The sequence below is a fragment of the Bombina bombina genome, chromosome 5 (assembly GCF_027579735.1).
Source record: "Bombina bombina isolate aBomBom1 chromosome 5, aBomBom1.pri, whole genome shotgun sequence".
In the NCBI taxonomy this organism is placed as follows: domain Eukaryota; kingdom Metazoa; phylum Chordata; class Amphibia; order Anura; family Bombinatoridae; genus Bombina; species Bombina bombina.
Window position 1 is genome coordinate 955,998,062 of NC_069503.1, and position 144,179 is coordinate 956,142,240.

The 144,179-nt window shown below is 39.4% G+C and overlaps 1 long non-coding RNA gene across 1 annotated transcript; it reads right to left on the reverse strand.

Moving 5' to 3' along the window:
* Positions 1-469: 469 nt before the first annotated feature.
* LOC128659572 (uncharacterized) lies at positions 470-88,258 on the reverse strand. The gene is made up of 3 exons (XR_008402431.1): positions 88,182-88,258; positions 76,664-76,778; positions 470-535 (listed from the first exon to the last, which is right to left on the reverse strand). It is a non-coding gene; the product is annotated as an uncharacterized LOC128659572 (long non-coding RNA).
* Between the last annotated feature and the right edge of the window lie 55,921 nt (positions 88,259-144,179).

A 144,179-nucleotide genomic window follows, 5' to 3' on the forward strand; every position in this document is an offset into this window, starting at 1 on the left:
GCACAGTACTGTGTGTATGTATATATATATATATATATATATATATATATATATATATATATATAACATTTTTATAAATATTTCTATTAAGATGTATACGTTTGCATGAATATATGACTGTATCTATATTCTGTTCTTAATATTAACCCTTAATTTATAGTGCTTTTATAAGTGTATGTGGAGTAGAAAATACTACACATTTTTTATCACTTTTTTAAATGTGAGCTAACTAAACAAAATTGTGCTCGTTTGTCACTCTCAAGTTTTGAGTGTGCAGTTTATTGAAGTAAGGCTCATATTTCTTTTGCTTCTGCACAATCTAACAGAAGTTATCTCTATAGTGTAATTACTTGTATTTGCAGGAACTGGATGTCTCGTTCTTTCTCCGTAGCTCTGTGGTGGGTGCTATGCAGTTCATTATGAATCTTTTCTCGGGCTTCCTCTTTATGGGCAATGTCCTGTGAGGCATTTTCTGATAGTTTCTTCAACTGAGTGATATCCTCCAGTAGTAATCGTTTCTCTTGCATATTTGAATCTGTGGAAGAAGGATTTTTGCTAGAATTTACTTGCTATCTTGACTTAAAGGTTGCAATTAGAACATGCTTTACTGAATACAAATGCACGAATGTTCCTCATGTAATTTGACAGGATCTCTTACCCAGTAATAATTAGGGCCTCAAACTTATCGATAATAGTCAAATAACTTTTAAAGGGACAGTCAAACTAAAATTGTTATTGTTTAAAAAGATAGATAATGCCTTTAATACCCATTCCCCAGCTTTGCACAACCAACATTGTTAGATTAATATACTTTATAACATTTAAACCTCTAAATTTCTGCCTGTTTCTAAGCCACTACAGACAGCCTCTTATCACATGCTTTTTTATTTGCTTTTCACAAAAGGAGACTACTAGTTCATGTGGGCCATATAGATAGCATTGTGTTCATGCCCGTTGAGTTATTTAAGAGTCAGCACAACACAGCACTAAAATGCAAGTCAATAGATAATAAATAAAAAGCCATGTGATCAGGGTGCTGTCAGAAGATGCTTAGATACAAGGTAATCACAGAGGTAAAAAGTATATTAATATAACGGTGTTGGATATGCAAAACTGGGTAATGGGTAATAAAGGGATTATTTCCATCTTTCAGTTAGTCACCTATAGATGGGTGAATGTGATAGCCATTAGCATCCATGTTCAGACAAATGATCCAAATAAATAATTTATTTCAATATTCAGATTTTTTTTGCAGATGAATAACAAATAGCATTTTTAGCTAATCAACTAATTAGCAAATCAATGAAAATGTATCAATTCATTTATTTGTTAAAAGGACAGTCCAGTATAAAAATAATGTGTTTTTTATATACAGGCATACCTCATTTTATTGCACTTCGTTTTATTGAAATTTGCAGATATTGCACTTTTTACAAATTGAAAGTTTGTGGCAACCCTGTGTCGAGTAAGTCTATCGGTGCCATTTGTCAAACATATATACACAAATAAACACATAAAGTGCCCCTGTTTTTAATCGAATTTTTAAAAACCAGGCACTTTAGCATCAAAATTTACATTCACTTTAAGGTATGTATACAATTTTTTTAGACAAAATGCTATTGTACACCTAATAGACTACAGTATAGTGTAAATATAACTTTTATAAGCACTGGGAAACAACAAAATTAGTGTGACTCATTTTATTGCTATATTCGCTTTATTGCAGTGGTCTGAAACCAAACCCGCAATATCTCCGAGGTACATCTGTATTTAATTAGGCCTTTAACAAATTAATCAACTTATTTTTATTGATTCGCTTCAATGCGTAGCTAATGGATAAAAGCCTATTTTATTATATTCTGATGGTAAAACCAATGTTGGTGTTAGCATTTGTTCGACCATTTAAATGTTTCTAAAGATCAAATATATACTTATATATATATATATATAATACTTTTTTGGAAACAAATGTTACATTTTGCCACAATGAAGACCCTTAAAATCTGAATTTGTATTTTATTACTTCAAATTGATTATTTTAATGTGAATAAATAGGTTCAATATAACAAACTTTAACATTTGTTTGCCAAAAAAAAAATGAGTGTAAAATTATCAAGAGACAATTTGCCAACATTTGTTAGTTGTAAAAAATTTGCTAAAACATTTACCCATTCCCACAAGTACTGTTCCCACTATCTATTTTCAGTAGTGAAGGACCAGGAAATACCTAAATTGGATTATTTCAATCGCCCCTTTTGCACTTTGTTAACCATACAAACGCTTGGCATTTAAATGAGAGTTTGGGCTTCCATTTCTATTGTGTGAGATTTCCCACCCTTTAAAATAGATAAACCTTGCAAATTATAAACAGTAAAATCAGTTTTTTTATACTTATGTTCAGGGTACATGAGAACATTTAGGGGCCTATCTATCAAGCTCTGTACGGAGCTTGAAGCCCTGTGTTTCTGACGAATCATAAAAGAAAAATTTGTGTTTCATGTCTCTTTACGCATGTTTATCTTACCCCTTAAGTTGTGGCCACTTAAGGACAGATACAGATGAGCTAATTGATCAAGCAACTTATTGTAACAATTGGAAAAATCTTACATTAGCGCCTAGGAGATAGCCGATATGAGTTTTTCAGTGTGACCCCAAAGAAGCCTATTATTTGAGGAATTTAGCACATCTGACTTCCAGATGTTAGCAATGTGTCCTGAACTTTTGCTGGAGTGTTTATATGTAACTTTCCATTTGCAATATGAGAGCAAAAATAAAAGAGCTTTTTATTTAGCGCTAATATTTTTGCTCTCCACTTGTAATCTAGCCCTTTGTGGGAATCCAATTTGAGCGCATATACATTTAAGCAATTATTTTATAGGTCAAATATTGTTCAATGAAACACACAAAAAACATTAAAAAAAGACAACTATATCTTAAAGTGATGGTAAATCAGTGTTTAACAAACGCTAGGATTTTCCATCACTAAAAATAAAGTTGAGTTCAAGTGATCAATTATTAAAAAAAAGGGTACTAAACTCACCCTGACTGTGCCGCTGCACATCTCTAAACTCATCGGCACCAACCGCCCACAGCACAGCGCTCCTCTACCAATGAGATGAAATTTGCACCTCTAAACCAATAGCCATGCGTGTCATCTGTCAGTGTTCTGTATGCTAGCACGGCTATTGGTTTAGAGGTGTAAGCATCACCTTATTGGCTGAAGAGCGATGTGCCACAGCTGAATTTAGCGAAGTGCAGCTGCACAGTCAGGGTGAGTTTAGCACCCTTTTTTAAATAACTGATCACTTAAACTACACTTTATTTTTAGTCATGGTAAATCCTAGCATTTGTTAAAGCTCGGATTTTCCATCATTTTAAGGAGACAGTTTTATAAATAAGGTGAAACTACATTAGGAATGCTTGCAAAAATAAGTTATTTTGTATGCCTCCCAACTTTGACAACTAAGATTTGTGGTCCAGGAGGCTCTTCACTGAGTATGTGTAGTTCAAAGGCAGAGTTAAGATGGTTTAGGAGAGAAACACAGAGAAATCCCATGACTTAATAACTCATTCATTAAAAGGCTAGGTATATGAGAGGTGTAAACTGTCTGAAAGATTTAAACCCTGGGTATGAGGTACTGTGTAATACTGTTCCTACTACTAGCATGTGGGCTATGTGTGTCACTCCTCTCTTCCGTGATCATAGCCGTTGCTATGACCGCGGCGTGACTCGCAGCTCAGTGAGCATGGCCGTTGCCATGGTCACGGTGGTTATTGTGGGCGCGTGGCGATGATGCCATCGCTGCACGCCGTAGTATCCAATGCCGCTCTAGATTCACCTGGGAGGTCTCTTTGGTGTGAACAGGCGCCTATGTAAGTACCTCCTTCACTTCTCTTCCCTGCCCAAGTATAGGTATTCACTTTGTGTTTTTCCTGGGTGCTTGTACGGCTGATATTACTGGATTGCCTTACCATTGCTGAACTCTGCTTGTCTGACCACTCTGCCTGTTTAACCCCTGAACTGCTTGATTGCCTTACCATTGCTGATCTCTGCTTGTCTGACAACTCTACCTGTTTAACCCCTGAATTGCTGGATTGCCTTACCATTGCTGAACTCTGCCTGTCTGACCACTCTGCCTGTTTAACCTCTGAATTGCCTTACCATTGCTGAACTCTGCCTGTCTGACCATTCTACTGCTTTACCCCTGAACTGCTAAACTGCTGGATTACCTTTGTTGCTGACCTCTGCCTGTTCCTGACCATCCTCCTGGTTCACCCCTGAACTGCTAAACTGCTGGATTACCTTTGTTGCTAACCTCTGCCTGTTCCTGACTATTCTGCTGGTTACCCCTGTACTGCTTATCTGGTGGATTGCCTTTTTATTGTTACCGTGAAGGACTGCCCTGTCTACCATGAGTACTGCTTACCTCATTTCTTGAACTCACTTTGTTCTGGGATATTTCCTTATCCTTGCACTTGATGTCGGTATAAGAAGACTACTGGCCAAGTTTGTTCTGATAGAGAAATATCCCATGAGCAGTCATGAGGTAGTAAGAGCAGTCTCTCTTCAGGGACAGACCCTGGGAACACACACCATACACTTGCAGAATGTGGATTCTAAACTAGAGGATATATCCGCTATGCTCTCCTCACTAGTTGCAGAGAAAACCGCTGCTCCTGTTGTTACACAGCCGGCCCCTGCTGCTAGTGCTGCAACTCCCCCCCCCCCCGTTTCTGGAACTATACCCCAGATACTGTTGCCTGACAAGTATGATGGTACTACCGACTGTAGGTGATTTCTCAACCAGTGCAGGCTGCACTTCCGCAACGATCCTCACACCTTCCAGTTTTATCAGCCGATGGTCACTTTTATAATTTATTTATTGAAAGACAAGGCCCTAGCCTGGGTCTTTCCCCTTTTGGAACAGAGCGTTCAGCTCCTGAACGATGAAGATTCCTTCATTTCTGCATTATCTTCTGTATTTGGAACCTCTGGCCGCACTGCTGCAGAGTACTCTCTCTTGGATCTCCGTCAGAGCAATAGATCTGTGGCACAGTACGCCATCAAGTTTCGTACCTTGGCACATGAGACCAGTTGGGATGGCAGTGCCCTCAAAGCGGCCTTCAGGAGAGGCCTGCATGAGCGCATCAAGGACTAGCTCACTTATTGTGATCTTCTATCTTCCCTGGATGAATTCATATCACTTTGTATCAGTCTGGATTCTCGCTTTCAGGAAAAACAAGCAGAGAGTGAGAGAGAATTCGTAGAAACTTTCCCTCTCGCCCTCCTACTCGTCCAATCTCTAGACTATCCTCTACCTCTTCAGCACCTCCTGTTATCTCTGAAGAAGAACCCATGGATCTCTCTTCCCTTAAGTCCTCTGAATCTGAAAGACAGAGAAGAAGGAGATTGAGACTGTGTTTCTATTGTGGTTCTAATTCACACCAACTGAAGAATTGTAATATACTGCCGGGAAAAGTCAACGCTTAGGGGATAAAAGTGGGGTACCTCTAAGCCTGGCCACTACTAATTCCCCTCACCTTTCTCGGATCCTGGTACCTGTTACTTTTACCTTTCTTCAGCATTCAGTCCACGCTCAAGCCTTTATTGATTCAGAGGCAGCTGGTAATTTTCTATATCACTGTTTCATGATACAAGCAGGGTTGCCCTTTCTACAGAAAAAACATTATCTTAAAATAACTACTCTGGATGGCACTCCCCATGGATCAGGTTTAATCCATTTCGAATTAGCACCCTTAGGAGTCCTACATACCGAACAGTTGCAGTTATCCTTGGTCTTCCTTGGCTACGTCAACACAATCCTAAATTCGATTGGACTGAGGGACAGTTGGCCTCTTGGGATAAATCATGTTTCCACTCCTGCCTGACTAAGGTTACTCCGCTCCATCACATCCCTATAGCTAGCCTTCTGACCCCTTCTAATCTTTCCTCATTATACGCAGAATTTATGTATGTCTTTGAAAAGAAAGCAGCTGATGTGATGCCACCTCACCGTCCTTACGACTGCAAAATAGACCTCTTTTCTGGAGCCCCACTTCCTAAATGGAGGACTTATCCGCTCTCGAAAGCTGAAACCAAGGCCATGGAGGAATATATATAAAAAAAAACCTAGCTAAAGGCTTTATTCACCCTTCTTCCTCTCCTGCCGGGGCTGGCTTTTTTGTCAGTAAAAAGGATGGTGGTCTCAGACCCTGTATCGACTACAGAGCCCTAAACAACATTACAATCAAGAATTGTTATCCTATTCCTTTGATAACTGAATTATATGATTCACTCCTGAATGCTTGCTACTTTACAAAATTGGACCTACGTGGGGCGTACAATCTCATTCGTATTTTCCCGGTACATGAGTGGAAGACTGCCTTCAACACGAGATCAGGGCATTACGAATACCTCGTAATGCCTTTTGGGCTGTGTAATGCACCTACTGTCTTCCAAACATTCATCAACAATGTCTTCTGTGACCTCCTTAATCGCACTGTCATCATCTATTTGGATGACATACTCATATTCTCATCCACCCTTGAGGAACATCATGAGCATGTAAAACAGGTACTTCTTCGCCTCAGAAATAATTCTCTGGTAGCCAAACTGGAGAAATGTGAGTTTGATCAAGTTCAAATCCAGTTCCTTGGCTATGCCATCTCGAAGGAAGTTTTTGCCATGTATCCTACAAAGCTAACCGCAGTTCTGGAATGGCCTTAACCCACCTTGTTAAAGGAACTACAGAGATTATTGGGGTTCTCCAATTATTATCACAAGTTTATAAAAAACTTCTCCCAAATCGTTGCTCCACTCACTGAGCTGACTAAACGAAACAGAGACTGCAACAATTGGCCTCCTGTAGTTGTGGATGCTTTCTCTCACCTGAAAAAAGTTTTTTGTTCTGCTCCTGTGCTCCACCATCCTGATCCTGACCTGCAGTTCAATTTAGAGGTTGATGCCTCTGAGATAGGAGCTGGTGCAGTCTTAACCCAAAGGACCCTTTGACCTCCAAGTTGCACCCTGTAGCCCTTTTTTCCAAACGGTTTACTCCTGCAGAGAGGAATTACGATGTGGGTAATCGTGAACTCTTAGCCATTAAGATGGCCCTGACTGAATGGCGTCATTGGCTAGAGGGTACTGCCAATACCATTCAAATTCTTATTGACCATAAGAATCTGATGTACCTAGAGACTGCTCATCGTCTCAATCCTCGACAGACCAGGTGGGCCCTATTCTTTTCCCGTTTTATTTTTATAGTCTCTTACCTTCCTGGAACCAAGAATAAAAAGGCTGATGCCCTTTCCATCAGTTTCCTCAGTCTAGAGACTTTTCTGAAGCTCTTATCGAACACATCATACCTCCCTCCTGTGTGGTTGCTCAGCTTAACACCTCTCTTCTTCAAAGACTGCAATGTGCCCAGTCATGAAAACCTTCTGAAGCCCCTGCGGCTCCTGAGATCCTTTATGGTCCCCCAAACCTTTGCTCTCCTGTGCTATCCTGGGCTCATGATAGCAAGCTGTCAGGTCATCCTGGTTTCACAAGAACCTTAAAACTCCTTTCTCAACACGTGTGATGGCCTACCATGAAGTCAGACTCTCAGGATTATGTCAAGGCTTGTCAGCCTTGTGCTTTTAATAAGACACCCTGTTCCCTACCTCATGGCCTACTTCAACCATTGTTCATACCTAAACAACCATGGAGACACATAGCCATGGATTTTGTTGTAGACCTCCCTCCTTCTGACCATCATACAGTCATCTGGGTTGTGGTGGATCAATTCTCCAAACTTGCTCATTTTGTACCTTTACCTAAGTTACCTACAGCCCAATAATTGTCCACTCTTTTTTTGTTACACGTGGTACGACTCCATGGTATACCCGTGAACATTTTCTCTGACAGAGGCCCTCAATTTATTTCTACCTTTTGGAGAAGCTTTTTACAAATTGCTTGGAAGCACTGTTTCTTTGTCCTCTGGTTATCACCCCCAGACTAACAGGCAGACGGAAAGGACCAATCAGGATTTTGAAGCTTATCTCAGAGAGTATGTCAATTCACAGGATACCAATTGGTCTGGCTTGTTACCCATAGCTGAACTGGCAAAGAACACTCATTGGCATTCTTCTCTACGATGCTCTCCTTTCCAGGTCGCAGTTGGTTATCAACCTCATGTTTTTCCTCTTTCTGCTCATTCCACAGGAGTTACTGCTGCAGAGTGTCGCTTCACTGACCTCACCCCCTACTGGCAATGAATACGCTCTCAGTTACGCTCTACCATCTCCAGATACAAGAGGTTTGCCGATCATCATCAAGCTCATATTCGTGCCTTTTCTGCAGGTGATCGTGTCTGGGTCTCTACCCGACATATCCGCTTATGTCAACCTCGTCAAAAAATTAGGACCTCGGTACATTGGTCCTTATAAAGTCCTCAAAAAAGACTTTCTACTGTTGCCTACAGTGACCTTGCCTAAGACCTTGCAGATTCACCCGGTCTTTCACATCTCCCTGCTCAAACCCTACATCACAAGTAAATATACTCGACTCAGATGTCCTCCTCCACTCATGATTCAAGGGGACCCGGAGTATGAGGTTGCTAGGATCATGGACTCCAGAATTAAATGCAGGCAGATCCAATACCTCGTCCACTGAAAGGGTGACTCTGTGGCAGATTGTTCCCTGCCAGTGATGTGCATGCTCCATCTTTGGTCTCCAAATTCCATGCGGCTCATCCTGTGAAACCGACTCTGGTTCCTGGAGGGAACCTTTGAGTAGGGGGGCTATGTCACACCGCTCCTCCGTGATCATAGCCACTGCTATGATTGCAGCGTGACTCGCAGCTCTGTGAGCATGGCCGTTGCCATGGTCACGGTGGTTGTTGTGGGAGCGTGGCGATGATGTTATTGCTGCACGCCGTAGTATCCGATGCCGCTCTAGATTCACCTGGGAGGTATCCTTGGCGTGAACAGGCACCTATGTAAGTACCTCCTTCACTTCTCTTTACTGCCCAAGTATAGGTATTCACTTTGTGTTTTTCCTGGGTGCTTGTACTGCTGATATTGCTGGATTGCCTTACCATTGCTGAACTCTGCTTGTCTGACAACTCTGCCTATTTAGCCCCTGAATTGCTGGATTGCTTTACCATTGCTGAACTCTGCCTGTCTGACCATTCTACTGCTTTAACCCTGAACTGCTAAACTGCTGGATTACCTTTGTTGCTGACCTCTCTGCCTGTTCCTGATCATCCTCCTGGTTTACCCCTGAACTGCTAAACTGCTGGATTACCTTTGTTGCTGACCTCTGCCTGTTCCTGACTATTCTGTTGGTTACCCCTGTACTGTTAATCTGCTGGATTGCCTTTCTTTTGTTTCCGTGAAGGACTGTCCTGTCTACCGTGAGTATTGCTTACCTCATTTCTTGAACTCACTTTGTTCTGGGATATTTCCTTATCCTTCCACTTGACGCTGGGATAAGAAGACAACTGGCCAAGTTTGGTCTTATAGGTAAATATCCCACAAGCATTACAATGTAAGCGCAAAGTGTGATTAAGATACTTATATAAATTGCACCCACTCCACTGTGCTTACATACTGCTGACATGACAGCTACCAGTAGATGGTCCATCCAGAGCTGTGTATGTCATAACAGAGGATCACTATAAGGAGCATCTCAACGACCCAACAGGAGGAGGCTAGGGGACCAGTCCCTGCAACACCTGTGGCAGACTTGTGACTAGCTCCGTCACCGGGAGTACTTGTGTCATGACCCTATAATCCAATCTTCCCTCTGTCTTTCTGTAACAGTTCTTTGAGGGGAAAAATTGGCCTCTATTCAGTGTAAGGACCCCTCTCAAAAGAGAATATTAAGAGCACCTCAACTCTTCACCTGCCACCTGAGAGGTAACGATTTAGACTGGCTAATCAGTGAGGTGGGAGGGATAGAAAACTGTTGCAGTTTTTTTGGAATATTTACCTTCTCCTAGTGGCCAGGAGTTAAATCCCAGAAGTAATGAGCCCAAGGAAATACACGTTGTTATCATTATTATTATTATTATTGTTATTAATATAAGAATAATAACAAAACATAAAGCCAAATTGTGTCCAACATACAAAACCTTTGTGTGCAATATACTTTTACATTGAAACAGGAAAATAATACAAAATCAATCAATTTAGACCTGTTCAGACTTAGTTGTGGGATTCATTTACTATGGCCTAGATTTGGAGTTTGGCGGTAAAAGGGCTGTTAACGCTCCGCGGGCTTTTTTCTGGCCGCACCATAAATTTAACTCTGGTATCGAGAGTTCAAACAAATGCTGCGTTAGGCTCCAAAAAAGGAGCGTAGAGCATTTTTACCGCAAATGCAACTCTCGATACCAGAGTTGCTTACGGACGCGGCCAGCCTCAAAAACGTGCTCGTGCACGATTCTCCCATAGGAAACAATGGGACTGTTTGAGCTGAAAAAAAACCTAACACCTGCAAAAAAGCAGCGTTCAGCTCCTAACGCAGCCCCATTGTTTCCTATGGGGAAACACTTCCTACGTCTGCACCTAACACTCTAACATGTACCCCGAGTCTAAACACCCCTAACCTTACACTTATTAACCCCTAATCTGCCGCCCCCGCTATCGCTGACCCCTGCATTTTTTTTTTAACCCCTAATCTGCTGCTCCGTAAACCGCCGCAACCTACGTTATCCCTATGTACCCCTAATCTGCTGCCCCTAACACCGCCGACCCCTATATTATATTTATTAACCCCTAATCTGCCCCCCACAACGTCGCCGACACCTGCCTACACTTATTAACCCCTAATCTGCCGAGCGGACCTGAGCGCTACTATAATAAAGTTATTAACCCCTAATCCGCCTCACTAACCCTATCATAAATAGTATTAACCCCTAATCTGCCCTCCCTAACATCGCCGACACCTAACTTCAATTATTAACCCCTAATCTGACGACCGGAGCTCACCGCTATTCTAATAAATGTATTAACCCCTAAAGCTAAGTCTAACCCTAACACTAACACCCCCCTAACTTAAATATAATTTACATCTAACGAAATAAATTAACTCTTATTAAATAAATTATTCCTATTTAAAGCTAAATACTTACCTGTAAAATAAATCCTAATATAGCTACAATATAAATTATAATTATATTATAGCTATTTTAGGATTAATATTTATTTTACAGGCAACTTTGTAATTATTTTAACCAGGTACAATAGCTATTAAATAGTTAAGAACTATTTAATAGTTACCTAGTTAAAATAATAACTAATTTACCTGTAAAATAAATCCTAACCTAAGATATAATTAAACCTAACACTACCCTATCAATAAAATAATTAAATAAACTACCTACAATTACCTACAATTAACCTAACACTACACTATCAATAAATTAATTAAACACAATTCCTACAAATAAATACAATTAAATAAACTAGCTAAAGTACAAAAAATAAAAAAGAACTAAGTTACAAAAAATAAAAAAATATTTACAAACATAAGAAAAATATTACAACAATTTTAAACTAATTACACCTACTCTAAGCCCCCTAATAAAAAAACAAAGACCCCCAAAATAAAAAATTCCCTACCCTATTCTAAATTAAAAAAGTTACAAGCTCTTTTACCTTACCAGCCCTGAACAGGGCCCTTTGCGGGGCATGCCCCAAGAATTTCAGCTCTTTTGCCTGTAAAAGAATAAATACAATACCCCCCCCCAACATTACAACCCACCACCCACATACCCCTAATCTAACCCAAACCCCCCTTAAATAAACCTAACACTAAGCCCCTGAAGATCTTCCTACCTTGTCTTCGCCATCCAGGTTCACCGATCCGTCCTGAAGAGCTCCTCCGATGTCCTGATCCAAGCCCAAGCGGGGGGCTGAAGAGGTCCATGATCCGGTCAAAGTCTTCATCCAAGCGGGGCAGAAGAGGATCTTCCATCCGATTGAAGTCATCATCCAGGCGGCATCTTCTATGGTCTTCCATCCGGAGCGAAGCGGCAGGATCCTGAAGACCTCCAGCGCGGAACATCCATCCGGACCGACGACTGAACGACGAATGACTGTTCCTTTAAGGGACGTCATCCAAGATGGCGTCCCTCGAATTCCGATTGGCTGATAGGATTCTATCAGCCAATCGGAATTAAGGTAGGAATTTTCTGATTGGCTGATGGAATCAGCCAATCAGAATCTAGTTCAATCCGATTGGATGATCCAATCAGCCAATCAGATTGAGCTTGCATTCTATTGGCTGATCGGAACAGCCAATAGAATGCGAGCTCAATCTGATTGGCTGATTGGATCAGCCAATCGGATTGAACTTGATTCTGATTGGCTGATTCCATCAGCCAATCAGAAAATTCCTACCTTAATTCCGATTGGCTGATAGAATCCTATCAGCCAATCGGAATTCGAGGGACGCCATCTTGGATGACGTCCCTTAAAGGAACAGTCATTCGTCGTTCAGTCGTCGGTCCGGATGGATGTTCCGCGCTGGAGGTCTTCAGGATCCTGCCGCTTCGCTCCGGATGGAAGACCATAGAAGATGCCGCCTGGATGATGACTTCAATCGGATGGAAGATCCTCTTCTGCCCCGCTTGGATGAAGACTTTGACCGGATCATGGACCTCTTCAGCCCCCCGCTTGGGCTTGGATCAGGACATCGGAGGAGCTCTTCAGGACGGATCGGTGAACCTGGATGGTGAAGACAAGGTAGGAAGATCTTCAGGGGCTTAGTGTTAGGTTTATTTAAGGGGGGTTTGGGTTAGATTAGGGGTATGTGGGTGGTGGGTTGTAATGTTGGGGGGGGGTATTGTATTTATTCTTTTACAGGCAAAAGAGCTGAAATTCTTGGGGCATGCCCCGCAAAGGGCCCTGTTCAGGGCTGGTAAGGTAAAAGAGCTTGTAACTTTTTTAATTTAGAATAGGGTAGGGAATTTTTTATTTTGGGGGTCTTTGTTATTTTATTAGGGGGCTTAGAGTAGGTGTAATTAGTTTAAAATTGTTGTAATATTTTTCTTATGTTTGTAAATATTTTTTTATTTTTTGTAACTTAGTTCTTTTTTATTTTTTGTACTTTAGCTAGTTTATTTAAATGTATTTATTTGTAGGAATTGTGTTTAATTAATTTATTGATAGTGTAGTGTTAGGTTAATTGTAGGTAATTGTAGGTAGTTTATTTAATTATTTTATTGATAGGGTAGTGTTAGGTTTAATTATATCTTAGGTTAGGATTTATTTTACAGGTAAATTAGTTATTATTTTAACTAGGTAACTATTAAATAGTTCTTAACTATTTAATAGCTATTGTACCTGGTTAAAATAATTACAAAGTTGCCTGTAAAATAAATATTAATCCTAAAATAGCTATAATATAATTATAATTTATATTGTAGCTATATTAGGATTTATTTTACAGGTAAGTATTTAGCTTTAAATAGGAATAATTTATTTAATAAGAGTTAATTTATTTTGTTAGATGTAAATTATATTTAAGTTAGGGGGGTGTTAGTGTTAGGGTTAGACTTAGCTTTAGGGGTTAATACATTTATTAGAATAGCGGTGAGCTCCGGTCGTCAGATTAGGGGTTAATAATTGAAGTTAGTTGTCGGCGATGTTAGGGAGGGCAGATTAGGGGGTTAATACTATTTATTATAGGGTTAGTGAGGCGGGTTAGGGGTTAATAACTTTATTATAGTAGCGCTCAGGTCCGCTCGGCAGATTAGGGGTTAATAAGTGTAGGCAGGTGTCGGCGACGTTGAGGGGGGCAGATTAGGGGTTAATAAATATAATATAGGGGTCGGCGGTGTTAGGGGCAGCAGATTAGGGGTACATAAGTATAACGTAGGTGGCGGTCGGCAGATTAGGGGTTAAAAATTTTAATCGAGTGGCGGCGATGTGGGGGGAGCTCGGTTTAGGGGTACATAGGTAGTTTATGGGTGATAGTGTACTTTAGGGTACAGTAGTTAAGAGCCTTATGAACCGGCGTTAGCCAGAAAGCTCTTAACTCCTGCTATTTTCAGGCGGCTGGAGTTTTGTCGTTAGAGCTCTAACGCTCACTTCAGAAACGACTCTAAATACCGGCGTTAGAAAGATCCCATTGAAAAGATAGGATACGCAAATGGCGTAGGGGGATCTGCGGTATGGAAAAGTCGCGGCTGAAAAGTGAGCGTTAGACCCTTTAATCACTGACTCCAAATACCAGCGGGCGGCCAAAACCAGCGTTAGGAGCCTCTAACGCTGGTTTTGACGGCTACCGCCGAACTCCAAATCTAGGCCTAAGACTTTTTTTATTTCTAATAAATAACTAAATATTTTGTTTATTTAATATTTTAACCATTAATACACCTGATGTACATAATTCACTTGATTTGCTTGTTTCTTAGTTTTTTTGATAAATAACAATTTTCCCCCCAGATCTCTGTGCTGAATTCTATTATTATTATTTTTTACAATACAAAACTACATTAAATTGAACTGCCAAAAAACTGACAGCCTGTGATAACAAACAGAAGACTACAAGAAAGGAACAAAATAGTTATACAATAATAACAGCAATAATGGGAGGAAATAAAAATGACCAAATATGAGTCACAAACATCTTTAAAAAGGTTACATTTCTCAAATAGAAAAAGTACAGCTACTGTTACATGCTCTGAAGTGCAGTTAGTTCTTTATGACATGCAATTTAATGCGTATCTATAAACCTTTCAGTGCTGGAGGAGCTGGAATGGCCACACATACAGACATTTCTAATTACTTGTGGAACAATATATACGCGTACACTGCACTCATGACATTCCCGGGAGGCAGATGCTTTCCTGCAGAACATGTCCTTGTTTGAGTTACTCCTACTGATCTTCTGATTTTCATTACATCCTCTCACGTTGACGGGAAGGAACATTCTCCCTTTTAGAACACTAGAAACATTTAGCATTTGCTCTGCTGTCAGCTGAATTTTGTCCAAGTAACAGGATGGAGATGTCATAATGATAAATAAGCCCAAAGGCATGTTTAGTGGCAGTAAGGATATTTAATTGAGCTAATTTGTGAGCACATGACCTATTTAAAACAATATTTTATTGAAATCACCAAGCAGTTAGTATACTTCCATTCATTTTAAAAGATTCCAGTGTTTTGAATATTACTGCCCATCACCACATGTATCCACAGTTTGGCTTTTTAATGATTTTGGCTTAGATTACAAGTGGAGCATAAAAATTGTAGTGCTCTGGTGCACTAACATCGCTAGACTGCAACCTATAGTGCTCTTATTTTTATTTCCATATTAAAAGTGGAAAGTAAAATGTTATTGCTCAAGTGAAATCCTAGGGCATGCTAATATGAAGTGGTTGGATACGGCGGCTGAGCTAAATCCCTCATCTAATACACTTCTATGGGGCTTGTTACAAAACTCAGATCCTGGCATTTGCTTAAGAGCTAACCTGAAGATACAAGTCTAAAACCATATTTTTATTATTTACTGACAGGGCTGCAATCAGTGGCTGAAAGGGGTTACTCGAATCATGGGCCCAGTGGGCCAGGGGGTGTGACAGGGTTGTTGTGCTAACATCAAGACCGCAATCAGGGTGAAAAGAGTTAATGGAGTCAGGGTCTGGTAGGCCAGGGGAGCCCGGCCCAAACCATCTACTATATAAGCTCACGGTAGCAATAACCAGCCACTTGAAACGGCTGATTAAATATTACGCACCTGCAAATGGACAAATTTGCTCGATTGCGGACATGTGATAATTTAACGGTCCACTTGTAATCTAGCCCAATATATCTATACCTATTTATATAAATGATTATATATATATATATATATATATACACAGTATATATATAGATAGATAGATAGATAGATAGATAGATAGATAGGAGATATATACATATATATATGAATATATATATATATATATATATATATATAATACCGTCCATACCACACAGGATATACCCTCCAAAGGTCGTCTGCCTGGGTGCTATGATGCTTTAAATATTTCCAATACAAATGACAGCACTCTCAGGTCTTTTTTCAAAGTGAGATCAACAAAAGTCTCTTTTTTAATGGAACGTTTTCGAGGAGCTTGTCCCCATCATCAGCATCTGATGCTGATGATGGGGACAAGCTCCTCGAAAACGTTCCATTAAAAAAGAGACTTTTGTTGATCTCACTTTGAAAAAAGACCTGAGAGTGCTGTCATTTGTATTGGAAATATATATATATATATATATATATATATATATATATATATATATATATATATAGGAATATCTATTTATAAATACAAAGAACATATTCTCCTATGTGCAGAACATTGGAATGTGAAATATTTACAGTAAATACACAGTATAACACTTTAATAAATATGAATATTGCATACATATGATTTTACATGTTTCATCTACTCAACTACAAAGTATTTATGTGTTTATATGTGTATATATGTCTGCAAATACACATATAAATACATTAATACATATGTACACACACACATATATATATATATATATATATATATATATATATATATATATATATATATATATGTATCCGGTAGCCTAGCACTCCATCCACAACAATGTATTCACACCCCGGGTGCTATCCTCAAAAAGTAATTATGTCCACGCTGTATCGCCATACAGCGTGCGCCACTCGCACAGGTGCTCCCAGTAAAAATCCAGATCTTTTTTTTTACTGGGAGCACCTGTGCGAGTGGCGCACGCTGTATGGCGATTAATCATTGTCCTGATGAAGGCCCAGGTGTGGGCCGAAACATTGACATCACAATGATTCTTTAACATTTAAAATAAATATTGAATATTATTTTGATCACCTTAAATCCTGTGAGTGCCCTCCATTCTTTGGACATTATATATATATATATATATATATATATATATATATATATATATATATATATATATGTAGAAAGCGCACTCCAACTCGCTGAATAGAAAAATACCATGGTGCAAAATACCACAGTATAATAGATTTAATAATTGCACTCTCTGGATTTAAACCACAGCAATTTTAATGTGTGACGTTTCGGGGCATTCACCCCTTCCACAGACCTCTGAGGAAGAGGTGAATGCCCCGAAACGTTACACATTAAAATTGCTGTGGTTTAAATCCAGAGAGTGCAATTATTGGATCTAATATGGACAGGTCGGAATTCATAAATGGTAAGAATAAATCTATGTTGATTATGTCCCAATATTTCCGTAGATTCTTCCCCACTGTGGTCATGGTGGTAGAAAAAATTGTAAAAAAAAGGTCATGCGATATTGTCAACTGTGTTCATTACTTTCTTCTGGGTCAGATGTTTCAAGGATTTCTTCCCTTTGTTGATATATGCATATCCCTGTGAGGTAAATCTTGACGCCATCTGTTGTAACTGTACTTCTATAGTAGTAGTAGATGTATTGTTAAGTATAATTCTCAACATTTGAGCTGCCGGTATTGCTATTATGAGAGATCGGAGGTGACAACTATGTGCATGGAGCACTGAATTATGATCAGTAGCTTTCTGGAAGAGTGCAGTATTCAACTTAGTATCACTTTTATAGATACTCAAGTCCAGAAAGTCAATCTTGTTATTGCTGTAGTGTACTTTCAGTTTGATGGGACTTTCTTTATTATTAAAGGGACATTAAACACTAAATGAATGCTAGGTAGAATGATGCATTCAAAGAAAAGATTAGTCTGAGAATAACCTGTAGATGTATTTTTTAAAGTTTTATTAGTTGTTTAAATATTGGCAAAATAAGTGTAAAGTTTAAGTGTCTATAAAACAGTGGGAGCTGCCATGTTGTAAGTTAGGTTACCTTATTTGCATTGGCCAATTAGGGACAGTTATAATTAGATCACTAAAGTGTGCAGCCAATGGCTGTGTTGAATATAACAGAGTTCTGCACTTCCATTTCTAACAAGAACGGAAAAGCTCACAATTTCAGAATTGAGTTACAGGAACAGGGGACAAAATAAATAATTAAAGAATATTGCAGAGGTTTTTTTTTATATATAGCATTTATCACTTTATATTACCATCTCAAAGTGTTTAAAGGGACAGTCAAGTAAAAAAAAAACTTTCATGATTTAAACAGGGCATGTAATTTTTTTTTTAGATTCTCTATAAAATCAGTAAATTTGCCCTTGATCCCAAATTTTGTCAAAGATGTATTTAAATGTTTGAAAGTAACGGAATCAAAGGCTTTTTCTGCATCTATAGATAAGATAGCCATGTCAGGTAGATCCTCTCTCCCCATTTCAGATAACAATGTTTTCTCAAGATATTCTAATGTAGTTAAGACCGCTCTAATTTTTGCTGTTGAATTCCGTTTATTTAAAAACCCTGCTTGATCTGCATGAATTATTTTTGAAAGAATAAGCTGTAGCCTATTGGACTATACGATTCTTTTTTCGTCGGGTCCTTTCCCCCTTTAAGTATTAAAGTAGTAAAGGAAGATGAAAATAAAGGTGTGATTAATTTACCATTAATATAGATATCATTGTATAAGTTAGTCAGATGGGGAGAGATTTCTACACATAAAATCTTATAGAACTCACTCGGTAACCCATCAGGCCCTGCTGCTTTGTTAGCAGATAGCTTGTGTATTACATTTTCGACTTCTTCTTTAGAGATAGGGGCATTAAGACTATCGATTAATTCGTCTCTTGGCATAGGGCACACACTTTCCCATATCATGCCCTTTACAGGTATATAGTTCTTGAAAATATTCCACAAGTGCATCCGAGACACATTCTGGGTTCGATATTCGTTTTCCCTTATAATAAAGTTCTTCAATATTTATTTGCTTTTTCTCATTTTCACAAGTCTTACCAACACCTTTCCAGATTTGTTGCCATATCTATACATTTTAGCTTTGGTCTTTAATTCTTTTTGTGCTTCCTGCGCCATTTTAAATGTATCCCTAGCCTCTTTGGCACGCACATATTTTGCCCAATTTAAGGGATTCTTATCCAGCAGGAACTTGTTATACGAGTTGGTCAATGTTTTCCGCATTTCCTTTTCCCTTAACCTCATTTTTTTAAATAAAATTGCGTTGTATGCCAGGATTTCTCCTCTCAGAACTGCTTTCGGAGTTTCCCAGAAAATCTCAGGATGATCTATATAATTAAGATTGAAATGTACAAATTCCTCATATTTAGATCTGAGCCAGGCTTGGAACTTCAGATCTGAGGACAAGAAGTATGGAAAAAAGAATTGCGGTAGTTTAGGTGTTGTTTGTTTAAGCTGAATTTCAAGGGTAATAGGCCCATGGTCGGATAATAGTACAGGCATAATCCCTACTTTTACCACTAGAGGTCCCAGGCGGTCGTCTATTAAGAATAAGTCGATTCGCGAGAGAGTTTTGTACGCTTTTGAGAGACATGTGAAGTCCTGAATATCAGGATTCTGACATCTCCAAATGTCCTGAATTGATCAATTTTGTTTTATTTTATTAAACAATTTAAATTCTAAGTTATCCTTTTTCTGTTTCATGTTTTTCCGAAATCTATCTAGTGGACATTGCGGGGCCATGTTAAAATCTCCGCCCAGTATTAAGTGCCCTTCTCTATAGAGAAGAAGTTTAGCTTGAATATTATTCCAGAATTTCAAATCAAAGGTATTGGGACCATATGTGTTGCACAGTGTGTACAATTTTTGAGCTATTTTTACCTTCAACAGGACATATCTTCCTTCTGTATAAGACTCAGAATGCACAACTTCAAGCTGAGTCCTTTTCCCTATTAGAATGGCCACTCCCCTTTTTCTTCCTATACTTGGTGAAAAAATACATCTCTGACCCAAACAGCTTTCAATTTAGCTGATTCCTCTGAATTTAGATGAGTTTCTTGAATAAATCCTATATCTGTTTGAAGTTTCCTTAGTTGTGTCAATATGGCCTTTCGCTTAATAGGAGTGGAAATCCCCCCCACATCCTATGAAGTTATCTTAAATTTATCTATATTTTATTTATTTATTTATTTTAATACTATTAAATTAAATAAGGCGAGGGGGGAGGAAAGAGGGGGAGAAAAAAAAAAGGGGGGGGAGGGGAAAACAAATACACAGCCCAATTATCCCCATGTACGTCACTCAAGGGGGTTTTCCCAGCTTCAGGACCTAAGTTTACTATGTAGGTGCTGAAACATTAGATGTTGGTAAGTCCAGCGTTATAAAAAATTTTTGGGCTAATTGTGCTTCTGCGAAGAAGTGTGCTACCTCGTTCACTGTAACTTTAAGTTTAGCCGGGTAAATTATAGTGGCATTAATGCCATGTTTTATGAATTTGGTGCAAATAGGGGCTAGATCTCTTCTTTTGGAAGCTGTTTCAGCTGAAAATCCTGAAAAATAAGGATCGTGGCCCCATTAATAGTAATTTGTTGATTCTTATGAAAATATTGTAAAAGAGTTATCTTGTCTTGGTAATTTAGTAATTTTGCAATCACAGGTCTAGGTCTATTAGAATTTTTACCGTCTGTACGAAGTGGGCCCAGCCTGTGTGCTCTTTCCACTAAAAATGATGATATGTTGGGGGGAACTTTTAAAGCTGTAGTTAAAGTGTCTGATATAAAAGAAAACCAAATCATCATATTGTTTCTCTTCTGGAAGACCTATTATTCTAATGTTATTTCTTCTACTACGATTTTCTAGCTCTTCCATTTTAGAGAGAATTTTGTATTTTCGATCTTAGAGCTATGTGATATTATTAGGTCTTCTAAGTCAGACACTCTTTGCTCTGCTTCCTGCAGCCTACTTGAGAATTGCCTAAATTTGTGCGTCAGTAGGGAGATGTCTTGTTTAATTTCTAGCCTTAAAGCATCAAATTTAGGAGAGAGAGCCTCTAAAATACTGATAACCAGACTCTGGCTATTGATTACTTCAGGCGTTGCTATGTTTTATACAGCTGATTGAGTATCGGTACCTGTGTCCTGTCCGCCTTTAGGCTTTCTGTCCCTGTGTCTGGCTGCCATAGCTGGAGAGGGCGTTTTGGCAGAATTAGAGAGATACTTATCCATGTACCGGATTTAATTTTATAATAGTGAAAGTGATAAAAGATTTACGAAGACAATGCCAATTGTCTATGAAAAGAAAAAAAAAGAAAAACTGTGTGTGACTCCCTCCAAGGGAATGAGGGTTTGTAGGAGAGGTGAAAAGAAAAAGAAGGAGAAAAAGAGAGCTAGTGAGCCCATGAGATTAGTGACTGATGTTACCGTGAGTGAAATTATTACACCAGAGAAGGAAAATACGGAGGAAAGAAGAAAGTACTATCCCCTACTTGTTATTTAAAATTTACAGGTTTCTAGTGCTTCAATTGTCCCAAACTTAACTTATTGGACAGTGCAATATAGTGCTCGTGAGTGATTAAATATATGAAAATAAAGAAATCTGGTACTGGATTCCAAGGAGAACTTTAATAAGATAAATTTAGGACGAGTTTACCTTGAGGCCTAGAGCTAGTTAACAAATTGTAGTACACTTATTATGACTTATACACTTGCTGTGTGTTGCTTCTTTAAGATCTAAAAAACAGCTTTAGCAGAGACTCCACTGAATTGTACGCTACTAGTAATATAAACAAGAAATATCAAATTCTATATCTCTGAATATATAGGTTCCTTAAGGCGGTTTTTAATAACTATATGATTCTATATTGCGCAGATCAATATACATCCAATCTTATAAGGGTTACCAGGAAAAAACATAATTTATGCTTACCTGATAAATTTATTTCTCTTGTAGTGTATCCAGTCCACGAATCATCCATTACTTGTGGGATATTCTCCTTCCCAACAGGAAGTTGCAAGAGGATCACCACAGCAGAGCTGCTATATAGCTCCTCCCCTCACTGCCATATCCAGTCATTCGACCGAAACAAGACGAGAAAGGAAAAACCATAGGGTGCAGTGGTGACTGTAGTTTAATTAAAATTTAGACCTGCCTTAAAAGGACAAGGTGGGCCGTGGACTGGATACACTACAAGAGAAATAAAGTTATCAGGTAAGCATAAATTATGTTTTCTCTTGTTAAGTGTATCCAGTCCACGGATCATCCATTACTTGTGGGATACCAATACCAAAGCTAAAGTACACGGATGATGGGAGGGACAAGGCAGGAACTTAAACGGAAGGAACCACTGCCTGTAGAACCTTTCTCCCAAAAACAGCCTCCGAAGAAGCAAAAGTGTAAAATTTGTAAAATTTTGAAAAGGTGTGAAGCGAAGACCAAGTCGCAGCCTTGCAAATCTGTTCAACAGAGGCCTCATTTTTAAAGGCCCAGGTGGAAGCCACAGCTCTAGTAGAATGAGCTGTAATCCTTTCAGGGGGCTGCTGTCCAGCAGTCTCATAGGCTAAGCGTATTATCCGAAGCCAAAAGGAGAGAGAGGTTGCCGAAGCTTTTTGACCTCTCCTCTGTCCAGAGTAAACGACAAACAGGGCAGATGTTTGACGAAAATCTTTAGTAGCCTGTAAGTAAAACTTCAAGGCACGGACTACGTCCAGATTATGCAAAAGACGTTCCTTCTTTGAAGAAGGATTAGGACACAATGATGGAACAACAATCTCTTGATTGATATTCCTGTTAGAAACCACCTTAGGTAAAAACCCAGGTTTGGTACGCAGAACTACCTTGTCTGAATGAAAAATCACATAAGGAGAATCACAATGTAAGGCAGATAACTCAGAGACTCTTCGAGCAGAGGAAATAGCCATCAAAAACAGAACTTTCCAAGATAAAAGTTTAATATCAATGGAGTGAAGGGGTTCAAACGGAACTCCCTGAAGAACTTTAAGAACCAAGTTTAAGCTCCACGGGGGAGCAACAGTTTTTAACACAGGCTTAATCCTAACCAAAGCCTAACAAAATGCCTGGACGTCTGGAACTTCTGCCAGACGCTTGTGCAAAAGAATAGACAGAGCAGAGCTCTGTCCTTTTAAAGAACTAGCTGATAAGCCTTTGTCCAAACCCTCTTGGAGAAAGGACAATATCCTAGGAATCCTAACCTTACTCCATGAGTAACTCTTGGATTCACACCAATAAAGATATTTACACCATATCTTATGGTAGATTTTCCTGGTGACAGGCTTCCGAGCCTGTATTAAGGTATCAATGACTAACTCGGAGAAGCCACGCCTTGATAGAATCAAGCGTTCAATCTCCATGCAGTCAGTCTCAGAGAAATTAGATTTGGATGATTGAAAGGACCTTGTATTAGAAGGTCCTGCCTCAGAGGCAGAGTCCATGGTGGAAGAGATGACATGTCCACTAGGTCTGCATACCAGGTCCTGCGTGGCCACGCAGGCGCTATCAGAATCACAGATGCTCTCTCCTGTTTGATTTTGGCAATCAGTCGAGGGAGCAGAGGAAACGGTGGAAACACATAGGCCAGGTTGAAGAACCAAGGAGCTGCTAGAGCATCTATCAGCGTTGCTCCCGGGTCCCTGGACCTGGATCCGTAACAAGGAAGCTTGGCATTCTGGCGAGACGCCATGAGATCCAGTTCTGGTTTGCTCCAACGATGGACCAGTTGAGCAAACACCTCCGGATGGAGTTCCCACTCCCCCGGATGAAAAGTCTGACGACTTCGAAAATCCGCCTCCCAGTTCTCTACGCCTGGGATGTGGATCGCTGACAGGTGGCAAGAGTGAGACTCTGCCCAGCGAATTATCTTTGAGACTTCTAACATCGCTAGGGAACTCCTGGTTCCCCCTTGATGGTTGATGTAAGCCACAGCCGTGATGTTGTCCGACTGAAATCTGATGAACCTCAGTGTTGCTAACTGAGGCCAAGCTAGAAGAGCATTGAATATTGCTCTTAACTCCAGAATATTTATTGGGAGGAGTTTCTCCTCCTGAGTCCACGATCCCTGAGCCTTCAGCGAGTTAAAGACTGCGCCCCAACCTAGAAGGCTGGCATCTGTTGTTACAATCGTCCAATCTGGCCTGCGAAAGGTCATACCCTTGGACAGATGGACCCGAGAAAGCCACCAGAGAAGAGAATCTCTGGTCTCTTGATCCAGATTTAGTAGAGGGGACAAATCTGAGTAATCCCCATTCCACTGACTTAGCATGCATAATTGCAGCGGTCTGAGATGCAGGCGCGCAAATGGCACTATGTCCATTGCCACTACCATTAAGCCGATTACTTCCATGCGCTGAGCCACTGACGGGCGTGGAATGGAATGAAGGACACGGCAAGCATTTAGAAGTTTTGATAACCTGGACTCCGTCAGGTAAATTTTCATCTCTACAGAATCTATAAGAGTCCCTAGGAAGGAGACTCTTGTGAGTGGTGATAGAGAACTTTTTTCCACGTTCACTTTCCACCCATGTGACCTCAGAAATGCCAGAACTATCTCTGTATGAGACTTGGCAATTTGAAAGCTTGACGCCTGTATCAGGATGTCGTCTAGATACGGAGCCACCGCTATGCCTCGCGGTCTTAGAACCCGCCAGAAGTGAGCCCAGAACCTTTGTAAAAATTCTCGGGGCAGTGGCCAACCCGAAGGGAAGAGCTACAAATTGGTAATGCCTGTCTAGAAAGGCAAACCTTAGGAACCGATGATGATCTTTGTGAATCGGTATGTGAAGGTAGGCATCCTTTAAGTCCACTGTGGTCATGTACTGACCCTCTTGGATCATGGGTAGGATGGTCCGAATAGTTTCCATTTTGAATGATGGAACTCTGAGGAATTTGTTTAAGATCTTTAGATCCAAGATTGGTCAGAAGGTTCCCTCTTTCTTGGGAACCACAAACAGATTTGAATAAAATCCCTGTCCCTGTTCCATCCGCGGAACTGGATGGATCACTCTCATTACTAGGAGGTCTTGCACACAGCTTAGGAATGCCTCTTTCTTTATCTGGTTTGCTGATAACCTTGAAAGATGAAATCTCCCTTGTGGAGGAGAAGCTTTGAAGTCCAGAAGATATCCCTGAGATATGATCTCCAACGCCCAGGGATCCTGAACATCTCTTGCCCACGCCTGGGCGAAGAGAGAAAGTCTGCCCCTCACTAGATCTGTTTCCGGATAGGGGGCCGTTCCTTCATGCTGTCTTGGGGGCAGCAGCAGGATTTCTGGCCTGCTTGCCCTTGTTCCAGGACTGGTTAGGTTTCCAGGCCTGTCTGGAATGAGCAACAGTTCCCTCTTGTTTTGAAGTGGAGGAAGTTGATGCTGCTCCTGCCTTGAAATTTCGAAAGGCACGAAAATTAGACTGTTTGGCCTTTGATTTGGCCCTGTCCTGAGGAAGGGTATGACCCTTGCCTCCAGTAATGTCAGCAATAATTTCCTTCAAGCCAGGCCCGAATAAGGTCTGCCCCTTGAAAGGAATGTTGAGTAATTTAGACTTTAAAGTCACGTCAGCTGTCCAGGATTTAAGCCATAGCGCCCTACGCGCCTGGATGGCGAATCCGGAATTCTTAGCCGTTAGTTTAGTCAAATGAACAATGGCATCAGAAACAAATGAGTTAGCTAGCTTGTCAATAATTTCATTCAATGGAGCTGTCTGGATGGTCTCTTCCAGGGCCTCAAACCAGAATGCCGCCGCAGCAGTGACAGGCGCAATGCATGCAAGGGGCTGTAAAATAAAACCTTGTTGAATAAACATTTTCTTAAGGTAACCCTCCAATTTTTTATCCATTGGATCTGAAAAAGCATAACTGTCCTCAACCGGGATAGTGGTACGCTTTGCTAAAGTAAAAACTGCTCCCTCCACCTTAGGGACCGTCTGCCATAAGTCCCGTGTAGTGGCGTCTATTGGAAACATTTTGCTAAATATAGGAGGTGGGGAAAAGGGCACACTGGGTCTATCCCACTTCTTGCTAATAATTTCTGTAAGCCTTTTAGGTATAGGAAAAACGTCAGTACACACCGGCACCGCATAGTATCTATCCAGCCTACACAATTTCTCTGGAATTGCAACTGTGTTACAGTCATTCAGAGCAGCTAATACCTCCCCAAGCAATACACGGAGGTTCTCAAGCTTAAATTTAAAATTAGAAATCTCTGAATCAGGTTTCCCGGAGTCAGAGATGTCACCCATAGACTGAAGCTCTCCGTCCTCAAGTTCTGCATATTGTGACGCAGTATCAGACATGGCTCTAACAGCATTTGCGCGCTCTGTATCTCTCCTAACCCCAGAGCTATCGCGCTTGCCTCTTAATTCAGGCAATCTAGATAATACCTCTGACAGGGTATTATTCATGATTGCAGCCATGTCCTGCAAGGTAATCGCTATGGGCGTCCCTGATGTAATTGGCGCCATATTAGCGTGCGTCCCCTGAGCGGGAGGCGAAGGGTCTGACACGTGGGGAGAGTTAGTCGGCATAACTTCCCCCTCGACAGAACCCTCTGGTGATAATTCTTTTATAGATAAAGACTGATCTTTACTGTTTAAGGTGAAATCAATACATTTAGTACACATTCTCCTATGGGGCTCCACCATGGCTTTCAAACATAATGAACAAGTAGGTTCCTCTGTGTCAGACATGTTTAAACAGACTAGCAATGAGACTAGCAAGCTTGGAAAACACTTTAAAACAAGTTTACAAGCAATATAAAAAACGTTACTGCGCCTTTAAGAAACACAAATTTTCCCAAATTTTGAAATAACAGTGAAAAAATGCAGTTACACTAACAAAATTTTTACAGTGTATGTAATAAGTTAGCAGAGCATTGCACCCACTTGCAAATGGATGATTAACCCCTTAATACCAAAAACGGAATAACAAATGACAAAAACGTTTTTTAAACAGTCACAACAACTGCCACAGCTCTACTGTGGCTTTTTACCTCCCTCAATACGACTTTTGAAGCCTTTTGAGCACTTCAGAGAAGTCCTGGATCATGCAGGAAGAAGCTGGATGTCTGTGTCTGTAATTTTTGCTGTGCAAAAAACCGCTAAAATAGGCCCCTCCCACTCATATTACAACAGTGGGAAGCCTCAGGGAACGTTTTCTAGGCAAAATTCAAGCCAGCCATGTGGAAAAAAACTAGGCCCCAATAAGTTTTATCACCAAACATATATAAAAAACGATTAAACATGCCAGCAAACGTTTTAAAATACACTTTTATAAGAGTGTGTATCTCTATTAATAAGCCTGATACCAGTCGCTATCACTGCATTTAAGGCTTTACTTACATTACTTCGGTATCAGCAGCATTTTCTAGCAAATTCCATCCCTAGAAAAATATTTTAACTGCACATATCTTATTGCAGGAAAACCTGCACACTATTCCCCCTCTGAAGTTACCTCACTCCTCAGAATATGTGAGAACAGCAAAGGATCTTAGTTACTTCTGCTAAGATCATAGAAAACACAGGCAGATTTTTCTTCTAAATACTGCCTGAGATAAACAGTACACTACGGTACCATTTAAAAATAACAAACTTTTGATTGAAGAAATAAACTAAGTATAAAACACCACAGTCCTCTTACGACCTCCATCTTAGTTGAGAGTTGCAAGAGAATGACTGGATATGGCAGTGAGGGGAGGAGCTATATAGCAGCTCTGCTGTGGGTGATCCTCTTGCAACTTCCTGTTGGGAAGGAGAATATCCCACAAGTAATGGATGATCCGTGGACTGGATACACTTAACAAGAGAAATGCACCTCCTTTATTTCATGTATTTACCCTTAAAGTCAGACCTTTTATAGAAAATGTATTTGAGTTACACTGTCATAGGGGTATGAACCTCTATATCGGCACTGGTATTAATAATAGATAAATATAGAGGAAGCTAATCCCTCACATAAAGTAGAGTATTAGTTACAGCAATATTTTCAGAACACAGAAACAAAATTTTCCCTTTGCCCATGCTCATCACTAGAGAACATTATTGAATCCCTGAGTATACAAATTCCCCAGGTAATTGTAAATACATGAAAAAGGCCAGCAGATATACAAAAGTCCTGCAGGAATTACCAGGAGGATTACGCAACCCTCATTGTATATAATGTTCCTAATAGTTAAATCCATAAACAAATATTTTTTAAAATAAAACAATATAGGACCATAAATATCTATGTTGCGACAGTTGGTAATGGGTATTTGAGTAAGTATTAAGGAGACTTATCCCGTCAGGATGATAGGGGTACAGAGTTGTCTATTAAATATTTTTTGTTAATTTACCTTTGATAGCTCTCTCTTTCTCCTTCTCCTTACCCTTCCCCCCTTCCTCTCTCTTTAGTTAGTTGCACCTAGTATTACCGTTTATAGAGAATAAAATATTACAATAACAACTGTTTGTTGAAATTTAAACTGTTAACCCAGACCAAGAGACACTAGCTCTTCTCTACCTCTATAGCCCACAAAAAGCTGCCCCCCACTGGAGGCCTTGTGGTTAGTGAATGGATACAAGGGGAACAACCAGAAACAAAAAATTAAAAAAATTAAAAAAAAAACAGCAAGGAAACAAGCTTTTCCTCCCTGTTAAACAGAATTACATAAAATAGGAGAAAATGGTTTCAGAGTATAGGCTAGAGATTTAAATGAAACTCTGAAGCAAGAAACTCTACTTTGTTTCAACGTGACTTAAGTTACAGAGTTCAATTTGGTCCAACTGAATGGCAAGATTTTCTGGGCATCTGCCAAGAGCATGTCCATATACTCTGTCAGTTCGAAAATGCTAAGTTGTAGCTCTTTATACCAACAAGATCACCAAACATTTGACAATGTATCACCCAGTTCCTTAGTGGTAACACACATAATAAACGTTCTTTTTTTTTTTTTCCTCTTTTTTTTTTTTTCTTCCCCTGTTTCCTCTGTGTTTTCCCTTACTCACACAGTTACATTGAAAAGTTTAACTCCGTGTGTTCTGGCCCAGATTTCCTTAAACTGACCCCTGTATGTTTTTGTACCAGGTTTCTCTATCTTTTCTCTTTCTTGCCTTTCCTTTTCTCTTTTCTCCTGCTTGCCCCCTTTTTTTTTTCTTTCTTTTCCCCTCCTTCTATTAAGCTTTTCCTTTTTATGCCTTTTTAACACAGGAGCAACTTGGGCTTACTGCTCCCTTTTGTATGCCCCCAGCAGCTTTTTTAGTGACAGGCCTCTACCGACCACACAAGAAAAAACACCTAAGTCCAGGGAACTCACCCCCTCCTCCTCCGCCCGCCTGCCGTGGATGGTCACTTGATAGAAGGTCCCTGTGGAGCCACAAGCTGATCCTTGCAGAAAAGCAGAAGAGTCTCCTGCCGCACACTCTTGTGTTCAGCGGCGTCGCACACAGCCCTTGTTCCCCTCACCTCCTCTCACGCAGCACCGGTGGGAGAGGAGGGAGAGGGAGCAATGCCAAGAGCCCCGCAAGGCAGGACGTGACCCTGCACGTGATACTCCGATCCTCCGCTAAATTCGGCACCTCCTCTCGCGCAGCACCAGTGGGAGAGGAGGCCGGGCAGACATCAAGAGATGCAAGGGATTCCTGGTAAGGCAATATCACCAATGGCTCTCTTCTGATAGTTTAGATTGTCCGCACTGGGCTGAGTTGATAGGCGTGATGGCCGTGGAGTGGTAGAGAAACCTGCAGCAGAAAGATGTATATATAGATGCGAGGGAAACCAGGGTGTTCTTCAGGCAGATTTACGCCGCTCTTGCCTGAGCAAGTCATGCAGCCTTCGTAAAGGAGGTATGGTAGCTTGATAAGTGCAGGCTGTTAGTGGCGGTGAAGCCGGTCATAGTAACAACTAACCGGAATATAGGTCCTTTTCAGCTGACCTTGTTCGTCAGCACAGTGGGTTTAAAGTTCCACTGTTTGCGTCCCGGAGATGATGTTCCAAACTGTCCAGGTAGCAACCCCAAGGATTGGGGAGGCGCCAAAAACCCACCGCCAGCAGCTATGGGACTGGAGCAGAGAGCTCTGCAGCACAAGCTTTGCTCCACCTACACCCCCCATGGCATGTAATTTTAAACAACTTTCCAATTTACTTGTATTACCAATTTTGCTTTGTTCTCTTGATATTTTTAGTTGAAAGCTAAATCTAGGAGGTATATATGCTAATTTCTTAGACCTTGAAGGCCACCTCTAATCTGAAAGCATTTTGACAGTTTTTTTACCACTAGAGGGCGTTAGTTCATGTGTTTCATATAGATAACCTTGAGCTCAGGCACGTGGAGCTCCTAAGAGCAAGCACTGATTGGTTAAAAATGCAAGTCTGTCAAAAGAACTGAAATAAGGGGGCAGTTTGCAGAGCCATAGATACAAGGTAATCACAGAGGTAAAAAGTATATTATTACAACTGTGTTGTTTATGCAAAATTGGGGAATGGGTAATAAAGGGATTATCTACCTTTTTAAACAACAACCATTCTGGTGTTTACTGTCCCTTTAATGTCCCTTTAATGGTATAAGTCCATTGTTGTAACTCAATCTCAATGCCAGTCCACAACAGCAGAATATCATCGTTATATTGTTTATAAAATGATATAGACAAGTTAACAAATACTTTCATGTGGTGTACCTCAAATTCTTCCATAATCTGGACAGAGCACACAGAGCACTGAGACCACCCCCTAGAAACGGGGAACCCCCAAGAGATGTAATCCTCCGTTTCCATAGATTTACAGATAAAGAGAAGGTTATGACCTCAACCAGAAAGCAACAGTCCTTTCAAATTGACGGACACAAACTCCAATTCTACGCGGACTTGAGTCCTATCACACTTCAGAACCGAAAAGAAGCCAGGTTCCTTACAATGCATTTAAAAGAGCAAGGTTTTACTTACAGATGGGGGTTCCCGTTCAGCATCAAAGTTATGAAAGATAACAAACTATCTATATACAGATCCCCTGAGGACCTAGAACAGTTTTGCAAATCATTGGACATGCCTCTTCCTTCACTTCCATCACTAGACTCAGCTAAGAGTTCCACCCAGAGAGAAGAATCTACACAACAGCGACCACAAAGAAACCATTGGATGAAGGCCTCAAAGAAGAGAACAAAGGAGACGTCTTCATCACAAACTACATCAAATGCAGAGCTGGAAAGTGGATGAAACAATGTCTAACATAAAGGAGGTCTAATTGCCACAGATAGACTATTCCTTATAAAAGATAGGGACAAACTCCTGTTAGAGTAAATAGCTTGCAGGGGCAGCCTGTTTAGTTGCACTCAAATATTTCTTAAGTATGTTTGTTCTTGTTGTTTGACCATAAGAGTTTTTTGTTTTTGTTCTGTTTTTTTCCTTTTTTCCATAGGATAACACCCCACAGCCTATAAATTTGTGTAGCCGAGAGGCTTGGGAGTGTTGCTCTATGGGTGCCATTCAACCCTCCTGGTTGATTCAGTACCCCGATGACTGCTTCCCAAGGGACGGAGTCTAATTATGGGATTGTTATTCCCTGGTTTAGTATAGTTATTATGTTCATTGAATTGTTTGTTTTATTGTTAACCGAATCTCTAAAAATTTTTCCTTATCTCTCAATGCCTAACGACCTATTATACAACGAATAACACATCTATAGACTGGTTAAATAATAGACCCGGGCTGAATGAAGACAGTACAGACTGGGTAAGTGAGAGACACATTCACAGACCTCACCCACCAAAGAACTTGGACAGGGGTAAGCATATATATAACTTTGTTACGTAATGGGAACAGCACACAGAGAACTTATACTATTATCACAAAATTGTAAAGGACTTAATTCTCCCACAAAACGATCAATAGCACTTAATTGGTTTAAGAGGGAGGGGGCGAACATAGTATTTGTGCAAGAGACACACTTTTTGAAAGATAAGGAACCCACCTTTAAATCCAAAGAATTCCCAACTTTTTTCCATAACTCGCACCTGAAAAAGACTAATGGAGTGGGAATACTGTTCCACAAAAACACTCCCTTTCAATTAATGGACAAATATTTAGACAAGGAGGGTAGATTCATAATTCTAGTAGGCTTATTATTCAATACTATAGTCACACTGACTAACGTGTACGCTCCTAATACGGGTCAAGCCCATTTCATAAAAAAACTAGGAGACAAGCTGTTAGAAATAAAAAAAAAGGGATTTTGATACTAGGAGGGGACCTTAATGTTGCACTGCTACCAGCCTCAAATTGCTCCCAGGGATATAGTTCAACTACTAAGGGCACAAGACACTCTGTCAATAACACCTTACGAAAGCTCACGCTGATAGATGCATGGCGATTCATACATCCAACCACATGCAATTATTCCTTCTACTCCCATCCAGCTAGGTCGTACTCCAGAATCGACTACTGGTTTGTAGAACATAGGAGCTTGTCTCTAGTCAAAGACTCTAACATACAAGCAATAGCATGGTCCGACCATGCATCAGTCTCAGTAAACCTGGACTGGCCTTCAGCCCCAATATTACCATTTTTGTGGAGGTTAGATGAGTCGCGACTTCTTGACCCCATCACAACAATGCAAACACTCAAACAAATTAATGAATACTTCCAAACACACTCAAATACATCTAGTGGGATTACTTCAATATGGTTGGCACATAAAGCCTTTATGAGAGGACATTTTTTGAAAGATAAAGCTATTTATAAGCGTAAGATAAACACGAGATATACCCAGTTAATACAAAAGCTTCAGACAGCAGAGCAGGCTCACAAACACAACCCTTTTGATAGGGATTCCCTGACAGCTCTAAATGATGCTAGAGACCAGATGAGGGAACACCTAAACAAGGAAGCTTGCAGAAAAGCATTATTTTTGAAAAAACTCTATTATCAGGGAGGGAACAAGGCAGGAAACTTATTGGCTAGGGCACTAAAGCGCAAATCTTTACAAAATCACATATTCAACTTGACAGACAGTAGAGGGAGAGAGGTGGTGGAATCTAAACTGATAGCACAAACGTTCAAAGATTACTACAAAGACTTATACAACCTCCCTGTGCCCCCCGACACATCCCGGAAAGATACCCTAGAACTCTATCTTCAAGAGGCTGACATGACACAAATACAGCCAAGTGATAGCGAAGCCTTGGATAGCCAATTTACATTAAAAGAAATCATAGATGCTATAGATAACTTACCATCAAATAAAAGCCCAGGACCTGACGGTTTTTCTAACAAATACTACAAACAATACAAAGACCAGCTAGCACCACATATGTTGGCCCTTTTCAACCAAATTGACGAATCTGGACAACTCCCTAAAGAATTTTTTGAAGACCATTTTACGGTAATACCCAAACCAGGAAAATCTCCCAAATTCACAAGCAATTATAGGCCGATCTCCTTATTAAACACTGACCTGAAAATTTATACAAAGATAATAGCAGAACAACTTAATAAAATCCTACCTCAAATTATACATACAGATCAATCTGGTTTTGTCCCAGGGAGGGAGGCGAGGGATAATACCATTAGGGTACTCCAATTAATTGAACATGCTAAGATAACTAATAAAGAAATGGTGATAATATCAACGGATGCCGAAAAGGCGTTTGATCGTCTGAACTGGACATTCCTATTTGCCACACTTAGGAAAATAAGTCTGGGAGAAAAGATGATTCAGAGAATAGGGTGTATTTACCACTGCCCCACTGCGAAAGTCCGAGTTAACGGATTGATCTCAGATTCTTTTGAAATAGGTAATGGGACGAGACAGGGTTGCCCTCTCTCGCCTATTCTGTTTATAATTAGTATGGAAGTCCTGGCACAGAGAGTCAGAAGTAACCCACAAATATCCGGTATTAGACTAGGCCCATTAGACTTAAAAATATCAATGTATGCAGATGATGTTCTTTTCACCCTTTCCTCCCCCGAATCCTCAACACCTGCAGTTATACAAGAGTTGAACAAATTTGGAAGATATTCCAACTTTTTAATTAATGAACAGAAGTCGGAGATATTGAATATCTCCCTCTCGAAAACAAAATTTAACTCTCTGCTAGAAAATTGCACACTCAAACACCAACTGAAGGCCATCAAATATTTGGGAATATATCTGACCCGAACCCCAAAACCCTTTTTCAAATGAACTTCACAAACCTTATCAACACTATCTCACAAGACTTACAGACATGGAAAGACCGCCCTTTCTCATGGTGGGGGAGATTGCAAATACTTAAAATGAACATACTACCCAGAATACTTTATGCAATTCAAGCAGTACCCATAGCTCTACCACACTCCTTTTTGGATCAAACTCAGAGGGGCCTTAACCAATTTGTATGGGGGAAAATAAAACCTAGGATTAAAAAGCTAACAATGTACAGACCAGTGACAGAGGGAGGATTAGGGTTGCCAAATATTGAGACTTATTATTAAGCCACAAGCCTCCAAAGAATAATAGACTGGCACAGAAATAGAGATAGGAAAGCATGGGTCCCAATGGATTCCCCACATTCTACACGCACCTCATCCTGGGGCATTATGTTGGATAGATAAACAGAAAAGACCACCCTGGTTAAAACACTATTCCCTACTCTCCCACGTATTCGACACATGGGATAACATAGTCAAGAAACTTCCAAATATTTCCACATTGAATTCCCCCATGCTCCCCATCTCTCCAAATGCCGAGCTGATGGGGGGGATCAGGTTTGACAAAACAAACTCCAACCTTTGGGAGATGGGATTTACAGTCCCATTCTCCTCATTAACAAAAGATGGAAAACTTAAACAAAGACATGAATTGTCTAACGTATTAGGTGGAGCTTTTACAAATTGGTTAAAATATAATCAAATACATCACTTTATCCAAACACACCCACAGAAAGAATTAATACTGAGGAACCCAACCCCATTTGAGCTAATATGTTCAATAGATCTCCCAGCTTACCACACCTTATCCATGGCCAAGAAATGTTTAGGCAATGCTAAAAAAGGGGGACTACCTGAATATGTAGATCGTTGGCACAGAAACCTAGGCAAAAGTCTAACAGAAACAGACTGGGAACGCATATTTCAGAGCAGTAGAAAGTCCTCTTTCTCCACTAGGTTCTTGGAAACTAATTTTAAACTACTAACTAGGTGGTATCTCACTCCCTCCAGGCTGAAGAGTATTTTTCCCTCTTCCTCAGACCTTTGCTGGTGGGGGTGTGGAATGAAAGGAACGTTATTACATATTTGGTGGGAATGCCCTAGAATGAAGCCCTTTTGGGATATGATACAAGAGAATATTAAAATTATACTAGGTACAGGTATCCACTACAACTTAGAGCCTGAGGTGGCATTGTTGAACCTCCCCACAACATGTAAGTGTAGACTAAGAAGTAGACTGATACAATTAACATTAAACACAGACAGATTATTGGTAGCTAAGAAATGGAAATCTCAAATATGCCCCACATTTAAAGAATGGTTAGCACAAATGAAAGACACCCTGCAAATGGAAGAATACGGATACTTTAAAACTAACAGGTTAGCTTTCTTCCTAGATCTTAAATTTATCTGGGATGAGGTGCAGCATAATCTGCCTCTTAACACTAAGACTTATTCACAGGGCTCGAGTGTAACATGAGACAGAAAACGCTTGACTTATTGCTGACAGAAACCCTGGGTCGATTCTAGACTAGGTGACTAATCGATGAGTGTAATTTACAACTCACGATTAGGCGGACAGAACAAAACATAATACAGACATGTCTCGTTAATAGGTTCCGGATCTATCACACTGTATTTATGTATTGGAGATTCTGTAGTTTAAGTAGTAGATGTAGTTTGGTTGATTGGTTATTTGATTTGTTTTTAATTATAAGCACTTTAACAGCTTTCACGCTCTTGGACGCAATCAGTACATATGTAATCTCTCTGAAAGGAAAATTTAAAACAGATGTATAGCGGAACTAAGCATGTTTTCTTTTATCAACTTGATTTGTATAAGCTGGTTATGTACTGTTGTCCATCTTGTGTACTTCTTAAATCCAATAAAAACAATTATATACAAATTCTTCCATAAAAAGATTGGCATACAATGGGGCCATATTGGACCCCATCGCCGTGCCTGTTTTCTGGAGATAATATGATTTCTCAAACTTGAAGTAGTTCAATGTAATAAGATAAGATCCAGTAAGGACCCACATATGGATATCTAGAGCAGTGATGTGCAGTCACTAGAGGCAGGTGAGGCAGTGCTTCACCTCTCATATGGGCAAAAATATATTTTTTTTATTGGCTTTAAAAAAAAAATTGTAAATTTTTTCCCCCAGCATTTTTTTTCTCACAGCTATATAATGTGCAATGAAGAGGCACAATCAGGTCTGCCCACCATTACACAACATGCTGCGCCATCTACTGGATGCAAGTGGTTAAGATCATTGCATGGCTCATTAACTGCTTATTTGAGGCAGTCCTATTTGGGCTGAACCAATCCAGTGAGAGGCATTAGTAAGTGGAACATAGGGTTGGGGCTGGATGTTAAATCATATAAAACAAAACAAAAACGCAAAAAAACAACTTTCATATATTTTGTTGCTGTCCTGTGAACCTGCTAGCTTTGCTAAAGTGAAAAAGAGAGTTCTGTTCTTCCCCTCTAAGTGCAGTGGAATGTGCCACTGTCACTTCCTGAATCCTTACAGAGCAGGAGAGAGGCACAGAGAGCAGTGTTTCACCCACATCTTATTAAAGTAAGATTTTACTGAAAGATTCTGTTAGTTAAAATGATAATTTAATGAATGTGGTTTAGTGTTTGTTTACTCTTTTATAGCAGGGTCGTTTTTGTATTTTGTTTACTCAAACTTTACACCCACTAACTTAGCAGCTTGTCTCTGTACTTCACACTAAATTATAGACTAATTTTCTGAACTCTCTGTAGCTCTGCTGTTTTATTACTTTAAAATGCAGTGGTCCCCCCCCCTTGTGTGTGTGTGTCTCTCTATCTATCCATCTCTCTCCTTATGTGTTGTTCTCCCCCATGGTCTCTTTCTCTCTCTGTCTCTCTTCCTCCCCCTCTGACTCTCATCCCTTATGTAATGAAAGAATCTATAAGCATAATTTGCAGCATTAAAGTAAAAAGTATGTTTTAAACATATTTTAATGGGCATGGATTTCTAGATCTCATAATCAGAGCAAGCATTGTGTTATCTGGCAAGAGTTTCTGTTACAATCCTTTTAGACTAAAATCAGATGTTTACTAAGTTGACCAGTTTTCCAAGACACCATTTAAAGGGACATGAAACCCATATGAAACCCATATGCAAATTTAAATAACTTTCCAATTTACATCTAATATCTAATTTTCTTTATTCTTTTGATGTCCTTTGTTGAAAATCATATCTAAATATGCTCAGTAGCTGCTGATTGGTGGCTGCACATAGATACCTCATGTGATTGGCTCACCCATGTGCATTGCTATTTCTTCAACAAAGGATATCTAAAGAATGAAGGCGTATCCTAGCCACTGCCTCACCATCCTCTGACGTCACTGCACGTCACTGATCTAGAGAGTATATTGGCAATGCATTTAATACCTTGAGCGTGGGGAATCACAGTATAAAGACTTGTGACGTCCTTCGTTACAAGTAAGTCGTTTGGAGTCACAGCTATATCAGTTTCCAGTAAGGTAATTGAGGCAGAAGAGTCTCGTAGATATGATCTCATATGTGTAACAAAAGTAAAAGTCCACAAAGCATGCAAGGGGTTATGAGATAAAATTTCTAGCGAAAACTATTGAACGGCCCAGTGGTTTTTTTACATCTTTATGGATTTTGGGCAGAGTGTATAAAATAGGGCTCAGTGGATGTTTCACTTATATATACTGAAATATATATATAGTGAGTTACAAGACTGGAAACAGGCACTTAGAAAGGCTACTTGGAGAATAACTACCTAGAAGCTCACTACAATAAATCAAAATAACAAGGTGTTGCAATATGGAGATATATACCAATATAAACCTCTTATATTCCCAAAGCCAATGTTATAACGGAGGTGTATATGATAAATGGGAAAATGGTAATGCAGTAGTGTTAAAAAAAAAAGTTACAAATACAAATGCAGTTGTGTCATAAAATATGATCGTCCAGCAGTACTAAGATATCACAGTGCATATATGCAAAAAATGCACAAAAAGCAGAATGTAAAACAATATATATAAATATATAAATAAATCAAATACTAATAATATCACATGTGTATAAGTATGTATAAGAAAAACATAATTTATGCTTACCTGATAAATTTATTTCTCTTGTAGTGTATCCAGTCTACGGATCATCCATTACTTGTGGGATATTCTTCTTCCCAACAGGAAGTTGCAAGAGGATCACCCACAGCAGAGCTGCTATATAGCTCCTCCCCTCACTGCCATATCCAGTCATTCGATCGAAACAAGACGAGAAAGGAGAAACCATAGGGTGCAGTGGTGACTGTAGTTTAATTAAAATTTAGACCTGCCTTAAAAGGACAGGGCGGGCTGTGGACTGGATACACTACAAGAGAAATAAATTTATCAGGTAAGCATAAATTATGTTTTCTCTTGTTAAGTGTATCCAGTCCACGGATCATCCATTACTTGTGGGATACCAATACCAAAGCTAAAGTACACGGATGATGGGAGGGACAAGGCAGGAACTTAAACGGAAGGAACCACTGCCTGTAGAACCTTTCTCCCCAAAAGCAGCCTCTGAAGAAGCAAAAGTGTCAAATTTGTAAAATTTTGAAAAGTTGTGAAGCGAAGACCAAGTCGCAGCCTTGCAAATCTGTTCAACAGAGGCCTCATTTTTAAAGGCCCAGGTGGAAGCCACAGCTCTAGTAGAATGAGCTGTAATCCTTTCAGGGGGCTGCTGTCCAGCAGTCTCATAGGCTAAGCGTATTATGCTCCGAAGCCAAAAGGAGAGAGAGGTTGCCGAAGCTTTTTGACCTCTCCTCTGTCCAGAGTAAACGACAAACAGGGCAGATGTTTGACGAAAATCTTTAGTAGCCTGTAAGTAAAACTTCAAGGCACGGACTACGTCCAGATTATGCAAAAGACGTTCCTTCTTTGAAGAAGGATTAGGACACAATGATGGAACAACAATCTCTTGATTGATATTCCTGTTAGAAACCACCTTAGGTAAAAACCCAGGTTTGGTACGCAGAACTACCTTGTCTGAATGAAAAATCAGATAAGGAGAATCACAATGTAAGGCAGATAACTCAGAGATTCTTCGAGCCGAGGAAATAGCCATCAAAAACAGAACTTTCCAAGATAAAAGTTTAATATCAATGGAATGAAGGGGTTCAAACGGAACTGTATCTCTCCTAACCCGCTCTGTATCTCTCCTAACCCCAGAGCTATTGCGCTTGCCTCTTAATACAGGCAATCTAGATAATACCTCTGACAGGGTATTATTCATGATTGCAGCCATGTCCTGCAAGGTAATCGCTATGGGCGTCCCTGATGTAATTGGCGCCATATTAGCGTGCGTCCCCTGAGCGGGAGGCAAAGGGTCTGACACGTGGGGAGAGTTAGTCGGCATAACTTCCCCCTCGACAGAACCCTCTGGTGATAATTATTTTATAGATAAAGACTGATCTTTACTGTTTAAGGTGAAATCAATACATTTAGTACACATTCTCCTATGGGGCTCCACCATGGCTTTCAAACAAACAAGTAGGTTCCTCTGTGTCGACATGTTTAAACAGACTAGCAATGAGACTAGCAAGCTTGGAAAACACTTTAAAACAAGTTTACAAGCAATATAAAAAACGCTACTGCGCCTTTAAGAAACACAAATTTTCCCAAATTTTGAAATAACAGTGAAAAAATGCAGTTACACTAACGAAATTTTTACAGTGTATGTAATAAGTTAGCAGAGCATTGCCCCCACTTGCAAATGGATGATTAACCCCTTAATACCAAAAAACGGAATAACAAATGACAAAAACGTTTTTTAAACAGTCACAACAACTGCCACAGCTCTACTGTGGCTTTTTACCTCCCTCAATACGACTTTTGAAGCCTTTTGAGCCCTTCAGAGAAGTCCTGGATCATGCAGGAAGAAGCTGGATGTCTGTGTCTGTAATTTTTGCTGTGCAAAAAAACGCTAAAATAGGCCCCTCCCACTCATATTACAACAGTGGGAAGCCTCAGGGAACTGTTTCTAGGCAAAATTCAAGCCAGCCATGTGGAAAAAACTAGGCCCCAATAAGTTTTATCACCAAACATATGTAAAAAACGATTAAACATGCCAGCAAACGTTTTAAAATACACTTTTATAAGAGTATGTATCTCTATTAATAAGCCTGATACTAGTCGCTATCACTGCATTTAAGGCTTTACTTACATTACTTCGGTATCAGCAGCATTTTCTAGCAAATTCCATCCCTAGAAAAATATTTTAACTGCACATACCTTATTGCAGGAAAACCTGCACACTATTCCCCCTCTGAAGTTACCTCACTCCTCAGAATATGTGAGAACAGCAAAGGATCTTAGTTACTTCTGCTAAGATCATAGAAAACGCAGGCAGATTCTTCTTCTAAATACTGCCTGAGATAAACAGCACACTCCGGTACCATTTAAAAATAACAAACTTTTGATTGAAGAAATAAACTAAGTATAAAACACCACAGTCCTCTTACGACCTCCATCTTAGTTGAGAGTTGCAAGAGAATGACTGGATATGGCAGTGAGGGGAGGCGCTATATTGCAGCTCTGCTGTGGGTGATCCTCTTGCAACTTCCTGTTGGGAAGGAGAATATCCCACAAGTAATGGATGATCCGTGGACTGGATACACTTAACAAGAGAAATGTGTATATATAAAAGAGGGTGAATCTCTTAGGAATATGATACCAAATAATAATATCAACCAGTCAGTGATATCAGAAAATGAGCAATAAACAGATCTCAAAAGATTAGCTAATATAATGATGATACAAAATATTGCTGATTCGAGATATAGGGGCATATTTATCAAGCCCCGTGTTTCTGGCAAACCTTCAGGCTCGCTGGAAACACAAGTTATGAAGCAGCGGTCTAAAGACCGCTGCTCCATAACCTGTCCGCCTGCTCTGAGGCGGCGGACAGACATCGTCGGAAATCAACACGGTCGAATACGATTGGGTTGATTGACACCCCCTGCGGACATGAATCTGCAGAGAGCGGCATTGCACCAACAGTTCACAAGAACTGCTGGTGCAATGATAAATGCTGAGAGCGTATGATGTCTGCAATTATAGATGTGCAGCGGACATGGTCTAAACCACAGTATAAACACAAGTCCAAATGAATCAAAATGATGTATTGCAAACGACCTCTCATATGCAAGTATCCTACTTACTAGAAAGTACCTCAATGTTATGAGGTAAGTGCTGCACACAGATTCAAAAAGCCTTTGTATTGTCCGGTCAGTGATCCTGCTTCGATGTTGCCTGGGTATGGTATACCTCCTCCTCTATCTCCCTCTCCACATCACAGCAAGGCGGGTATATAGGGAAGTAAACACAAACGCCACAAATAGTGCAATATTGTATTGGTAAAAGAGAATATTCTTTATTTGCAAATACTCTTAAGGTAAAACTTACATTTCAACACCTCAATTTCATATGAGGTATCAATCACGCATTTAAAACCTAAGTGGTATCTCACTCAAATCAATGGTGCATACTAGAATGGCGTATCAAATGGTATAAAAGAAACCCAGATGGCAAAGTCTTTTATCCTAACAACTCTTCTCCTAACGCATTTCGAAGGTGTATCCTTAATCTGTAAACCTTCTTCCTCTGATGAAGAAGTTTTACAGATTAAAGGGACACTGAACCCAATTTTTTTTCTTCTGTAATTCAGATAGAGCATGCCATTTTAAGCAACTTTCTAATTTACTCCTATTATCATTTTCTCTTCGTTCTCCTGCTATCTTTGGCCTAGATTTGGAGTTCGGCGGTAGCCGTCAAAACCAGCGTTAGAGGCTCCTAACGCTGGTTTTGGCCGCCCGCTGGTATTTGGAGTCAGTGATTAAAGGGTCTAACGCTCACTTTTCAGCCGCGACTTTTCCATACCGCAGATCCCCCTACGCCATTTGCGTAGCCTATCTTTTCAATGGGATCTTTCTAACGCCGGTATTTAGAGTCGTTTCCGAAGTGAGCGTTAGAGCTCTAACGACAAGATTCCAGCCGCCTGAAAATAGCAGGAGTTAAGAGCTTTCTGGCTAACGCCGGTTCATAAAGCTCTTAACTACTGTACCCTAAAGTACACTAACACCCATAAACTACCTATGTACCCCTAAACCGAGCTCCCCCCACATCGCCGCCACTCGATTAAAATTTTTAACCCCTAATCTGCCGACCGCCACCTACGTTATACTTATGTACCCCTAATCTGCTGCCCCTAACTCCGCCGACCCCTGTATTACATTTATTAACCCCTAACTTGCCCCCCACAACGTCGCCGCCAGCTACTTAAAATAATTAACCCCTAATCTTCCGACCGCAAATCGCCGCCACCTACGTTATCCCTATGTACCCCTAATCTGCTGCCCCTAACATCGCCGACCCCTATATTATATTTATTAACCCCTAATCTGCCCCCCTCAACGTCGCCGACACCTGCCTACACTTATTAACCCCTAATCTGCCGAGCGGACCTGAGCGCTACTATAATAAATGTATTAACCCCTAATCCGCCTCACTAACCCTATCATAAATAGTATTAACCCCTAATCTGCCCTCCCTAACATCGCCGACACCTAACTTCAATTATTAACCCCTAATCTGCCGACCGGAGCTCACCGCTATTCTAATAAATGTATTAACCCCTAAAGCTAAGTCTAACCCTAACACTAACACCCCCCTAAGTTAAATATAATTTAAATCTAACGAAATAAATTAACTCTTATTAAATAAATTATTCCTATTTAAAGCTAAATACTTACCTGTAAAATAAATCCTAATATAGCTACAATATAAATTATAATTATATTATAGCTATTTTAGGATTAATATTTATTTTACAGGCAACTTTGTAATTATTTTAACCAGGTACAATAGCTATTAAATAGTTAAGAACTATTTAATAGTTACCTAGTTAAAATAATAACAAATTTACCTGTAAAATAAATCCTAACCTAAGTTATAATTAAACCTAACACTACCCTATCAATAAAATAATTAAATAAACTACCTACAATTACCTACAATTAACCTAACACTACACTATCAATAAATTAATTAAACACAATTCCTACAAATAAATACAATTAAATAAACTAGCTAAAGTACAAAAAATAAAAAAGAACTAAGTTACAAAAAATAAAAAAATATTTACAAACATAAGAAAAATATTACAACAATTTTAAACTAATTACACCTACTCTAAGCCCCCTAATAAAATAACAAAGCCCCCCAAAATAAAAAATTCCCTACCCTATTCTAAATTAAAAAAGTTACAAGCTCTTTTACCTTACCAGCCCTGAACAGGGCCCTTTGCGGGGCATGCCCCAAGAATTTCAGCTCTTTTGCCTGTAAAAAAAAACATACAATACCCCCCCCCCCAACATTACAACCCACCACCCCCAAACCCCTAATCTAACCCAAACCCCCATAAAGAAACCAAACACTAAGCCCCAGAAGATCTTCCTACCTTGTCTTCACCATACCAGGTTCACCGATCCGTCCTGGCTCCAACATCTTCATCCAACCCAAGCGGGGGTTGGCGATCCATAATCCGGTCCAGAAGAGGCTCCAAAGTCTTCCTCCTATCCGGCAAGAAGAGGACATCCGGACCGGCAAACATCTTCTCCAAGCGGCATCTTCGATCTTCTTCCATCCGGAGCGAAGCGGCAGGATCCTGAAGACATCCAGCGCGGAACATCCATCCGGACCGACGACTGAACGACGAATGACTGTTCCTTTAAGGGACGTCATCCAAGATGGCGTCCCTCGAATTCCGATTGGCTGATAGGATTCTATCAGCCAATCGGAATTAAGGTAGGAATTTTCTGATTGGCTGATGGAATCAGCCAATCAGAATCAAGTTCAATCCGATTGGCTGATCCAATCAGCCAATCAGATTGAGCTCGCATTCTATTGGCTGTTCCGATCAGCCAATAGAATGCGAGCTCAATCTGATTGGCTGATTGGATCGGCCAATCGGATTGAACTAGATTCTGATTGGCTGATTCCATCAGCCAATCAGAAAATTCCTACCTTAATTCCGATTGGCTGATAGAATCCTATCAGCCAATCGGAATTCGAGGGACGCCATCTTGGATGACGTCCCTTAAAGGAACAGTCATTCGTCGTTCAGTCGTCGGTCCGGATGGATGTTCCGCGCTGGATGTCTTCAGGATCCTGCCGCTTCGCTCCGGATGGAAGAAGATCGAAGATGCCGCTTGGAGAAGATGTTTGCCGGTCCGGATGTCCTCTTCTTGCCGGATAGGAGGAAGACTTTGGAGCCTCTTCTGGACCGGATTATGGATCGCCAACCCCCGCTTGGGTTGGATGAAGATGTTGGAGCCAGGACGGATTGGTGAACCTGGTATGGTGAAGACAAGGTAGGAAGATCTTCAGGGGCTTAGTGTTAGGTTTCTTTAAGGGGGTTTGGGTTAGATTAGGGGTATGTGGGTGGTGGGTTGTAATGTTGGGGGGGGTATTGTATGTTTTTTTTTACAGGCAAAAGAGCTGAAATTCTTGGGGCATGCCCCGCAAAGGGCCCTGTTCAGGGCTGGTAAGGTAAAAGAGCTTGTAACTTTTTTAATTTAGAATAGGGTAGGGAATTTTTTATTTTGGGGGGCTTTGTTATTTTATTAGGGGGCTTAGAGTAGGTGTAATTAGTTTAAAATTGTTGTAATATTTTTCTTATGTTTGTAAATATTTTTTTATTTTCTGTAACTTAGTTCTTTTTTATTTTTTGTACTTTAGCTAGTTTATTTAATTGTATTTATTTGTAGGAATTGTGTTTAATTAATTTATTGATAGTGTAGTGTTAGGTTAATTGTAGGTAATTGTAGGTAGTTTATTTAATTATTTTATTGATAGGGTAGTATTAGGTTTAATTATAACTTAGGTTAGGATTTATTTTACAGGTAAATTTGTTATTATTTTAACTAGGTAACTATTAAATAGTTCTTAACTATTTAATAGCTATTGTACCTGGTTAAAATAATTACAAAGTTGCCTGTAAAATAAATATTAATCCTAAAATAGCTATAATATAATTATAATTTATATTGTAGCTATATTAGGATTTATTTTACAGGTAAGTATTTAGCTTTAAATAGGAATAATTTATTTAATAAGAGTTAATTTATTTCGTTAGATTTAAATTATATTTAATTTAGGGGGGTGTTAGTGTTAGGGTTAGACTTAGCTTTAGGGGTTAATACATTTATTAGAATAGCGGTGAGCTCCGGTCGGCAGATTAGGGGTTAATAATTGAAGTTAGGTGTCGGCGATGTTAGGGAGGGCAGATTAGGGGTTAATACTATTTATGATAGGGTTAGTGAGGCGGATTAGGGGTTAATAACTTTATTATAGTAGCGCTCAGGTCCGCTCGGCAGATTAGGGGTTAATAAGTGTAGGCAGGTGTCGGCGACGTTGTGGGGGGCAGGTTAGGGGTTAATAAATATAATATAGGGGTCGGCGGTGTTAGGGGTAGCAGATTAGGGGTACATAGGGATAACGTAGGTGGCGGCGGTTTACGGAGCGGCAGATTAGGGGTTTAAAAAAATATGCAGGGGTCAGCGATAGCGGGGGCGGCAGATTAGGGGTTAATAAGTGTAAGGTTAGGGGTGTTTAGACTCGGGGTACATGTTAGAGTGTTAGGTGCAGACGTAGGAAGTGTTTCCCCATAGGAAACAATGGGGCTGCGTTAGGAGCTGAACGCTGCTTTTTTGCAGGTGTTAGGTTTTTTTTCAGCTCAAACAGCCCCATTGTTTCCTATGGGGGAATCGTGCACGAGCACGTTTTTGAGGCCGGCCGCGTCCGTAAGCAACTCTGGTATCGAGAGTTGCATTTGCGGTAAAAATGCTCTACGCTCCTTTTTTGGAGCCTAACGCAGCATTTGTTTGAACTCTCGATACCAGAGTTAAATTTATGGTGCGGCCAGAAAAAAGCCCGCGGAGCGTTAACAGCCCTTTTACCGCCGAACTCCAAATCTAGGCCTTTATTTGAAAAAGAAGGCATCTAAGTTTTTTTTTTGGTTCAGAATCTGGACAGCACTTTTGATTGGTGGGTGAATTTATCCACCAATCAGCAAGAAGTTGTTCACCAAAAATGGGCCGGCATCTAAATTTACATTCTTGCATTTCAAATAAAGATACCAAGAGAATGAAGAAAATTTGATAATAGGAGTAAATTAGAAAGTTGCTTAAAATTACATGCTCTATCTGAATCACGAAAGAAAAAAATTGGGTTCAGTGTCCCTTTAAGGATACACCTTCGAAACACATAAGGAGAAGAGTAAGCAAGATTTACCTTAAGAGTATTTGCAAATAAAGAATATTCTCTTTTACCAATACAATATTGCACTATTTGTGGCGTTTGTGTTTACTTCCCTATATACCCGCCTTGCTGTGACGTGGAGAGGGAGATAGAGGAGGAGGTATACCATACCCAGGGAGCATCGAAGCAGGATCACTGTCCGTGTGCAGCACTTACCTCATAACATTGAGGTACTTTCTAGTAAGTAGGATACTTGCATATGAGAGGTCGTTTGGAATACATAATTTTGATTCATTTGAACTTGTGTTTATACTGTGGTTTAGGACCATATCTCGAATCAGCAATATTTTGTATCATCATTAGATCAGTTAATCTTTTGAGATCTGTTTATTGCTCATTTTCTGATATCAATGACTGGTTGATATTATTATTTGGTATCATATTCCTAAGAGATTCACCCTCTTTTATATATATATATATATATATATATATATATACACACATTTTCTTATACATACTTATACACATGTGATATTATTAGTATTTTATTTAGTTATCTATTTATATATATATTGTTTTACATTCTGCTTTTTTTGTGCATTTTTTGCATATATGCACTGTGATATCTTAGTACTGCTGGACGATCATATTTTATGACACAACTGCATTTGTATTTGTAACTTTGTTTGGAACACTACTGCATTACCATTTTACCATTTATCATATACACCTCCGTTATAACATTGGCTTTGGGAATATAAGAGGTTTATATTGGTGTATATCCCCATATTGCAACACCTTGTTATTTTGATTTATTGTAGTGAGCTTCTGGGTAGTTATTCTCTAAGTAACCTTTCTAAGAGCCTGTTTCCAGTCTTGTAATTCACTTTTCTTTTTCTATTTTAACAATAGGGGTGTACGGGTGGGGACCCTCACACTCCTTTTGTTTTTGCATTCAGGCAGCTTTCAGGTTCTTGGAGTATTATTATTGAGTTTCCGGTTTTCTATATTACTAGCGCTGATCCCTAGTCCTCTTCTTTACTTATATATATATATATATATATATAGACACATGCAGAGCTTTCTTTGTGGGCACCTATGCGGTATCAGTAAAAACACACAGGGCTGCCATAGAGATGACAAAGGTCACTGGGCTAATGAAAGGAGAAGAAGTGGGCTGATTGGGGAAGTGATGCCAATGCTGGCTGTAGCTGTCAACTAACCTATATCTTCTGGAGTGCTGCAGTTATCAAATAAGCCCCTATGTGGTAAGTAAAAGTTGATATTTCCTTTTTAGCTCTGTTCCCTTTTTTTGAGGAAGTGCACATTTGTTCTCCCTCTGCATACAGCTTTTTCCATAGCCCGTAATTTCATATAGGTAGGGGCTGGAAGCAGTTGTCCCTTTTTTACTCAGCCCCCTCACGTAACACTGCACCCTTCACATTGTGTCAGCAGTTTTAGAACCTGGACCAGAGAGATGGAGGAGCTGGGTGAGATTTATATAGGGCATTGCTCTGCCACAATTTAAAAAAAAAAAACATAGTTACTTTGAACCAGCGCAGGGACAGCCCTGGTGTCCCGTCCCCCCCCTGAGCATGTGTCACTGCGGTCCGCTACCCCCCCCAGTGACGCCACTGTTATAAACCACAGTAAAATTGCATGGCTGTAGCCTTAAACCCCATCTTTCTTTTCTAGCAGGCAGTTTGGATTTTAGATTATTTCAGATCAACTGTAAAGGCTTATGATCTGTGATCAGTGTAAATGAACAACCATATAAATATAAATGAATGCATTCACAACTCCAAACTATTTCCAGAGCTTCATGCTTGGTTTGAGAATAACGTTTTTCCACATTGCTTAGGGAACGGCAACCATAAGCAATGATATAATGCTTGTCTTTGTCTCTCTGTGCCAGAATAGCACCTAAACAAACAGGGCTAGCATCTTCTAAAATAATACTTTGTCACTGAGGGTTAAAATAGGACATTGTCTTGTCATTGGCCAAACTCTGTTTCAATTGTTGAAAAGCCTGTTGTTCAGTATCAGTCCAACGCCATGGCACACCTATCTTTGTTAACTCTCTCAAAGGTGTGGCAATTGTAGAGAAATTAGGGACAAATCAAGAACAGTAATTAACCATCCCTAGGAAACTTCGTACTTCACTGGAGACTGTAGGAGGATTTGCATCCTGAATTGCTTCCACTTTCTTTGTATCTGCTGATATGACTTCAGCTGAAATGACAAATCCATAAAATTCAAGTTAAGTTTTGTTAAATTTACACTTACTATGATTTAAGGTAAGTCCTTTCTCATCTAACAAAAACTGCAGTGATATTTGTATCATGGTCCTCTTGAGTAGCTCCAAACACAATAATATCATCACTGAAGTTCTAAACTCCTGGAATTCCAGATAATGTTTGAAATACTTCAGCAGCAGAAGAAATTACAAAGCTTAGGCGTATCTCAACAATCCTGTGTGTGTTGAGAAAGTAGTTATATATCTGCTTGTTGGATCCAATTCCAGTTGATGATACCCTGATTTTAAGTCAAATTTTGAGAAAACTTTTGCCTGCCGATCCCTGATGATATACACATATTAACACATAAATATATATGTACATAAGCATATACACTCACCGGCCACTTTATTAGGTACACAATGCTAGTATCGGGTTGGACCCCCTTTTGCCTTCAGAAATGCCTTAATTCTTCGTGGCATAAATTTAACAAGGTGTTGGAAACATTCCTCAGAGATTTTGGTCCATATTGACATGATAGCATCACGCAGTTGCTGCAGATTTGTTGGCTGCACATCCGTGATGTGAATCCCCCGTTCCATCACATCCCAAAGGTGCTCTATTGGATTGAGATTTGGTGACTGTGGAGGTCATTGGAATACAGTGAACTCATCTCAAACTGGTTTCTTGAACATGACAATCATTTGAGCTTTGTGACATTGTGCATTATCCTGCTGGAAGTAGCCATCAGAAGATGGGTACACTGTAGTCATAAACGGATGCACTTGGTCAGCAACAACACTCCAAATACGCCAAATTCTGACCCTACCATCTGAATGCCGCAGCTGAAATCGAGACTCATCAGACCAGGCAACGTTTTTCCAATCTTCTTTTGTCCAATTCTGGTGAGCCTGTGCAAATTGTAGCCTCAGTTTCCTGTTCTTAGCTGACAGGAGTAGCACCCAGTGTGGTGCGTTCATTGATGGTATTCCGCATACCTTGGTTGTAATGAGTGGTTATTTGAGTTACTGTTGCCTTTCTATCATCTCAAACCAGCCTGCCCATTCTCCTCTGACCTCTGACATCAACAAAGCATTGCCGTCCACACAACTGCCGCTCACTGTTGCAATCAGCCAACAGGATTGAGCTTTCATCCTACTGGCTGATCCAATCAGCCAATAGGATTGAGCTCTCATTGTATTGGCTGTTCCAATCAGCCAATAGGATGAAAGCTCAATCCTATTGGCTGATTGCAACAGCCAATAGGATGTTTTCCCCTTTAATTCCTATTGGCTGATAGAAATCTTTCAGCCAATAGCAATGTAAGGGACTCCATCTTGGATGACGTCACTTAAAGTGCCGGATGTCTTGAAGATGGACCCGCTCCGCGCCAGATGGATGAAGATAGAAGATGCCGTCTAGATGAAGACTTCTTGCCGTCTGGATGAGGACTTTGCCGGCTGGATGAAGATGGAAGAGGCCGTCTGGATGATGACTTCGCCGGCTGGATGAGGATGGATGTCCGGACTTTTTTATTTTAGAGGGCTTTTTAATTTTGATAGGGCTATTAGATTAGGAGTAATTTGTTTTTATTTTTGATCATTTCGTTTTTTATTTTTTGTAATTTAGTGTTTATTTTTTTTTGTAATTTAGAAAATTGTAAATTAATAATTTAATTCATTTTTTTTTATTGTAATGTTAGTTTTTAGTGTAAAGCAGGTTAGGTTTTATTTTACAGGTAACTTTGTATTTATTTTAGCTAGGTAGTTATTAAATAGTTAATAACTATTTACTAACTAGTCTACCTAGTTAAAATAAATACAAACTTACCTGTGAAATAAAAATAAAACCTAAGATAGCTACAATATAACTATTAGTTATATTGTAGCTAACTTAGGTTTTATTTTACAGGTAAGTATGTATTTAGTTTTAAATATTAATTATTTAGTTAATAAATGTAAGGTTTATTTAGCTTTATTTTAATTATATTTAAGTTAGGGGGTGTTAGGCTTAGGGTTACGTTAGGGTTAGGGGTTAATATATTTATGTAGAGTTAGTGATGTGGGAGGTCAGAGGTTTAGTATATTTTGTTGTGGGGGGCTTGCGGTTTAGTGGTTAATAGGTTTATTATAGCGGCGGTGTGGGCGGACGACAGATTAGGGGTTAATAGTTTTTAAATAGTGTTTGCGATGTGGGAGGGCGGCGGTTTAGGGGTTAATAGGTTTATTATAGCGGCGACGATGTCGGGGAGCGGCGGAATAGGGGTTAATAATTTTATATAGTCGCGGCGATGTCCAGAGCGGAAGATTAGGGGTTAATAATTTTATTTTAGTGTTTGCGATGCGGGAGGGCCTCGGTTTAGGGGTTAACAGGTAGTTTATGGGTGTTTTGTGTACTTTGTAGCAGTTTAGTTATGAATTTTATGTTACAGATTTGTAACGTAAAACTCATAACTACTGACTTTAGATGGCGGTACGAATCTTGTGGTTATAGGGTTATAGTGAGGGTGTACCGCTCACTTTTTGGCCTCGTAATACCAGAGCCATTGAAAAAGGACTTTTTAAAAAGTGCGGTTCTGATTTTGCGTGACGGCCAAAAAGGTGTGCGGTACACCTATACCTACAAGACTTGTAATAGCAGCGTTAGGGAAAAAGCAGCGTTATGAAGCATAACGTTGCTTTTTCACTCATAACGCAAAACTCGTAATCTAGCTGTTTGTGATTTGGCAGCAAGTGAAGCCACTGCAGCTGCATATTTCATAGTTGTATATGGTAGAATATCAAGTGAAGCCATTTTAGTTATATATTCCAAATAGAATATATAACTAAAATTGCTTTACATTATTTTCTACCATATACAACTATATGGAATATTCCATAGTTTTATATGGTAGAAAGAAGAAAGATTAGCTTGTCATTTTATTTAATTGAATATTTATTATTATATGATATTTAAGTGCTGCCCAGTTGTCAGATTGTGTAAAAAACTATTTTGCTCAGAGCAGGTCCGCACAGCTCTGAAAAAAATTTGAGAGAACATTGCTGGGAACACACAGTCCCCATAGACTGCAATGTAAAGGAATTTTTCAGTGCTGTTTTTTTTTTTTTCTAACACCCCACACCCGCCAACTTTAGCCCCCAAAAACGAAAAAAAAAAATTAATAAAAAACTTAACTACACTTTAATTTGGAGCCAATTGGGGCACTTTTAAAAAATGTAACCACAAGTCTGACCTCTGGTTAATTTTTTGAGCGCTATTTGCATTTATAATTTCATAATAAAGCAAGTCTTTTAAAGATAGTTCAGATTGTGCATATTTCCTAAATTTTCAACAAGTGCAGCTTTCTATTATTTGTACTTTAATCTCATTTTCAACATCAGAAAACTCACAATTATTTGTTAGTAAATGTAACCTGGTTTGAAATCCATCTTAAGGTTCATCACCCTGTCGTGTTGCCTGTCTAAATATGTATATTTTATACTGAGTGTTCTTTTTAGTGAGAAAATATGTTGTCAGTTTATCTGTAACATCATTGTATGTGTCAGTGGTTGCAGACAAGTTATCATAAATGTCATACACTCCTCCAGCTGAAAGAAGCAGTAAAGCCTTTTTTTCCTTTGTATCAGTAACACAATAAATAATATAATTTCCAAATCTCTGAATCTATTTTAGCCATCTTGGGCCTACAGAGCTAAGTTCTGCATCAGAGTCTAACACAGGGAAATTGTATTCATTACATGCAGCCATTCTGGTGGGTATTGCAGCAGGTTACTCACTGTTTGCTGAGCCAAAACAATAGGGTTCAAACATAATCCTTGTCATCATTATGTAGTGTTTGTAAATCTAGGTGATTTAGAAATATGTCTGACACAGAGCCCATTTATACAGCAACTAACTCACACACTTTATTTCCTGGTTCCCCACGTTGACAAAACTTTGCAACAATAATTATACACATATACAAGTCAGAGCACAAACTAGGAAGAAAACCCTATATAATATAACATAACAGCAAACACCATAGATGCCTAAATAAAAAGAGAGAAACGCTCAACCTGGGTACGAACAATAGCATAATAGCTTGTTCTATGGCTAATCACCACCCTCGAAGCAGCCTCTTTTTGATCAATATGTGCCTTTCACAGAGAAGAACTTTCCTGTAGCATATCAGTCTGATCCTGACTTCACAGTACAGTCCAGCACCGAAATACTAGGCGGCCTAGTGTGGTTCTCGTCAGTGAGGTGCAGCCATATCCCTCTAGGCACACTGAGCAACGGGTCCACGTCTGGATTCCCACATCACACTTAGGGAGACTTCACTAAGAGCAGTGGCGTAGCATGGGTTGTCAGCGCCCAGGGCAAGGCAAGTATTGCGCCCCCCCCAACCCCAGACCCAAGCCTGGTAGATCACATAAAGCAAGGGACACTGTCTCCTCTCCCACAAAATGCTCCCTTAACCATCTTTACTGGATAACTAACAGTTATTGCTGATGCTACCCATATCCCCAAAATATGTCCCTTGTCATAAGCAGCTGCTAATCAGTAGCGCATTACAAACAAAGCCAAGAAAATAATATATTGGCAATACAAGAGGGAGTAGGTGAAGCCTGCAAGCATTATGTGCTATCCCCCTGTGATCAAACCCTGTCTGCAGCTCTCCAGAGCTGGGCAAATATATACAATATTACATTTTAAGATTTATTCTAGTTTTACACATGGGGGAAAGCCCCCCTTAACCCCCATCTGGTGGTGACATGTCCTAATCTGTAAAACTTCATGGTACAAATACTGCAGACCACAGGGTGCACCCACCCCCACATTGCAGCAACCCATATTGTATATGTGGTGCAATAGGTTTTTGGTAAGTCGTTAAAAAGAGGAAAAGGGGACACACAGGTTGGAAGCTGTTACATAAGGTTGTCCCTGCTGGGCAGACTGTCTTTTGGGTGCCAATGACATATAAAAGTGGGGTATATATTCTACCTTAATAAATATAACAATTGTAAGTAATCAATATAAAAGGGGCATGGGACAGACAACCCAGCATTACATACATACATGGGGGGAGGGTGTATGGTATTTAGGGGGGTGCTGTTAAATTTATAGTTATTTTTTTTTACTTTAAATGCAGTAAGGGTGGGTTTAATGTATATAAAAAAGGCAATGAGCACCCACACCCTAAAAATCGGTAAAAGTCCACACCTCAATAGTCCAGCAAGAAATAGATTCAAGATGGTGAATTCATAGGACTTTTATGATAGGAGACAAACACAGTGAAATGCCTGGTGAGCAGCACAATCCTGGTGCCAGACAGCACACAAACCCCCTAAATCTACTTCTGCCCTAGGAAGATCATGGAGGGGAAAAATCAAATACAGGAAACAAGGTCTCATTTTTGTTAACTGTCACAAATATACTTTTTTTGTGCAAGGACAAGATGGCATAAGTTGTAATAAGAATCCGGTCAAACATGAAAGTATGGTCTCTGATCACCCCACCATCCCACTAACTAGGTAACTGGGGTTAACAGAAAGGCAGAGCCCAGACATGCTGCCACCAGTGCCACGGGTTTGAAAGAGATTTATTGCACTTTTTAAGGATTCCTCCCCCCCCCCCCACCTCTGCTTAGAGATCCTTAAAAAGTGCCCCGGCAATGCATGGCATTCTGGCTCTGGGTCCTTTGTTGTCTGGTCCTGACCCCTTACCTTAGTCGCGGCGCGCTAGACAATCTGACTCTTCTGCTCTTCTTCATCTTCTTCCCTCCTGACCTGCGCGCTGGGAATGGGACGGACGAAGTTACTTAGCAGGTAACGGTCCGGATAACACTTCAGTTCACACTTCACAGTCAGTTCAAGTTCCTCAGTCTCTCGAGACATCAAAATCTGCGACCCGACAGAATGTGCGACCGTGACATCACCACATTCCTGACGGGTCGCAGAACAGAGCTTGGCGCCTATCAGAATTTTAAGCCTCCCTTCTTCCCTTTGCTAAATTGAGGCTGGAAGCGCCCCTCAGAATTATGCACCCGGGGCAACCGCCCCTGTGGCCCCCCAACGCTACGCCACTGCCTAAGAGTCATAATTTGCATAAATAAAAAGAGAGAAGCGCACAAACTGGGAATGAACAATAGCATAATAGCTTGTTCTATGGCTAGTTACCACCCTAGAAGCAGCCTCTTTTTTTGCTCAATATGTGCCTTTCACAGAGAAGAACTTTCCTGTAGCATATCAGTCTGATCCTGACTTCACAGTACAGTCCAGCACCGAAATACCAGGCAATCCCTCTCTGAACGAGAGAAACAGCAAAACCCCAGGCGTACGTTTCGGCCTAGTGTGGGCCTCGTCAGTGAGGTGCAGCCATATCCCTCTAGGCACACTGAGCAACACATCTGGATTCCCATAGGTGCCTGTGTTTGTTTATGGATGCCTTTGTGTGTCCATATGAATGTCTATGGGTACCTGTGTTTGTAGGTGTGGATGTTTGTTGGGGGGGCTATGTGTGTGTGCTGTGCATATAGATGTCTATGGGTGCTACATTAAAGTAAATTACTGTCATGCAAGGTCCAAGAGGGGGAATTTGAAGGGGGCGCATTTTGTAATTTGGCCCTGGAGGCATATTTGTTAGAAACTGCCATGACCATCTGTTTCTGTGTGATTCCTTTACAATATTTTAAGAAAACATTTTGCACATAATTCAGTCACTTGGTCAAAAATTGCACAGGTCAAAGGGTGGAGGGGTGCCGCAATCAGTGGTTTAGTAAGGGGTCCCAACATTTTTAGTGGCAGCCCTGGTTAACCTGCAATCACACAGTTAAGTTATTTTGTAAGATAATCAGAGCTCCTCCCTTCCTTGTGAGTACTAACTTTGCAAAGAACATTATATTTACAGTATATATTAGAACTAACAATGCTTTACAAGTACAGGAACTGACTGCTGACATGTGACTATGTGCGAGCTTGTAACCACATAATTGCTGTCTAAATTTTTAGCTCTCCTCCATGTGAGTAGTAACAATTAGAGGAACATATAGGGCTAGATTACAAGTGAAGCGCTAATTTATAACGTGCCCGTAAAAGGGTAAATTCACTAGTTTACGGGAGCACAATAAATAATTAGTCCTTACAAGTGGCTGGTCAATGCTACCGCGAGCTCGGGGTAACAACTAGCACACCGAAACTTAACCAGAGATCAGGTCTCTGGCTAATTTTAAAAACCTCCCCCAATTGCCACCAAAATAAAATGTATGGTGCCTTTATTATGAGGTGTTCGGAACAAAAGGGCACTGAAAAGTGCCTTTAAATTGCGGTCTATGGGGACTGTGTTATCATTCAAAATATACACAGTATATGTATACATTCATAAACATATATATTTAAATTTTGCTGCCCATAGCTGTGGGACTTACCCCCTTTGCTGTGCTAAGTTCTCACCCGTGTCTCACAGCATGAGAACGAGGCTCCCATTGGAGCCTATGGAAGCGCGCTCTCATGAGCACAAAGCTTCCCTACAATGCAAACACACTGCACTTAACTTGTAATACCAGCTCACATTTGCATGCGCTGGTATTACTGAGTGGAGCACAAATATCGTGCTCGAGTAAGCAATATAATCTGGCCCATACTGTTTTATTTTTTACTATATTGCATTACTGTATTTTTTTTTCTTCTTCTTTTTAACTATAACATTTACAGATCAGACATTTGGGACTTTTGGATATAACTATGCCATTGGAAGTTTAACTGATATGTCACGATGAGTGCAGATTTTTATTACTTTATTATGACATTTTTTACAATTAAATTACAGTATTACATTATAAACTATGTTCTAAATGGATTCTGGGATTGTTAGCATAAAATAGTGATTATCATTATGGAATTAAACATACATAATGTCACTAAGTAAAAGGTGATAATGTTATGTGTTTGATGGTTTCATATTTGTTCTACTTAATATATTTACTATATCTATTCAAGAACTTGACTGCAGGGAAAAAGACACTCTCATTAATGTATAATAAATAATAAACATCAAAATCCACCCATATCTGACCTGTGTTTACAAGAGCAGACATACATAGTGTTTTGCCAGTTGACCAGTCTTGTATTTCATGTCGCTGCCTAGTAAAACTAATATATAAAAGCAGGAAACTTAAAGGGACATAAAACAGTATGAACTAACATAAGTTTCTAAATATATAATGCAGCCAAAGCTTACCTGCAAAATGGTTTGTTTTAACCTCCATTAACCCCTTTAATTCAGACATAGTTTTGCTTGCAACAAGCTCCCCCCTGGGCATTTCCATATATATGGAAGGTGCTATCCAGGCCATAGCTTCTGCAGAATGCACTCGTGCACATGCACAGTAGGAGGCAGAGTCACATGGCACCTGACAAAAGCAGTGCACAGTATAATGCTGAATCTTTCACAAAGCATGTGACATTATCCCAATGGAAATCGAGCAAGCCTCTTGGCAACAAACAATAAGTACCTGCTGTCCCTCCTCAACCCCCCCTTGCATAAGTAATTATCCTCACATGCACACTTTGTTACATGATACCAAAAGGTTAAGAGTAGGACACTGATAAGGGAGGTGGAGCAGGCTACAATTGGCAACACTAAAGTGTAAGTAATTTTGCAGATTTTTGGAAATTCTATTAAAATACGTATAAGCTTTTATTTAAACTTTTTTTTTACACACTGTGTTATCTCAGTTGACCCTTTTATAATATGCACATAACTCAAATATGTTTTATGCCACTATAAAGGGACAGTCTATTCCAGAATTTTAATGTTTAAAAATATATATTATACCTTACTACCCATTCCCCAGTTTTGCATAACCAGCACTGTTATATTATATTAATACACTTTTTACCTCTGTGATTACCTTGTATTTAAGCCTCTGCAGACTACTTCCTTATCTCAGTTCTTGACATGCATTTTAGCCAATCAGTGCTGACTCTTAAATAACTCAACAGGAGTGAGCACAATGTTATCTATATGACACACATGAACTAGCAGTGTCTAACTGTCAAAATGCACTGAGATAAGAGGCAGTTCAATGCCTTAAAAAATAGCATATAAGCTTACCTAGGTTTAGCTTTCCACAAAGAATACCAAGAGGGCAAAGCAAATTTGATGATAAAAGTAAATTGGAAAGTTGCTTAAAATTGCATGCCCTATGAAATTTTGACTAGACTGTGCCTTTAAATGTCCATTATTTTTTAAATAACAGGACATTTATAATGGGCGTCATTTCCTTACAAATATGGCAGCAGCTTTTCCAAGGTGCTAGGAAAGTATTTTAGAATCTCTGCTCTGTGTGTGTTACTGGCAGTCAAGAAGACAATATAACTTTTCTGTGTGTTACTAGCATGGATAAAATCACTGCATTTGTGTGTTTAACCACTGAATACAGCAGGGTTAAATCAGGGTCTAGAGAAAAGCTTAGGGAATAGTTTTGGGGAGGTGCTACTTTGTGTCCCTACCTACTATCTCCGGTTCCTGGTGTTCTGTTGGTTGTCCAGCATTTTTTAGAAAGACAGCTGGGGGCCCTAAACATACATGGGCTATGTACATCAAAACAACAATGTATGAACTGTATTTATAACAGCAAACATTAAGAGCCATCTTACATTAGCTGCATGCACAAAATCTGACCTGAAACCTCTACAATTGTATAAGTTATATAAGTACAGAAATGATCATTCATTTGTTCCTATAATTTCAGACAGCAGCATCTTCCCCTAGATGTAATGCTTGCACATGCACAGACCATAGTACTACTCCATACGAAAGCAGCATGCACAAGGCCGGACATCAAGGGCCCGATCCAATATGCAGCGTTGCCCACAAAAGCCGGCGACGCCAAATTTTGCGTGGGTTTGGTATCCTATATACGGCGTAACCTAGAAGTTAGGCTTGTATATTTCTGCCTTCGGCCGTAGTTTTTTGGCCCATAGACAGGTATACCAAACCCACGCAGTTTGGTATCCAATATACAGCGTAAGGACTTACGTGGCGAAAATGGAGAAATCTTACTCCATTTTCACCTCACTACAAATTGCAGGCGTAGTAAGCCTTACGCTGAGTATTGGAGCCCAGTAACTCCCTAAACTATCTGCAAAATAAAACCTAACGCATGCGCAATGTCTATCTACCTGTCAACCACAATCCCCCGCCGCAATCCCTAATAAAGTGTTTAACCACTAAACCGCCGCTCCCGGACCCCGCCGCCAGCTACATTAAATGTCTAACCCCCTAATGTGATCCCCATACACCGCCGCCACCTATATTAAAATTATTACCCCCTAATGTGAGCCCCCTACCCCGCCGCCACCTATTTTAATTACATTACCCCCTAATGTGAGTTCCCTACCCCGCTGCCACCTATTTAAACTACATTATCCCCTAATGTGAGCCCCTACCCCGCTGCCACCTATATTAAAATGATAACCCCCTAATGTGAGCCCCTACACCGCCGCCACCTACATTAAAATGATTAACCCCTAATCTAATCCCCCTACACCGCCGCCACCTATATTAAAATTATTAACCACTAAACCTAAGTCTAACCCTAACACCCCCTAACGTAATTATTATTAAAATAAATCTAAATAATATTAATAATATTAACTAAATTATTCCTATTTAAATCTAAATACTTACCTATAAAATAAACCCTAAGATAGCTACAATATAATTAATAATTACATTGTAGCTATTTTAGGGTTAATATTTATTTTACAGGTAACTTGGTATTTATTTTAACTAGGTACAATAGCTATTAAATAGTTAATAACTATTTAGTAGCTACCTAGTTAAAATAATTAGCAAATTACCTGTAAAATAAATCCTAACCTAAGTTACAAATACACCTACACTATCAATACATTAATTAAATAAACTACAATTATCTAAACTAAAATATAATTAAATACACTAAACTAAATTACAAAAAAAACAAAACACTAAATTACAAAATATAAAAAAAGATTACAAGAATTTTAAGCTAATTACAACTAATCTAAGCCCCCTAATAAAATAACAAAGCCCCCCAAAATAAAAAAATGTCCCTACCCCAAACTAAATCACAAAAAGTAATCAGCTCTATTACCAGCCCTTAAAATGGCCTTTTGTGGGGCATTGCCCCAAAGTAATCAGCTCTTTTACCTGTAAAAAAAAAGAACAACCCCCCCATTACAACCCACCACCCACACACCCCTACTCTAAAACCCACCCTATCCCCCCCTTAAAAAAACCAAACTCTAACCCCCAAGTGGTCCTTACCTGTCCTGAAGACCAGCGGAGAAGGTCCTGTTCCAGGCAGAGAAGTCTTCTTCCAGGCGGCGACCTCTCCTTCTTCCAGGAACCAGCCGGCGCGGAGCGGAGGAGTTGAAGACCGATGACCGCGGAGCTGAAGACCGTCCTCTCTGGAACTGAAGACCGGCGATGCAGGAACTGAAGATCGGCGACGCTGGAACTGAAGACCGGAGCCATGGAGCGTGGAGGATCCTCTTCATACGATTGCCGCCGTACACTGAATAGGAATTCAAGGCACGCGATTAAAAATGGCGTCCCTTGAATTCCTATTGGCTGATTTGAGCCTTCAAATTCAAATCAGCCAATCGGATAAAAGCTACTTTAATTCTATTGGCTGATTTGAATAGCCAATAGAATAAGAGCTATCTTCAGTTCCAGAGAGGACGGTCTTCAGCTCCGCGGTCATCGGTCTTCAACTCCTCCACTCCGCGCCGGCTGGTTCCTGGAAGAAGAAGAGGTCTCCACCTGGAACAGAACCTTCTCCGCTTGTCTTCAGGACAGGTAAGGACCACTTGGGGGTTAGACTTAGATTTTGTTAAGGGGGGATAGGGTGGGTTTTAGAGTAGGGGTGTGTGGGTGGTGGGTTGTTCTTTTTTTTACAGGTAAAAGAGCTGATTACTTTGGGGCAATGCCCCACAAAAGGCCCTTTTAAGGGCTGGTAATAGAGCTGATTACTTTTTGTAATTTAGTTTAGGGTAGGGACATTTTTTTATTTGGGGGGGCTTTGTTATGGCTTAGATTAGGTGTAATTAGTTTAAAATTCTTGCAATCTTTTTTTATTTTTTGTAATTTAGTGGGGGGTTTTTTTGTAATTTAGTTTAGTGTATTCAATTATATTTTAGTTTAGATAATTGTAGTTAATTTAATTAATTTATTGATAGTGTAGGTGTATTTGTAACTTAGGTTATGATTTATTTTACAGGTAATTTGCTAATTATTTTAACTAGGTAGCTATTAAATAGATATTAACTATTTAATAGCTATTGTACCTAGTTAAAATAAATACACAGTTACCTGTAAAATAAATATAAACCCTAAAATAGCTACAATGTAATTATTAATTATATTGTAGCTATCTTAGGGTTTATTTTATAGGTAAGTATTTAGATTTAAATAGGAATAATTTAGTTAATATTATTAATATTATTTAGATTTATTTTAATAATAATTACGTTAGGGGGTGGTAGGGTTAGGTTTAGTGGTTATTCATTTTAATATAGGTGGTGGCGGTGTAGGGGGATTAGATTAGGGGTTCATCATTTTAATATAGGTGGTGGCGGTGTAGGGGGATTAGATTAGGGGTTAATAATTTTAATGTAGGTGGCGGCGGTGTATGGGCTCACATTAGGGGGTTATCATTTTAATGTAGGTGGCGGCGGGGTAGGGGGATTAGATTAGGGGTTAATAATTTTAATGTAGGTGGCGGCGGTGTAGGGGCTCACATTAGGGGGTTATCATTTTAATATAGGTGGCGGCGTGGTAGGGGCTCACATTAGGGGGTAATGTAGTTTAAATAGGTGGCGGCGGGGTAGGGGCTCACATTAGGGGGTAATGTAGCTTAAATAGGTGGTGGCGGGGTAGGGGCTCACATTAGGGGGTAATGTAATTTAAATAGGTGGCAGCGGGGTAGGGGCTCACATTAGGGGGTGATATAGTTAATATAGGTGGCGGCGGGGTCCGGGAGCGGCGGTTTAGGGGTTAATATATTTATTGTTAGGAGTGAGAGGGGGGGATTGCGGATAGAGGGGTATACGTGTCGGGCTATGTTTGGGAGGCGTGTTAGACAGTAACGGGAGATTTAATATTTTAGTCAGTTTTTGTAGGCGGCAGTTTCTAAAGTGGCGTAAGTCACTGGCGACTCCAGAAATTTGTACTTATGCAGATTTCTGGACATCGCTAGTGTGTCAGACTTACGGCACTTTAGCAACTGCCGGCACCATATATGTGATAGCTTGCTGTGCGTACGTATATCAGATCACGCCGCAAGAGTGCAGACAAACAAGTTGTGTAAAACAGTCACTTACATGAGCTATGTGCACAATAACAAAACTCAAACACCTCCATACATGAGCTATGTGCACAATAACAAAACTCAAACACCCCCATACATGAGCTATGTGCACAATAACACAACTCAAACACCCCCATACATGAGCTATGTGCACAATAACACAACTCAAACACCCCCATACATGAGCTATAGCTATGTGCACAATAACAAAACTCAAACACCCCCATACATGAGCTATGTGCACAATAACACAACTCAAACACCCCCATACATGAGCTATGTGCACAATAACAAAACTCAAACACCCCCATACATGAGCTATGTGCACAATATCAAAACTCAAACACCCCCATACATGAGCTATGTGCACAATAACACAACTCAAACACCCCCATACATGAGCTATGTGCACAATATCAAAACTCAAACACCCCCATACATGAGCTATGTGCACAATAACAAAACTCAAACACCTCCATACATGAGCTATGTGCACAATAACACAACTCAAACACCCCCATACATAAGCTATGTGCACAATAACACAACTCAAACACCCCCATACATGAGCTATGTGCACAATAACAAACCTCAAACACCCCCATACATGAGCTATGTGCACAATAACACAACTCAAACACCCCCCATACATGAGCTATGTGCACAATAACACAACTCAAACACCCCCAAACATGAGCTATGTGCACAATAACACAACTCAAACACCCCCATACATGAGCTATGTGCACAATAACACACCTCAAACACCCCCATACATGGGCTATGTGCACAATAACAAACCTCAAACACCCCCATACATGAGCTATGTGCACAATAACACAACTCAAACACCCCCAAACATGAGCTATGTGCACAATAACAAACCTCAAACACCCCCATACATGAGCTATGTGCACAATAACACAACTCAAACACCCCCATACATGAGCTATGTGCACAAAAACAAACCTCAAACACCCCCATACATGAGCTATGTGCACAATAACAAAACTCAAACACCCCCATACATGGGCTATGTGCACAATAACACAACTCAAACACCCCCATACATGGGCTATGTGCACAATAACACAACTCAAACACCCCCATACATGAGCTATGTGCACAATAACAAACCTCAAACACCCCCATACATGAGCTATGTGCACAATAACACAACTCAAACACCCCCATACATGAGCTATGTGCACAATAACACAACTCAAACACCCCCATACATGAGCTATGTGCACAATAACACAACTCAAACACCCCCATACATGAGCTGTGTGCACAATAACACAACTCAAACACCCCCATACATGAGCTATGTGCACAATAACACAACTCATACACCCCCATACATGAGCTGTGTGCACAATAACACAACTCAAACACCCCCATACATGAGCTATGTGCACAATAACACAACTCAAACACCCCCATACATGAGCTGTGTGCACAATAACACAACTCAAACACTCCCATACATGAGCTATGTGCACAATAACACAACTCAAACACTCCCATACATGAGCTATGTGCACAATAACAAAACTCAAACACCCCCATACATGAGCTATGTGCACAATAACAAACAACAAACACCCCCATACATGAGCTATGTGCACAATAACAAACCTCAAACACCCCCATACATGAGCTGTGTGCACAATAACAAAACTCAAACACCCCCATACATGAGCTATGTGCACAATAACAAAACTCAAACACCCCCATACATGAGCTATGTGCACAATAACAAACCTCAAACACCCCCATACATGAGCTATGTGCACAATAACACAACTCAAACACCCCCATACATGAGCTATGTGCACAATAACACAACTCAAACACCCCCATACATGGGCTATGTGCACAATAACAAAACTCAAACACCCCCATACATGAGCTATGTGCACAATAACACAACTCAAACACCCCCATACATGAGCTGTGTGCACAATAACACAACTCAAACACCCCCATACATGAGCTATGTGCACAATAACAAACCTCAAACACCCCCATACATGAGGTATGTGCACAATAACAAAACTCAAACACCCCCATACATGAGCTATGTGCACAATAACAAACCTCAAACACCCCCATACATGAGCTATGTGCACAATAACAAACCTCAAACACCCCCATACATGAGCTATGTGCACAATAACACAACTCAAACACCCCCATACATGGGCTATGTGCACAATAACAAAACTCAAACACCCCCATACATGAGCTGTGTGCACAATAACACAACTCAAACACCCCCATACATGGGCTATGTGCACAATAACACAACTCAAACACCCCCATACATGAGCTATGTGCACAATAACAAAACTCAAACACCCCCATACATGAGCTGTGTGCACAATAACACAACTCAAACACCCCCATACATGGGCTATGTGCACAATAACACAACTCAAACACCCCCATACATGAGCTATGTGCACAATAACAAAACTCAAACACCTCCATACATAAGCTATGTGCACAAAAACAAAACTCAAACACCCCCATACATGAGCTGTGTGCACAATAACACAACTCAAACACCCCCATACATGAGCTATGTGCACAATAACACAACTCAAACACCTACATACATGAGCTATGTGCACAATAACAAAACTCAAACACCCCCATACATGAGCTATGTGCACAATAACACAACTCAAACACCCCCATACATGAGCAATGTGCACAATAACAAAACTCAAACACCCCCATACATGAGCTGTGTGCACAATAACACACCTCAAACACCCCCATACATGAGCTGTGTGCACAATAACAAACCTCAAACACCCCCATACATGAGCTATGTGCACAATAACACAACTCAAACACCCCCATACATGAGCTATGTGCACAATAACACAACTCAAACACCCCCATACATGAGCTATGTGCACAATAACAAATCTCAAACACCCCCATACATAAGCTATGTGCACAATAACACAACTCAAACACCCCCATACATGAGCTATGTGCACAATAACACAACTCAAACACCCCCATACATGAGCTATGTGCACAATAAAACAACTCAAACACCCCCATACATAAGCTATGTGCACAATAACACAACTCAAACACCCCCATACATGAGCTATGTGCACAATAACAAAACTGAAACACCCCCATACATGAGCTATGTGCACAATAACAAAACTCAAACACCCCCATACATGAGCTGTGTGCACAATAACAAAACTCAAACACCCCCATACATGAGCTGTGTGCACAATAACAAAACTCAAACACCCCCATACATGAGCTGTGTGCACAATAACACAACTCAAACACCCCCATACATGAGCTGTGTGCACAATAACAAAACTCAAACACCCCTATACATGAGCTATGTGCACAATAACACACCTCAAACACCCCCATACATGAGCTATGTGCACAATAACAAAACTCAAACACCCCCATACATGAGCTGTGTGCACAATAACACAACTCAAACACCCCCATACATGAGCTATGTGCACAATAACACAACTCAAACACCCCCATACATGAGCTATGTGCACAATAACACAACTCAAACACCCCCATACATGAGCTATGTGCACAATAACAAAACTCAAACACCCCCATACATGAGCTATGTGCACAATAACAAAACTCAAACACCCCCATACATGAGCTGTGTGCACAATAACAAAACTCAAACACCCCCATACATGAGCTGTGTGCACAATAACACAACTCAAACACCCCCATACATGAGCTGTGTGCACAATAACAAAACTCAAACACCCCCATACATGAGCTGTGTGCACAATAACACAACTCAAACACCCCATACATGAGCTATGTGCACAATAACACAACTCAAACACCCCTATACATGAGCTATGTGCACAATAACACAACTGAAACACCCCCATACATGAGCTGTGTGCACAATAACAAAACTCAAACACCCCTATACATGAGCTATGTGCACAATAACACACCTCAAACACCCCCATACATGAGCTATGTGCACAATAACAAAACTCAAACACCCCCATACATGAGCTATGTGCACAATAACAAACCTCAAACACCCCCATACATGAGCTGTGTGCACAATAACAAAACTCAAACACCCCCATACATGAGCTATGTGCACAATAACAAAACTCAAACACCCCCATACATGAGCTATGTGCACAATAACACAACTCAAACACCCCCATACATAAGCTATGTGCACAATAACACAACTCAAACACCCCCATACATGAGCTGTGTGCACAATAACACAACTCAAACACCCCCATACATGAGCTATGTGCACAATAACACAACTCAAACACCCCCATACATGAGCTATGTGCACAATAACACACCCCCATACATGAGCTATGTGCACAATAACACAACTCAAACACCCCCATACATGGGCTATGTGCACAATAACACAACTGAAACACCCCCATACATGAGCTATGTGCACAATAACAAAACTCAAACACCCCCATACATGAGCTATGTGCACAATAACACAACTGAAACACCCCCATACATGAGCTATGTGCACAATAACAAAACTCAAACACCCCCATACATGAGCTATGTGCACAATAACAAACCTCAAACACCCCCATACATGAGCTATGTGCACAATAACAAACCTCAAACACCCCCATACATGAGCTATGTGCACAATAACAAAACTCAAACACCCCCATACATGAGCTATGTGCACAATAACAAAACTCAAACACCCCCATACATGAGCTATGTGCACAATAACACAACTCAAACACCCCCATACATGGGCTATGTGCACAATAACAAAACTCAAACACCCCCATACATGAGCTATGTGCACAGTAACACAACTCAAACACCCCCATACATGAGCTATGTGCACAATAACACAACTGAAACACCCCCATACATGAGCTATGTGCACAATAACAAAACTCAAACACCCCCATACATGAGCTATGTGCACAATAACACAACTCAAACACCCCCATACATGAGCTATGTGCACAATAACACAACTCAAACACCCCCATACATGAGCTATGTGCACAATAACACAACTCAAACACCCCCATACATGAGCCATGTACACAATAACACAACTCAAACACCCCCATACATGAGCTATGTACACAATAACACAACTCAAACACCCCCATACATGAGCTATGTGCACAATAACAAAACTCAAACACCCCTATACATGAGCTATGTGCACAATAACACAAGTCAAACACCCCCATACATGAGCTATGTGCACAATAACACAACTCAAACACCCCCATACATGAGCTATGTGCACAATAACACAACTCAAACACCCCCCATACATGAGCTATGTGCACAATAACAAAACTCAAACACCCCCATACATGAGCTATGTGCACAATAACACAACTCAAACACCCCCATACATGGGCTATGTGCACAATAACAAAACTCAAACACCCCCATACATGAGCTATGTGCACAATAACAAACCTCAAACACCCCCATACATGAGCTATGTGCACAATAACAAACCTCAAACACCCCCATACATGAGCTATGTGCACAATAACAAATCTCAAACACCCCCATACATGAGCTATGTGCACAATAACACAACTCAAACACCCCCATACATGAGCTATGTGCACAATAACAAAACTCAAACACCCCCATACATGAGCTATGTGCACAATAACAAATCTCAAACACCCCCATACATGAGCTATGTGCACAATAACACAACTCAAACACCCCCATATGATGAGCTATGTGCACAATATCACAACTCAAACACCCCCATACATGAGCTATGTGCACAATAACAAACCTCAAACACCCCCATACATGAGCTATGTGCACAATAACACACCTCAAACACCCCCATACATGAGCTATGTGCACAATAACAAAACTCAAACACCCCCATACATAAGCTATGTGCACAATAACACAACTCAAACACCCCCATACATGAGCTATGTGCACAATAACAAACCTCAAACACCACCATACATGAGCTATGTGCACAATAACACAACTCAAACACCCCCATACATGAGCTATGTGCACAATAACACAACTCAAACACCCCCATACATGAGCTATGTGCACAATAACACAACTCAAACACCCCCATACATGGGCTATGTGCACAATAACACAACTCAAACACCCCCATACATGAGCTATGTGCACAATAACAAAACTCAAAAACCCCCATACATGAGCTATGTGCACAATAACAAACCTCAAACACCCCCATACATGAGCTATGTGCACAATAACAAACCTCAAACACCCCCATACATGGGCTATGTGCACAATAACACAACTCAAACACCCCCATACATGAGCTATGTGCACAATAACAAAACTCAAACACCCCCATACATGAGCTATGTGCACAATAACACAACTCAAACACCCCCATACATGAGCTATGTGCACAATAACACAACTCAAACACCCCCATACATGGGCTATGTGCACAATAACAAAACTCAAACACCCCCATACATGAGCTATGTGCACAATAACACAACTCAAACACCCCCATACATGAGCTATGTGCACAATAACACAACTGAAACACCCCCATACATGAGCTATGTGCACAATAACAAAACTCAAACACCCCCATACATGAGCTATGTGCACAATAACACAACTCAAACACCCCCATACATGAGCTATGTGCACAATAACACAACTCAAACACCCCCATACATGAGCTATGTGCACAATAACACAACTCAAACACCCCCATACATGAGCCATGTACACAATAACACAACTCAAACACCCCCATACATGAGCTATGTACACAATAACACAACTCAAACACCCCCATACATGAGCTATGTGCACAATAACAAAACTCAAACACCCCTATACATGAGCTATGTGCACAATAACACAACTCAAACACCCCCATACATGAACTATGTGCACAATAACACAACTCAAACACCCCCCATACATGAGCTATGTGCACAATAACAAAACTCAAACACCCCCATACATGAGCTGTGTGCACAATAACACAACTCAAACACCCCCATACATGAGCTATGTGCACAATAACACAACTCAAACACCCCCATACATGGGCTATGTGCACAATAACAAAACTCAAACACCCCCATACATGAGCTATGTGCACAATAACAAACCTCAAACACCCCCATACATGAGCTATGTGCACAATAACAAATCTCAAACACCCCCATACATGGGCTATGTGCACAATAACAAATCTCAAACACCCCCATACATGAGCTATGTGCACAATAACACAACTCAAACACCCCCATACATGAGCTATGTGCACAATAACAAAACTCAAACACCCCCATACATGAGCTATGTGCACAATAAAAAATCTCAAACACCCCCATACATGAGCTCTGTGCACAATAACACAACTCAAACACCCCCCATACATGAGCTATGTGCACAATAACAAAACTCAAACACCCCCCATACATGAGCTATATGCACAATAACAAAACTCAAACACCCCCATACATGAGCTATGTGCACTATAACACACCTCAAACACCCCCATACATGAGCTATGTGCACAATAACACACCTCAAACACCCCCATACATGAGCTATGTGCACAATAACAAACCTCAAACACCCCCATACATGAGCTATGTGCACAATAACAAAACTCAAACACCCCCATACATGAGCTATGTGCACAATAACACACCTCAAACACCCCCATACATGAGCTATGTGCACAATAACAAACCTCAAACACCCCCATACATGAGCTATGTGCACAATAACAAAACTCAAACACCCCCATACATGAGCTATGTGCACAATAACAAAACTCAAACACCCCCATACATGAACTATGTGCACAATAACACAACTCAAACACCCCCATACATAAGCTATGTGCACAATAACACAACTCAAACACCCCCATACATAAGCTATGTGCACAATAACACAACTCAAACACCCCCATACATGAGCTATGTGCACAATAACAAAACTCAAACACCCCCATACATAAGCTATGTGCACAATAACAAAACTCAAACACCCCCATACATAAGCTATGTGCACAATAACACAACTCAAACACCCCCATACATGAGCTGTGTGCACAATAACACAACTCAAACACCCCCATACATGAGCTATGTGCATAATTACACAACTCAAACACCCCCATACATGAGCTATGTGCACAATAACACAACTCAAACACCCCCATACATGAGCTATGTGCACAATAACAAAACTCAAACACCCCCATACATAAGCTATGTGCACAATAACACAACTCATACACCCCCATACATGAGCTATGTGCACAATAACACAACTCAAACACCCCCATACATGAGCTATGTGCACAATAACAGAACTCAAACACCTCCATACATAAGCTATGTGCACAATAACAAAACTCAAACACCCCCCATACATGAGCTATATGCACAATAACAAAACTCAAACACCCCCATACATAAGCTATGTGCACAATAACAAACCTCAAACACCCCCATACATGAGCTATGTGCACAATAACAAACCTCAAACACCCCCATACATGAGCTGTGTGCACAATAACACAACTCAAACACCCCCATACATGAGCTGTGTGCACAATAACACAACTCAAACACCCCCATACATGAGCTGTGTGCACAATAACACAACTCAAACACCCCCATACATGAGCTATGTGCATAATAACACAACTCAAACACCCCCATACATGAGCTATGTGCACAATAACACAACTCAAACACCCCCATACATGAGCTATGTGCACAATAACAAAACTCAAACACCCCCATACATAAGCTATGTGCACAATAACACAACTCATACACCCCCATACATAAGCTATGTGCACAATAACAAAACTCAAACACCCCCATACATGAGCTATGTGCACAATAACACAACTCAAACACCCCCATACATGAGCTATGTGCACAATAACACAACTCAAACACCTCCATACATAAGCTATGTGCACAATAACAAAACTCAAACACCCCCCATACATGAGCTATATGCACAATAACAAAACTCAAACACCCCCATACATAAGCTATGTGCACAATAACAAACCTCAAACACCCCCATACATGAGCTATGTGCACAATAACAAACCTCAAACACCCCCATACATGAGCTATGTGCACAATAACACACCTCAAACACCCCCATACATGAGCTATGTGCACAATAACAAACCTCAAACACCCCCATACATGAGCTATGTGCACAATAACAAAACTCAAACACCCCCATACATGAGCTATGTGCACAATAACAAAACTCAAACACCCCCATACATGACCTATGTGCACAATAACACAACTCAAACACCCCCATACATAAGCTATGTGCACAATAACACAACTCAAACACCCCCATACATAAGCTATGTGCACAATAACAAAACTCAAACACCCCCATACATGAGCTATGTGCACAATAACAAAACTCAAACACCCCCATACATGACCTATGTGCACAATAACACAACTCAAACACCCCCATACATAAGCTATGTGCACAATAACACAACTCAAACACCCCCATACATAAGCTATGTGCACAATAACACAACTCAAACACCCCCATACATGAGCTATGTGCACAATAACAAAACCCAAACACCCCCATACATAAGCTATGTGCACAATAACACAACTCAAACACCCCCATACATGAGCTATGTGCACAATAACAAAACTCAAACACCCCCATACATAAGCTATGTGCACAATAACAAAACTCAAACACCCCCATACATAAGCTATGTGCACAATAACACAACTCAAACACCCCCATACATGAGCTATGTGCACAATAACACAACTCAAACACCCCCATACATGAGCTATGTGCACAATAACAAAACTCAAACACCCCATACATAAGCTATGTGCACAATAACACAACTCATACACCCCCATACATAAGCTATGTGCACAATAACAAAACTCAAACACTCCCATACATGAGCTATGTGCACAATAACACAACTCAAACACCCCCATACATGAGCTATGTGCACAATAACACAACTCAAACACCTCCATACATAAGCTATATGCACAATAACAAAACTCAAACACCCCCATACATAAGCTATGTGCACAATAACAAACCTCAAACACCCCCATACATGAGCTATGTGCACAATAACACAACTCAAACACCCCCATACATAAGCTATGTGCACAATAACAAAACTCAAACACCCCCATACATGACCTATGTGCACAATAACACAACTCAAACACCTCCATACATGAGCTATGTGCTCAATAACACAACTCAAACACCCCCATACATAAGCTATGTGCACAATAACAAAACTCAAACACCCCCATACATGAGCTATGTGCACAATAACACAACTCAAACACCCCCATACATGAGCTATGTGCACAATAACACAACTCAAACACCCCCATACATGAGCTGTGTGCACAATAACACAACTCAAACACCCCCATACATGAGCTATGTGCACAATAACACAACTCAAACACCCCCATACATGAGCTGTGTGCACAATAACACAACTCAAACACCCCCGTACATGAGCTGTGTGCACAATAACAAAACTCAAACACCCCCATACATGAGCTATGTGCACAATAACACAACTCAAACACCCCCATACATGAGCTATGTGCACAATAACACAACTCAAACACCTCCATACATGAGCTATGTGCACAATAACACAACTCAAACACCCCCATACATGAGCTATGTGCACAATAACACAACTCAAACACCCCCATACATGAGCTATGTGCACAATAACAAAACTCAAACACCCCCATACATGAGCTATGTGCACAATAACACAACTCAAACACCCCCATACATAAGCTATGTGCACAATAACACAACTCAAACACCCCCATACATAAGCTATGTGCACAATAACACAACTCAAACACCCCCATACATGAGCTATGTGCACAATAACAAAACTCAAAGACCCCCATACATGAGCTATGTGCACAATAACACAACTCAAACACCCCCATACATGAGCTATGTGCACAATAACACAACTCAAACACCCCCATACATGAGCTATGTGCACAATAACAAAACTCAAACACCCCCATACATAAGCTATGTTCACAATAACAAAACTCAAACACCCCCATACACGAGCTATGTGCACAATAACACAACTCAAACACACACATACATGAGCTATGTGCACAATAACACAACTCAAACACCCCCATACACGAGCTATGTGCACAATAACAAAACTCAAACACCCCCATACATAAGCTATGTGCACAATAACAAAACTCAAACACCCCCATACATGAGCTATGTACACAATAACACAACTCAAACACCCCCATACATGAGCTATGTGCACAATAACAAAACTCAAACACCCCCATACATAAGCTATGTTCACAATAACAAAACTCAAACACCCCCATACACGAGCTATGTGCACAATAACACAACTCAAACACACACATACATGAGCTATGTGCACAATAACACAACTCAAACACCCCCATACACGAGCTATGTGCACAATAACAAAACTCAAACACCCCCATACATGAGCTATGTGCACAATAACACAACTCAAACACCCCCATACATGAGCTATGTGCACAATAACACAACTCAAACACCCCCATACATGAGCTATGTGCACAATAACACAACTCAAACACCCCCATACATGAGCTATGTGCACAATAACACAACTCAAACACCCCCATACATGGGCTATGTGCACAATAACACAACTCAAACACCTCCATACATGAGCTATGTGCAGGGTTGTCATGTCCTGGACACTTATGAGTTACGCATGCTGCAGGGTAAGTAGGGAGGAACATGAATAGTGCTTTCCAGGATCATTATGTGTGTACTGTCCAGGGGTGCAATTCATGTTCCCCTCTGCATACCCTGCAGCATGTGCAACTCATGGGTATCCAGGAAAACATGGCTGAGGTGGCAACTCTAGGTGAGTGCACAATAACAAAACTAAAACCATATATATCCATATATGAGTGCACTTATACAGACAATACTTTTCCTTACATAAATTACATGCGTGCACAAAAGCAGACACTAGAACCAGCAGGTTGTGCATTCATATACTACTACATCTCCAGACATCACTATACATAAAACACACATACAGTATAACAATACACCTAAAGACCCTTCACACAATCTACATGTACAAGTACAGCTCTTCACATACTCCACCTATACTATAGAAGCAGTAGCGGACCTACTCAACAGAGGGCCCTGGTGCAAGATTTTTAAGGGCCCCCAAAGGTAACTCAAAAAAACACAAAAGTAATAAAATACATTCTTCTCAATATAATGATTTTGAGGATAGATAGATAGATAGATAGATAGATGATAGATGGGTCTGCACAAATAAAAGGCTTCCCTGCATTAGGATTGTACACATTCTGCATATACCTATGTATAGGCTAGCTTTTATGGGCCCCCTCAAGCTCTTGGGCCCTGGTGCCGCTGCACCTGCTGCACCAATAGTAGTTCCGCCCCTGTATGGAAGCACACACATCAATACCACTTTTATTAAACCACTGCTTTTTAGCTGCTACAAAGAACAGGGTTCTAAGATGGCTGTTTCAGTCGTCTCCTAACACAGAGATCAGCATCACAGGCACTGATTTATAAGTATAGTCCATGTGCTGTGCACAGAGCATACCTACCGATTAGCCCCTGTGTGTGTGCATGACGCAGGCTAAAGGGATATGAAACCCAATTTTTTTCTTTCATGATGCAATTTTAAAATAACTTTCCAATGTATTATAATATCTCATTTGTTTTGTTTTCCTTGTATCTTTTGTTGAAAAGTATACCTAGGTAGACTCAGAAACTGCTGATTGGTGGCTGCACATATATGCCCCTTGTAATTGGCTTTTAACTAGCTCCCAGTAGTGCATTGCTCCTCCTTCAACACAGGATACCAAGAGAATGAAGGAAATTCAAATATAGAAATAAATTGGAAAGTTGTTTAAAATTGTATAATTTATTTGAATCATGATAGAAAAAGTTCAGATAATATGTCCCTTAGTGCTAAAAAAAAAAAGCTGACAGTTTTTTTATTAACTACACTTGGCTTTGTGAAGTGCCTTGCTGTACTGTAGACTTCCATGTCTCTGATAGGATTTTCAGTAGTAGCTAAATACCCAGTGTATTTCCTTGTTTAATGGATCTTCTGCAGCCTCAACAGACGCTTTGTAGCAAATTGTCTTTCAAACTTCAACTTCCAACTGTTCCCCAGAGGGTATGGAATCCGACATGGGACAATCAAAGACAGTTACCATAATTATCACAGCAGGTGCTCCTTTTGTAAATCCACAGGCACACAGACTAATCAGACAAAACAAAGACAGAAACCCTAATGCTACAGTATTGTTCCATGCTAGGGCACACTGGGGTGGGACTGAAAAGACAGAAAGGAGAACATGAAAGTCCAAAAGGAACACGAAAGAGGCAAGAAATTACAAGACAGGGAAATAAATATAGAGGCGTGTGTGGAGAGATTAGACAGATTTTAATCCATCATCTTTAGAGGAACAGAAAAATCCTTGAGATTTTAATATAAAATGTTTCATTATACATAGTAAAACAATTTTGCTAAATAAAAAATAATCATTTAGAACTAGAAATGTGCACGCCAGACTTCTTAAGGCTAACCTTGCTACATACACTGACGTCAGCGGAGGTTACATATTGACTGTGGCTATCCTTGTGCACTCCAGTAACAAGTGCTGATTGGCTCCTTTAAATAAGGCAATATGTGGGTGTAGTAAAGACAATTAAGACAGGAGCACCGTTGACCATAAACTTTTCATTCCAAAAAAAAACTTGGATGTGTTCACTAAGATAGTGACAAACAAAGGAAGCAGGAGAGTTGGTAGGTCACTCCGTTACCCGCTGACGCGTTTCGGCATTGAGCCATAATCGTAGCATACCCACTATCGAGCACGGTATTGGATTGAAGCATTTTGCCGAAGGACACGCCCCCTTAGCGGCTCATCACACTGAGCCGAATTGGGAAAACTCAGAGGAGGTAATCTGCTGAAAGAGGGGAGATGACTGCCTATGGATCGGATTGACACAGCAAAGCGGTTACCGATGCTTTGAGTAGCAGCTCCCTTCTAAACTGTAAGTGCTTGTTTTTGTATGTCAGTTTTGACTGCTTCAGTGGATACAAATACACTACCCTAAGGAAGAGGGGGAATACACAGCTCCCACATATAATTCCCAGTCATTCCTGGTCCTTGACACCGAGCCGAACAAAAGGTACAAAAGCTCTCCACATATTTGAATAGGTGGGTGTAGTTTGACTACTGAAAAAGAACTGCAGCAAACAAGACATTAATCTGTTTTTTAAAATGTTTGCACTTGGCTGATCCATTAGTCTATAGCAAGTCAACCAAAATATCTTATAATTACAAAGTATTTAGTGCCCCTTTAATGTAGGAATATAAACTTGAGTTTCAACTACATTGAATGTTTGGAAAAATGTCTTGGAAGCAATAATTCTGTTGTGTGTTAATCTGCAATGCTGAAATGTCATATTAACTTGCTTTTAATTACATTAAAAAAAAAACTAAAAAAAAAAGCAAGACAAAAATATACTTTACCCCTGACAGGTGGCTGTGTCCTCAGATAATAGCAATTACCATCTATGGTTGCAGAAAAAGAAAAACAAAACACTTCTCTTTCATACTAGAAATACCTGAGAGATTTTGCAGGTGTCTGTGCAGGGATTCAGTCTCTCCTTGCATAGCATTAATTCTGCTTTCTTTCATACTGATCTCCATCTGCAACATATTTATCTGAGACTGTAATTCCTGTAAAGTACACAAAACATAAACCACTTTAAGATTTGATTTTTGCAAACCATTTTTTTTATACCCAATATGATTAAACAATGACACAATAAAGGTATAGGCCAAAACTGAAATGTGCATGGCTGCTTTTTAATTTTAAATAGAAGCATTTTTGCAATATACTTCTATTAGCAAAAAAGTTTCTAGTAAAAGTTATACTGTTTTTCAGTAGCAAATAAAATTTAAAAAAAATGGTTAGAAAAATAATCCTGAATTTTTAAACTAAAATATCTCAGCTATAAAAGAGACATGGAAGTCTAAATTAAACTTTCATAATTCATGTAGAGCATTCAGTTTTAAACAACTTTCCAATTTACTTTGTTCTCTTGGTATCCTTTGTTGAAAAGTATACCCAGGTAGGCTTAAGAGCAGCAATGTACTACTTGAATACCTCTTGTCAATGGCTCACCAAATATTTTAAGAGCACAATCCATAGCGCTCACATTTTTACCTCTATATTACAAGTGGAACATCTGGTGTTTGGATAGCACGGGTGCCCTAAATCCCTCACCTAATAGACTTATATAATGCGAGCTACAAAACCCAGTTCTTGGCATGGAATAGGGGTATTCAAGGTGCACGTATTGCACGCTGCCACTAAATAATTCTGTATCTACATCTTCTTTAATCCTGAAGTACAGGTGCAGCATATTCCTGCGCTGCTCTGCGGTTACAGCTTTTTGTAGTAATAATCTTGTCTAGTCCTACTGAAAAGTGTCAACCTCATTCAAAAGAGCCTGTAAACTCCATAATGATATTATTTCCTAGAAACATGTATGCTACACACTGATACTGTTTTACAATCACTTGCTAACTCCAAAACAGTCATAGCCAGCTCAGTGCTTGTCCTGATTCATGAGAGCCTTCTAAAACAGATAAATATTGTTTTCAAAGTCAGTACTAGCCACATACTGCCCCAGTTTGTCAGTCATTCAAAAAAAGGGCCCTAGAAAAATGGCAAACAAGAGAATCCAGATTCCTGTTGTGAAGTTCAATTACTGTGCATTTCAAAAGGTAATGTCCACGTGCATTAAACTGAAAGTACCATGGACAGCTACATTGCTTTATATTTACAATCTGAAATGTTCTCTACACACTTGTTACTGCCTATATAAAAACAGGTGGGTCATTTGAAATTGCACGATTACTGGCTTCAAGCAAACTCCCAGAACACATGAATTGTCTGTGTCCATGTAATCAGAAAGTACATTCAGATATTAAACAGCGCATTGCAAATTTTTGTTAGCAAAATTTGCAGGGTTTTGCAATTTCAGAGCACTATAAAGATAAATCTCTTGAAAAGTCTCTAATTTTGCAAAATGATGTATATTTATATGAAAACAATTGCTGTGCTCTTATCTGTTTATTTCTGTTTATGCCTATTTCTTTCAAGTAATTGGCAAGAGTCCATGAGCTAGTGACGTATGGGATATACATTCCTACCAGGAGGGGCAAAGTTTCACAAACCTCAAAATGCCTATAAATACACCCCCACCACACCCACAATTCAGTTTTACAAACTTTGCCTCCTATGGAGGTGGTGAAGTAAGTTTGTGCTAGATTTCTACGTTGATATGTGCTTCGCAGCATGCTGAAGCCCATTTTTCCTCTCAGAGTGCAGTGAATGACAGAGGGATGTGAAGGGAGTATTACCTATTGAATGCAATGGTCAACCTAACGGGGATCTATTTCATAGGTTCTCTGTTATCGGTCGTAGAGATTCATCTCCTACCTCCCTTTTCAGATCGACGATATACTCTTATATACCATTACCTCTGCTGATTCTCGTTTCAGTACTGGTTTGGCTATCTACTTTGTGTAGATGAGTGTCTTTTGGTAAGTATGTTTTATCTTATTTATGACACTCTCAGCTATGGTTTGTCACTTTATATGTAAAGTTCTAAATATATGTTTTATACTTATATTTGCCATGATTCAGGTTAATCAGTATCGCCTAGATTTAGAGTTCTGCGTTAGCCGTCAAAACCAGCGTTAGAGGCTCCTAACGCTGGTTTTGGGCTACTGCTGGTATTTAGAGTCGTGTAGGTAAAGGTCTAACGCTCACTTTGCATCCGCGACTTTTCCACACCGCAGATCCCCCTACGCCATTTGCGTATCCTATCTTTTCAATGGGATCTTTCTAACGCCGGTATTTAGAGTCTTGGCTGAAGTCAGCGTTAGAAATCTAACGACAAAACTCCAGCCGCAGAAAAAAGCCAGGAGTTAAGAGCTTTCTGGGCTAACGCCGGTTCATAAAGCTCTTAACTACTGTGCTCTAAAGTACACTAACACCCATAAACTACCTATGTACCCCTAAACCTAGGTCCCCCCACATCGCTGCCACTATATTAAATTTTTTTAACCCCTAATCTGCCGACCGCAAACCGCCGCCACCTACGTTATCCCTATGTACCCCTAATCTGCTGCCCCTAACACCGCCGACCCCTATATTATATTTATTAACCCCTAATCTGCCCCCCAAAACGTCACCGCCACCTACCTACAATAATTAACCCCTAATCTGCCGACCGGACCTCACCGCTACTATAATAAAGTTATTAACCCTTGATCCGCCTCACTCCCGCCTCAATAACCCTATAATAAATAGTATTAACCCCTTATCTGCCCTCCCTAACATCACCGACACCTAACTTCAAGTATTAACCCCTAATCTGCCGACCGGACCTCGCCGCTACTCTATTAAATTTATTAACCCCTAAAGCTAAGTCTAACCCTAACACCCCCCTAAATTAAATATAATTTTTATCTAACGAAATAAATGAACTCTTATTAAATAAATTAATCCTATTTAAAGCTAAATACTTACCTGTAAAATAAACCCTAATATAGCTACAATATAACGAATAATTATATTGTAGCTATTTTAGGATTAATATTTTACAGGCAACTTTGTAATTATTTTAACCAGGTACAATAGCTATTAAATAGTTAAGAACTATTTAATAGTTACCTAGTTAAAATAATTACAAAATTACCTGTAAAATAAATCCTAACCTAAGTTACAATTAAACCTAACACTACACTATCAATAAATTAATTAAATAAAATACCTACAATTATCTACAATTAAACCTAACACTACACTATCAATAAATTAATTAAATAAAATACCTACAAATAAATACAATTAAATAAACTAACTAAAGTACAAAAAATAAAAAAAGAACTAAGTTACAAAAAAAAAAAAATTACAAACAGATTAAAAATATTACAACAATTTTAAGCTAATTACACCTACTCTAAGCCCCCTAATAAAATAACAAAGCCCCCCAAAATAAAAAAATGCCGTACCCTATTCTAAAATTAAAATTGAAAAGCTCTTTTACCTTACCAGCCCTTAAAAGGGCCTTTTGCGGGGCATGCCCCAAAGAAAACAGCTCTTTTGCCTGTAAAAATAGACACAATACCACCCCCAACATTACAACCCACCACCCACATACCCCTAATCTAACCCAAACCCCCCCTTAAATAAACCTAACACTAAGCCCCTGAAGATCTTCCTACCTTGTCTTCACCACGCCGGGTATCACCGATCAGTCCTCCAGAGGCTCCCGAAGTCTTCATCCTATCAGGCAAGAAGAAGTCCAGAAGAGGCTCCAAAGTCTTCATCCTATCCGGGCAGAAGAGGAGATCCGGACCGGCAAACATCTTCATCCAAGCGGCATCTTCTATCTTCATCCATCCGAAGACGAGCGGCTCCATCTTCAAGACCTCCGGCGCGGATCCATCCTCTTCTTCCGACGTCCTAACACAGAATGAAGGCTCCTTTAAGGGACGTCATCCAAGATGGCGTCCCTCGAATTCCGATTGGCTGATAGGATTCTATCAGCCAATCGGAATTAAGGTAGGAAAATTCTGATTGGCTGATGGAATCAGCCAATCAGATTCAAGTTCAATCCGATTGGCTGATCCAATCAGCCAATCAGATTGAACTTGAATCTGATTGGCTGATTCCATCAGCCAATCAGAATTTTCCTACCTTAATTCCCATTGGCTGATAGAATCCTATCAGCCAATCGGAATTCGAGGGACGCCATCTTGGATGACGTCATTTAAAGGAACCGTCATTCGGCGAGTAGGCGTCGGTAGAAGAGGATGGACTTCAGGCCGATGATGGACTTCTTCAGCGCCTGCTTGGATCAAGACTTCAGGCCGATGATGGACTTCTTCAGCCCGATGGTGGATGTCTTCAGCCCCCGCTTGGGCTTGGATGAAGACTTCAGAGGCTCCTCTGGACCGATCAATGACACCCGGCGTGGTGAAGATAAGGTAGGGAGATCTTCAGGGGCTTAGTGTTAGGTTTATTTAAGGGGGGTTTGGGTTAGATTAGGGGTATGTGGGTGGTGGGTTGTAATGTTGGGGGGGTATTGTATGTTTATTTTACAGGCAAAAGAGCTGTTTTAAGGGCTGGTAAGGTAAAAGAGCTTTTCTATTTTAATTTTAGAATAGGGTAGGGCATTTTTTATTTTGAGGGGCTTTGTTATTTTATTAGGGGGCTTAGAGTAGGTGTAATTAGCTTAAAATTGTTGTAATATATTTCTAATGTTTGTAAAAAAAAAAATTATTTTTTGTAACTTAGTTCTTTTTTTATTTTTTGTACTTTAGTTAGTTTATTTAATTGTAGATAATTGTAGGTATTTTATTTAATTTATTTATTGATAGTGTAGTGTTAGGTTTAATTGTAACTTAGGTTAGGATTTATTTTACAGGTAATTTTGTAATTATTTTAACTAGGTAGCTATTAAATAGTTCTTAACTATTTAATAGCTATTGTACCTGGTTAAAATAATTACAAAGTTGCCTGTAAAATAAATATTAATCCTAAAATAGCTACAATATAATTATTTGTTATATTGTAGCTATATTAGGGTTTATTTTACAGGTAAGTATTTAGCTTTAAATAGGATTAATTTATTTAATAAGAGTTAATTTATTTAGTTAAATAAAAATTATATTTAACTTAGGGGGGTGTTAGTGTTAGGGTTAGACTTAGCTTTAGGGGTTAATACATTTATTAGAGTAGCGGTGAGGTCCGGTCGGCAGATTAGGGGTTAATAATTGAAGTTAGGTGTCGGCGATGTTAGGGAGGGCAGATTAGGGGTTAATACTATTTATTATAGGGTTATTGAGGCGGGAGTGAGGCGGATTAGGGGTTAATAACTTTATTATAGTAGCGGTGAGGTCCGGTCGGCAGATTAGAAAACCTAAACCAGCCCCCAAGTCCGCATGAAGGTGCGGCCCTCATTCCAGCACAGCTGGTAGGGGGCAGACTACGATTTTTCAAAGATATTTGGATCAATTTAATCCAAAATCATTGGATTCAGAACATTGATTCTCAAGGGTACAGAATAGGTTTCAAGGTAAGACCGCCTGTGAGAAGATTCTTTCTCTCACGCATTCCAGTGAACCCAGTAAAGGCTCAGGCTTTCCTGAAGTGTGTTTCGGACCTGGAGTCATCTGGGGTAATTGTGCCAGTTCCATATCTGGAACAGGGTCTGGGGTTTTATTCAAATCTGTACAAAGGACGAAAAAGAAGAAGGCGCCAACATAGTGTGATTCAGTTTTAAAAGGTTCTTACTCCCCACGCATTCAATTGATCGTACTTACAAGAAGTCAGGCACTTGATAAGTGCTACACAGGCCTTCTGGAACATTAACAGCTGTCCAGGTAGCTGCTTGCTCGTCACACAGGTGAATCTCTTGATACAGTGGCTCTCCTGTTAGCCAAAGGTGTGCAGGGTCCCTGAAGCTTTTAATCCTATGGTGCTTCCACTACTCGGAGCAGTAACCCTCAGGAGATATGCCCAACCAGGTGGGCTAGCAGCGTGACAACCGAACACTTCAGGAGACTGGGACATAAAATATCACTCAAGCCGTGATTCAGATAAATTCTAAAAACAAATGTTTATTTAAAACATATAATGTCACAACGCGTTTCCCGGTCTTCTCGACCGCTTCCTCAGGTGAATAACTAAATCTAAAAAATCACAGCTTATATTAGCCTTGCTCGATGTCTATGCCTAAACAAGGCGCATGCGTGAAGGAGTATGCAAGCCCCAATCAAAAAGTGGGTGTGGTTGTTTTATGTATACTACGATGTAATATACTGTGTAAATGCCTGTAGGAGATGCACCCCTTTCTGGGGATGTATATACGTTCTGAGTTCATAATCTTGGCGGTTCATGAGTATAGTAACAATGTTACTTATCTGATACTATGTTACTTAAGTTACGTATCATATCAATAATTTTACGGTCTGTTATCATGCTAAAATTAGAGTTTTTAAAACCTAGTATAATAACATGTTAGTTATATGATACTTTTTCATATGATCCCCTAATAGACGTGGATTTTATTACAACTATTGTCTCCTGTTTATTATGGAGCCGATATACACCCACCGCTTGATTGGTTTTTGCAATACCGTTAAGAACTAATTACAAGAACCTAGATACACACCCACTTTTTGATTGGGGCTTGCATACTCCTTCACGCATGCGCCTTGTTTAGGCATAGACGCCGAGCAAGGCTAATATAAGCTGTGATTTTTTAGATTTAGTTATTCACCTGAGGAAGCGGTCGAGAAGACCGGGAAACGCGTTGTGACATTATATGTTTTAAATAAACATTTGATTTTAGACTTTATCTGAATCACGGCTTGAGTGATATTTTATGTCCCAGTCTCCTGAAGTGTTCGGTTGTCACGCTGCTAGCCCACCTGGTTGGGCATATCTCCTGAGGGTCACTGCTCCGAGTAGTGGAAGCACCATAGGATTAAAAGCTTCAGGGACCCTGCACACCTTTGGCTAACAGGAGAGCCACTGTATCAAGATATTCACCTGTGTGACGAGCGAGCAGCTACCTGGACAGCTGTTAATGTTCCAGAAGGCCTGTGTAGCACTTATCAAGTGCCTGACTTCTTGTAAGTACGATCAATTGAATGCGTGGGGAGTGAGAACCTTTTAAAACTGAATCACACTATGTTGGCGCCTTCTTCTTTTTCGTCCTTTGTACAGATTTGCTCCGCTTGAATTGCCTTCAAGTTTTGGAAGAAGTGTTTGCAGCCATATGAACTCTAATTCAGCTTTGGACTTAAGGTCTATTTAACAGTTCCATCTTTGAGATTGTCATAACACTATACATTCTATAGCACTGTGGGGCATACCACATTCTGGTTGTGTGATACTCAATATCAATATTTTTATTTATATTTTGTTTTTTTTCCACTTAATTGGACATTTGTATTATACATTACTAGACACAGATATCATTTTGTTTACAGCTATCACATTAATAGTATATAGGCGCATCTGACTTTATTTTCTTTTATTCAAATCTGTTCATTGTTCCAAAGAAAGAGAATTCTTTCAGACCAGTTCTGGATCTAAAAATTTTGAATCATTATGTAAGAATACCAACATTCAAAATGGTGACTATAAGGACTATTCTTCCTTTTGTTCAGCAAGGGCATTATATGTCCACAATAGACTTACAGGATACATATCTTCATATTCCGATTCATCCAGATCACTATCAGTTCCTGAGATTATCTTTTCTAGACAAGCATTACCAATTTATTGCTCTTCCTTTTGGCCTAGCGACAGCTCCAAGGATCTTTTCAAAGGTTCTCGGTGCCCTACTCTCTGTAATCAGAGAGCGGGGTATTGCGGTGTTTCCTTATTTGGACGATATCTTGGTACTTGCTCAGTCTTTACATTCTGCAGAATCTCACACAAATCAACTAGTGTTGTTTCTTCAAAATCATGGTTGGAGGATCAATTTACCAAAGAGTTCCTTGATTCCTCAGACAAGGGTAACCTTTTTAGGATTCCAAATAGATTCAGTATCCATGACTTTGTCTTTAACAGACAAAAGACGTCTGAAATTGATTTCAGCTTGTCGGAACCTTCAGTTTCAGTCATTCCCTTCAGTAGCTATGTGCATGGAGGTTTTAGGTCTCATGACTGCAGCATCGGACGCGATCCCTTTTGCTCGTTTTCACATGAGACCTCTTCAGCTTTGTATGCTGAACCAATGGTGCAGGGATTATACAAAGATATCACAATTAATATCCTTAAATCCCAATACTCGACTATCTCTGACTTGGTGGTTAGATCACCACCGTTTGATTCAGGGGGCTTCTTATCTTCGTCCAACCTGGACTGTGATTTCAACAGATGCGAGTCTTTCAGGTTGGGGAGCTGTCTGGGGATCTCTGACAGCGCAGGGGGTTTGGAAATCTCAAGAGGCGAGATTACCAATCAATATTTTGGAACTCCGTGCGATTCTCAGAGCTCTTCAGTTCTGGCCTCTTCTGTAGAGAGAACCGTTTATTTGTTTTCAGACAGACAATGTCACAACCGTGGCGTATGTCAATCATCAAGGTGGGACTCACAGTCCTCAAGCTATGAAAGAAGTATCTCGGTTACTTGCATGGGCGGAATCCAGCTCCTGTCTAATCTCTGTGGTCCATATCCCAGGTGTAGACAATTGGGAAGCGGATTTTCTCAGCCGCCAGACTTTACATCCGGGAGAATGGTCTCTTCACCCAGATGTGTTTCCTCAGATTGTTCAGATGTGGGGCCTTCCAGAAATAGATCTTATGGCTTCTCATCTAAACAGGAAACTTCCCAGGTACCTGTCCAGGTCCAGGGATCCTCAGGCGGAAGCAGTGGATGCGTTGTCACTTCCTTGGAATTATCAACCTGCTTATATCTTTCCGCCTCTAGTTCTTCTTCCAAGAGTGATTTAAAAAATCTTGATGGAGCGTTCATTTGTACTGCTGGTGGCTCCAGCATGGCCACACAGGTTTTGGTATGCGGATCTTGTTCGGATGTCCAGTTGCCAACCTTGGCCACTTCCGTTAAGACTAGACCTTCTTTCTCAAGGTCCGTTTTTCCATCAGGATCTCAAATCATTAAATTTGAAGGTATGGAGATTGAACGCTTAGTGCTTAGTCATAGAGGTTTCTCTGACTCAATGATTAATACTATGTTGCAGGCTCGCAAATCTGTGTCTAGAAAGATTTTCTACCGAGTTTGGAAGACTTACATTTCATGGTGTTCTCATAAATTCTCTTGGCATTCTTTTAGAATTCCTAGAATTTTACAGTTTCTTCAGGATGGTTTGGATAAGGGTTTGTCTGCAAGTTCCTTGAAAGGACAAATCTCTGCTCTTTCTATTCTGTTTCACAGAAAGATTGCTAATCTTCCTGACATTTGTTGTTTTGTACAGGCTTTGGTTCGTATCAAGCCTGTCATTAAGTCAATTTCTCTTCCTTGGAGTCTTAATTTGGTTTTGAGAGCTTTACAGACTCCTCCATTTGAGCCTATGCATTCTCTGGACATTAAATTACTTTCTTGGAAAGTATTGTTTCTTTTGGCCATCTCTTCTGCTAGAAGAGTTTCTGAATTATCTGCTCTTTCTTGTGAATCTCCTTTTCTGATTTTTCATCAGGATAAGGCGGTTTTGCGGACTTCATTTACATTTTTACCTAAAGTTGTGAATTCCAACAATATTAGTAGAGAAATTGTTGTCCCTTCGTTGTGTCCTAATCCTAAGAATTCTTTGGAAAGATCTTTGCATTCTTTGGATGTGGTTAGAGCTTTGAAATATTATGTTGAAGCTACTAAAGATTTCAGAAAGACTTCTAGTCTATTTGTTATCTTTTCTGGTTCTAGGAAAGGTCAGAAGGTTTCTGCCATTTCTTTGGCTTCTTGGTTAAAGCTTTTGATTCATCATGCTTATTTGGAGTCGGGTAAATCCCCGCCTCAGAGGATTACAGCTCATTCTACTAGTTCAGTTTCTACTTCCTGGGCTTTTAAGAATGAAGCTTCTGTTGATCAGATTTGCAAAGCAGCAACTTGGTCTTCTTTGCATACATTTACTAAAATCTACCATTTTGATGTTTTCTCTTCTTCAGAAGCAGTTTTTGGTAGAAAAGTACTTCAGGCAGCTGTTTCGGTTTGATTCTTCTGCTTATAATTTCAGTTTTTTTCATTATAAAGATTAAAACTTTTGATTTGGGTTGTGGATTATTTTTTCAGCGGAATTGGCCGTCTTTATTTTTATCCCTCCCTCTCTAGTGACTCTTGCGTGGAGTTCCACATCTTGGGTATTTGCTATCCCATACGTCACTAGCTCATGGACTCTTGCCAATTACATGAAAGAAAACATAATTTATGTAAGAACTTACATGATAAATTCATTTCTTTCATATTGGCAAGAGTCCATGAGGCCCACCCTTTTTGTGGTGGTTATGATTTTTTTGTATAAAGCACAATTATTCCAGTTCCTTGTTGATGCTTTCACTCCTTTCTTATCACCCCACTTCTTGGCTATTCGTTAAACTGAATTGTGGGTGTGGTGGGGGGTGTATTTATAGGCATTTTGAGGTTTGGGAAACTTTGACCCTCCTGGTAGGAATGTATATCCCATACGTCACTAGCTCATGGACTCTTGCCAATATGAAAGAAATGAATTTATCAGGTAAGTTCTTACATAAATTATGTTTTCTTTTTTACAATTCTAGGATAATACAGCTCACAAGGTGTGGAAACTTCCTCATCCGGTTCATTGAGACCGGTCGCCAGAATATTCTAAGCTTAAAGGGACAGTCTAGTCAAAATTTTCATGATTCAGATAGGGCATGCAATTTTTAAACAACTTTCCAGTTTAGTTTTAACATCAAATTTGCTTTGTTCTCTTGGTATTCATTGTTGAAAGCTAAACCTAGGTAGGCTCATATGTTAATTTCTAAGCCCTTGAAGGACACCTCTTATCTCAGTGCATTTTGACAGGTTTTTACAGCTAGACGGTGCTAGTTTGTGTGTGCCATATGGATAACATTGTGCTCACTTCTGTGCAGTTATCCATGAGTCAGCGCTGAATGGCTAAAATGCAAGTCTGTCAAAAGAGCTGACATAAGGAGGCAGTCTGCAGAGAGTTAGATACACAGAAGTAAAAAGTGTATTCATATTACAGTGTTGGTTATGCAAAACTGGGGAATGGGTATTAAAGGGATTTTCTATCTTTTAAAACAATAACAATTCTGGAGTAAATAACTAGTCAACCACAGTTGCAGCCATCTATAGCAGAATTTATGCACAAAGATTGCCACTTATAAAGTGACAAGACCATCTCGGGCACCAAACTTGCATGAATCGTATATAAGGAATTCCTGATTAAATATAAACGTTTAATTATGATTGAAACTTAGGATTTTAACATTTACCTTAATTTCATAGCGTAAAAATGCTTATCTATAGTCTGACCCCAAATAGTGTGTCTACTATGTAATTCTGCATCATTTCTGCTTGATGAAAAGATATAAACGCATACTTACTTTCATTTGATTTATCATCTGTTCAGCTTCCGTGGCGAGTTTTGGCTGAATACTTGTAGCTTTTCTTGCTTTATCCTTTGTTCACAAACTTGTTAAGAAATATTTTTATGTTTTATTCTTTATTTGTAATTTTTTTAACATGTAATATATAGCAATTAAGCACTGCAGTGCAAAAAATTTGCATACAAAATAAATGTTTTAAACACATTGTACAGTAATTTTATAGGAAGATCAGGAAAATAAATATTGAGAGTATATTGGAAAGTTTTTTTGTATATTGTAAATGATATATTAGATGTCTAGCACACTTTATGAATGACAGGCTACTTATATATCTAGTTTATGTTTAGTAGCCAAAAGCAAAATGTTAGGGATGAGATTACTAGTCAAAACAACCAGATATTTAAAGGGATATGAAACCCCCCAAAAATATTTTGTGATTCAGATAGAGAGTGTGATTTTAAACAACTTTCTAATTTACTTGTATTATCATGTTTTCTGTGTACTCTTGGTATCTTTTGTTGAAAAGCAGGGACATAAGCTTAGGAGCCAACCCATTTCTGGAGCACTATATGGCAGCAGTTTTATAACAACCTTATTCATTTGTAAGAGCACTAGATGGCAGCAGTTTTATAACAACCTTATTCATTTGTAAGAGCACTAGATGGCAGCAGTATTTCCTGTTCCAGACACTTGCCTACATTTCTTCATGGGAATGAAGCAAATTTCATAATAGAAGTAAATTGAAAACTTTTTTTAAAAAAAATGATATGCTCTGTCTGAATCACAAAATAATTTTTTTTGGATTTCTTATCCCTTTAAGAAAAATTTTTTTTTTGCCATATCAAAATGTCAGACTAATTAATGACTGGAGAGAAAGGAATTTGTTTTGTATCCAGTTAGTGTCAGGGTGGTGTTTTTGTACCTAGTATCAGTCAGGATAAATCACCAGTAATGGAGAGGAATTTATTATAGTTTTAAAAATAAACACATTTAGAGGGGCATAAAAGTAATTTTTCATAGTTCTGCAATTAAAGGGATACTAACCCCACGTTTTTTTCTTTCATGATTCAGATAGAGCATGCAATTTTAAGCAACTTTCTAATTTACTCCTATTATTCATTTTTCTTTGTTCTCATGTTATCTTGATTTGAAAAAGCAGTAATAAAAGGTTAGGAGCCGGCCCATTTTTAGTTCAGCACCTTGGTAGAGCTTGCTGATTGGTTTGCTACATTTAGCTACAAATCAGCAAGTGCTACCCAGGTGCTGAACAAAAAATGGTCCGGCTCTAAAGCTTACAGTACTGCTTTTTCAAATCAAGATAGCATGAGAACAAATAAAAAATTGATAATAGGAGTAAATTAAAAAGGTGCTTAAAATCTCATGCTCTATCTGAATCATGAAAGAAAAAAATGGGGTTTAGTGTCCCTTTAAGCATCTCTAAATATTATTGAAAGAAATTATGATATACTAAATGAATCATGCAATTACTGAGTAGAATATAGCAGTGTGGAATGTGAGCTTAAAAGAGACAGGAAAGTCAAATCTAAACTTGCATGATTCAGATAGAGCATGTGATTTTAAGACACTTTTATATTAACTTCTATTTTCAAATGTGCTTTGTTCTTTTGGTATCCCTTGTTGAAAAAGAATACACACATATACTACACTAGTGGGAGATAACTGCTGATTGGTGCCTGCACACATTAGTGTATTGTGATTGTCTAACTAGATCTGTTCAGCTAGCTGCCAGTAGTACAAGGCTGTTTCTTCAGCAAAGGATAGCAAGATAATTAAGCAAAATTGATAATAGAAGGAAATTGGAAAGTTGTTTAACATTGTAGTCATGAACATAACATTTCATCTGAATCATGAAAGAACATTTTAGGGTTTCCTGTCCCTTTAACCTCTCCCAGGAATTAGAAAACTCGCAATTTTCAAAATTAAGTCACATGATTAGCATGAATAATTAAATATTTTATGTGGAATTCATTTTTGAGTTTTATGCCCTTTTAAAAGGTAAACTATCTAGGCTAAACACTGTAGCCGGTGACTTGAATAGACTTGGTACTTTGATAATAAATATTCTGTATTTTGAATATGACCCCTAGAGATTTACATTGTGAAGAATTCATTATTGTTGTCTATATCCTTGTGGCATATGTGAAAATTGGTCAGGTTTTACCAGAAAGAAAAAAAAAAGATGACAAAAAAGAGTCTACCCTCGTGAGATTTTTTATTTTGTTTATTTATACAAATGTCAGTGTCCCACGTTAGTTTGAATGTACTGACTGAGGTACAATTTGTCTGTGATATGTCTAACTTTAGGGTCTAATTAGATTGGTGTCTCAAGCAGCAGATTAATTATAATACCAAAAACGCGTATTGCTCCCTGTACTGACATTAATATAGGGGACATATTTCTCAGCTCAAAATTATTACTGCATTAACCCTTTGCTGTGCATTTTTGGCTTGTAACTCTCTGTATTTAAACCCAGTTTAATTGATTTTCTGTAAATTACCATTGGATGTTTATATCAAAGCTTTCAGAAGATATCTCTAGTTTGCTGATATATCCTAAATTGGTTAAGAGTTAGATATTCAAATTAACTTTACTAATTGTTTTATACTGTCATTAAATTATGCTTTAATCAAAAACATGTTGTCTCAATACATCTTTCCAAAAAAGTAAAGAATTAAATGGAAAAAAAAGAAAAACGTAAAAAGAAAAAAAAAAACAATACATGCAAATTACCAAATAAAATTACAACTGTTTTTAGTTATTTTGCACCAGTATGCAAATTATGTATAAAATGTGTAACAATACAATGATCAAATTTCTGGTCTCATCAAATGTCATATAGTATATGAGCTCTTTTTCATATTCAGACCATTCACAATCAGTATGTTAAAGGGACACTGAACCCAATTTTTTTTTCGTGATTCACATAGAGCATGACATTTTAAGCAACTTTCTAATTTACTCCTATTATCAAATCTTCTACATTCTCTTGGTATCTTCATTTGAAATGCAAGAATGGAAGTTTAGATGCCGGCCCATTTTTGGTGAACAACCTGGGTTGTTCTTGCTGATTGGTGGATAAATTCATCCACCAATAAAAATGTACTGTCCAGAGTCCTAAACCAAAAAAAAAAGCTTAGGTGCCTTCTTTCTCAAATAAAGATAGCAAGAGAACAAAGAAAATTTGATAATAGGAGTAAATGAGAAAGTTGCTTAAAATTGTATGCTCTATCTGAATCACGAAAGAAAAAACTTTGGGTTCAGTGTCCCTTTAATTCCCTCTATTAGTGGTTGTATTCGCAGGCCCAATAACAAGACTAATCACCCAAAGGGATCTTTAACCTTAGGGACCCTGCCATGCATGTGAACGCTATACTAAAAGGACCCCCCAAATATAGCTGTTTTGACCCCCGTGTACTTCTAGCAAAAGTAGGGTCCTATACTAATCTTCAAACCATATATTTTCCTAATATAATCCTAATTTTCACAGTTCTTTTTAGCCAGGGTTTCTTGCATTAATTCTTCTAGGGCCTGAATGTCGTTAGTTTTTTAATTTTTAGTTTGGTTTTAAATCTGGAAAAAAGGAAAGGAGTGGGGTAAAGTGTTGGGAATGCGGCTTTGATGGAGAAATTTTCAGTTATGCGATTCCTTCAAATACTTTTTTTTTATAAAGAGGACAGATTAGGAATTGACTACTTAATTTAGGTAGTGAGTTAGGTATAATCCAGAGGAGGAGGTTAAGCAAGTTTGTAAAATTATTTTAGCAAAGGGGCTGATTAAATGCAGTGTCCACAAGACATCAACTTGTGCAATTAAAACCACACTGCTTAATATTAGCTTATGCAACATTTCCCAGAACAATTATCTTTTGAAGTTCATAAAAGCTTAACTGGTATTGGTTGCATAAAGTCCAAATGTTATATGAAACATTGCTGACATCTAGCACAGGCACACAGACAATTACTTGAGTTGCAGTGGGACTGCTTCAGCTAACAGGCAATTTGTGCAGCATAGGAAAAATGGCTGTCAACTGAGATTTGCAGCACGGACATTATCAAATATAATTTAACCCTATGATGTCAGAAACCAGTTTACTAAAGAGTAAAATCACTGTACACATTGTCAGCTGCAAAATAACATGTAATTGATTTACTGAAATGTTCACAATTATTAAGATATCCTATGTATGTTTTAAAAAATATGCTATAGAAGCTATTGCACACATTGGCCTCTAGTTATCAAGCCGTCAACCTCAAATACACTGGAATTCCGCAGCGTATTTGTGGCGAGGCTGATTCGCCTAAGTTATCAAGCCCTACAGACCGGCAAAAGTAGAATAAAGAGACGTAAGCTTCGATCCGCCGGACTCAGTCCGACACAGATCGATTCTTACGTCACTCCAGATGTTCCGAACGCAAGTTCGGCACAATCTGACTACTTTTGGAAGTTATCAAATGACTACCAGGTACGCTCGGCACTTTTCCGGCCCAGCGTACCTTGTTTTCAATCCGCCACCCTGGAGGCGGCGGATCCCATAGGAATCAATGGGAGTCTGACCATAGCGAAAGTTCATGTTCGCTGCTGCCCGATATCCCATTGATTCCTATGGGAGCTGTCTACACCTAACACCTTAACATGTACCCCGAGTCTAAACACCCCTAATCTGCCGCCCCTACACCGCTGCAACTAAATAAATGTATTACCCCCTAAACCGTCGCTCCCGGACCCCGCCGCAACTATAATAAACATGTTAACCCCTAAACCGCCGCCCCCGGAGCCCACTGCCACCCTAATAAACTTATTAACCCCTAAACCGCTGCTTCCGGAGCCCACCGCCACTCTAATAAACTTATTAACCCCTAAACCGCCGCTCCCGGAGCCCACCACCACTCTAATAAACTTATTAACCCCTAAACCGCCGCTCTCGGAGCCCAGCGCCATTTTAATAAACGTATTAACCCCTAAACCACCACTCCCGGACCCCGCCGCAATTATAATAAATATGTTAACCCCTAAACCGCCGCTCCCGGACCCCGCCGCCACCTACATAATACGTATTAACCCCTATCCTGTCCCCTATACCGCCGCCACCTATAATAAATTTATTAACCCCTATCCTGCAGATCCCGTACCCCACCACAACTAAATCAATTGTTTAACCCCTAAACCGCCACTCCCGGACCCGCCGCAACCTATATTAAACTTATTAACCCCTAATCTGCCCCCCCTACACCGTCGCCACCTATAATAAATTTATTAACCACTATCCTGCCCCCCTATACCGCCGCCATCTATATTAAACTAATTAACCCCTAAACCTATGTCTAACACTAACCCTAACACCCCCCTAACTTAAATATTATTTTAATAAATCTAAATACAATTTACTCTTATTAACTAAATTAATCCTATTTAAAACTAAATACTTACCTATAAAATAAACCCTAATATAGCTACAATATAATTAATAATTACATTGTAGCTATCTTAGGATTTATATTTATTTTACAGGCAACTTTGTATTTATTTTAACTAGGTACAATAGTTATTAAATAGTTATTAACTATTTAATAACCACCTAGCTAAAATAAATCCAAAATTACCTGTAAAATAAATCCTAACCTAAATTACAATTAAACCTAACACTACACTATCATTAAATTAATTAAATTAATTAACTACAAGTAGCTACAATTAAATTCAATTAAATAAACTAAACTAAAGTACAAAAACCCCCACTAAATTACAGAAAATAAAAAAAGATTACAAGAATTTTAAACTAATTACACCTAATCTAAGCCCCATAATAAAATAAAAAGCCCCCAAAATAATAAAAGTCCCTACCCTATACTAAATTACAAGGTAACCAGCTCTTTTACCAGCCCTTAAAAGGGCTTTTTGCGGGGCATGCCCCAAAGTAATCAGCTCTTTTGCATGTAAAAAAAATACAACCCCCCCCAACATTAAAACCCACCACCCACATACCCCTACTCTAACCCAAACCCCCCTTAAATAAACCTAACACTACCCCCCTGAAGTTCTCCCTACCTTGAGTCGTGTTCACCCAGCCAGGCCGAAGTCATCATCCAAGGGGAGTTGTGGATGTCTTCCATCCGATAGAAGTCTTCATCCAAGGGGCGCTGAAGAGGTCTTCCATCCGATAGAAGTCTTCATCCAGGCGGCGTCTTCAATCTTCATCCATCCGGAGCGGAGCGGAGCCATCTTCAAAGCAGCCGACGCGGAGCCATCCTTCTTCACCGATGACTACTCGCCGAATGAATATTCCTTTAAATGACGTCATCCAAGATGGCGTCCCTCGAATTCCGATTGGCTGATAGGATTCTATCAGCCAATCGGAATTAAGGTAGGAAATATCTGATTGGCTGATCCAATCAGCCAATCAGATTGAGCTCGCATTCTATTGGCTGTTCCGATCAGCCAATAGAATGTGAGCTCAATCTGATTGGCTGATTGAATCAGCCAATCGGATTGAACTTCAATCTGATTGGCTGATTGAATCAGCCAATCAAATTTTTCCTACCTTAATTCCGATTGGCTGATAGAATCCTATCAGCCAATCGCAATTCGATGGACGCCATCTTGGGTGACGTCACTTAAAGGAATATTCATTCGGCGAGTAGGCGTCGGTGAAGAAGGATGGCTCTGCGTCGGCTGCTTTGAAGATGGCTCCGCTCCGGATGGATGAAGATTGAAGACGCCGCCTGGATGAAGACTTCTATCGGATGGAAGACCTCTTCAGCGCCCCTTGGATGAAGACTTCTATCGGATGGAAGACATCTTCAGCGCCCCTTGGATGATGACTTTGGCCCGGCTGGGTGAACATGACTCAAGGTAGGGAGAACTTCAGGGGGGTAGTGTTAGGTTTATTTAAGGGGGGTTTGGATTAGAGTAGGGGTATGTGGGTGGTGGGTTTTAATGTTGGGGGGGTTGTATTTTTTTTTACATGCAAAAGAGCTGATTACTTTGGGGCATGCCCCGCAAAAAGCCCTTTTAAGGGCTGGTAAAAGAGCTGGTTACCTTGTAATTTAGTATTTATTTTATTAGGGGGCTTAGATTAGGTGTAATTAGTTTAAAATTCTTGTAATCTTTTTTTATTTTCTGTAATTTAGTGGGGGGGGGTTGTACTTTAGTTTAGTTTATTTAATTGTATTTAATTGTAGCTACTTGTAGTTAATTAATTTAATTAATTTAATGATAGTGTAGTGTTAGGTTTAATTGTAACTTAGGTTAGGATTTATTTTACAGGTAATTTTGGATTTATTTTAGCTAGGTGGTTATTAAATAGTTAATAACTATTTAATAACTATTGTACCTAGTTAAAATAAATACAAAGTTGCCTGTAAAATAAATATAAATCCTAAGATAGCTACAATGTAATTACTAATTATATTGTAGCTATATTAGGGTTTATTTTATAGGTAAGTATTTAGTTTTAAATAGGATTAATTTAGTTAATAAGAGTAATTTTTATTTAGATTTATTAAAATAATATTTAAGTTAGGGGGGTGTTAGGGTTAGTGTTAGACATAGGTTTAGGGGTTAATTAGTTTAATATAGATGGCGGCGGTATAGGGGGGGGCAGATTAGGGTTAATACGTTTAATATAGGTGGCGGCGGGGTCCGGGAGCGACGGTTTAGGGGTTAAACAATTTATTTAGTTGTGGCGGGTACGGGATCCGCAGGATAGGGGTTAATACATTTATTATAGATGACGGCGGTATAGGGGGGCAGGATAGGGGTTAATAGGTATTATGTAGGTGGCGGCGGGGTCCGGGAGCGGCGGTTTAGGGGTTAATAAGTTTATTCGAGTGGCGGTGGGCTCCGGGAGTGGCGGTTTAGGGGTTAACATGTTTAATATAGTTGCGGAGGGGTCTAGGAGCGGCGGTTTAGGGGTTAATAACTTTATTTAGTTGCGGGGGGCTCCGGGGGCGGCGGTATAGGCGGTAGAACAGTATAGTATAGTGTGAGTGCTTAGTGACAGCTTATCAATAAAGCTGTGAAAAAGCCGAAGAGCAGCGAGATCGGATGAGTGATAACTATCACAGTCCGCTGCTCATCGCCCCGTACTTGGTGCTCAGCTTTTTGACAACTTTTTTGATAACTTTGGCGAGCGTATTCAGGTCCACAGCGGCGATCTGAGGCGAGCTTAGGCGGGCGTATTGGGGCCGGCGATGGCAGGTACGTATGGAGCTTGATAACTAGAGGCCAAAGAGTCTACTTTTTTGCAGTTATACAGCCTTAGCACATCTAAAAAACTTTTGGTGAGCCAATACCAAGAGGCATATATGTGTATCCACCAATAAACAAATAGTTCACAGTAGTGCATTGCGGCACATGAGCCTACCTAGGTATGCTTTTAAAAAAAGGATACAAACAGAATAAAATAAATGATTACAAAAGTAAACTTAAAAGCCTCTGAAAAACGCTGTTAGATTGTTCCTCTAGTAGATCATTTATAACTGTCCCTTACTGGTCTTGGCAAAGGTAATAAGGCAACAGGCTTTTAAACATAGGCAGCGATAATTTACAATATGAAGGTGCCCATTACTTTATGAAGACCGATTTATCAACCCCCGTATGGGCCCCAATGCTTCTGTTTCTGCGCGAGCATTCAGGCTCCCCGGAAACAGGAGGTAAGAAGCAGCGGTCCTAAGACCGCTGCTCCTTAACTCGTCTGCTACCTCTGAGACGGCGGACAGCAATCTGCCCGATCGCATACGATCGGGTTGATTGACATCCGCTGCTAGCTGCCAATTGGCCGCGAATATGCAGGGGGCAGAATTGCACAAGCATTTCTAGTGAAATGCTTGTGCAATGATAAATGCCAACATCGTATGCTGTCGACATTTATCGATGTGCGGCGGACATGATCCGCTACAGCAGATCGTGTCCGCTTGCACTTTAATAAATCGGCCCCTAAAACTTTACACTTTCTTCTTCAATAATTAAACTAATTATCAAGCTAATGTCAGATTTAAAATAATAATTATGCATATCCTTTTTAGTGTTTAAAGGAATAGAAAGGACAAAAATAACTTTTTTCCTAAAGGAAGTACAGGTAGCCCTCAGTTTACGCCGGGGTTAGGTTCCAGAAGGAATGGTTGTAAATCGAAACTGTTGTAAATTGAAACCCAGTTTATAATGTAAGTCAATGGGAAGTGAGGGAGATAGGTTCCAGGCCCCTCTCAAAATTGTCTTAAGTAACACCTAATATATTATATTTTTAAAGCTTTGAAATGAAGACTTTAAATACTAAACAGCATTATAAACCTAATAAAATAATCACACAACACAGACTTCACTTGCATTTTTCTACAAACAGTTCTTTCTATGAATTCCAATCTGGACTGATTTATAGACAGGAAGATTTTGTTCCTTTGAAATCTGCTCTATAGCTCAGGTCTGGTTAAACTGATTATTTTCAGCTTGCTTGCCTTTGCTGCAATACAAGCGGACAGCTCCACATACTGGCTATTTTAATAAATGCAATGCTTTTCAATAGCAGTCACATGACTGGAAAAAAAGGTTGTTATTCTGAAACGGTGTAAATTGAACCGTTGTAAAACGAGGGCCACCTGTATATTGCAAAATTGGTTCTACTGAAAAATCAAATGCACGCATGTACATTTCATTCAATTTGACCTTTCTATTTCTTTAACTTCCCTTTAAACACTGGTGAGTATACTTATCGTATGTCTAAAAATTATGGAAAGTAACATCACTGGTTTAGACAATATACTGCATTTTAAGAAAGTAAAAAAAAATTAGCTTGCAGAATTCTTTTGCGAACATGGGACAAGCAAAATGTTATAGAAAAGAAAGTGGTGGTTAACATCCTTTTAAAGACGCAATAATATACTTTAACTACAATATATGAAAAAGGATAAATCAGTTGAAATGGTATGCCTACAGCATATCTGCATATCCTCAGTGACAATGCCTCATAAAAGGTACCAATCTATATGCTAATTTTGTTCTTTGTACCTAAAATGTTTAAATCATAAAAACTTCATATTCCAAAGCTGTGAGATAAATGGCAGGTCAAAATCTAAAGTTTATTGCTCTTATAAAATTAAAGTCTTCTGGCAAAAATGCTAATACACCCTTCCTTCTTTGTAGGCTATTACCTGGGCCAGAAAATATTTACATGATTTGATTCCTCAGTTTTGTATGGGTTGTTAAATTTGATACATGAAAAAGGCATCTGAAAAAAATAACTGATATATTGTTTGAGACAGAATTTGAAAAAGCTCTGAACATGCTAATAAGAGTTGCTGATTTACTTTAAATTAAATCTTTCATTGTGCCCCTAATATTTAAATAGATAAAGAAGTGCAAAAAGAAAAGGTCTAATATGTTAGATGATTTCATAATTGCTCTCTGGTGGGCATATAACTATGTGTTTAACTCATGCAAAGGGGATCTATTTAAAAGAGATTAGAACACCATGTGGATCTTAAGGGCAGTTACACAGTGGCGAGTCAACCCCAAGCTATATTTTCCTTCCGCTTGGGAGAACTTGTCTCTGCGTTTTTCTGAAATAGGTAAATTTTAGATCAAGATATTCACAATCGCATATTTTCGAGTGTTTTATGCACTAAAAAAAACTGTTTTCAGCTCAGCAATAAAAGGCCCTATACTTAACATGGGACATGTCCAAGGTGATCCCAACACATTTTCTCTACATTTTTCAACAGGTTTTTCGTCACCATTTTGCACTCACAGAATTTAACACCTAACTGCCCCTTTCTACATATTTGTGAGAATTCCGAGAATATTTGTAATAATTCTTTTATGCTATAAATGTGTAATACATGCTGAAATAGCCAAATATGCCATTTTAGATGTAGATATTAATATATATGAATATATTCAATAAACCTATATTCATAGCTATTGTATATTCCATCGGTAGTGGGTGGACCCGAAATTTACATATGTGTATGTGTTTAATAGATGTATCAGTGATATAGCTACATAGTAATATTGGTGGAAAAAAGAGTCAAGTTCATCAAGTTCAACCTTGAAAGCATCCAGTCCTTTTTAGATATATTTAGATAATTTGCTAAAATGATCTCATTAGGCAGAGAATTCCATATCTGTATTCTTCTTACTGTAAACGACGCCTTATGCTGTTGAAGATTAAATCTCTGTTCTTCAAATCTCATTGAATTACCTTTTTTTCCTTTGTATAGTCTATTGACAAACAGGTCAACTGACAGTTTTTTATATGGGCCCTGTATATATCTGTACAATGTAATCATATCCCTACAGAGATGCCTCTTTTCTAGGCTAAATAATTGTAACCTTTCCAGAATTTCTTCATAATGCAAATATTCCATTCCGCACCTTTACTGCACTTTTTCCAGTTCTATAATGTCCTTCTGAAAAACAGATGTCCAAAACTGCATCGATCATTGATACATGTATATAAGAACGATTGGAACTGGAAAGAAAGTATTTAATCTCAACATTATATATTGCTTTAAAAATAAAAGGGGATCTTTATTGCTGAATGTCTAAGTTAAAAATTAGATAGGTTATAGTTTCCTAACTTAAATCAATTAGGTTTAAAGGGACACTGAACCCAATTTTTTTCTTTTGTTATTCAGATAGAGCATGCAATTTTAAGCAACTTTCTACTTCATACCTTTTATCAAATTGTCTTCATTCTCTTGGTATCTTTATATGAAATGCAAAAATGTAAGATTAGATGCCGGCCCATTTTTGGTGAACAAACTGGGTTGGTTTTGCCGATTGGCGGATAAATTCACCCACCAATAAACAAGTGCTTTCCATGGTACTGAACCAAAAAATAGCTTAGATGCCTTCTTTTTCAAATAAAGAAAGCAAGATAACGAAGAAAAATTGATAATAGTTGTAAATTAGAAAGTTGTTTAAAATTGCATGCTCTATCTGAATCACAAAAGAAAAAATGTGTAAAACGGCAAAACGCATTGATGGTACAAACAGAGATTGCTGACACTGTAGTCACATTATCCAGTTGAAGGATTGAAACGGATCCAAAAGGGACTTAATTTCGGAAAAGGAATCCACTAAAACTCTGCGCAGAGTAACGATATATGAATCGTCACGGAACTACTTCCCATAGTAGTGTATGCAGATAGTGACGTCATCAACCCAGAAAGCCAAACAAAGGGAGCTGTATAGACACCTGTGCCCTGCTGAACACACAGAAAATTCACAGTTTGTATCAAGGTAGGCACATAGAGGTGTAACAGCCCGTTTGAGTGAGGTATTCTTCTGAGGATAACATTATCTTTTTATAAGTGTAAAACAAAGCCATTGAACAACTGGACATCTCTCTAACAATTCGGCATAAATCAATAAGAACAATAATCTAAGCCCTATAAATTCCTGATGCCCAAGGACATCAAAATATAAGGTGGATACTGATTAAATAGAAATGTTTATACAGAGGACCGGTCATATATAAGATCAAGTTTTATATACAGTTGTATGTTTTAAATAGATTTGTGCATGTCACAGACTTTTTACTATTATTTTAAAACCTTGCATAGCAATTAAAAATATATACAGTTTATTTTATACCTTCTGTTTCTGATTTTGTTTCCATTTGATTATTACTATAACTATTCAGGCGAATTGAAATAGAGACACTAATCTGACTAAATATGTAACAACCCCTACAACTTTTTTCCATACATTCTTTAAAAAAAAAAACAATACTCTCCATGTCATGGAGAGCGTTGAATATACGTTTATTACACATCATTTATATAACACCAACATTTTGATGAGGTGGAATTCTCCTAATTATATAATTTGTAAATAAAAAAAATAAAAAATAATAACAATATGCCAGTAAAGTAAAGTGTATATATTATGCACTGCATTTTTGATTGTCCTAAGATTAAAAATTTTTGATATAACATTTTTTATTGTATTAAGAGAATTACAAACTTCTATATAACACCAAATTTCTTTATTATCTGTTTTCTTTTAAAAGGAGAGATTTATAGGTGTTGTACAAAATTCTTGAATACTGTAATATTAGCCGGCAGGAATTTAATTCTGAAACCCCGGAAATCTAAAAAAAAAAGTCCCATCATGCAAAGAGGTGGGAAATATAATTTATAATTTGATGTTAATTTAGCAATTGGATGTGTAGAGTATAGAACTGAGAAACACATTCAAAATGTTTTCAAGAAATGGACTCATCAAAAGTTATTGCTTGTCTGTTCAATGGCAGATTTTAACTCCTTTTGCTAAATCAGGTGTCAGAGTTTCTTTTTTTTTCTTTTTAGATGTAATCCTTGTTTTGTATTCAAATTGAATTTAAAATAAAAAAAAAGGTAAAGAAATTGTGAGGTGGTTTTTAATTCTTAGTTTTAATATCTCATAAAATATAATTATGTATGTTAAGTATATGGTATTATGATTTATGTTTACAAAGTCTAAGTGAATGTGCCATTTTTTTTATTTTCAGTTTTTCTTTAGTACAACTACCTCAATAAAAATATAATATAATAACTGGTCTGAAACGTATGCATACATATATACATATATACTGCATATTTAAGTATTTCATGATTTAATGGCAACTGTAAAAAATAGCACACACTCCTGAAGTTCTAAAAAAAAACAAAAAAACAAATACTATATCTGTATTAATGTTAATAATTACAATAATAATAAAATGTACACAGGTAATAATATGGGAATAAGAAGATTTATAATGTCAGTGTTTTACAAAAACGTTATAATGATAATAATAACTGAAAAAGGATATAAATAGGTTGTCTCTAGTTCAAGCAGATAGACTTGTTTCTGTAGGTTCTTTATATACTCTGCTTCAATGAATAAAAATGAATCCATATTTCTGAAAATAAAAACACATGGTCAACAGGGCAATAAATATTCATAAACATTTTAATTTATGGCCCAGTTAGTTATGTTTAGATATAAAATACAAACATAGATTGATTGATAGATAGATAGATAAATAGATAGAAACAAACGTAGATAGGCAGACAGATAAATAGATAGATAGAAACATAGATAGATAGATAGATAGATACAAACGTAGATAGATAGATAGAAACGTACATAGATAGATATATAGATAGAAACCTAGATAGAAACAAACGTAGATAGACAGATAGACTAGATAGACAGATATATAGATAGAAACGTAGATAGATAAAAAAAAAAAGATACATTCAAAGATTTATAAGTACAGTCTAATTGCCCTATATATAAAATTGATCGGTGCTTATACCAAATGGCAATTGTATATTTGTATTTGTAGATCAATGCTAATTACATTGAGGGATGTATAATTTTGTACACAAAATCTGCCATATTCCACAATAACCCTTCACCAACATCTCAAAGCCTTCAGTATAATAGATTTGCTGTCCTTTGAGGCAATGTAGCACTTAAACATGAATTATATCTGATTCTACATACACGTTTGCCACTATGATGTTAGTGTATATACATCACACTGTAGTTAATGAGACTATTTCTTATCTATAGTATTAAGAAATCCTAATTTATTAATTTATTCCTGCTAATGTATTACCATTATAGATTAATATTTTTAAATTCCTGTCTATACATATTTGATTCAAAAAGTTTGTTTTAGCACAACCCACAAAAAGAGTTTAAAGGGATAGTAAACCCCAATATTTTCTTTTATGATTCAGATAGAACATATCCCTTTAAATACATCTTTGGTAGTGCAGCCAACAAGACCAAATAGTTACACAAAACAGAGGATATTGGCGCACAACCACTTGCAACCAAACAAAACATTTTAAAATGCTGCAAAAATCACCTATGTATTTATATTAAAATTGGGATCTTAGTCACACAATATGGCCATATTGTGCTTAGCCAGTCACCAACTTACAAGGTGCCCCAATGTTGACTGGTCCTAACACTACAGTACTTTGCCTTTATGGGCTGAATCATTCCTGTTTGCTTTCTTTATATTACAATGAGACTCCTTTATACACAAATCCACTACACTGTTATTAGAACTCCTAAGCTTAGGTGTAATGCTTTAACCCAGGGGTCGACAAATCTGTTTAAAATTTAGGAGGCAGTGAGAATATTTAAGACTCAGGCAAACTTTTAGGAGCCAGAGAGTGGTATTTGTTGATAGATATATGGAGAATGAACCAAAAGTTATGAGCCGGGGTAAAATTCTAGGAGCCAGTGGCTCCCTTGCTCCTGGGTTTGTCAAGCCCTGCTTTAACCAATAGAAGATGACAATCAGGGAACCTTATAAGTTAGTGACTGGCTAAGCAGAATATGGCCATAATGTGTGACTAAGATCGCTGCTCCTTAACTTATCTGCCACCACTGAGGCGGCAGACAGCAATCATCCCAATCATATACGATTGGGATGATTGACACAACCTGCTAGCGGCTGATTGGTCGCGAATCTGTAGGGGGCGACATTGCACAAGCATTTCACTGGCAGCTACCAGTCACCAAGATTATAACTTGTGTGCTAAACCCGGTGCGTAAATAACGCACAAAAATTAGCGGTATCCCACTCTCCATAGTGCTGCGATTACAAGTTTAAAAAAAACCTTTTTGTGTTGTGCGATATAGTGCGATAAGCTTCATACCGCACAAAAGCCAAGGCCTGAGTTGATGTGCTCGTGCACGTTTTCCCCCATAGACATCAATGGAGAGAAAGTTTGAAAAAACTAACACCTTTGTGTTAGTGTTTTTTTATTTTTCGTAATGTTAGATTATTTTTAATTTTCGGAATTTAAGTGTTAGGTTTTTTTTGTAATGTTAGGTTTTTTTAATTTTTTTGTAGTTTTAGGATTTTTTCAATTTGTAAGGTTTTTTTATTTTTCGTTTATTTTTTTTCTTAATGTAGTAATGCTAGGTTAATTTATAGTTTAAGCTTAGTTTTTTTTATTTCACAGGTAAGTTTTTAATTATTTAAAGGTAGTTATATTGTAACTAATTTAAAGTTTGGGGGTGTTAGGTTTAGGGGTTAATAGATTAATTTAGTGTGTTGCGATGTGGGTGTTTGGCTGTTTAGGGGTTAATAGTTTTAGTTTTGTATTAGCGAGGCGGGGGGCCGCGGGTTAAGGGATTAATAGGTTTATTATAGTAGTACTGTACTGTGACCAGTGCAAGAGAGCAGGCTAGCACTTAACAGTGGCTAGTACACTGTAGGAGTCAGGCTCCAAAGGCACTTGCTCTGGTTGCAACTTGGTGTTTGTCTCCTGATGTCTGGACTTCAGGTGCTGCAAAGGAGTGATCTTATGTGTGTTGTTCAGTGGATATATATGAACCACAACACAGACAACTTCAAATGAAAAAGACTTTTAATATATAATAATTTTTTTTTTATTTTTATTTGAAGTTGTCTGTGTTGTGGTTCATATATATCCACTGAACAACACACATAAGATCACTCCTTTGCAGCACCTGAAGTCCAGACATCAGGAGACAAACACCAAGTTGCAACCAGAGCAAGTGCCTTTGGAGCCTGACTCCTACAGTGTACTAGCCACTGTTAAGTGCTCGCCTGCTCTCTTGCACTGGTCACAGTACAGTGCCACACCATCTGGTAAGCATAAATATCTACCTTTATCTATACCTGCATTCCAGACGATATCACGCTATTGTGGCGCCCTCTTTCTATTCTTCTTCAACAGTTGTTCCATACTCTCTGGGATCAAGAGGAGCAGCCTGATTCATCATCATCTCCTTCAAGAGGACATCTGTACCCCTTATTTACCACCAATATATGGACATTAAACAGGACTAATACGGTAGACCTGATCTACTATATTCAAAGTACAATAACTAGTTTTAAATTGTTTTTTGTTTTCCTTTATAATATCAGCGCTCTTTTATATCCCTTTATTGGGATATTTTCACCTGTTATTATAGTAGTAGCAATGTGGGGGGCTGGTGGATTAGGGGTTAATAGGTTTATTATAGTAGTAGCGATGTGGGGGCGGGCGGTTTAGTGGTTAATAGTTTTTTTTATAGTAGTAGCGATGTGGGGGGCTGACGGATTAGGGGTTAATAGGTTTATTAGAGTAGTAGCGATGTGGGCGGCCAGCGGTTTAGGGGTTATTATTATCTGTTATTTGTAGAGCGCCAACAGATTCTGCAGCGCTAAAAATAGGTTTATTATAGTAGTAGCGATGTGGGGGACCGGCGATTTAGGGATTAATAGGTTTATTATAGTATTTGCAATGTGGGGGGATGGCGGTTTAGGGGTTAATAGGTAGTTTATGGGTGTTAGTGAACTTTGCAAAATTTTTGTTATGAGTTTTGTGAAACAATTTTGTTTTGCAAAATCCATAACTACTGGTCTAAGATCGCGGAATGGATCATGGCGGTGTAATCTATAACGCTAGAGTCATAGCCGGACTGCACAACCTGTAATACAGGCGCAATAAAAATTCCACACTCAAAAGCCATTGTTTGAGTGCGGAATGGAGAGTTGCGTAAAGGCTAAAATGCTAGCGGTATAGCTGTACCGCCGTAAACTGTAATACGGGAGACCTGCATATTCCGCACGCAATGGCTAATTTTTCAGTGGTAAAGCCATACCGCAACACTTGTAATCTTGGTGATTGTTTTATAGACATTAAAACTTTACATTTATTTTGTCACTATTTAAACAGCTAATACAACTTTAAAAAATACATTCTCAGACTAATCTTGTCTTTGAGTGCTTTGTTCTATCTAGCATATATTTAGTGTTTAATGTCCCTTTAACATCATCTGAACTGTATTTAAAGTGAAGGTAAACTTTGGTGAATGAAAGTTCTTTTTTAAAAAATACTATTAAAAACAGGGGCACTTTCATTCATCAAAGTTTACAAAGCAGCCGTTTTGACTAAAAACTTACCTTTTTTTCTTTTCACAGCCAGAGCAGCTTCCCCCACCTGGAGATCCTCTCTTCACACATCATCAATGACTAATCCGGCTTCCTCCAATCACGGCTTTCCACCCAGGGTAGTCATTGCCTGAGGCCATGCTGTGATTGGAGGAAGCCGGATTAGTCATTGCTGACATGTGAAGAGAGGATTTCCAGAAAGGGGAAGCTGCTCTGGCTGTGAAAAGAAAAAAAAGGTAAGTTTCTAATCGAAACGGCTGCTTTGTAAACTTTGATGAATGAAAGTGCCCCTGTTTTTAATAGTATTTTTAAAAAACGGGCTTTCATTTATCAAAGTTTACCTTCACTTTAATATCGCACATTTTAGCATGAGGAATTTAGATTAGGAGAGAAGTGAATGTTGGGTTCTTGACTTAAAGGGATATGAAACGCAAAAATGATCTTATGTGACTCAGACAGAACGTACCATTTAAAAAAAATATTATATATACTATTATAACCATTTGCTTTATTTCCATGATATTCTGTTTTGAAGAGATTCCTATGCAGGTTTCAGGTGCACTACAAGACAGGAAATAGTGCTGCCATCTAGGGCTCTTGCAAATGGATAACGTTCTTGCAAAACAGCTGCCGTATAGTGCTCCCGACATGTGCACGCTCCTGAGGTTACTTCCCTGCTTTTCAACAAAAGATACCAGTAGAACAAATAAAAATGAATAATAGAAGTAAACTGGAAATTTGTTTAAAATCACATGCTCTATCTGAATCATGGATACAAAAGGTTGGGTTTCATATCACTTTAAGGACAGTGGAATTTATAGGACTGAAATAAGAGAGCAGTGAAGGAAAGGCAGAGGTGTAGGAGGAGAGAATTGAAAAGGGACAGTAAAAATCTTGTAATTCTGTTGTGTTACTATAAAATATCAGCCAAGTCTTAACATTTTTAAACGAAATGAACATCCTTTCCAATACTCCACTCACCATTTGCCTTATTTGGAGAAGGCAATCTGGGCAATAGTCTGCAGACATCAAGGATAACCACATTCATTATGTTAGTATAATCTGCAATGTTTTGCAGTTATTATCTGATAATGCCATTTGGGGACATATATGTAGTAGAGTTAGCCTTGATAAGTTAGCAGAGTGCATTTCAAGTTCTGAGAACTAGAAATTGCTCAACTTTCAGTGCTAAATTACATGAAATGGGGACAAAATAAATAACACAAAAATAAATAAAATATATTTGTTGTCTCATTAGGCATAGACATTTTATTAAAAAATCATCTCAAGTTGTTTACTGTCCCTTCAAGAGAAGGAGTTTTGTAGTAGGAGAGAGTTTGACGTGTGAGGAAAGGGCGAGGAATGATTTTGTGGGTCGTGGTGACAGACTGGAGTAGAGATACTCTGCATAGGACAAACAGCATTGATTGCTATAGTAAACAGTAAACAATATTTATGCAATGTATTATATATTAAAGGGATAGGAAAGTCAAAATTAAACTTCCATTATTCAGATAGAGCATGTAATTTCAAGACATTTTTAAATTGACTTCTATTTTCAAATGTGCTTTGTTCTCTTGGTATACTTAGTTAAAAAAGAATATGCACATATCCTACACTAGTGGGAGATAGTTGCTGATTGGTGCCTGCACACATTTGTCTCTTGTGATTGGCTAACTAGATGTGTTCACCTAGCTGCCAGTAGTGCATTTGCATTCGCATTGCTGTCAATTTGAAATACCAGCGCACATTAGCGTGCGCTGATATTACTCAGTGGAGTGTAAATATCGCTTTCACAAAAGCGATATTTAGCACTCCACTTTTAATCTGGTCCTATATTTATTAACTATCTTGAGGAAGCAGGAACATCAGAGTTTTTTTTCAGTAATAAAAAAAAAGCATTTCCTTAAGATGGAGAGTTAAAGGAATACTCTAGTCAAAATTAAACTTTCAGGGGGCGTGTCCAAGCCACAGCCATGATCAGACGTGTTTCTTTGCAGCTCTGGTATCCTCAGGAAAAATTAGATTATTATCTTCAGCTTTTGTGACTTTAATCTTAACTTGTTTGATATGCACCCACCGGAGAAGAGGATAGATCCTCAATGAAGCTATTTTACTTTACTACAGCACCTAAGACGATCATCAACGGCTGAGATTACGGGCTGTGGCCTATGTCACTTGTTTACCATCTTTCCCCCCCGGCCTCTAATTTAGCTGGGTAGTCCGGTTATAGTTAAACACGGAGCATTATTCATCTGGAGGAGGGGTGAGCAACTTTATCCCCTAACTTTTAAAAATCAGCAAGAGGAATATACTATCCCACGATGGAGGCCACAATAACAGCCTTTTTACAATTGCTCTCACACAAGATGGACGGCTATCATACCTCCCTCAAGGCGGTATTGAAACATGAGAGTGTTCACAACGCCGAGGATGTAACCCGCAGCTCGGAGTACAGCTTACCTGCTATACTAACGGAAACAGAGACTGTTTGCAATAGCGACTACCACTATTGCCCAGACGTTGCTGATCACATAGCTAGTCCTTCTGAGGTCCCCGAAGAGACAAATGGTGCTGCATCGCCAGACACTGCGCTCTCCACACGCCCATACCTTGACATCTGCCACGGAGATACTGAGCGGTGGCTAGACCCGCTGGAGATGCGGCCAGTCAAAAGGGGGTTCCGGCTAGGCTTTGCTCTGAAACACTCTGTTATGGTCTCTCCGTGCCTTGCTATGGACCTTCCAGCATGCGGACCTGCAAAGCTCCAAGATGACTCTCTGTTAGCTGAAGGGCTCCATCAGCGGAAAGTGTTACATACTGGGTCTGAGCTTATGGTGATTAACCGCCCATGTTCCTGCCTTCACAAAGCGGTTGGTATCGGATGAAGCAAGACAGCCGCTTATTGTATCATGGACTCCCAGCCCAGGGTTTAAACTGTTTTGCATTATTAGTTATACATTGTTAATTGCCTAATATCTGTCTCATAAGTGGTGATGATATCCTTTGGTCTGTTAAGTTTATGTGTAGTTGTTCTTCTTGTTTGGTTGCCCTAGGAAGCTTTATTAGACCTCTCCCCCCTTAAAGCTGTTTACATTCGGGGATTCTCTTTGTGATACACACTTCTCTCAGATTTTATACATGTAACTATGTCCATTGCATATCTAGATAAGCTCAGCTCTTAGTTGTAACCCAACTCACATCCGTCCTTTGAATGGGGAAATTTAAATTGCCTAATGTTTGACGATGTCTGTTTCACCCACATAACGCTATGAACTGTACATATAGGGAGGTCAGTGATCTAATTGTTGTGTGAATTAACCATATATTACTTATGACACAGACGGTTAGAAGTTAATGGGCATGAGTTTAGACATGCTAGAATGATTGGATTGCATAAACCTACTGTTTTGTATACTGTAAATTATTGTCTTCGCTGTTTATATGCGGCAATTTTGCTCTGCCCTCCAGTTATCCCACAATCTGTTCCTCTACCCTTTTATATATGGCCCATATGACAATCCTTAGCATCACCCACCCCTACACTATTACTGGACTTATGCCCAATTATGCAGCAATGTGAGGTCCAACGATTATAGAATAGTCCCCTTTATAGTTTATGCCCACGAAGCTGTATACAATTTTAGTCCAGTAACTGCTATGAGACCCACCTAGTTATCTTCTCCCTATGTAGCTTCATAAGGATACACATGATATTATACTACATTCTGCTTGGCCACTTTTATTCATTTAAGTTCCCTTGCTTCCTTAATGTACAATGAGTCTCACTCGTGTTTCCAATCACTGAGGAATTATCCCCAATTCATTGCAATTCATAACCAGATGCCACCCCTCCTTACCCTATTCTGCATATTCTGGTATTGTCCATAGATTCCACCAAACGCCTTATGCCATGAAGGTCCCGCTCCTATCCCCCCAATACTTACTTCCATTTCTTCCTGGGGCCCCTTACCTCCATATAGCCAAAACCTACTTGCATATATGTATCCGTTAATAATCCACAGATGCTCCTCTACCCTTAATAACATACTCTAAGACGGCCGGTTTATCTCTTTAGAACACCCCCACCCCTTTTTTAGCGGCTCTTGCCCGCTGCATCCCCTCTCCTATTACCTGGCTCACTAACTAAGCTCATCATATATAAGTCTTAAACTTCATATAGAACTCTATATTATTCACCTAACCCTAAAGAGACACTTTAAACCACCTCTAATCTTCGCATATTTATTTCCCTAGCCTTTTACTCGTAATATATTTGGGCCTAGTTACCATAATATAACGTATATTAAAAATTGAGGTCATCCCTCTCTTGACTCAACATTGAATAGCTCATATCCCTTGGCCCCTTTACCAAAATGTACTCATGGAACATTGTTGTCTTTAGCTAGAATTACCATATAACATGTAGTCCTCATTTTATTATGCCAGTTTGTAAATTTTATTATATGTCATCAGAGTTACAGCTCCTTGTATAGTTGTCAAATGCTCCTAATTGCTGTAATGTTGAGTTTTATTGATTCTGTTTGCCTTTGGAACCTCAATAAAAAAAAAAAATTTAAAAAAAAAAAAATTAAACTTTCATGGTTCAGATAGAGCATGCAATTTTAAACAACTTTCTAATTTACTCCTATTATCATTTTTTCTTTGTTCTCTTGGTATCTTTATTTTTAAAAAGCAAGAATGTAAGCATAGAAGCCAGCCCATTTTCGGTTCAGCACCTGGGTAGCGCTTTCTGATTGGTGTCTAAATGTAGCCATCCAATCAGCAAGCACGGCCCAGGTACTGAACCAAAAATGGGTTGGCTCCTAAGCTTACTTTCCATCTGTTTTAAAAAAAGAAACCAAGAGAAGAAGAAAAATCTATAATGGGAGTACATTAGAAATTTGCTTAAAATTGCATGTTCTATATGAATCATGAAAGTTTATTTTTGACAATACTATCCCTTTAATTTAGCTTTCCAACATTTTTAATTTTAGCCCAGACCTCATTCAATGGTCGAGCAATTACTGTATCATATATTTAGGGTCAGTGTTCAGAATCCTACATAATCCACTCCAGTCTCTCAATTTAAAGGGACACTAAACCTCAATTTTTTCTTTCATGATTCAGCTAGAGAATACAATTTCAAACAACTTTCGAATTTACTTCTATTATCTAATTTGCTTCATTCTTTAGATATTCTTTGTTGAAGAAATAGCAATGCACATGGGTGAGCCAATCACACGAGGCATCTATGTGCAACCACCAATCAGCAACTACTGAGCCTCTCTAGATATGCTTTTCAGCAGAGGATATCAAGAGAATGAAGCAATTTAGATAATAGAAGTAAATTAGAAAGTTGTTTAAAATCTCATACTCTTTCTAAATCATGAAAGAAAAAATTTGGGTTTCATGTCCCTTTAAATTGGAGGAACAGGATGCAAAATAAATAAAGTACATTACAATCTGTAGTAAGTGATTTTGTTTTTGATGGGTGTTGCTCTCCTAAATAAAGCTAGTTCTTTTCCCCAATAACCAGTTTCCAGTCAGCACCAACTTCCAGCCTCAAACATTTCCCTTATGTGCTAATATTTTAACAACAGATCAGACATACAAAACGCACTCAGTTTTTACAGCTTATTTAACCTTATAAAGTAATGTCTTATTTGTTGAAGAATATGTTGTGTAACTGTAACTGTATCAAGTATTTCCCAGTCAAATAATTTTCCAAGCATGTGGTGTCTGTCAGACAATTTTAACAGTTGCTGTCAATCACTACCAACATTTTTTTCACATAGATGGTCCAGCCCACGTGATTTGTCTTACACAATCTATTTTCTTCAAAAAGGTCTTACTAAGTGAACTGAGGTAGCAATGTATTGAACAGAAACATCAAATGTGTTTTTTTCTTCTTTTTTTATGTTGAAACTCATTTCAGCAGAGCATCGATCATTTTGACCCAAACAGTGCTGAATGGAAAGTCTGACTAATGAAATAAACACATAATAGCAGTTATATACAATGCACCTGATTTGCTGCAACTCTATAGTGTGACAAATGACAAGCAAATACTCACCTTAAGCTAGTTGTCTTTAAAGTGGTTTTCAGACCTTTCAAACTAAAGGATTTCTGCAGTGTTTCTGAAAGAACATCCAAACAAATAGTAATGAGTTGAAAGGTACAGAAAATACAAAGGCCTGCAATACAAATGTCTGAATAGGTACACTAACACATCATATAGTAGCTTTTATTCCATTTAAAAGCCATAAAAAGTCTATAAGAAAAGCTGCCGACTGAATTAACAAAGTGTACCAATGTGCCTGTGTATGGCTGCACTTCACACTAGGCCAAATTGTACATCTGGGGCTTGCCATGTCTCTCACTCAGGCCTAATATTGAAAACCTTGCCGGCAGGGAGAGAAATCACACAAAACCTTTGGGATATTTTTTAGACCTTGTATTTTAATGTAGGAGTCTCTGTTTCACATACAAAAACATCAATTATGCTTACCAGATCATTTAATTTCCTTCTGTATAAGGAGAGTCCACGGCAGCATTCCTTACTGTTGGAAAATAATGAACCTGGCCACCAGGAGGAGGCAAAGACACCCCAGCCAAAGGGTTAAATACCTCTCCCACTTCCCCTATCTCCCAGTCATTCTGCCGAGGGAACAAGGAACAGTAGGAGAAATATCAGGGTATAAATGGTGCCAGAAAAAAAATATAATTTAGAGGGCCGCCCATCGGAGAACACGGGCGGGGGCCGTGGACTCTCCTTATACAGAAGGAAATTAAATTATCTGGTAAGCATAATTTATGCTTTCCTTCTTAATATAAGGAGAGTCTACGGCATCATTCCTTACTGTTGGGAAACTTATACCCAAGCTCTAGAGGACACTGAATGATAACGGGAGGCGGAACCTAATCTGAGGGCACCACAGCCTGCAAAACCTTTCTCCCGAAGCAAAAACATCAAACTTGTAAAATTTAGAAAAAGTATGTTAGAAGGACCAGGTAGCCGCCTTACAAAACTGATCCATAGAGGCCTCGTTCTTAAAGGCCCAAGAGGAAACCACTGCTCTAGTAGAATGAGCCGTAATCCTCTGAGGAAGTTTATGTCCCAGGGAGGAAAGATGTTGTATACATTTCAAGAACGCCTCTCTCTTTATCTGGTCTGCAGATAATCTTGAGAGATGGAATCTGCCTCTGGGAGGAAAAGTCTTGAATTCCAATTTGTAACCCTGGGATACTATGTCCACAGTCCAGGGATCTGGGACATCTCGTATCCAGGCTTGAGAGAACTGAGAAAGTCTGCCCCCCACCTAAACCGATCCCGGATCAGGGGGACACCCTTCATGCTGATTTGGAATCAGCTGCGGGTTTCTTTGATTGTTTCCCCTTGTTCCAAGACTGATTGGGTTTCCAAGAAGGCTTGGATTGTTCCTGCTTGGAAGAAGAAGGGGAAGGCTTTCCTCTGAAGTTACGAAAGGAATGAAAATTACTCTGACGTCCTTTAAGCCTATTCTTCTTATCTTGAGGTAGAAAAGACCCTTTTCCACCCGTAATATCAGAGATAATTTCTGCCAAACCAGGTCCCAAACAAGGTTTTGCCCTTGTAAGGAATCACCAGAAGCTTTACTTTAGAGGAAACGTCCGCAGACCAGGATTTTTAACCATAATGCCCTGCGGGCTAGGACAGTGAAACTAGAAGTTTTAGCTCCTAGTCTAACATTCTGTAAAATGGCATCTGCAATAAAGGAATTAGCCAATTTAAGAGCTTTAATCCTATCTTGAATTTCATCCAAGAAAGTCTCTACTTGAAGAGAACCAGACAAGGTGTCGAATCAATAAGATGCCGCACTAGTCACGGTGGCAATAAACACCGCAGGTTTCCATTATAGACCTTGATAAACATAAATCTTTTTCAAATAAGCCTCCAGCTTCTTGTCTATCGGAACCTTAAAAGAGCAGCTATCCTCAATAGGAATAGTGGTTCTCCTAGCCAGAGTGGAAATGGCCCCTTCAACTTTGGGTACAGTATACCAAGGGTCTTTAATGGAGTCCTCGACAGGAAACATTTTCTTAAAAATGGGAGACAGGGAAAAAAACACCCCTGGTTTTTCCCATTCCTGTGAGAAAATCTCCCGGTTCGGCACAGGAAAAACCTCCAAAGTGGAAGGTTCATCAAAGAAATGATTAAGTTTACTAGATTTCTTAGGAGTGACAATGGTATCTGAGTCATCTAAAGTAGCTAAAACCTCCTTTAACAATACATGAATGTGTTCAAGCTTAAATCTGAAGGATACCACCTCAGTTTCACAAGAAGGTATTATACTGTCCAAATCTGAGATTTCACGCTCAGAAAGTCCCGATGTATCTTCCTCATCAGACTTATGAAAAAGGGCAACTTGGGAAGCAGAACTGAGGACAGGCACCTTACTTTCTGAATTTCTAGATTTCCTCTCGCGTTTTCCCTGTAATCTGGGAATGGCAGCTAATGCCGCAGATACATGGGCAGCAATTTCTGCTTTTAAATAAACTCCACTAGGCGTTATAGAGGAACCACATGGAACTGTGATGGCGCCATTGAGGCTTGGGACATAGCAGGAGAAAGCTGAGGTATTATTTTAACAGCTTCATCCTGAGAGACATTAGGCTCAAAAATTTTACCTTTATTTTGCAAGGTTTTCTTGATACATGAAGAACAAAATTGCATAGAAGCTGCAATTTGTGCATCTAAAAATAATAAGCATGAATTCATGAGAGCAGGCTCTTGCTCCATATCAGACATGTTGTGAAACAGTAAATAAACTTGTACAAATAAGTTTCAAAGATTTTACTATTCAATTAAAATAAGCCAAGGAAAAAAAAAACACTTTACATTTTATCCCAAATGAGGATCAATCCCCAGCTAAAATTATGTGAGAAAAGTTAAGAAAAAATATTTAATAAACATCAAATAAACTTCTAAAATACCCCTCAGGCAACCCCACACATCAATTACTGAGGTGCCTTACCGCTACCAATTAAGACCGGATCACCCAGAAATGGAGAAAAACTACTTTTTCCTCAGAAACGTTATGAAGTAAAGCTGGTCATGTGACCGCAACTGCCAAGCTCAAATTACTGCTGCGACACAGAGATGCACTACTTCCTGGTACACTGAGTACCAGAAATATCCGTTTTTTCAAACCTGACAGTTTAAAATATTTCATCGTTTTATTTTAAAGCAAAGTGGAAATGAATTAGCTGCTGAAATAGAAAATTCAGCCTTACTTTCAGTTTAAACTTGTATTGTTTTATCAAGTAAATATGTGTCAGAAAATAAAGCCTAATAAAAAACATTTTACCCTTTCTTTTTGAAAGAGTTTAAATGCTAGTCTTACACATGCTACAGTGCCTGCTTCATGCCCCAGTGTAACCCATACAACAGGATTATCTATGTCCCAATAAAAAAGCAGTGTCTTTTAATTTGTTAAGTGCACAGTCTCCCCAATTGGAAGAAAACACACTTATCTGCTCCGCTGCCCGGCATGTAGACAGTTACAAGGTATGAGAAGACACAGTTCTTCACAGAGACCTTTGAAAAAGAAAGAACAGAGTAGCCAACTCTGGCTTTCTAAACTAGGGCAGCAATTGTTAGAAAAGCGCAGTAAGTACCTCTTTACAAGCTCCTAACTGCTTTAAAGCCACCACTACCCGACTACAAGGAATGGCGTGGAATACAGCTATACCCCAAAACTTGCTTGTAGATTAAATCAAAAAATTTCTTCAGACACCTAAACTTCACCTCCTCCATGCACCGAAGGCAAAGAGAATGACTGGGGGTTGTGAGTAAGGGAGTGATACTTAGCAGTTTAACTGTGGTGCTCTTTGCCTCCTCCTGCTGGCCAGGAGTGATATTCCCAACAGTAATTACTCAAGCCGTGGACTCACCATATCTTAGGAAAGAAATTGAAACGATCTTACCAGAATCCATGCTGTGGAACAGAAACACAGCCACACAGAAAAATAAGCAGGCAGTGAAACTCGTCAACACTGACTACTTAGGAGCTGTTAATATGAGTCTGGATGGGTTCGCAGAAAGACTCTCCCTGCATCTCCAGACTCTAACTTTCGTCAATGCTCTCACTGAGAGGCTGACAAGACTACTTAAAACTCCAGTCCCATATCGAAGGCCAGATACCCCTCCTAAGGAACTACTCCGAAAACTTCTGACACTTCTCTGCCATCCTCCTGTGACGGAAGGCAAAGAATGACTGGGGGATGAGGGAAGTGGGATAGGTATTTAAGCCTTTGGCTGGGGTGTCTTTGCCTCCTCCTGGTGGCCAGGTTCAGTATTTCCCTACAGTAAGGAATGATGCTGTGGATTCTCCTTATATTAAGAAGGAAACACTATATAGCAACATAAACATTTCTCAAGATAAAATTTGTGTTATTCTTTTTTTGTAAAAAAAAAAATTAAGGGGCCTCACTGTAGCGACGAGACTTCTTAGATCATCTCACCTAAGCGGTGAGGTTTTGAATATCAGGCCCTCAGAGAGAAATTGCCTGGTATTCTGCAGATGGATTGTGCTTTTTAGGCAGGAGCAGAGTGATACTGAAGGAAAATTCCTCTCTGTGAAAGGTACATTCTGGGAGAAAGCTGATCCTGGGGTGATGAATTACCATAAAACAAGCTTTTACACATGCGTTTATTACCTGGTTAAAGGACCATTAAAGGGACAGTCAAGTCTAAAATAAACTTTTATTATTCTAATAGGGTATGCAATTTTAAACAACTTTCCAATTTACTTTTATCACCAATTTTGCTTTGTTCTCTTGGTATTCTTACTTGAAAGCTAAACCTAGGTAGGCTCATATGCTAATTTCTTAGACCTTGAAGGCCGCCTCTAATCTGAATGCATTTTGACAGTTTTTCACCATTAGAGGGCGTTAATTCACGTGTGTCATATAGATAACATTGAGCTCATGCACATGAAGTTACCTAGAAGTCAGCACTGATTGACTAAAATACAAGTCTGTCAAAAGAACTGAAATAAGGGGGCAGTTTGCAGAAGCTTAGATACAAGGTAATTCCAAAGGTAAAATGTGTATTATTATAACTGTGTTGGTTATACAAAACTGGGGAAATGGGTAATAAAGGCATTATCTATCTTTTTAAACAACAAAAATTCTGGTGTTGACTATCCTTTTAAATACAGAAGAATTGCATAATCACCAAGTGCATAATAAAAAGACAACACATGCAATCCTCTTTTTCAGCTATTTGCAGATAAGACACTACAATTCACAGACACCATTATTTTGTGAACCCTCTCCATTATACTCAGTTTATACAATGAATAAAGCCTGTAAATATACTAATCTACCCATATACCAAATCCTACTGTACACCTTGCTTCCTGTACAAAAAAAGACTGTACACACCAGGAATAAAACTGTGGAATGTGCACACTCTACAGAACAGATACTTAGGGGCCCATTTATCAAGCTTCGAACGGAGCTTGTGGGCCCGTGTTTCTGGCGAGTCTTCAGACTCGCCAGAAACAGCAGTTATGAAGCAGCAGTCGGTCTAAAGACCGCTGCTCCATAACCCTGACCGCCTGCTCTGAGCAGGCGGACAGGAATCGCCGGAAATCAACCCGATCGAGTACGATTGGGTTGATTGACACCTCCCTGCTGGCGGCCTATTGGCCGCGAGTCTGCAGGGGGCGGCGTTGCACCAGCAGCTCTTGTGAGCTGCTGGTGCAATGCTTAATACGGACAGCGTATTGCTCTCCGCATTCAGCAAGGTCTTGCGGACCTGATCCGCACTGTCGGGTCAGGTCCGCAAGACCTTTGATAAATAGGCCCCATAGCCTCAACAAAGTCTGGGCAACTACACTGGCTTTAGACCTTATACCAAGATTACCTCACCCCAAGCAGGTTGTATAAGTTATATTGTGATCACCAAGCAGTTTTTGGCTCCATAGGGTAGATAGGGCTCTTCTTAAACAGCCGAAAACCTGTTTGCAACTGTTAGAATCAGCTGAAAACAAGTTATTGCGCCAAATAAACCCGACCGCATGTGCTAACCCGACATGAAAATATTAAATTTTTCACGTTTCAATGTTCTGCACATAGCATAATATGTTTTATTTATTCATAAATACATATTTCTATATATATCTGACAGTATTGTGGTACAATATGTATCTATACCTATATATACCGTATTGTTCCGAGTATAGGCCGCTCCTGATTATAAGCCGCACCCTTAAAGTTTGCTGCCATTGTAAAGCAATTACATTTTTTTTTTTTTTTTTTTAAATATATTTTATTGAAAAACTCAAGCTTTGTATACAACATGTAAATTTCACATATATGTTTTCCAGTCTTTACTTTTTTTTCTTTTCCAATTTCTCAGTATTGTCCTTGGCAGCTTGTGCCATTGTTATAGATACTGCTAAGTTTCGCAGTTCCATTATAGAGTCTGAGTCCATATAGGCCCTACGGCCAAACAAACATAATCAATGATACATGGTAAAAATACTAGCTTGTAACCAAACAAATATAAAGTTTCATGCAAAGGATGAAACCATGTGTGACCTCTGTGTAACACCATTAAAAGGAAAAGGGTCATAGGTTCACCCGTGAAAGGATTTTTACAGGTGATTGATTCTGCACAGTTAGTAGTCCCTCACTTCCCAGGTCTGTCATTGCGTTCTTCGCGTCTTTGTGTCTTATCCCTACTTAGCCAGTAGGTAGGTATGTTATGTCAGTGGTCACGTCTTTTACCCTGGGGTGTAGTGTATCTGCGTTGTCTGATGTCAGTGGTCAGTGTTGCGCTGCTCCCATTGTTGCAGCATTAGGTCATGTATGTCTGCTGTGCCTTGCTGTATGTGGTGGTACCTCTCTAACTGCTTACTTGGCTTTCCCAGTCCTCTATGGATGGTATCGTCTTTGTTTTCCAATATTTTGGGATGAGCATTTTGGCACTGTTCAACATAATCAGGAGTAATGCCCTGCTCTGCTTGGCCTCTAGTTTAGGTAGTGATAGAAATAGGATCGTCTTTGGGCTGTTTTGTAACGGTTTCCCTATTATGTGTGTAATATGGAGGAAGACACCTACCCAGTACATGTCAAGTTTGGGGCAAGACCACCAAATGTGTGTTGGTGTGCCCTCTTCACCGCAGTCTCTCCAGCACCTCCCCGAAGCTGTCTTATAAATGCAATGCAACCTACTAGGTGTGAGGTACCATCTTGATATAAATTTATAGCTTGCCTCTTGTACTCGTACAGAAACTGAGGCTTTCTTGGTAATTTGGAACACGGTGTGCCACTCTGTATTTTCTATCTCCATTTGTAGTTCTTTTTCCCACGCCCTCACATATGTGGGGAGTGTATTGGCGTCCTCCATAATTAATCATTTATATGTCAATGAGATGGCATGGGACGTAGGAGTGTCTCGGGTGCACAGGGTTTCAAAGATCGTTTTCTGTCTTGTAAACGAACCCCTGGAGCGGTGTTTTGCAAGAAAGTGATTGATCTGTGAGTGTGCTAACCAGTTCAAATGCGTCCCCAGTGCTGTCTCTTGAATGTCCGCTAGTGGTGCATGTTTGTCTCCTTCTAAGAGGGAGGAGAGCGTCATGTCACTGAAGGAAGACCCTGAGTCTACATCCCTTGGTTTGTAGTTCCAAGGCATTTCAGGGTTCTGGTACATTGGAGTTAATGGTGCATGGGTGGAAGAGATATTTGTGGAGGTGCGTTGGATTTTATCCCAGTGTGTGTAAAAATCTATTAGTAATGGGTATGTGGATGTGGCTTTGGATCTGTGTTTCTCTGGAACCCAGGCCTGAAGACCTGCATTTCTTGTAGTAAGGATATCACAGTCCAGTTGCACCCACTTCTTGCTGGGATCGTTATGGCACCAGTCTAATAGTCTCTGTAATATGGTGGCTTGTTTGTAAGTAGAAATGTTTGGGACTCCCAGACCCCCCCTGTCTCTCGGGAGGTATAGGGTTCTCTTTGCTATCCTTGGCCTAATGTTTCCCCAGATGTAATGTTCCAGTATACTTTGTAGTTTATGTAGGTAATTTGTTGGCAATGGGATTGGGGTAGTCTGGAGTAGATATAATATCCTTGGGACTACGTTCATTTTGACAACGTTAATTCTCGCTACCCAGGAAATTGTCTTCTTTTTCCAGCTAGAAAGATCTGACACCAGGGTATGTTCTAGTGCTCTGTAGTTGGCTTGAAATAGTACCTGTGGGTCTGGTGATAAGTGTATGCCTAAATACCTCATTTTAGTCTGTTGTGTGCGAAGTGGGCAGTCTTGAAGTATCTCAGATAAAGAGTCGGGGTCATATGTAATATTTAATAGCTCAGACTTAGTCGTGTTAAGATGAAAATTTGATACCCGTCCATAGTCTCCGAACACCTCCAGGACCCTGGGCATGGAGGTTTCCGTTTTAGTCAATGTAAGTAGGACGTCGTCTGCATAGAGTGCGAGCTTGTGTTCGTTCAAGCCTATAGAGACCCCTGTTATCAATGTGTCCTCTCTTATTTTCTGCGCCAGTACCTCTATGGTTATGGCGAAGAGAATCGGTGAGAGGCGGCAGCCTTGTCTCGTGCCATTGTGAATGTAGAACCTATCGGACAGTAGTCCTTTTACTTTGACACGCGCTGTTGGGCATTCATATAATGTGAAGATTTGGGAAATAATGGAGTCGCTGAATTTCATTTTATGCAGAACCGCTTTTAGAAAAGGCCAATATACCCTATCAAAGGCTTTCTCTGCGTCTTTGCTGGACATAGCTCATTAATTGCAGTACCTTTAAGGTGTTGTCCCTCGCCTCCCTCCCAGGGACAAAACCCACTTGGTCCGGATGAATCAATGTGGGCAGATATTTATTAATTCTATTGGCCAGGATCTTAGCAAAAATTTTAATATCACAGTTTAAGAGAGAAATGGGGCGAAAATTTTCTGGTTTATTTGGGTTTTTGCCTGGTTTAGGCAAGACTGTGATATAGGCCTCTAGCATGTTGTCTGGAAAACCCCCTTCCTTTAATAATGAGTTAAATAGAGAAATTAGTGGTGATGTTAGATGATGTATAAAGGTTTTATAGTATTTAATACCCAAACCGTCTGGTCCTGGGCTCTTGCCGTTTGGCATGGATTTAATGGCGGCTGCAATTTCATCTTTTGTAATTGGTACATCTAAAGCCCCGGCGCTTTCCGTGTCAAGAGTGTGTAGGGTCACCCCCTCCAGATAGTTGTCTATATCTCGTAGGTCACAGTCATTGTGTATGTTGTATAGTTTTTCGTAGTACTGTCTGAATATTTCCGCTATTTTTATGCTGTCTCTGTGCATGTCTCCCGTTGTATCCGCTAATTCGTGCACATGGGTTGTTAGTTGCTGACGTTTTAGTGCCTTGGCCAGTGAGGACCCTGATTTGTTGTTTACGTCAAAGTATTTTTGTTGTAGTATTACAGCTTTGTGTTGGTATTCCCTGATGTAGTGGTTGTTAAGTTCAAGCCTGGCTTTGGTTAAATTTTTTAGGTAGATTGTGGAGGTTGGATGTTGTTTGTGTTGTGTCTCCCAGTATCCTATTTGAGAGAGGGTGGAGTTCACGAACTGTCTGTCATTTTTTATTTTTCTCGCTTTGTGTTTAATGAACTCCCCCCTGATTACACATTTGTGTGCTTCCCATGTCGTTGCCGTTGAAGTGTCTGAGGGAGTGTTTTCCCTAAAGAAATGTCCTAGTGTTTCGTCAATGTCCATCTGGACTAGTGGGTTAGCTAGAGCGGTTTCGTCAAGCCTCCACATAAAGGGATGTGGTGGTATGCTTGGCCAGTTGATCATGCACTTTACTGGTGCGTGATCAGACCATGTTATTGGCAAAATTTCAGATTTTTCCACCATAGTCAATCCTATCTGGTCCGTCACTATGTAGTCAATTCTAGTGTATGTATGGTGTGGATGTGAGTAGAATGTGAAGTCTGAGGCGTCTGGGTGCTCTGTTCTCCAGATGTCATGTATCTTTAGTAGTTGCAGTTGGGAGTTTATGGATTTTATGACTTTCATCGGTGTGCTTGTCCTCCCTGTCGATGTATCTCGCGAGGGGTCTAGTGGCAGGTTGAAGTCACCCGCAATGAACAACACCCCTTTCATGTGTTCAAGTAGTAACTGTGTGACCTGTCTAAAAACTAGGTGCTGTCCCTGGTTGGGCAGATAGATATTAACCAGCGTGACATATGTGTTGAAGAGAAGCCCTGTCACTATCAGATATGTTCCTTTGGTATCTTTGATGACATGTTTCGGTTGGAAAAGTACAGTGTTTTTGAGGAATATACCGACTCCTCCTTTCTTAGTTGGCCCCGAGGCCAGGAAGGTCTTATATTGGTTGTTCATGTACTTAGGTTCCCTTCCCTTTTTAAAGTGTGTCTCTTGTATAAAGAGTATATCCCCTTTGGTTTTATGCAGTTGGTGGAATGCTATTGACCTTTTTTCAGGGCTGTTAAGGCCCTTGGCGTTTATAGATAGTAGTGAGAGGGGTTGCCCCTGTGAGTTTCTTTGATCTGTCATGTTATTCTTCCCACCCGTCTGAGGTGTGTGGGTCAAATCGATGTGGTAGCTTTCGTCTGTGTATGTGGGGTGTCAAGTACCTTTTTGTAATGTGTACCTGTGGTCGGGTCCGAGTCTAGTATTTAGATGCGTTTACGTCGTGGATATGAGAATTCGTCTGTTCGTGTAGGCAGAGTTGTCGCGTCTGTGTGGTTAAGGTGTAGTGAAGGGAAGCTCAGTTGGTGCCACAGGTGAACCTAAAATAAAGTGGTATGAGGTTAACTTGCAATGCAACAATGAAATAACAGCAGGGCAACAGTATCAATCAACAAACAATAATAACAAGCTGAAATGAAATAACAAGATAGGGCTATATCCCCACCCCTAAGCCCGATAATTCAAACATTAATATAAAATATACGACCTGTAGCCGTTTTTGACATTAAGAGTCCCTTCATGCCGATGCGTGCCCTTTATCTGATTGCTTGCAGGATTCCATTAAGTTTGGGCACGCGTCGGCACGTTGGTCCTTTTTTCAGATTCTGTCCTTGACTTTCTCTTTGAGGGTGACGAGGGTCTGATGTGTGTTCTTGGGGTTGTCACATTTTCTTCATCTGTATGCTCTGGGTGTGGGATGTTGATCCGTAGGATTTCGCAGAAGTGTGGTAGGTCTTCCCTGGTTTTGTACACCGCAGTAGTGCCGTCCCTTGTAGCGATGATGCTGACTGGAAATCCCCACCTATAGGGTATCCTCTGTGATCTTAGAGCAATGGTGATATAGCTGAGCTCCCTCCTTTTTTGCAGAGTTGCTGGGCTCAAGTCAGCAAAAATCTGTATGCGGTTGCCTGCGTGCGTAAAGTCCTGTTTTTGTCTGGCATATTTGAGGATTTCTTCTTTGTCTTTAAAATGTAGGAGTCTTTAAAATGTAGGAGTTGGGTGGTGCTTTAGGTGGGGGTTTGGCTCTTAGGGCTCGGTGGGCTCTCTCTATTGGGACCTCAGGTGCGCCACTGTCCCCTTTAAGGGTCCGGAAAAGATCTTGTAGGCAGCCTTCCAGGGCCGCCGGTTGTATAGTTTCAGAGATGCCCCGTATCCGGAGGTTGTTCCTCCTACCTCTGTTATCTAGGTCCTCCACTTTCTCCCAACGTTGATGTATAGTCTCCTCTTGTTTGTATGCCAGACGTGATATGTGTTCAATATCATTGTGTGTTGTATTGTGGCTCTCTTCTAGATTTGTTACTCTTTGAGTTACCCTTGTCAGATCACGTTTCAGTTCAGTGTACCAGGTTTTAACTTCTGACATGATCTCTTTTACATCATCTTTAGTGCAAAGAGGTTTTAAATCTTCTTTTGTGAGACCAATGAAGTGCGTTGGATGTGATGGCGTTGCTTGCATGTCCTCTGCTGGTGCAGGGGCCTTTGGGTTAGATGTGGCAATAGGAGTCTGCGGTTCTAAAGGTTTTAAATATTGCGGCAACATTTTTGTATTTGTAGCGCCGTCAGATTTGCCTTGTTTACGTGCTGGCATACTTTTAAGATTTAATGCAGTGGAGTAGAGGGCAGGCCTTATCAGATATGTGTCAGTCTCAGTTTTTGTTTCCCCAGTGTGGGTATATCTGGTTTAGGGATGTATAACAGTATTAATAAAGCCACCAAGCTATTGTAAAGCACTTTCTTTGTATTTTCTCATATATTCTCCTCTCTGGTTCAGGGTGCGCTATGTCTCTGGTGTTAGCTATGTATTTACTATTGTGCAGGCAGTAATAGTTTTGTTCTTGTGAGTTCTGTTCACCAGTATGAAAAGTATCCCTCCTGACAGAGTTTAGGGTCTGTTATAGCAGCTGTTAATCTATGCAGTCTCTCTTGGTGGGTAGTGCTAAGATACAGCTTAGTTTCGTGTAACTTATAGTGTCTCTGTGATGTACTTAGGCCCCTTTTTTGTTTACTGTAAATATTCAGCCCTCCTGTTCCTTCTCTTTCTCTTTTTATGCTGCTGCTGCGTTTATAATCTAACTATTTGGTTTGTTTTGTTATGCCAGGTGCCTGATCTCTTATGCGCTTGTATTGTGGGCCCTTTGGCTGGTGTTATGGCGCTTTATTGTTATGCTGATCTCACCGCGTGGTTGTGCGCGGATTTTTTGCACCCCCAGGGACCTGTGACTTACTTGCCGCTTTTGCGTCGGCTCCCTGCTGCGTCCGGTCGGCTGAAGCGTGTCCGTTGCTATGCGGACTTGTTGTTTTGCCCGGGCTTTAGGTTGGTTGCTCCCGGTCTCCTACGATCACACTGCCTGTGGCCTGAGTATGGGGAGTCGGCCCGCCGGCTTCCCGTGGTGTTTCTCAGGTTCAGCTGTTCCCCTCTGCGGTTTGTTCGGTCCCCTCGCTTCTGCTGTGTGTAAGGATTCACTGCAGAACAGAAAAGGTCTTTGGCTAATTTTATATACCGGGCTTAGGTGGTATGGGCCTGGGAGCTATCCTCTCACACAGCCATTTTCCAGCATGGCTAAGCTCCGCCCCCAAGCAATTACATTTTTAACTAAAATAAATATACACATTATTGCCTCCTCTTAACCCACTCAGCCTCCTTGCCTCACACAGTGGCCACTACTCACCCTATAAACTACCTACCTTACACAAGCCTCCCCTCACAGCTGATAACGCACAGCATCTCCCACCCTGGGTCTCTCCCACTCCCATCCTGCCTCCCCATGTGCTACAGAGATTTACCAGTACTGAAATTAGATGACTTTAGTGAGATTGTTATCATTTCTATGTTCAATGTACCTCAATCCTGACTCACCCTCACATAACTTCATGCGGCTCCTGTTAGGCTGCCTCCTGTGTCATCTTAAGCCACTCCCATCTTGAGTACCTCCCGCAAACACACACATACCATATCAAGTGACTACTGTTGATTGACAAGCAATGTATACATAAGAAATAGAGGATTGGACACAGAACAAGCCTGCTTGTTAGCTATAATTGGCATTTCACGGAACATTGTTTTTTGCCTTCCGGTTTTAGAAGATGAGCGCTTTGGATCTTTTCTGAAGCTTTTGAATTATTTTGTTGTAGGATGACCAGTGAAATCAGTTTACTTTTACAGTTAGATTTCTGTTCTATTATTTCCTTCTCCTGCAATCTACGGTATATAGGGTGCCCTAGTAGAATATAGACCCTAATAACAGGTATATGCTCTGCTGAGGTGAGGGGGAAAGATGCAAGGGTTTTTTCGCAGTATCCCATGCTTCAGGGCAACCTTCACTGTCACACTGTATCACTTTCGCTCCCATTTTAAGCAGCCCCCCCGCTCCCATCTTGGGCTCTCCTCACATCCTGGGCAGTTGGCTTCTTCAGTGGCGGAACTCCAGGGCCCAGTCGCACTTTAATGGCACCCGCGACATTTGCGATTGCTGGAAGTTCCGCCACTGAAGCAGCCAGTAGGACAAAATGTGACCATTTACATATACCGGTATTTTATTGTAACGGATACTATAACATCCCGATTATAGGCCGCACCCCTAATTTAAAAGACTAACTAGGGGGAAAAAGTACGGCATATACTCGGGACAATACGGTATATATATATATATATATATATATATACATACACACACACACACACACACACAGTATCTCACAAAAGTGAGTACACCCCTCACATTTTTGTAAATATTTTATTACATCTTTTCTTGTGACAACACTGAAGAAATTACACTTTGCTGCAATGTAAAATAGTGAGTGTACAGACTGTATAACAGTGTAAATTTGCTGTCCCCTCAAAATAACTCAACACACAGCCATTAATGTCTAAACCATTGGCAACAAAAGTGAGTACACCCCTAAGCAGAAATTTCCAAATTGGGCCCAAAGTGTCAATATTTTGTGTGGCCACCATTATTTTCCAGCACTGCCTTAACCCTCTTGGGCATGGAGTTCACCAAAGCTTCACAGGTTGCCACTGGAGTCCTCTTCCACTCCTCCATGACTACATCACGGAGCTGGTGGATGTTAGTCCCCCACCTTCTGTTTGAGGCTGCCCCTTAGATGCTCAATAGGGTTTAGGTCTGGAGACATGCTTGGCCGGTCCATCACCTTTACCCTCAGCTTCTTTAGAAAGGCAGTGATCGTCTTGGAGGTGTGTTTGGGGTCGTTATCATGTTGGAATACTGCCCTGCGGCCCAGTCTCTGAAGCTCTGCTTCAGTATGTCACAGTACATGTTGGCATTCATGGTTCCCTCAATGAACTGTAGCTCCCCAGTGCCGGCAGCACTCATGCAGGCTCAGACCATGACACTCCCACCACCATGCTTGACTGTAGGCAAGACACACTTGTCTTTGTACTCCTCACCTGGTGTCCGCCACACACGCTTGACACCATCTGAACCAAATAAGTTTTTCTTGGTCTCATCGGACAACAGGACATGGTTCCAGTAATCCATGTCCTTTGTCTGCTTGTCTTCAGCAAACTGTTTGCAGGCTTTCTTGTGCATCATCTTTAGAAGAGGCTTCCTTCTAGGACGACAGCCATGCAGACTAATTTGATGCAGTGTGCAGAGTATGGTCTGAGCACTGACAGGCTGACCCCCCACCCCTTCAACCTCTGCAGCAATGCTGGCAGCCCTCATACGTCTATTTACCAAAGACAACATCTGGATATGACGCTGAACATGTGCACTCAACTTCTTTGGTCGACTATGGCGAGGCCTGTTCTGAGTGGAACCTGTCCTGTGAAACCGCTGTATGGCCTTGCCCACCGTGCTGCAGCTCAGTTTCAGGGTCTTGGCAATCTTCTTATAGCCTAGGCCATCTTTATGTAGAGCAACAATTCTTTTTTTCAGATCCTCTGAGAGTTCTTTGCCATGAGGTGCCATGTTGAACTTCCAGTGACCAGTATGAGAGAGTGTGAGAGCGATAACACCAAATTTAACACACCTACTACCCATTCACACCTGAGACCTTGTAACAATAAAAAAACACATGACACCGGGGATGGAAAATGGCTAATTCGGCCCAATTTGGACATTTCCACTTAGGTGTGTACTCACTTTTGTAGCCAATGGTTTAGACATTAATGGCTGTGTGTTGAATTATTTTGAGGGGACAGCAAATTTACACTGTTATACAGGCTGTACACTCACAACTTTAAATTGTAGCAAAGTGTCATTTCTTCAGTGTTGTCACATGAAAAGATATAATAAAATATTTACAAAAATGTGAGGGGTGTACTCACTTTTGTGAGATACTGTATTTATAGATATAGATAGAGAGAGAGAGAGAGAGATGATTATTTATAGATATATATAGGAATATCTCTTTAAAAATACATAGAACACATGCTATGTGGAGAACATTAGAATGTGAAATATTTACAGTAATTACACAGCTAAACACTTTATTAAACATGAATATTGCATAAATATGATTTTTCATGTTTTCATCTACTTAACTGTAAAGGGCTTTAATGCACATTTATATGTCTATTTGTGTGTACATATGTATTTATGTGTTTAAAATGTTTGTAAATACATAAATAAATAAATATATATATATATATATATATATATATATATATATATATATATATATATATATATATATATATAGACAGCTGCACCAGTGTCCAAGTGCTGGGGGAGTCAATAGCAGCCAGTCTATACAAAGGTGAGTGCAGAATGTGTTCAATCCTAATGCAAGGTAGACTTTCATTAGTGCACATTGCAGTTCCATCTATCCCTCTATCTATCTGTCTGTCTATATTCAAAATGCTTATACAGAGCAGCATGTATATTATTACTATTGCTTACTACTGAGTTATCTTTGGGGGGGGGGGGGGGCTATGTTGCACCAAGTTTTGTAAATTTACATTTTCATTTATATTTACACCCCAGGGTACTTTTCCAAATATACAGACATTTAGAAGTCGTCTCCCTTATATACATATGCTCAGGAGCTCTTCCCAATCTAACACACCTAAGGCTCTTCTGTACTCTTACACACACCCGCTATGTGCTTCCCTTTCTTACACATACCTTAAAGGGACAGTAAAGTTATAATTAGACATTCAAGATTTAAACAGAACATACACTTTTAAACAACTTTCCAATTTACTTCTATTATTTAATTTGCCTACTTCTCTTGTTATCCTTTCCTGAAAGGTTTATCTAGGTATGCTCACGAGCAGAAAAGAACCTAGTTTCTAGCTGCTGATTGGCTGCAGCATATATATACTGATTGTGATTGGCTCACTCATGTGTTCAGTTAGAAACCATTAGTGCACTGTTGCTCTTTCAACAAATAATACCAAGAGAATTAAACAAATTTGATAATAGAAGAAAACTGGAAAGTTGTTTAAAATTGAATGTTCTACCTAAATCATGAAAGAAAAAAATTTGGGTTTCCTGTCCCTTTAAACACACTCCCACATTAAAGCACCTAACCACACAACCTCTTCACTTGTCCCCCAGAAAATGTCATATTTTTAGCAAACACGGCCAGGCATTCTTCTTCTCTTACTCAAACCAAGTTAGTGTTCTCCCACCCTTAAAGGGACAGTCTAGTCAAAATTAAACTTTCATGATTTAGACAGGGCATGTAATTTTAAACAACTTTCCAATTCACTTTAATCACCAAATGTGCTTTGTTTTCTTGGTAGTCTTAGATAAACCTAGTAGGCTCATATGCTAATTTCTAAGCATTTAAAGTGAAGTTAACTTTGATGAATGAAAGCCCGGTTTTTAAAAATACTATTAAAAACAGGGGCACTTTAATTCATCAATGTTTAGAAAGCAGCCGTTTTGTTTAAAAAGGTACCTTTCTTCTTTTCACAGTCAGAGCAGCTTTCCCCACACGGAGATCCTTTCTTCACACGTCAGCAATGACTAATCCGACTTCCTCCAATCACAGCTTTCCCCCCAGGGGAATCATTGCCTGAGGCCATTCTGTGATTGGAGGAAGTTGGATTAGTCATTGCTGACGGGTGAAGAGAGGATCTCCGGGCTGGGGAAGCTGCTCCAGCTGTGAAAAGAAGAAAGGTAAGTTTTTAAACAAAACGGCTGCTTTCTAAACGTTGATGAATGAAAGTGCCCCTGTTTTTAATAGTATTTTTAAAAAACAGGCTTTCATTCATCATAGTTTACCTTCACCTTAAAGGCTGTCTCTTATTTTAAAGCATTTAACAGTTTTTCACAGCTAAAGGGCGTTCGTTCATGTGTGCCATGTAGACAACATTGTGCTAACGCCCGTGGAATTACTTATGATAAGGTGAACAAAAGATATAGTATACAGTGCCAAAAGAGATAGCACACAAGCTCACTATAGGTAAACGATCACCTAACACAAGAAGAGGAATTGATTGAAATGGCATGCTACCAAATTTTGCAAATTAACTCTTACTAACCTAGCCAGAGCCAAACATCAGACCATGCAGTCATCATAATATGGTCAATAACACACAAAGTGTCAAACTATAAAGACTCATTCCAAGGTAAAACAGAAAGATACAGTCCCTCTACATAAAATACAATATTTAGCCTACATCAGTCTTCTATTTAGTCAAACAAGAAAAGGCTTTGGGCATGGCAGGACACTCTCCATCACGACTCGTAGTGGGTAAGATCAGTGTTTAAATAACAAAGTGATAACCTTCCCCCACCACAACTCAGGAGCAGCCACTTTAATCTGTTGCACTCAAAAGCTCAGGTGAGACTGTTAGCTCTAGTTCCCTTTGCTGCATTGTAGATGATAGCTTCCCCTGTGACATCGCTTCCGCAGTGACAGCACATCTAGACCCAGGATACTCAAGAGTCAGAGGGGTTAGTTATTACATATGCCATATGCATGAAGGTTGTGGCAGGACCCTCCGTCCCCTCAAATTTCTAATTCCATACCCCCTCTTGCTCCCTTTCCATATTTTATTTCAAACTCTACCTGCTCTTTGACAACTTCAGGGGCATGCCCTCATCTTTCTGGTTAACTCAATCAGGTTAATAACCTGAAGATCTCATCTACACCTAGGGATTCAATGCCTAAGCCTATACTTACTATTTAGCCATTTTTGGTCAGGTTGCACCAGAGACAAGACCCCTTCTTGAACTAATTACCTAGACACTCCCACAGACTCTCTTGAGTCATAAGTGCACAGTATATACGCTTATATGCATTTTGTGATTGGCTAATGGCTGTCACATGATACAGAGGGAAGGAAAATTGAGTTTTACATTAAGTGCTATTGTGTTGTCTTTTAGTTTGTATTTGTTAATTGTGCAATTATACTGTATTTTAATGGTACTGAACGAGGGGTGAGTGTAGCATTACGTGGGGGTTTTTATGTATTAATCTATATAGAATGGTTTGGTTTTACTATACCACACTTATTTGGACTGAGGTCTGAGCTTCCATACATCTAAAATATTATATTCTAATTTTCAATTATTAATTTTTATTTATTTTACAAACCTAAAGTTTAGCGTTTTTTGGGAAGCTGAACAAATGCTTAAAGGGTCAGTATTAAACTTTGGTTCAAATAGAACATGCACTTTTAAAAAACTTTCCAATTTACTTCTGTTATCAAGTTTGCTTTGTTCTCATAGTATCATTTGTTGAAGTGTATACCTATGTTGACTGACTCAGGAGCATCAATTCACTGCTGAAAGCTGGCTCTAATAACAATAACAACAATATAGTAAATACAAGATACAGATTTTACCAAGAAACTCGATGTCATTTTAAAAATGCAGGAAAATCAAGCATAAACTATAGTGTCGGTATATGTAATTGTGACTAGAACTGCAATTCTAGGTATAAATGCTACTGATGCAAACATACACCCACATGATCGTTTAAACAACATTTTCAGTTGTCAGTGTTTTTGTATTGCTACTTCTTCAAGTACTCAAAACTATAAAACATGCACAGATTACAGACTGGCAGCTTCCGAATTTGTGATCGAATAACCCATTGGCTACCAAAGTGCCATATCGCTTGCACCTTAAATTCTGCTTTGTAAGTCAAGCGACAGGTGCATTAATTTGTGCAAACCTTCACAATGTCACTACTGTTTCATGATTTTCCCTATTAAGACACTCACCAGACATGATAGCACTCAGCACGGGCTGATCGGGGGATGCACACAACTTGTCAAGTGTAGAATTGAGTCGCGGTCGTTTCCATGGCAACCGTCAACAACGCTTTTATTAGTTCTACTTACTGGGTATGTTCTAAAGCTTGCTGCGGCCATTTTTGTTTTGGGCAGAAGTGCATTCACTGAAAGTTACCAGCATTCAACACTTTGTAAAAGTGTGTCTCACGTCAGTAAACGTGATGTACAACTCTGTGATGTTATTGCAAGCAGTTTTATTTACTTATAAAGTAAATAATGGACATCAAACTTAAACATACTTTTACATAGGCGAATGTATATAATTCCACAAGATAGAAATCATAGAAGGGATATGGAGGCACCGTCTTTCGGTTATTTTGTATCTCTCTCTGGTCCCTATGATGATTAACAGTAATTAGCGTTTAAAAACGGTATGTACAGGGAATGACAAAATGGAATGCCCATAGACTTTAATGGGATGTAAAGTTAAAAGTGCTATAAAAAAAATTATGATGCATGTAAAAGATAAATTTACCAGATATGTTACTCAAGCACAATAGTATATTCTGAAAGTTAGATTATGTGGGATTATAGCAGTTTTCTATGGAATGACAAGGGAGCTTGACAAAATAAAAATCCCCATAGACTTTAATTGGGTAAAGTTAAAAGTGCTATGGCAAAAAGTCATCAGACATATCAATACGTATTTACCAGATCTGTTCCCCATAAAAAAAACAGAATATATATATGTTTACCTGTATTACTGGCTTAGTATCTATTGATTTATGTGAAAATTACTGCAGAAAAAAAGAAAAAATATATTTGGCGCTTTGATACAGAATTCCTTACCTGGGCACTACTCCAAAACTGCTGATATACAAAAAGAAATACATTCCGTAACATGCCCTGGTATTTTGGGTAGACACGATAGAGATAGGGGTCAATTTATCAAAGGCTTCGCCAGTCCGTATTTATGAAGAAGCAGTCATCAGACCACTGTTTCCCTAACCTCTTCTCCACCTCTTAGCTGGAGAATTTCTATCTCCCCGGTCTCGTCTGACCACGGAGATTGACAGCTCCTGCCCTTGCGTGATTGGCTGTGCACGGGCAGGGGGCAGCGTCGCACAAGAGCACAAAATAGCGATCTTGTGCACTGCTGAATTCCGGCAGCGCAATTCAGCCCGCCAGAGGCTAGCTGCGGCGGACAGGGGCACATATGTACTGCTGAATGCTGTATCAAAGCGTCAAATATTCCTTTTCTTTTTTTTTCTGCGTTCGCATTGCTGAAAACTTGTAATACCAGGCATTACGCAGTGGAGCGCAAATATCATCAAAGCGATATTTAGCGCTCTACTTGTAGTCTGGCCCATTGTGTGTGCTGTTACCATCCTTTGTGATAATCAAAAATAACCATTTACACTTGCATTGTTAAATCACACATCTCCATCTTTTGTTTGTGTTATTTAGTGATGCTTTATATTACCCACAAGACTTCTGGAAAGCAATGACATTTCATAAATTTGTCTCTGACATCACTTTTGCCATAACTGTGACTCTCTTGGACCTGCTACTATTTGTAGCAATATAATATCTCACAATTGTGTGTAATAGTTGCTTTTTAATAAAGTCATCCTTCGGTGTGGGAACTTGAGCTTTCTCTTTACTGGATAAAGCATATTGATAGCATACAAATGTTCTCACAAAGTATTTTGCCTGGGGCAGATACCATTCATGTCACATGATTAGTGTTACACCATTCCTCAGCCAATGAAACATGAGTAGTTTATTTTATAGAGCTTTTGGAGGAAATTAAAGGGACATAATAAAACATTAAAATGTTCAAATTCCTCAATGCATGTTATTTTTTAATAGTTTCCTATGGTATCTATATGTTTAACCCCTGATGCCTGTATTACAAGTTGAAACCAGGTTGAGGAAGATATAAAGTAAAGGGGTTAGTGTGTGAGCACAAGAGCCACTGACAATTGTTGCAATGTGAGGCCTGTGCCATTGAACATAATAGGAAGCAAGCGTCTAACATAGGTCTTTTGTTTTGATTTTTTTGATTGCTTGTCAGTTGCGGTTGTTTAGAGGGCCATTAGAGTCACAAAATGAAACGTTCTAATGAATTAGAAAAGTGGTGACCCAGCAACTCTATGTGTTTAACTACCGCAAAGGGGTTAAGCACATAATTAAAGGGACACTGAACCCAAATTTTTTCTTTCGTGATTCAGATAGAGCATGTAATTTTAAGCAACTTTCTAATTTACTCAAATTATCAATTTTCTTCATTCTCTTGCTATCTTTATTTGAAAAGCAAGAATTTAAGTTTAGAAGCCGGCCCATTTTTGGTTCACAACCTAGATTGTTCTTGCTGATTGGTGGCTAAATGTCAGCCACCAATAAACAAGTGCTGTCCAGGGTCTGAACCAAAAATTGGATGGCTCTTTAGCTTAGATGCCTTCTTTTTCAAATAAACATAGCAAGAGACCGAAGAAAAATTGATAATAAGAGTAAATTAGAAAGTTGCTTAAAATTGCTTAACACTTGTGCATACATTATAGAGGGATCAGTGTTATTAAAGCTGGTCTCACTGCTTAGCAACTGGTCACTAAATAATAGTGACTAGGGTGTGATTCTGCTTCTAAGATTGAAACTTTACTGAAAATCTGCTCTAGCCTTAATATCTGTAAATGTGTCATTGACAGATATATCAAGGAAATAAATGAGGCAAGAGGATTAGCTGATTGTTAGGTTATTATTATTATTATTCATTACATAACTACAGTATTGACAAAATAAACTGTAATAACATAAAATAATTATTACATGTAGGCTAGTATTTATTATTATTATTACTTTGAGCATTATTATTAATAATATTACTAACAGTATGTGAGCTCAAAATTCATTTACAGAGGGTAATTCATCATATATTATGTATTAGTTTAATATTATTCTTTTTTTGTGAAACGCTAGATCCTGGGTAAATGACAACCTTAGAATGTGAAGAATCCTCCAGGTGTTAATTTACTCCTTGGCTAAGATATTTGTTGCTCACATCTACTTGTGTCAACATGTCGTCTTCAATCGGTGTCTTCTATAAGTGAATCTACTGATTGGAGAATACTTAGACTAAAGTAAAATGTTTGTCTGAAAAATAGAATAAATTAAATTAATATATTTGCACCTCAGGTTATTTTTGTGTCTCAAAAAGTTTTTTTTTTAAATAAATACATTTTATTGAGGGTAACATAATCAACACAATTTGAACAGGTCAGCATATCTAAAACATTATAATATAATACAATCTAAGGGGGCGCTTGTGAAAGAGTAAAGCTGCTTAATAGTTGGCAGTATACAGTATGTCTGATACAATGTATAATATACAAATAACCATTTATACATACAGATTTTACAAAGAAATGTCCCAAGTGAACAAAATATACTTCTTGGATATAGGAGAATCCTCCTTAAAATAAATGTTCGTATGTTGGCTGCCTCCTCCTCACCGATTGATCCGGGTTAAAGCTGTAGAATATAAAGAAGAACAGAGGGGCCCCTCATGTGCAGGATCATCAAACACAAATATGAACTCGATATAATATAGGCCAAATGGGTACTCACATATTAATAGAGCACACCAATGTGCTAGTAGGTGAAGGCTGTAGAATTACTGGGTGTAACAGCTCACCCACAGCTGGGAGTTTCAGTGTGCTGCAATGAATATAAAGCATAGATAGAAGGCACTACATGTGCAGATCAATCAGAGTATAACCATATATTTTGCTAATGTCAAATGGGTACTCACATAATTATCAAGCACACCAATGTGCTGATAGATGCAGACTGATAGATTTATAGCAGGTGTGTCAGCTCACCCCACTGTGGTTCTCCCAATGAGCAGGATCCAGGAGCAGGGAAGTGCCAATAATGCTACTCCAATGGGAACTCAATAATCACAGGCAGGTAAGGTCTTTCCACTCAATTTGGATTTTTGTAAAACATGGTATTTATTAAAAAGGTTTTAAAACAAATACAAAAGTGGAATAAGGGTATCCAAATGTCCCCCTATACATGCAACGCGTTTCTCGGCGTTATAAGGCAGTTTCCTCAGGCATAGTATACACCTTACCAATACATCTGTTTTTTATAGCTCCTACCTAACTCAAATGAACCATATCCTCCCTTTTAGGGGGCGTGTTCTCTAATTGATTAGTTGCATACACCTGCACTCAGGCTCTACACTCAGATTCTACCCATATGACCATTAAAGCTGTATGCCCAATCTTACATCACATATATGGAGCAGCAATCTTAATAAGCAACATATATCCTATACCCACAAATGGTAACATAGAAAATAAATGTGCATTTCATTTCATTATACATCTCTAAAATAACAGATATATATGTGTACATTTCATTTTATATTGCATCTCATCAGTCTCATCAGTAATGATTTTCACAGTTACCCAGTTGATATAATACACATTTTTTGTCTCATAATGATTTACATTCCATCTTTCATTGAATACATTCTTATCCCACAAATATCTTCACTCTGTCTTACAATAATTGATGATGTCTTATCTTTTTATAAATCCTTATTCCATCTATATATAAGACTCAATACATAGATATAGGGGGTATAATATTTTTTCTTGGTGTTTATAAAGACGATTGGCATGTCAATCTACTTTTCCCATCTGTTGTTATTATTTTTATTAATGTTTTTCACAATAATTTTTGTGGAAAAAAAGCCCCTTAGCTATCTTATCTAAGGGAATCCTACCTTTATTGTTTTATTTAGTTGTGCTGTGCAAGATGTTCTAAGTATGTGTCCGTTTTCGTAAGTGCAAGGTGTTGAAAGTATGTGTCCAGTTTTTCCCCCCCACACTCCAGTTTGTTTCAGTGCTATATATGACTCAAATTATGTGATAATAATCTGTATAGGTGCCCTACTTATGAGTGTCCTATTACCTATACCTAAATATAGATGACATATTCTAGTATTCCAGTAGTATTATTTGTGTGTTTAAATATCATAATATATATGTGTTACAGTGCTATATATAACTCAAATTATGTGATAATAATTTATATAATTGCCCTACATATGAGTATCCTATTACCTATACCTAAATATAGTCATTGGGAGGTCAATAGATATTAACCCCCATACCTTGTTAAGGATACATTTATATATACTATTGATATATATTTAATATAACCCCCAATGTAATGAGTGTGTGTATTGAGTAATCAGATAAACCAAATATATGTGTAAAATATGGTATTTATTAAAAAGGTTTAAAAACAAATACAATTTGCATGACAGGTGTGACATCGAGTAGTAATGACACTCGGGTTGGGGAATTGTAGTGTGTTTTGCGGCTTATTGCGGCGATCATTTACCTTATCCAGTAACACTGTTGATGAATTATAAAGGCCTATCATATGGTAGTATTGAGGGGCAGAGTACACAGCAGCCTATCATATAGGCACAGAGATGGAGTGGGTGGTGATCAGGATGTACACAGATAGGGCATACAGCTTTAATGGTCATATGGGTAGAATCTGAGTGTAGAGCCTGAATATGCAGGTGTATGCAACTAATCAATTAGAGAACACGCCCCCTAAAAGGGAGGATATGGTTCATTCGAGTTAGGTAGGAGCTATATAAAACAGGTGTATTGGTAAGGTGTATACTATGCCTGAGGAAACTGCCTTATAACGCCGAGAAACGCGTTGCATGTATAGGGGAAATTTGGATACCCTTATTCCACTTTTGTATTTGTTTTTAAACCTTTTTAATAAATACCATGTTTTACAAAAATCCAAATTGAGTGGAAAGACCTTACCTGCCTGTGATTATTGAGTTCCTATTGGAGTACCATTATTGGCACTTCCCTGCACCTGGATCCTGCTCATTGGGAGAACCACAGTGGGGTGAGCTGACACACATGCTATAAATCTGTCAGTCTGCATCTACTAGCACATTGGTGTGCTTGGTGAATATGTGAGTACCCATTTGACATTAGCAAAATATATGGTAATACTCTGATTGATATGCTGTAGTGCCTTCTATCTATGCTTTATATCCATTACAGCACACTGAAACTCCCAGCTGTGGGTGAGCTGTTACACTCGATAATTCTACAGCCTTCACCTACTAGCACATTGGTGTGCTCTATTAATATGTGAGTACCCATTTGACCTATATTATATCGAGTTCATATTTGTGTTTGATGATCCGGCACATGAGGCGCCCCTCTGTTCTTCTTTATATCTAAAACATTGATTGGTAAGGCAATGATATAAAGATTAAAGTTAAACGGCCTTGGCTAATAACTAGTAATATTGTAGTGTAGGTGCTTAGTATCAAAAAACTCATACAAAAAATTGTTAGTAAAAGGAACTAAACAAATAAGATACTATATAAGAACTCAAATAGAACCCTAAAGTTATTTGAATTGTGAAGAAAGTCACACACAATAAAAGATTAAACTTTATTAGAACATATTTAAAATCAGGGAATTTAAAACTAAAATGTCAGCAAATTACCAGTACCTAGACTGGTTGTAATGGGGTGAACCACACTGTTGTTATAATTATTCCATATAATATTCGCTCAGGTGAGAGAGTAAATGCCACTTATTAGTATAAGGACTGTAGATATTAGCCCCAGGTACACTGGGTGTGAAAGGGTTCTGGTAGGTCACTAAATGATGATATAAAATAACTATAATTCAAAGTTATCAGGCCAGTGGATTAATAAAAATTCAAGTCACCACTATAGGGTGATTAATTGGTCAGTACATATATCATAATGTTATCCCCTAGTAGATGGATATAAATAATATAACAGTGTATTGTTGTATGGTTCAAATATTCCCTTTTCGTGGTTTTGAATTAGAGTCCACCAATAATATTGGTTCCCATAATATGGGGTATATTCCTGTGTTTAACCCTTAACTTGTTAGATGGTTTATTATAAGTGACACAAGATTATTTGTTATATCGTAAGGGTTTATTTGAATATAGGTATGTATCACTTTAAATATAGTCCCAGAAATATACAGGTATAGCCACTATCACCGGTCTCCACCAGAGATATTATTGTGTTGTTATTAATAACATGGATCCAATATCAATATAAATGTGTATCACCTTAATAGTAATTATAACATGCTCTAAATACTGACATCGTCAGAGATAGTCTGCCAATGGTATATTGTTTTATTGCTGGTGATATAAGATTAAATTATTATCTGCTCCTAAATTCAAATAGAATGCACATATATTAAATAAAGTTCTTTAATATTTATTAAAGTGAATCCCCCAGAGAGAGGTTATTGTATAACATTCATACTGTAATCAATATGGCTCTTATTTAAATGGTTTATGTTTGCATTCCTATTAGGAATAGTTTTAGATCGTTGCACCATATGGTAAAACTGGTATTGTTATGGGACAATAAATAATCTGTATATATCCCTTTAACTACGGTCCAAAAACTACTAGAGGCATAATGACCTGGTGTGAATACCCATAGTTATGTAGCTCATTACCATCACCCCTTTAGACTGCGTTTCTATGCTTGCTCATGTTGTGAGCGTACTAAATATAAAGAGACTGGTAAAATTATTATACATATTTTTTTAGCGGTTACAATTATGTAGCTCTGTAGCCTTGCGTCTTAAGCTGCGTCTCTATACTTGCTCATATTGTGAGCGTACTAAATGTAAAGAGACTAATAGTGTTGTACCATCTCATGTGTATACAAAGTTACAGTTCAAAGAGGCGCTTTCCTTTTTCTGTACCTGCTTGACATATGAGCGTTTAAATAGTGATTAGCATATGTTTCAGTAGCAAGTAAAGTATAATATAAACAAATGCCACCAATAGACTTTACATATAAAGTGCTACTTAATCCGCATATCGTATATGCTGGTGATACATTATTTACATAAGATACTTGAAACTGTGTCCCTCCTATATCACCATAGAGCGTATTATTATTAGCTTAACCAACGTGTATTTGTTTGTTATATTTCCGGTTGGTATTATCATTGCCCCGGTTAGATTATCGAGTCAGTTAAGCTAAGTTTTAGATCAAATTTTATCAACAGGTAAAGGGTTCAAGTAACCCCGCTAATTTTGCCAACAAGTTTTTAAAATAGCTATGGAGCTCCTCGTAGCTCCCTCTCCTCCCTTGACATGTTTCGCCGACAATATGACATTATGAGCAAGTATCAAGACGCATCTTAAGACGCAAGGGTACAGAGCTACATAATTGTAACCGCTAAAAAAATATGTACTTCCCCCTTTTTTTTTTTTTTTTCTCTTCACATAGCGATCACCATGCCCCAACAATACAAGTCTAAGAAATTTGGCGACCATTCCATAACTCTCACAACTATTAATGCAAAAGGTCTAAATGACCCTGGCAAACGTTCTATAGTCTTCAGGGAACTACATAAATCTCAGAGCCAGATAATTCTATTGCAGGAAACAAACTTTAAGAAACGTAAAGAGCCCAAATGGAATAACTCCCGGTTTCCTCTAGCGTATTTCGCATCGGGCCAAACTAAAAGAGGGGGAGTAGGCATAGTCTTTCACAAGTCAGTCCCCTTTCTCCTAACGCATGTGGAAAAGGACCCTAATGGATGCTTTCTGATTTTGGTGGGGACCCTTTTTGGACATTACATTACATTAGTTTCCATATATTCACCCAATCAAGGTCAGGAGACATTTCTAAAACATATCTCTGATTTAATTATGGAACACTCAAGAGGAATCATATACATGGCGGGCGACTTTAACTTAGCTGTTTACCCTTTAGTTGACACTACAAGAGGAATATCGTGCACTCCCAACTCGACAATCAGCCAGGTAAACGAGACACTAGCTAACTTAAAGCTCCATGACGTCTGACGCACACTACACCCGGCGGCCAGGGATTTTTCATTCTACTCTATCCCTGATAACAGCTATTCCAGACTGGACTACATATATACTGACTCTTGCGGTCTATCACTCACCCACAGTTGCCTAATTGACCACATAACCTGGTCCCACCACGCTCCTGTCTCGTGCTCAATCCTCTGGCCTGATATTCCCATCACACATAACATATGGAAGTTAGATGACTCTATCCTTGACGACCCCCTTATCTTTAATGATATTATTAAAACGTTAAAAGAATACTTTGAGAACAATACCTACCCAGACTCTACACAGGAGATCATATTGGAAGCCCACAAAAGTGTGATCAGAGGATCTCTGATCAGACATAAAGCCTTTATTAACAAACAATATAGAATTAAATACAATAGTATCCAAACACAGATCGCGATGCTCGAAGCAAAACACAAAACCAACCCATCTTGCATGACTACCCTAAATGACCTAAAGAAAACTAGGACTGAATTTCAAAGACACTTAGCACAGTCACACCAAAAGAAAGCTCTGCAGTTGAGACAGTATTACTATGAAGGGGGCGATAAACCTGGTAGAATCCTAGCGAGAACTCTTAAAAAGCGGCAACTTCGCTCACACATTCACTCCCTTAAATCACCTGAAGGTAGGGAGTTGCGCAGCAGTGAGCAGCTCACAAACGAGTTCTACAAATACTACCACTCTCTATACAACATTCACGGCCCACCAAATAGACCAGGCCAGACAGCTAATGATCTACAGCATGAAGCCAATGTTAACTCTTACCTTAGAAACATAGACCTCCCCTCTCTATCAAAAGAAGATTCTGATCTTCTAGATTCTCCCATTACAACGGAGGAACTGTTTGAAGCCATTAAAAATTCACCAGGAGGAAAGAGCCCAGGGCCCGATGGATTTTCCACGGCCTATTACAAGAAGTTTAAGGAGATTTTAGCTGGCCAGATCCTCCAGTTATTTAATAGTCTACGAGATCGCCCCTCTCTATCACAAGTTCTTTTGGAAGCACACATCACTGTCATTCCCAAACCAGGCAAGTCGGCTGATACCCCTGGTCATTTTCGTCCTATATCCCTGATTAATTCGGATATGAAGCTGCTGGCAAAGATTCTGGCGTCTAGACTTAACAAATATCTGCCACAGCTGGTCTGTAACGATCAGGTAGGATTTGTCCCTGGCCGAAAGGCCAGGGATAACACTATCAAGGTGACTCAGCTGATTACTCACGCTAGGGTCTCGGGTATTCCTATGGTGCTCTTCTCCACCGACGCAGAGAAGGCCTTTGACAGGGTAAATTGGGTCTTCCTGCGTCGGGTACTGGAAAAGATGGTATTTGGTCAGGTGTTTTTAAATTACGTTTTAGCCCTATATTCCAACCCTAATGCTAGGATTAGAGTCAACAATACCCTGTCGGACCCACTCGATATAAAGAATGGTACTCGGCAGGGCTGCCCTCTGTCCCCACTCCTCTTTGCCCTGACCATTGAGGTTCTCGCCCATAAAGTGAGAACAAACCATCGTATACATGGAATAAGAGTGGGGGACACGGAATATAAACAGGCGCTCTATGCCGATGATGTCTTGTACACTTTGACTAACGCATCAAACTCGCTTCCTGAACTACTGACGGAATTAAAAGAATATGGAAGGGTCTCTGACTTCTCTCTTAATTTGAGTAAGTCGGAGCTCCTAAATATTAATGCATGCCCAAAAGCAGTGCAGAACATACAACAAAAATACCAAATCTCCATAGCTGCTAAGAAATTAAAATACTTAGGCATCTTCTTAACTCCTGATCCAGCAGATCTCTTTAAATATAATTATGTTCCTCTTAAAAATGAGATTGCTGCTGACCTCTCCTCCTGGAGGAACAAATACATCTCTTGGCTGGGCAGGGCGGGGGTCATTAAGATGAATGTTCTGCCCCGACTGTTGTATCTGTTCCAGACACTTCCCATAACATTACCAAAGGGTTATATCTCCCAACTGCAGAAACTCATCGAGCAATACACATGGGACAACATTAAACCCAGGGTCCCTAAGCGCACCATGTACTTACCAAGGGACAGGGGAGGTTTGGGCCTACCAGATATTTCTAAATACAAAAAAGCTATCGGCCTGCAGAGGATAGTTGAATGGGCTCACAATACTAAACACAAAGCATGGGTGGACTTGGACAGACAAATTCTGAAGGTTAGTAATGTCGACTCTCTGGCATGGCTTCCCCCCGCGCAGCGCCCCAAGATAATCAACAGATACCACCTATTTGAAGAAGCGTTTAGCAACTGGGACTCCACTGTCATGACTTCCACTAATATCTCCACACACCCCTCTCCCCTAACACCAATTATCGAAAACCCGGAGATTCCCTATCACAGACTAGGATTCCATAGAATCATACCCTACAGAATCAGAGAGGGCTCAGTTCTCGGAGTTGTAGAATCAGGAAAGATTAAATCACATGAATCTCTAAGGGCATTTCAACCCAATATCTTTTCCTCGTGGATGCATTATAACCAGTTAATACACTTTATCTCTAATCACAAACGAAGGCGAGAACTGGGCAGATCTCTTACTACTTTTGAGAACTTATGCACTGGGGAATCCCACCCTGGACATTTAATCTCCCTCATATACAAGATAGTGACCTTGCAGGGATCAGACTCACTCCCGACTTACACTATTCGATGGACTGAGGACCTAGGGTCGGACATTAACATGGAACAATGGTTAAAAGCGTTTAAACTTATAAAAAAATCATCAGTCTCATCGACCATACAAGAATCACATATTAAACTCTTTAGCAGATGGTACTTAACGCCTGTCAGACTGCATAGAGTCTTTCCAACGGCTAGCCCTATGTGCTGGAGGGGCTGTGGAGATCATGGCTCCCTCCTGCACATATGGTGGTCATGCCCCATTTTGGTGCCTTTCTGGAAAGAGGTCTTCCATAAAATGTCTGGGATTCTACACACCCCTGTCCCGACAAGCCCAGAGATCCTGCTTTTCCTACAACTGCCCAAAACGGTGAGCCAGGTGCACCTGGCATTGCTGCTAATTATGCTTACTGGTGCGAAAAAGCTGATCCCAAGAAAATGGAAGACCAGCTCAATCCCTACCCTGGGAGAGTGGAGCCTTCAGGTGGAGGAGATACTGCTCCTGGAGAGATACCACTATCTCAAAAACCATACACTACATAAATATGAACTCCTGCTGGCAATTTGGCGTGGCACAATATAAAGCCCTTATCACTGAATGAGAAATCATTATTTAATAAAAATGTTTTTTTTTTCCCTCCACTTCTCTCTCTTTCCTTTCTCTCTCTGATCCTTCTTTCCCCCCCCACTTCCTTCTTCTATCGACCTACCCCCAACTCTCCCCTCCCCTTATACAGGTTGTATGATACATTGCCTTAATATGATCATCTCAAAATTGTTTAAAATAAACTCATGTGTCCAGCTTAGTTCTGGGGACG